This window comes from Dasypus novemcinctus, chromosome 6 (assembly GCF_030445035.2).
Source record: "Dasypus novemcinctus isolate mDasNov1 chromosome 6, mDasNov1.1.hap2, whole genome shotgun sequence".
In the NCBI taxonomy this organism is placed as follows: Eukaryota; Metazoa; Chordata; class Mammalia; order Cingulata; family Dasypodidae; genus Dasypus; species Dasypus novemcinctus.
In genome coordinates, this window is record NC_080678.1 from 77,889,719 (window position 1) to 78,021,240 (window position 131,522).

At 42.7% G+C, this 131,522-nt stretch overlaps 2 protein-coding genes and 2 pseudogenes across 2 annotated transcripts; all 4 read left to right on the forward strand.

Moving 5' to 3' along the window:
- Positions 1 to 6,033: 6,033 nt before the first annotated feature.
- On the forward strand, positions 6,034 to 27,072 carry DDX21 (DExD-box helicase 21). The gene is made up of 15 exons (XM_058298943.1): positions 6,034 to 6,237; positions 7,819 to 8,265; positions 9,589 to 9,664; positions 10,374 to 10,552; positions 11,672 to 11,789; positions 13,572 to 13,757; positions 15,046 to 15,191; positions 15,932 to 16,081; positions 17,428 to 17,589; positions 18,622 to 18,741; positions 20,592 to 20,665; positions 22,459 to 22,618; positions 23,047 to 23,181; positions 24,527 to 24,571; positions 25,277 to 27,072. Exons 1-15 carry the CDS (start codon positions 6,151 to 6,153, stop codon positions 25,574 to 25,576), a joined length of 2,385 nt encoding a protein of 794 aa, XP_058154926.1. The 5' UTR covers positions 6,034 to 6,150; the 3' UTR covers positions 25,577 to 27,072.
- Positions 27,073 to 36,881: 9,809 nt separating this feature from the next.
- LOC101428250 (large ribosomal subunit protein eL14 pseudogene) lies at positions 36,882 to 40,082 on the forward strand (annotated as a pseudogene).
- A 774-nt stretch (positions 40,083 to 40,856) lies between these two features.
- Positions 40,857 to 79,470, forward strand: KIFBP (kinesin family binding protein). Its single transcript, XM_004470538.4, has 7 exons — positions 40,857 to 41,411; positions 60,614 to 60,712; positions 64,560 to 64,639; positions 64,950 to 65,133; positions 66,506 to 66,590; positions 68,052 to 68,167; positions 78,006 to 79,470. The coding sequence occupies exons 1-7, from the start codon at positions 40,986 to 40,988 to the stop codon at positions 78,879 to 78,881; spliced, it is 1,866 nt and encodes a 621-aa protein (XP_004470595.2). The 5' UTR covers positions 40,857 to 40,985; the 3' UTR covers positions 78,882 to 79,470.
- A 28,642-nt stretch (positions 79,471 to 108,112) lies between these two features.
- On the forward strand, positions 108,113 to 109,678 carry LOC101428691 (TBC1 domain family member 1 pseudogene; annotated as a pseudogene).
- Positions 109,679 to 131,522: the final 21,844 nt, after the last annotated feature.

Here is a 131,522-nt window from a genome sequence, read left to right on the forward strand (position 1 = left end):
ATAGGTAGAATAGCATATTCAGAAACCCAATAGCAAAGAATAGCATGGTGCATCTAAGGACTTAGAATTAGTTGAGTATGGTTTGCATGTGATAGGCAGAGGACAGGCATGCAAGAGATAAGGATTTGGTATTAAACAGGGACCAGAGTTTTAAGTGTCTGTGTGACATGTTAAAGAGTTTAAACCTTCTCCTGAGGGTAGTGGGAGTCACTGAAGAGTTTAAGAAGTAATATGATTAGCTTTGTATTTTAGAAAGATTACCAGCTACACTGAGGAGACTGGATTGGAGCAGGGTCAGACTGGAGGCCAGGAGACCTCTTAAGAGGCTGTAGAAGTAATGCAAGGTAAAGATGATGAAGGTATGAGCTAATGATGCATAATGTATCTTGAGTGTTGAGAACTAAGGTACTTGAGAAGTTACTTGTCCAAAATCACACAGCTGGAAAATATGTAGTGGAGTAAGGATTTGAATCCAATTAATTCTAGCTCTGAAGTGACACTTAACCACTGTGCTAAATAGTGGCAGTGGATGTTGAGGAACATTTTTTAGGAGATAGAATTCTCAGGACTTGCTGTCACTGAGGGTACAAGGAGGAGGGAAGAGCATGAGAAGCTCTGTGGGAAGGGGGTGGAAGTAAGATTAGTTCTGGATTAGACATATTGAGTAGCCTGTGGGATATGTAAGAAGAGGAGTTTGAGAGCAGGCATTTGGATTTATAGGTCTGAAGCTCAGGAGAGAGCTGTTCTAGGGATGTTGGTTTGGGAATAATAAAAAAATGGTAATTGGAGTTAAGGAGGAAGTAGGTGAGATTATTCAGGGAAAGTATAATGAGAGAAGGAGGTGGAGAAAGGAACCCAGAGAGAGGTACACCGATTCATTTATTGGATGGCAAAGGAAAAGAGATTCTGTTGGGATGATGATAAGGGGGCAGAAAGCCCAGGACCATGAGGCTTTCAAAGGAACCAGGAGATAAGCCTGAAATGATTTGGGGAATGATTTGGATTTGGAGAAAAGGAAATATTATATATAGGGAGCAACCATTTTAATAAAAAGTATTGCGAGTAGAAGCCATTTAGCAGTAGACTCAGCTGGGAGATAAATTAGAGACACCAAACATGGACAACTTCCAGAAATTTGTCTGAACAGGCAAGAAAGAGCCAAAGCTCTAGTGATAGGAAAAAAGGACATGAAATTGTGAGGATTTTTTTTGGGGGGGGAGGGTGGGGAAGATAGAGATATATTTGATTTTGGGGAGGAACTGGTAGGTAGAGGGAAATAGGAAGATTTAGAAGGAGAAATGTATGTTGGACCAAGATCTCTGAAGATCCAGCGAGACAGGATCAAGCACACAAGTGGAGATTTTAACCTTAGATGGGAAAGGCATATCGCTAACATTTTGTCAAGAGGAAAGGTGATTATCATGCAGGTGAGTTTGCAAGCATTAAGGTAAAAAATTGAGGGAGTGCCTGCCCAATGTCTTCTGTTTTTTTATTCTATGATATTCTACGAGTTCATCTACTGAGGATGAAGAGGGAGATAGTAGGCTACAATATTTGAGAAAAGAGGAGAAATGCTGAACTATCAACTCTAGAACAAAAGGGAGAACTCAGTAGGCAAATAGGGTCACAGACAGCATTGAGGAGCCAGCTGAGCTTAGTTTGGACTGGTGGCACCAATCCGTGATTTTCTGTAGCAGCAGTCAGCCTACTACTGGCTGAAGGAATGCAGACAGGAGACAATTGATCCAGTATTGGGGTTTTTCTCTGACTGAGATAAAAGGCTAACAAGGTGAAGATGTTGAGCACTTTGGTAAAGAGTGAGTGGAGTGATAGTCCTTGGAATCTATACTGCCTAGGCGTTGGAGTGGAGATGGGGTTGATAACAGGGAGAACGTAGAGGGGGCAAGGGACTGAAGCTATCTGAATTTGAGATTTCAAGAGTGGGTCAGTTGGGTAGAAGACAAGTGCCAGGAGAATTAGTTAGCCTCATGGGGTAAAGGTTATTTCCATTGAGGTGGTCAAGGAACTGAGAAGCCAGATGTTATATGTGTGCTTTTCATGAACAATGACGTCTCCTAGGATGAAGACAAGCCAGGTGCCAAAATATTGATGAATGATGCAGAGGTTGGTAAATTGCCTAAATGAGGAAGAGTATAGGATATTACCACATATCTTCAAAGAAACAAGGGCTTTTACATGAACGTGAAGGAGTAATGATCTACAAGTGGCTTTAAGGGAAAGAGGACACTAATGTGAAGGTACATGGAATGTAAGGGGAGGAGCAACATCTGTATGAGCGGCAGGGGAGAGTATTTTTCAGGAAGAGCCAGATTTCAGTTAGGCCAAGGAGAACTGAAGGACTTTGAGTAATGAATAGAGGAAAGGGAAGTTTTGATTATGGGGAATTCCAGATGGTCATGACGGGGGGTGGGGGGGGGTGGGGGGGGTGGGATCTCAGTTGGCTCTGCATTTGAATAGTAGTGTAAGGTCTGGATTTATACCCAAAATAAGTTAGGGCTCAATTCCTATGAAGATGCACTAGTACCACCAGTACGTTCAATCAGGATATCTTAACGCATTTACAGTATTCCAGACACTATACTTTGGGCACAAAGATGAATAAAGAAAGCCCAGTCTCTGTCCTCAGGAGCTCAGAATCTTGTGAAATAGATACATAACCTACATACACAATAGTAAACTAAACAAACTCTACACAGGGGCCCCTAGCCCAGCCCAGGAATGGAGGTAGGAATTCTGAGAAAGCTTTTTGGATTTAACAAGTGAAAATGAATTAGGTAAAAGAAACTGAAGTGGGAATGAAATTCCAGGCAAAGGCACAGAACAGCTAATAAAGCAACATGGTCTAAGTATGGGGAACCAAGAGTAACTCGTTTCTGAGATCTTCACTAGGAGGAAAGCAATGGTGAGAGCAAGGCAGAGTCATATCTTGGAGCATTATGTACGCCTTGTTTTGGAGCGCCACTGATGGATTTTAGGGAAGAGAGTAAAAAAGCATTTAGGTAAATGACAGCAGGGTGGAGGATGGATTTAAGGGGTCAGCCTGCAAAAGGCTGGCTTTTCTATTATCCAACTCTCAGGCAGGCAAGGAAGGTGGGGTGGGTCCTAATAAGATTAAATAATAGCTTTCATACCTTCTAAAAGAAGGAGGTGATAGGGCAAGTCCTCACCAAATTCTTATCCATTCAGCTACTTATTACTTTGGCACCTTCATGGCTCTTCCTTTTGGCTATCAGAGCCTCCAGTTTGGGACTTTGTTCTAGTGTGGTTACTTAGCTATTTGAACTTGAGTTAGTTACCCTGAGCTTTGGTTTTTGAATTTGTAAATGAAATGTTTTATCCCCTTTAGCATTAGAAGTTTGAAGAATGAATTCACATGTAGGTGTGAATGTCAGAGAGACATTCTCACCCTTGTTGTTTTGCGTATTTGGAAGGGGAGGGGAGGCTGCTTAATAGTAGTGGTTTTTTTTAACCCACATTTTTTTCATTAGTAATACATGTCTATTATTGAACACTTGAAAAATAGAGAAGCAAATAGAATAAAAACCACCCATAATCAACATCACCAAAAGATAACTACTGCTAACATTTTGTTGTGTAGATTTTTTATTTCCTCCTGTGTGTGCGTTTACGTATGTATACATACTTTTTAAAATAAAAATTCCCTAATTTTATGAAAACATTACATCATCTAGAGCAGAGGAAACTGGTCCACAGAATTGATGTTTAAGCAGGACTTTCACAATTCCTATCAAATGTATACAAGGCCCATTTTTTCCCACTTGTTACTGAGTTTTATACTGATGACTTGATTCAGTAAAATAATTTGGCTACCTTTGAGCCAAAAAGGACTTCTGCATGTTTCTTCTTGGAATGCTGGGCTTGTGCCTGTGTGCCAGTATGTTACAAAGGAACTTATATACTTAATAAGCTTTGACAACAATTTACCATTTAGTAGTGTTCTGGGGCATAGTCTCCTGTTGCTACTCTGCTGGTAATAAACATGTCTTTTTACTGTTCTTTTGTTTTTTTTTTTTAAAGATTTATTTATTTATTTAATTCCCCCCCCTCCCCTGGTTGTCTGTTCTTGGTGTCTATTTGCTGCGTCTTGTTTCTTTGTCCGCTTCTGTTGTCGTCGGCGGCACGGGAAGTGTGGGCGGCGCCATTCCTCAGCAGGCTGCTCTTTCTTTTCACACTGGGCGGCTTTTCCTCACGGGCGCACTCCTTGCGCGTGGGGCTACGCGGGGGACACCCTTGCGTGGCATGGCACTCCTTGTGCGCATCAGCACTGCGCATGGCCAGCTCCACACGGGTCAAGGAGGCCCGGGGTTTGAACCGCGGACCTCCCATATGGTAGACGGACGCCCTAACCACCGAGGACCTCCCATATGGTAGACGGACGCCCTAACCACTGGGCCAAAGTCCGTTTCCCTCTTTTTACTGTTTACAGCAGTATCATGTATAGCAGTCACATGATTTTGTAGTTTCTCAGCACAAGGAATTTCTGCAGATTCCTTGAAGTAGGAACTGGGTCTTCTGTAACTCAGTCCACAGCACAATGCTGAAGTTCCAGACGATAAGCATTTTATTAGCTGACTGGTTGAATCCATTAACGCTTGGCCTCCCTTCTCTCGCACCCAATACCAGAATGGCTGAAGTGCTTTCCTGCCAGGGCATGTAGCTAAAATTTATTTTGAGGGTTTTTGTTTTTCCTGATTGCCATTTTAATAATCAACAAACAATGTAGTGACAGCTTCCTATGTATGTGCCAGGCACTGTCTGAAATATTGAGGATACAAAGATGGATAAAAAAATGGAGACTCCTGGCTCAAGGATATCACAGAGTATAAATTAAAGCATTGTTGCACATTTACATCATTTTATTTTTTAAAAATTGAGATTGTGAAGCACCAGTTTATGTTCAACATTTTAAAATGTTAGATTAAATGTACAGTAAAAACTAATCTCAAATATATAGAAATAAAACTTTCAGCATTTTCCTTTGCATCAAAATGTAACATTTTGTTTTTCCAAACACTTGTGACACACGGGGAGTTGTAAAATCTCTCATTTATTGTGCCCAGTGGATCAGGTACTGCCAAACCCTTTACGTTCATTATTTTAATACATATTCTCAACAGATGAGGTAGGTTTTGTTATCCCTATTTCATGAGAAACTCAGGTTCACATTAAGTAACGTCCAAAATCACTGAGCAAATATTGGCAAAGGCAGGTTTCAAAGCCTGTCTTGTAGAAGTCTAACATATTCATCACTATGATAACTGTTTCCCAGTCCTTTGATCACTAACTCTTCAGGTAAAGTTTTGAACCACTGTCATGGATGGGCCACTTTTTATCAATTGCTTAATTACTATACTGTCCAAATCATACAAGACTAGAAGTCCCTATTACTTTCTAATGGAGGCCTACGTGGTTTGGATGTCCCTTCTGCTGGTCCCAAGGCCGATTTAGGTGCTTGCAGAACAAATGACCCACGTCATCTCCCCTACCAGTCTATAAAGCTCCAAGGCAAGGCTTGTGTATTATCCGCTACAGAACTCTAGCGCTGTTACTCCGATCAGACGCGAAACTGAATCTCTCTGCTTAATGAATGGGCGCACGCATGAATGAACCAGACCTGACTGAATTCTGGTGCTTACAGAAGCGTCAGTTTGGGTGCCATCTTTCAGAGTCGAAATATTCACGAGATTTTAATCCATGTGTCGCACATTTGTACGCGAAAGGCCTCTGCACACTCGGGCAATCTAATACAAACACTGAAGAGACGCCAAGCAAAACTTACGTCATTTATCTGGTTGGAGCTTGCGAGAATCTGGTCAGTGTTTGAAAGAGTATACAAAACTAAACCTTTGTGGTCTCTTCCGTTTTTACCCTTCTACGAGTGCCTTCTAGTCCCGCACCGTAAACGGTCCAATCAATAATACCAACCAGTGTCGGCAGCCGGAACTCTGAAAGTACCACACGTGCCTCAGCCTTCCGTGTACACCCTGCTTCCGCCGGAAATGCCTTGATACCGGAAGTGACGAACTGGGGATGCTAAAGGGGCAGTTCTATCTTTTCCTCTCCACGCGGTTGTCCAGGCTGGTCGGGCTACGCAAGTTCTGTTGAGTGATGCCGGGAAAACTCCTTAGTGACGTCGGCTTGGAATCAGACAAAGCCATGAAAAAATTGGAGACACAGCGAAAGCAAAATGAGAAGGTGCCACAGAGGGCTGAGGGACCTGGCAAGGCAGGGAGAGGGGCCGGGGTGCTGAGAGAAGCGGGATCCTGGAGTACGGGAGAAGAGGGGGCCGGGCTGGAGCGCGTGGCGCGCGGCGAGGATCGGCACGTTCGGGGACCCGGCGGGTGCTTCGCCAAGGGGGTTCTTGGGGGTGGTGCTCTCCGAGGGCAGTTCGTCGAGCTCTGAACTCTCCTTAGCTTTCTCGCTTCCGCAAGGCGCCGGGAGCGCTGACGAGGAGGCCTGGGCGGATCCGAGCTAGAGAGCCGATCGGTGTCACACGTGGTCCCCGGAATCTAGGCCCCGTGCATCTTGTGCGCAGAGTTCGTATTCGCGTTCACGTTCAGGGCCCTTGCTGGCACAGATTTAACTCCGTGCTAGATAGTGCGTGGAGGCACATCTAAGCCCAGTCAAGGCAATAGGGACTGAGTCTTAGGATGGACTAAAGAGATCTTAAACCTACTTACACACGTGGAGAAGGATCTTTTGGAGGGCCAGCTAACGCTGGTGGCATCAGCAGTGACATTCTTTTTGTCCTATCAAGGAAAGTAGTTTGTCTTCTGATGAGTATCACTTTGAAGACCTGATAATTCAATTCCGCCTAGTATTTGCCAATCGAGTTTCTTGGAAATGTGAAGAGAGGAACTTTGGTGGTAACTTATATGCTATATTTTTTGTATGGACCAGCAGTATGTGAATTTCCTTGACAGCCACCTGCTTCTTTGGCGTCGATGCCTATACAGTGATTTAACTTGTCACTTGAGTATTTTGGGATAAGGTCAGTGGGAACACAAATTGTCCCTGTTCTTGCTTTGTTCATGACTTAGAATTTCCTTCCTAGCTGTTTCTGGGCCTTTCAGATGGGGAGCATTTTGGCAGCCTAGAGTGCAGGAACTTGGCCCCACAGGTGGAGAGGCGGTGGTTCTGGTTGACTTACTTGCATCAGTCTATGCAGTTATGGGATGCTCAGATTAGGAGGAACATGACTAAATTCCAGTACATTCCAAAAGAAACCCTTCTATTTGGTGAAACCAGAAAATGAAAGAACTGGAGCAAAGTCTTGGGGAGAGACCAAGCCTTTTTCCCCAGTTATCAGAAGGATGGTCATGTGGAGATAGAGTATCCTTTATCTGTGATTTTAAAGCTGGTACCAGGCCTAGAACCCAGTGAAGTTTCAGGGAGGCATTTGTCTCCTTGCCTCCAGGGATTAGCTTGGGGCCGTGCCCAGGTTATAACAGGCTACAGCCTATGTTAACTTGGTGCATCTTTGTGAGTTTTTTTGGTTTGTTTAATTTAGGTGTGTGGTTTTTACACATAGGTTGTGGGGCTTTATAAGTTTTGGTTCATAAACTTTTATGTAAATTCATTTGAAGTAAAGTTAGTATCATTAATCCCTGTTATACCTGTAAAGGAATTCTATTAGTAGAAAGAAAAAATATCCGTGTAACATCATCTATATATGGACATACAGCCCTATCGGTATTAAATTTGAACTGAACTTGATCACTTTTATAGCATTTAGTTTATTTCTTGTTTGTACTTTTTTTAAAAATTATTTTTTAGAAAAATAAAAAAGAGAAGCCAAAATCTAATAAGACTGAAGGGTCAGCAGAAGAAAAGGAAGAAACTGTTTGCCCTAAAGCAAAAAAAATTAAAAAGGCAGGACCTTCTGAAGTTGAAGTGAATTCTCCTAAATCCAAAAAGGTAAAAAAGAAGAAGGAGGAGCGATCTCAAAATGACATTATTTCTCCTAAAACTAAAAATGTGAAAAAGAAAAAGGAAGCTTCTGAAAACAAAACTGTTTCTCCTGAAATCAAAAAAGTAGTAAGTGAGGACTGTTCTGAAGAAGAAACATATGTTCCTAAACCCAAGAAAATAAAGAAGGAAAAGGAAATGAACGGCAAAATTGGAGAGAAAAGCTCCAAGCTGAAGAATGGATTCCTCCATTCTGGGTCGGATTCTAACTCAAATGAAGCTGCAAGTGAAGAAAGTAACCATGAATTAGAACAGGTAAAGTTGTGCTTATAATGGGTAGAATGTATATTTGATTGTTTCAAAATGAGAAGTAATTGCTATGTATAGTACTTAATATGTGGGAGGAAATTTGATATGTTAGTACTTTATGGAGGCAGTGATGCGGGATAAGACTTCATTGTAGTTTTAAAAATTGTATAGTGCCTCCTTTGAAAATAAAATTGTGTAGTGCCTCCTGTTTTAAGATTAGGGCAGGTCTTCTCACCATCCTTGGTCTGCTGCTTATTTGCAAATAAGTAAATCAGTAGGAGAGGTATAGTTATGCAGAAGGGACACTAGTTTTCCTCTGAGGGGTTTCCCCAAGTCATGCCTAAGTGGCCCTACAGAAAAGGTATTTGCAGGATTGTATAAAAATCTTATTCAGGCCATTAATGAACTTGAGATGACTAGAAGGAGCAAATTTCTGTCTACTTGGAATTACTTCTGTTAACTTTCATAAACTCCATCATCAAAAAAAGAAATCTTAATATAAGTAATGTTCTGTTTGCGGTAAATCAGAAGATCTAATATCTTAAATTTTACTCCCTGATTATAAAATATGTGATTTAGAGAATTTGTAGGAATTTACCAAACAAAACATAAAAAAAGCTCCCTGGAATTTCAGCATTCATTCAGTAAATGTTAATCATTTTCAAAGTTCAGAGGTAACCTATTGTTTATGTATACAACTTATTTTTTTAAATCCTATTAGGATCATAATATATGCAATTTTGTGTTTTGCTTTTTCCACTTTTAACTAAGTACTGTGTTTTTCCTGTTGTCAAATATTAGGTCTTTCTAATGATGACATAGTTCATTGTATAGATGTTTGGAAGTTTGTTTAATTATTCCCTTGTTGGGCATTCAGCTTTTTTGCAATCAAATAATGCCAAAATGACCATCTTTGTTCATAAATGTTTGTTCCTTTTTTCCTTTGGATGTCTGTGAGGGATATTTCTGTGAAAAAAAGGCTAATGACCCATTCAACAGCATGTTGACGTTCCTGTTGGTTTGGCAATGGCTCTGGAACCATTCTTAGTAGAGACTGAATCTGACTGTACTGGCCATACATGCTCTAGATATAATTGCTGTTGGTTGGTTTTTCTTTTGTTAGAGTTTTATAGATTATCAAAATATATTTCCTTTAGAAATCTTGATTTACCTGTTGAGACTTTTGTCTTTTTGATTGATTTTAAACTGATATGTCACCTAACTAAAAAAATAAAATTAACTGATGTTTCTAGAATGGATGTTTTAGAACAGGTTCTTTGATCTCTTACAAGTCTTCTCTATATTAATTTGTAACCCTTTACTTGATAGGAAATTCCTGAGGAACAAAAAGAAGGCGCTTTCTCTAATTTTCCCATATCAGAAGTGACTATTAAGCTTCTCAAAGGTAATATTCTTAGAAATATTGTATCCATAATGTTGGAATATATTTTGAAGCACTCTGCTATTGATGAGATGAGCCAGGACATATTTTAGGACAACATATGCAATCATGTAATGAGGTAGAGCTGTATATACATTCACTATAGTGAATAGTACTGTAGTAGGGATGGCCTTTACTGCCTCTTAAACAAGTGATTAAAATTTATCCAACACAATATGTACATTCAGAATTTAATAATTGGTAGTGCTGGCGAAATCAGTCCCTTGATCAATGCCATTTAGTGTTTTCTTTTTGATTCTCTTCTACTTCTTGAGGCATCTCTACATTAATGATGCAGTCTGATTCAACTGTTTTTTAGCACTCTGCCCCCTGAAACTCCAGCTAGTCACAGATGTTGACTGTGGGTAATTTCTGAACTGACTGAAAAAAAAATGCATCTGATTTTCAGGCCTGTGCTGATATACAGATAAGAGTTACTGACAAGTGACTTAAGTACTATAATTCAGTGCCTTAGAATTTGTTGATGTTTTTCAGTTGAGTGATTCTTCCGTACCCAGATATATTTGAACCTGAGTTTGTAGAACTAGGTGTTGACTGGGAGGCGGAATTCTTAACTCTGCGGGACCAGAAGCAGGAGGACCTTTATTGTCTCAGTATGGCTGCTGTTTTTTAAGAATTGCATTGTCAGATAATACAGTCAATTTGTTCACAGCCCGTGGGGTGAGCTTCCTGTTTCCTATACAAGCAAAGACGTTTTACCATGTCTATGGTGGGAAGGATTTAATTGCACAGGCACGGACAGGAACTGGGAAGACATTCTCCTTTGCCATCCCCTTGATTGAAAAACTTCAGGGAGAACTGCAAGATAGGAAGAGAGGCCGTTCGCCTCAGGTAATTGCCTTAAACACAGACCTCAAGGGCTCCAAATTAGAACAAGACAAACAATCTCTTATGTTCCCTATTGTTTTTGTTGTTGTTGTTGTTGAGTTCTCCTTAAAGCTATTCATTCCATTTCCTAAAGCTCTTATCTGAAGGTATAACTGAGATACTTCTTTAAAACTATTGACCTAACGCTGTATGTTTAAATATTTAATATGTCCCATGATTATGCTTGCCTATATTACTAATCCTTTGGGGCCCACAGGTTTACTCAAGAGACTAACAGTTTTGGAGAAAGCATTCTCAGAGAAGGATTGATAGAAGGAGGGACATTTACAGAGGCGAAGAGACCAAACCGCCCTTATCACAATGGTGCTTCTTCAGTTTATTTTGGAGAACCTGGGATTTGATAAACCTTAACCTCACTGAAATAAATATGTTGGATGAATGCATTATGCTGTTGTTCTTAAAGCATACTTGTTATATGCTTTTACTCTATTTGACACTATGTAGCGGTTTCACGTTGTGGGTTCTGTTGGATCAAACTCAAACTGCTTGAAGGATTCAGAGCTCACAATGTTGGGCCTGCCATACTCGCCTGACTGTTCTACTTCACATTCAGTATAGCATAGATGTTAAGGCCACAGACTTTGGAGCCTACCACTTGAATTGAATCCAGGGTTCTGCCTCCTTAGTTTTGTCCTCTAATAGTTTATCCTCAAAAAGTTGTTCTGAGGATTAAATCAAAAAAGTGCAGATAAACAGTTTAGCAGGGCCAATGACATGGTGAGAGCTCAGCTATTAATGTTAGCATCAATAATTGTTGCTTTCCTAGAATACTTTTTAAGGACTAGCAATCCATGAGACTATCCGCTTCCTCCATGAAACTCCTGGAGCACTATACATTTTAGGCATCTGACTACCCTTCTGATTGCTAAAATCACAAGCTTTTATTCTGAATAGAGTTGTAAGGAAGGATAGTATATTCATGATTCTTCACATATAGTACATTGCAAAGCATGTTATAAATGTTTTGAAAATACTTGTTAAATTCTGTTGACCCTTCTGCTGAATTCCAGATTTGTTAAAAAACAAACACTTTAGATTCAGTTGTTCGGTTTTCCTTTTTAGGTACTAGTTCTTGCACCTACAAGGGAGTTGGCAAATCAAGTGAGCAAAGACTTCAGTGACATCACAAAGAAGCTGGCAGTGGCCTGTTTTTATGGTGGAACTCCCTATGGAGGTCAAAGTAAGTAAACACGAAAATGAGGGGGGGAAATGCCATCCATTGGTGAATACCCTGATTGGATTTCTTCTGTCCCTGACATCTAGCTTCCTTACCTGTTCTAGTCACTTACAGCAGTTTTCTTCTGCCTTTATTATTTCAAGGTGGTTAAGAACATGGTCCTGTGTGGTGGTATGTCAAATTCTAGACACAGTCCCTAGGACTTTTGTGTTATCTATATATATTTATCTGGAGCCTGCAAGAGTAGCTTATTGAACTTGAGAGGACAGAGTCCTCTTGGGCCCCAGGATCTGGACAGTTAGAATTTAGGGTTACTCTATCTGTCCGTGACCTTGGGTTCTCTCTCTTTCTGCATCCTTGCTGCTGCTTTACCGCAAGGCAGGCTTTCTTTTTCTCTAGGCCTAAAGGCCAAATCAGCAGTCTCTACTCAAGTATTACATTACTTCTCAGTTCAAGATCTTTATTATGTAGAGCAGATCCATAATTCAGGAAGGAGTATAAGGTATTGGAAAAAAAATCTTAGTGTTGGCACATAAAGCTTATGATTATTTCTTTGCCACTTCGGTAGAATGAACAGAGACTCAACATCAGAAAGACCTGGGTTTGAATTTAGACTGCTTACAAAATAGCTGTGTGACTTTAGTTTCCTCATCTGTAACTAGAGATATAAACCCACCCTGCAGCAGCATTGTGATGACTGGATTGGATAATATATATAAAGTAGCTAATAGGATCCCTAGGCTGCAGTAGGGAGCTAGCTGCATTATTACCACTCATTCCAATTTTTTTTTTCAAGTTGCGTGGAAATATTTATTGATACATGATATTGGTGCATAAAAATGCCAAGTACTAAATAATTTGAAATCCTAGGATAGCATCATATATATATATGATACAGTAAGGGGTTGTTTTGTTTTTTTTTTAATTTTCAAAAATTAATTTATCGAAGTATATCACTCAAACGTACCCAAATAACAATTGTATAATAATAGTTGTAAACTTACAAAACAAACATATATCATACAGGACTCTCATAACTCACCCTGCCACCAATAACTTGCATTGTTATTAAACTTTTTAAACTAATGATTAAAGAGCATTGTCAAAATATTACTACTAACCAAAGGATTCTCCTTCAACCAACCCTATTATTATTTTTATTTCATTTATATATGAACATAAACGATTAAGTGTATAGAAAAAGATGTGAACTATCAAAGCAAACATGCATAACATCATACAGGGGTCTCATACATGAACCCTCCACCAACACCTTGCATTGTCTGGAGGAGTTTATTACAAATTATGAAAGAATATTGTCAAAATCTTACTACCAATCATAGACCTTTTATTACATTTGGTGTTCCTTCCAATTATTTTGAACTCCATTTTCCTGAACACACCACGCTCTTTACACCTCTATACATTCTTGGAATAATCTTACCCTCTCTATATCTGCTCACCTCATGAAAATTGCAGTTTTTTGTTTTTGTTTTTTTAATTTTACATTTGACTTTGTCTGTGAAACTCTATTAGCTCAGGAAGTCATTTTCTGATACTAGCCTTGCTGGTGCATTTTTCTGTTCCGACAGTTAATACACTGAAATGTTGTTTCTTACATGCTTCCCTGCTGCCTTATCAGGAGCTCCTTATTAAGCATATTACCTTGACTTCTGGTTGTTTAATAAATATTTGTGGGATAAAAGCACCCTTAATTGGTACCCCAGACTGAAAAAAGGACTTACTTAAAAACCCAGCTGATCTTACCATTGGTGTTCTTCATAGTTGAACGCATGCGGAATGGGATTGACATCCTGGTTGGGACGCCAGGTCGTATCAAAGACCACCTGCAGAATGGCAAGCTCGATCTCACCAAGCTTAAGCATGTTGTCCTGGATGAAGTGGACCAGATGTTGGATATGGGTTTTGCTGATCAAGTGGAAGAGATTTTAAGTGTGGCATACAAGAAAGGTAAACCTCAAATTCAAGGAACTGATAAAAAGGGGCTAGAGGAAGGGTGGTGATAGTTAAATGACACTGTAGGGAATGGAAAGGGGACTTAGTTTATTCAGGAAAATTCGATTTTTTCCTATCACAATTATCCTATAACTACAATGGGGGAAATTGGGGAAAGTAAAAGAAGAAAAATTCCATATTCTACCAGCTTGACATACTTTGCTTTCATTGCATTGCTTGCCAACTGCATCTGTGTGTGTACAGTTATCATAATCTTACTGAATATAAAGATTGAGCATAATACTCCATGAAGTGGTTTGATTTCCAATTTTTAGTCAATATAAATTCTTCTTTTTTTTTTTTTAAAGATTTATTTATTTATTTAACTTCCCCCCCTCCCCTGGTTGTCTGTTCTTGGTGTCTATTTGCTGCGTCTTGTTTCTTTGTCCGCTTCTGTTGTCGTCAGCGGCACGGGAAGTATGGGCGGCGCCATTCCTGGGCAGGCTGCTCTTTCTTTTCACACTGGGCGGCTTTTCCTCACGGGCGCACTCCTTGCGCGTGGGGCTCCCCCACGCGGGGGACACCCTTGCGTGGCACGGCACTCCTTGCGCGCATCAGCACTGCGCATGGCCAGCTCCACACGGGTCAAGGAGGCCCGGGGTTTGAACCGCGGACCTCCCATATGGTAGACGGACGCCCTAACCACTGGGCCAAAGTCCGTTTCCCAATATAAATTATTCTTGCAGACATCTTCCCTCACATCTCAATATTTGGCATTAATTCTTCAGTATAGATTTCCAGAAGCAAAATTACTGAGTTAAAAGTTAGAAATAGTTCATGCTTCTCAATATACATTGTTCTTCAGAAGGGTCCTACCAGCTTACATGATAGTGTAAGGTCAAGTATATGAAAAATGTAATGACACCACAGCAAACTAAGAAAAGAAAAATTGGATAAGGGAGTTTTCAATAGCTAATCACTGAACTTGGTGAATTGGTGTTTTCCAGGTGGTAAGTCTCGCTATACTGAGCAGATTTTTCTTGTGGTTCATAAAGGCCAATGGTCAGAAAGCAAAATACTTTCACTCTTTCAGGGGCCCTTTACATAAAGGTTATTTCAGCAGTATTTCTTCTGTTTGCCCATTGGGAAACCTCTTTCATTTTTGTGTCCTCAAACCCTGGCATGGGGCTTGGCCTCAAGTGGTTGCTGTTGAATTTTGGTAGACCCTGACAGTACTCAGTAAGGTGGAATACTATGTAGGCTTATTTAGGTTATTCATACTGACTTTTTTTCCCCCAAAAAGATTCAGAAGACAATCCCCAAACATTGCTTTTTTCTGCAACTTGCCCTCATTGGGTGTATAATGTTGCTAAGAAATACATGAAATCTACATATGAACAAGTGGACCTGATTGGTAAAAAGACTCAGAAAACGGCAATAACTGTGGAGGTAAATGATTCATTTAGTTGCCGGGTTGGTAATAAGTTGTTTTTATTCTCTCCTGTCTAATAGTATAAAGGATAGCACATATTATATATATATATTTTTTCCAGATAAATAACTAAATTCATGTGAAAGGCCAGGTAAAGATGTATTTTCTTTGGTAGTTATATTTAATAACTTTTCTAGATTTCATCATCTGATAGCCTCATTTCTTTTCAGTAACTTTAGAGACCTAAATCTCTCAGAATCGTGTATACAGAAGAAAATTACACTTAAATTTAAATACTAGAGGGCAGCAGATAAATCCAGGACTTCTTGATAAAACTGCTTTTTTCATCTTAGGGTCTGGTACCTAGATGAATTCATTTCACCTGAGGATTAGAGTACTGTAGTAACTGACTACTAATTGCATTTTTAGGTGGATGAAAGGGCAAAAACATAAACACTTCACTCTTGTCACTAATCTCATTTCCTGTAGGAATCTACAGAATAATATTTATTTTTCTACATTTTCCTGGTTAGGTCAGAAAATAGATGAAGAGGGGAGTACAGAAGGACAGACCATGTTGCTCTCTGCTTTAATGGTTTAGATTTTTATTCTCTAAGCAGTAGTGGCAGGAGTGTACTACAGTCAGGCTTGAAAATTTTCTCCCATTACCAAAGACATTAGACTGTTAATTTTGATCAGGTAATTTCATGTTCCAGCAAGACCTTAATAAATAGATCTTTTTTCCTTCTCTGGAAAGCATCTGGCTATCAAGTGCCACTGGACTCACAGGGCAGCAGTCATTGGGGACGTGATCCGCGTGTATAGTGGTTATCACGGGCGCACTATCATCTTCTGTGAAACCAAGAAAGAAGCCCAGGAGCTGTCACAGAATGTGTCCATAAAGCAGGTTGGTCCTTTCCTCGTGCTGGGAAAGCGGGAGGCATCATAACATCTTCATTTTGGGCATATCTGTTCCTAGTTTGTTTTTCATTCATCCAGAGACTTATAGTTTATTTTAGGTTGGAAATGAGAGGAAACCTCTGTCAACTGAGTATACATGGTAGAGCTCACCTAATCTGTCATTCTCATCTTACAGATGAGGAAAACTTGGCTCAAACCCAAGTAGGCTTGATCACTGTATTATCTGGTGCTTTACCTTGATATATATAGTTGGATACACTTGGTGCTTAATGACTAATAATTTGGGATAAAGTTTGAGGCTTGACCATTTTAGGCACATATTTTCCCTTTTGTATATTTTCAGCAGGAATGTCACCCAAACTGTCAGTTCTTTTACAGGCCTAATTGGTGGTTTAAAAAAAAAAAATTGCCTCTGTTGTTCTATCTGGTATTCTTTTTTTTTAAAGATTTATTTATTTTTATTTTATTTCTCTCCCCTTCCCTACCCCCCCACCCTTTTGTCTGCTTTCTGTGTCCATTTGCTCTATGTTCTGTGTCTGCTTATATTCTTGTCAGTGGCACCGGAAATCTGTGTCTCTTTTTGTTGTGTTATCTTGCTGCATCAGCTCTCCGTGTGTGCTGCACTTTTTTCGTGTTGGGTGGCTCTCCTTATGGGATGCACTCCTTGTGCGTGGGACTCCCCTATGTAGGGGACACCCCTGCGTGGCACAGCACTCCTTGTGTGCATCAGCACTGCATGTGGGTCAGCTCACCAGAGGTCAGTAGGCCCTGGGTTTGAACCCTGGACCTCCCATGTGGTAGGTGGACGCTCTATCCGTTGAGCCAAATCCGCTTCCCCCATCTGGTATTTCTTTATTTTTAAAGATTGATTGATTGATTGATTGATTGGTCGATTTATTTATTTATCTCCCTTCCCCCCCACCCCGGTTGTCTGTTCTCTGTGTCTGTTTGCTGCGTCTTCTTTGTCCGCTTCTGTTGTTGTCAGCTTGTCAGCGGCACGGGAATATGTGTTTCTTTTTGTTGCGTCATCTTGTTGCATCAGCTCTCTATGTGTGCGGCACCATTCCTGTGCAGGCTGCACTTTCTTTCGTGCTGGACGGCTCTCCTTACGGGGTGAACTCCTTGCGTGTGGGGCTTCCCTACGCGGGGACAGCCCTGCGTAGCAGGGCACTCCTTGTGCGCATCAGCACTGCGCGTGGGCCAGCTGCATACTGGTCAAGGAGGCACGGGGTTTGAACCGCGGACCTCCCATGTGGTAGATGGACGCCCTAACCACTGGGCCAAGTCGGCCACCCCATATGGTATTGTTAAGCTAGTTTATTTCTTTGGCAGGATGCCCAGTCATTGCATGGAGACATTCCACAGAAGCAAAGGGAAATCACTCTGAAAGGCTTTAGAAATGGTGCTTTTGGAGTTTTGGTGGCAACCAATGTCGCTGCACGTGGGTTAGACATCCCTGAAGTTGATCTGGTTGTACAAAGCTCTCCACCAAAGGTATATGTTTTGTTTCATTTCTTTTGTGTATTAAAATAAGGTGGAGATCTTATTATTGGTTTACTTTTCATGTGCTTAGTAATAGCTATCTCTTGAGTGCTTGGGCGATTTTAAGAGCAAACCTGTTGTGAGACCCTGCCTTAAAAACTGACATTTGAGTGGAGGTGCAGTCAGTGGTAAGAGGTTGGAAAGGTAGCTTCGAATTAGAGGGGAGTCCTGGAAGGCTTTGTGGAGGTAGTGTAATTTTGGGCTGGGCCTTGAAGATAGGTAGAATTTAGGTGGGTTGGAGGTTGTATAGATAAATGCCTGAGCTGGAGGACAGAGAAGTTTTTACACTGGATGTAGATAACAGCATTCAGTGTAAAAGCTGCTTAGGATTATGGGTGATGGGAACTTCTCAGGGAGGACCTGGAAGCATAGTTAGTTACATGGTGTGGACACTGCTCCACCTAAATACAAGTGGATATAAAGGAGCCCATCCCAAATCGCTTCAAATGTGAAGACCGCATGACATCCTTCAAATTAGCAAATTCTTCAATATTAAAGGTTGTTGAATTGAGGGATAAAATACCTGATTACTATGAATTTACCAGTTCTTAAAAATGAACTTGTATTTTTTAAAAATTAATAATGGTAAAGTAGGTCCCATGAGTGTGTGAAAAAAAGTAAAATAGTTCATTGACAACAATTTATACTGATGACATTGAAACAGTAATACTTTGGGATATATTGAGTTACATAAAATATATTACTAAAATAAAATTCTTCTTAGTGGCTGCTAGAAAATTGAACACTTAAATTATAGCACTGCTATAGATGATGCTTGTTATAAATATCCACAGGATAGGGACCACTGTTGTAGAGGTTTTGCAAAATTATTTATCATAGTTCTTTTATTTAAATTGATGTCCTGTAGGCCCTCCTGCACCCCCACCCTCAGGTATATCACCAGCACATTTGCCTCTGCATAGATTGCATAGGTCTTTGTCTCTTTTTGTTGTTCAGTGTCACATATGTATTTTACTTGAATAGGATGTGGAGTCCTATATTCATCGTTCTGGGAGAACAGGTAGAGCTGGAAGGACAGGAATTTGCATCTGCTTTTATCAGCACAAGGAAGAATATCAGTTAGCACAAGTGGAACAAAAAGCGGTAAAATTATTTTGCTAACATTTATTCAAGAAATGTTGAGTTCTAAAGCCAAACTTGGTTCTTTATTTAATTGGTTCTTTAAACTTTGAATGACTTTTACACTTAGCATATGGCAGTGACTGTGAGTTTGTTGTTAGATACATATTTTATGTGTCCTGCAGTGGAGTGAAACCCATTATGAAAATCTGCATTTGAAGGCATTGGTTTCTCTTTCATATTTATAATTACAAGGGGCATTTTATTATGCATGAAAGTCTAGTTTATTCTTTATATGACACAAGAATTTTCAAATGTTTGAAATAAAAAAATTTCAAATTTTATTCTAATATTCTTTGCAAAAGAGATGACTTGAATGAATGAATTTTAGGCAAATTGGGACATGATTTTGTCTGAAAGAGAGGTGACAATACTTCCAATGTTTACAGCCTTGTGACACACCTAAGATCTCTTATCACAAATTATTATCATTATTTTAACAATTTGAATCTTTAAAATTCATAATAAGAATATTCTAAAGAAGTTATCTCAGCATTTTGAGGCTCCTTGGCAGGTGACCACAAGGGGCATTTTGATGTTTGAAAGGCAATATTCAGACAATGACAAGAACACACCCAAAATATTTAAATAAAAATTGGAGGCTAAATGAATTGCTGAAAAAACAAAAGGATGGTGATATGTGAAAGGGACATGGAGTCGACCAGAATCAGCACCCTGTGGCCAAAACTAAAACAATTTGAGCAACAAAATGAGTAACATTGCCTTAGATTGTAACCCATTATAGAAGAATTGCTGTCTACCCCCAAAAACATAGTAACTTGCTTATAAAGAATAGAGTTTGGGGGATGTGGATGTGGCTCAAGTGATTGAGCTCCTTCCTACCACATGGGAGGTCCTGGGTTCGATTTTGGCTGCCTCCTGGAGAAGACAACCAAGACAGTGCGCTGGCACAATGGGCTGGTGCAGCAAGCTGAAGCAACAAGATGATGCAAACGAGGAGACACAGAGAGAAAGACGACAAAGCAGGGAGCAGAGGTGGCTCAAGTGATTGAGCACTTCTTTTCCACATGAAGGGTCCCAGGTTCGGTTCCTGGTGCCTCCTAAAGAGAAGACGAGCAAACACAGAGAGTACACAGTGAATGGATGCAGAAAGCAGACAGTGAGTGCAAACAAGGGGGGAAGGGATAAATAAATCTAAAAAGAAAAGAATAGAGTATGAAAGAGGGGGTGGGGAGACTTAACAGTGGAGAAATCTGGCAAATACTACCTGGACCACGTGATTGGCATTATCATCAGTGATAAGCATGTACCCCTGATACAACGTAATGGGCACTTCATCTCTGTTCTTTTCCAAAACATATAATCCCAGTCTAACCATGAGAAAAGCATCCCACAACCTCAAATTGAAGTAAGCTCTACAAAATGACCAGGGCTTTTTAAAACTGTCAAGATCACAACAAACAAGGAAAGAAACTGTCACAGCCCTGAGATGCCTAAGAAGACATGATGACTAAATGTAATATGACATCCTGAAACAGAAAAAGACATTAGTGGAAAAACTAGTGAAATTCTAATAAAGTCTGGGGTTTAGTAAATAGTAATGTAGCAGTGTTGGTTTCTTAGTTGTGACAAATGTACCATAATAATATATTAACAATGAGAGAAACTTTAGGAAAGAGACATACAGAAACTCTGTTTAAACTCTTTGCAACTATTGCATTCTAAAATTAAATGTTTCTTTGCCTTTGTAATAAATACATTTGCTAAGTAGAAAATCAGGGACTACTAATCTTAATAGAAATGGTTGTTTGCCACATTGTACATTAAACTGCTTCATTGGTTTCTTTTGATAGGGAATTAAATTTAAACGAGTAGGTGTCCCTTCTGCAACAGAAATAATAAAAGCTTCCAGTCAAGATGCCATCAGGTATGTTGCTGTGGTTGGTTTTTTTAACTTTTTATTTTGAAATACTTTCAAACTTACCTAGTTACAAAAATAATTCAAACCTCTTACAGAGAACCCCTATCTCTCCAGGTACCCAGATCCCTTTTTCTCTTTTATTCTTTTTTTTTTTTGAACTTTATTTGGTACATTAAACAAATATATAAATAGTTAAAAACTAAAAAGAAAACACAGTTGAATAAAAATTTATTTCTCAATTAAATGTACTGGATAACTATACATTTTTTTTTTAATCATACAATATGTTACATAATATATTTGGTTTATAGTAGTGCAGTTATACAGTATTTGTCCTTTTTTGTCTGGCTTGCTTCGCTCAACATAATGTCCAGATTCTTTTAACATTTTGCCATAGTTCCCTATTATTCCATCTATTTATCAGTGTTTTCCAAACACTTCAGTGTAGGTTGTATACAAATGCTAGTTCTTGCTGGTTTTTTTCAGAGCTTCTGGGGGCAGGGGATGTGTGTACAGAGCCACTACCACAACTTTTTCATTTATCCAAACAGGAATTGTACCTTTATGCATTAACTTCCCATTCTGTGAGCTGTGACTTGTTCTGTTTACTGCATGCCTTTGCAGCAATGAGATTCGAACTGTTAAAAATTTATTTTCTTTAGTCTAAAAAACATTCAAACTGTATTGATACATAATTTACAAAATAAAAATCTTCATTTCTACTCATCCCTGCCCTATCCTGTTCACCTGAGGAAACCACATAAATTAATAGTTTGGTGTGTCTTGGACATTTTATGGTAGTTTCTTTGATCTGTTGTAGGTGTTTGCCAACTGGAGATGGATTAGATTGGATAGCATATTCCAAGTCTTCATGAACCTTTTCCCCCACCTGATAGGAATGCGAGTTGATTATTTCCTTAAATTCTAGTAAATATCTAGATGATGTGGATGGAATTAACCAACTTTTTCAGTGGTGGTACTACTGTCATTTGGGGCAAGAGAATTATTTATTGCAGGGAATTGTCCTAGGAATTGGAGATTGTTTAGCATCCCTGGCTGTTGACCCTGTGCATCCCAACGCCCTTGTGGGGGTGGAGTGCATTATGACAACAAAAAGGTCCTGACCTATTTATAAATGCCCCCTAAAGGAAAGCTGATTGAGAACCACTGGGTTTGATCATCAATTTTAGAGTGCTTTCCACAATTACTGTTACAGATATGTGATATGCTCATTTTTAAGAGTTGGCAGAGGAGTCGATAGTCAAAAGAAATGCTGAATATTAGCATATCAGTAGCTTGGAAGAGTTCTGCAATTGGAAAAATGAACTTTTTTAACTCACATTTTTCTATTTTATTTTAACGTGGCATGCTTTAACATCAAACAGTTTCCCTACGATGCTAGTTAAGGAAACCTGGGGTTAGATGGCTCAGAAGGAGAAAAGAGGTAAAGATGGTCATTGCGTATTAAGAGCTTTTAGAGGTACAGCCCTGCCACAAGAGACCGTCTCATGTAGCCTTATTTCCTTAGGATGACATTTATTTCTTTGGTGGTAAGTTTGAATTAGATTCAGTGAATTTGGATTTATTTTCAGAAAAATGTGATTATTGTACCCATGGCATCTAAATGATGTTACATATATGAAGATTTGGTTTGAAAGGGTTATTTGATTTATCTTGCAGTACTGGTGACTTAGAAATGAAATGTGTCTATATGTCATCTTTTCTCCTCTGACTAATATGCTCATTTATTTATTTATTCATTTATACGTTTTTCTAATATACTCTTAATCAAACCATAGGTATTTGGATTCTGTGCCTCCAACTGCCATTAGTCATTTCAAGCAGTCGGCTGAGAAATTGATAGAGGAGAAGGGAGCTGTGGAAGCTCTGGCAGCAGCACTGGCCCATATTTCAGGGGCCACATCGGTAGAACAGCGCTCCTTGATCAATTCCAATGCAGTAAGATTCTGTGTCAGATTTTTGACAATGTATAATTTGGGTTTTGAGCAGGAATATTAAGGTAGGAAGATATTAACTGTACAGTTCCCTGTTTTAAAAACAGGCAAATTCATAGAGGCAGAATAGTGCTTGGTAGGGGCTCGGGATTGGGAATGGGGGGTGACTGCTAATAGGTATGGGGTTTCTTTTTTTGGATACGTGAAAGTGTTCAGAAGCAGATAGTAGTGATGGTTGCACAACTTGCGGATAGACATACAGGAACCACAAAATTGTACACTTGGAAATGGTGAATTTTATGGTGTGTGGATTTTCTCTCAACTTTTAAAAATCCATAGACACACACACACACATATATATATACATGAGGGCAGGGGTTTATCAATTAGGCTTGTTTGACACTTGACTTTTGTTCTCCTTTCTTCCCTAAGGGCTTTGTAACCATGATCTTGCAGTGCTCAATTGAAATGCCAAACATTAGCTATGCTTGGAAAGAGCTTAAAGAGCAACTGGGCGAGGAAATTGATTCCAAAGTGAAGGGAATGGTCTTTCTCAAAGGAAAGCTGGTAAGACTGGGCCTCCTGTCATGACTTTGCAGTTCTTAGCAAATACTGAGGACCCCGAAAAGCTTTTGTTTATGTGGATATTTGTTAATATTAGAAATAATAGGAAATTGAATTTGAATTCTTTAAAACTCACAAGTCCACATTCCATTAGTCATCAGAGCAGTGATGTCATTGCAGTTATGTATTGTCTTGGAAACTCCACTGAACCCTTGTGCGAAATTGAGAGTCAAAAAGGGTAGTTCTGACTTGCAGAGCCCCCAGAAGGCCTCAGATTCCCAGGGTTTCCTGAAACAGCGTTGGAGAACTACTGGCCTAGTGAACCAAATCAAATGTATCTTTAACTCATTGCACTTCGATCAGTAATCAGGATTGGCCAGATCTACGAGGCATCCTTATCTGTACTTAAGAGTTCTTAGGACAGACCTTTATTCAGGTAGATTTTCTCTTTCTGTGCTTGCTTATTGACTCATAGCCTCAAGAAGACTATAACCTGCTCATGGGTAAAAACGTGTCTAGTTCCCGGTGAGTGTCTGACATAATATTTAGTAACCAAATGAGTGACTGAAGATGCCTAAGAATACCTGCAGGTAAATTGTTGGAACAAGATATGGGGTTTCATTTATATATTTTTGTAGATTTTTAATTAATAAATTTTATCTTTTCTGAATTACAAAAAAAAAAAAGATACGGAGTTTCTTATTCCTCACAAAAGATTGCAATTAAAGACGACCAAGGGGGAGGAGTGCCCGCGTCAGTTATAAGCGGTTATTGGACTATTTTTAGAGATCATGCAACAGAGACTTTCTTGATTTGAGATGATGGCATTTATTATCAAAAAACAGTGCTCCATACTTGACAGGAGGGTGAATAATGAAAATTAATCATAGAAAAGTCTTTATTTCTCTGGTATTAGTTGTCATCCTGAATAACTTGATACTTTCTGATGGAAGGAAGTGAGTATATTGTCATGATCTTAGAGCATAGGTTTTTGAGCCAACAGACCATTATATACCTGTTCTGCTTACTAGCTGTGCGGCCTCTGAGGCAAGTGATTTAACCTGTTTCTTCAGCTATGAAGAAGAGCTCACAGCTCCTTGAGGGTTAGCACATAGCCAAGAATGATCTCTAGTCAGCCAGGAGGTTTTGAGTCTTTATGTTCCTCAGCTTTCTGCTCTTGTGCTTTTAGGAATTATAATGTAGTGTGGTCTTAGTCTGAAGTTTATCACAAATTATTACCTGGTGTTTTTGTACATAATTACATAATACCTGGTCTTTAATTATCACTTACTATGCATTTTATAATTCTAATCAAATTGTATTAACTTCCGTTTGCTTTGATTTCTAGGGTGTTTGCTTTGATGTCCCCACTGCAGTAGTAACAGATATACAGGTATTATTTTCTCTTGGATTTTGAAGTTAATATATATAAATTGTAAAATGTTTGTTATTGAAAATGCAACATAATAGAACGTAAAACAATGGCTCTAGTCTTATGGCTTGAAGACAGTTGAGAATTGAATTGGGGTGTTTTCTTCTAGTCTTTTTACTCTAGTATTTTTGTTGTTTAGCCTGCCTGTTTTCCTTTTTTTCCCCTTTCTACCAAGTTGTGAACAATATCCTGTTTTTCCTCCCTCTTATTACATGTGATATTGGGTTTTCATAGACTTTTTTTGGGGGGGGGCAAGTACTGGGGCCAGGGATTGAACCCAGGACCTCATTGTGGGAAGCCCGTGCTCAACCACTGAGCTACAGCGGCTCCCCTTTCATAGACATTTTTAATTGCTGCATCTTATTTAGCCATGCTGACAGAAATGTGTTTAGACATGATATATTTGTTTTAGTACCTCCATGGTGATTGAATTGAGTAATTTATAGATGAGGAATACTTCTCATAGTAAAATGTGTTTTCGCATGTCAGTGACTCTGGCTTTGGGTATGAAAGTCAGTGCTGCTTTTGACCAGTGATCTTTAAGCATTTAGATTATGACCCTGGTTTTTCTTTGGAGTAAGGGCAAAAATGTTGTCTTTCTCATGCCTTTTGGAACCAAATTGAATGAAAATCAAAGTAGGTTAAAACAAAATTTCGTCTCAACAGGAAAAATGGAAGGATTCCCGGCGCTGGCAGCTCTCTGTGGCCACAGAGCAACCAGAGCTGGAAGGACCCCGGGAAGGCCAGCGAGGATTCAGGGGACAGCGGGAAGGCAATCGAGGCTCCAGGGGACAGCGGGAAGGCAATCGAGGCTCCAGGGGACAGCGGGAAGGCAATCGGAGTTTCAGGGGACAGCGGGAAGGAAACAGAAGCTTCAGAGGACAGCGATCAGGAAGTGGCAACAGAAATAATAGATTTCAAAACAGAGGCCAGAAGCGGAGTTTTAGTAAAGCATTCGATCACTAATTTGAAGTAGAGGATTTATATGGCAAAACACATTTGTATTTGGCGACATGGAACTGAACAGTATTTTTCATACAAAGTTAAAAGCACACTGTGCTTTCTTTTCACCACTTGCCCAGTCCCCGTCTCTTTCAGGCAAACAAGCTCTATGTAAATTACTTCTTCTGGTCATTTTCATTTGTAACATTGCTACTTCTGTGTCAGGTTTTTCAGGTGATACACATAAAAGGTGTATGAATTCTTTACATTTTATTCTAATACATTGTAGATTGTAAGATAAAAATCAATCATATATCTGCCTGTATTTTCTAAGTTGACCTGTCTTTATTATACTCAAGCGTCTCTTGATACAGTGTCCTTGCCTAAAGTAAATACCTAAATGAATGCAAAAATTTCCAAAGAATCATTTTGAGCAGTCAAAGCTTTATTCTAAAATTGGCATTTCTAGGTCACCTGCTAAACAGTTACTCATGTGGTCCTATACCATGTCTTCTGAGAATTAATACTGAGCATTGTTTTAAAGTAAGATTTCTGATGTAGCAGGATTATAGTACATTTTATGCCAGTGTATGCTCTAGATTTGGGTGATCATTCAGTAAGAGACAATACATTGATTAGCCTTAGTTTTTATGTGCATTTTGGTAATATTTAACTTTTCATTATAAGGCGACTTAAGTGAGTTATTACTTCACTTCTATTATTATAAAGAAGTCAATGTTAAAGGAATTTCAAATGTCTAACATGGCTCCATGACTTTTTTTGTATGAAGGAGGCTGGATGGATGGTGCTAGAATGGTAATGTAAATCCACTTCTTCCTATTGGAAGATTAACGTTGTTACTAAGGACAGAGGGCACACAGGTTTATATTTCTTACGTTATAGAGGCTTCCTTTTGAGACACACTGGTTATTTCTCTCTGGTTCTAAGATATTCTTTTCCTGGGTATCTGTGTTCCGTGGCTTAGGAGCACCATTGTCTTCTCCCCTAATTCTCAGAATTCTGTAGTGGCAGAATCTCAGGGAACATGTTATAGTCGGAGAATTAAAAATGTATGGTTGGTCTTGTTTTCATTTATTTTGAGCAAATAAAAAAACAACTAAAATATTCTAGGCCCTTGTTTCTCTCACTTAACTAGATCTTTGTATCTTAACTGCCTCCTCCTGATCCCTTTGCAATAAAGGGCTCTGGTAGCCAACTTGATCCCAGGACTCAAAACCATATTTTTAAATGTATAATTCCGTTACTTTTTTGCTTAAATGGGCTTGTTGAGCTAGCCTTCAAAATGTTTTTACTATTTTCTACCGAGCAAATATTTTCTAGTTTACTTACCAAACAACTCAATGGAATTAAAATAGAACCCATTTTTAAGTTGGAGGCTATCTGTCTGTACAGCAGTTTCTCTATAGTAATACATGAAATGTTTTTACTATAAAACTAAGTTAATGTTATAAAATACTGCTTTGCGCCATAATAAAAATATTAGTACTAACTTAAATTTACTTTTCTGTGTGTGACTTTTTTTTTCTAAGATGATAGCTTGAAATTTTTATGGTTAAAGTAATAAATCCAAACATAGGAGTTAAAAAAACAAGTCTCCCAATATCTCAATGCCAACATTTGGTGACCTGTTCCAAGTATTCATTTCAAAAATTGGAATCATTCATTCATTTTGGGAATTGCTTTTTTCTCTCTATGGGTTTTGGTTCAAGTTGCTCTTCAGTACAGTACCAGTTTACATTTCCCACCCAACAGTGTATGAGAACTTCTTTCCCCACAGCACTGCAGCACTGGATTTGCCTGGTCAGTTTGCAAGATGCAAGATAATACTGCATCATTTTTCTTTGCATCTTAAATTGAGTAAAGATTAACATCTTGCATGTATATTGCTTTTTGTGTGTGTGTGTGTCTTCTTGCTGCGTCGGCTCTCCATGTGTGTGGCGCCGCTCCTGGGTGGGCTGCGCTTTTTTTTTCACGTGGGTAGCTCTCCTTGTGGGCACACTCCTTGTGCATGGGGCATTCCTATGCAGGGGAGCAGCACTGCGCATGGGCCAGCTTACCATGGAGATCAAACCATGGACTCTCCACATAGTAGACAGATGCTCAATTGAGCCACGTCCACTTCCCTGCTTTTGTTAATTACCTATACATTCTTAGGACATTAGCAGTGGACATATATAATGTTTCCAATTTGTCCTTTGCCTTTTAACCATGTTCATGGGATGTTTTGACATGAAAATTTCATACTTTTATGTGATTATAACTATCAGTCTCTTCCTTTGTCCTTTCCAGCTTTCTTATTTGTGCTTAGAAAAGTATTCCCTACCTCAAAGCTTATGAAAATATTCACCAATATTTTCTTTTAGAATTCTTATGATTATATTTCACTTACCTGGAATTTAGTATGAAAATAAAGTTAGGGCTGTAGCTTTATTTTCCCCCTCGTGACTATTAATCTCACACCATTTATCAAATAATAGATATTTTTCTCACTTTTTTTAAACTCTTTTTTTTCTCCCCTCCTCCCCTCACCCACCCTGCTGTTTTTGGTGTGTGTCCATTTGCTGTGTGATCTTCTGTATCTATTTCTCTATTTGTCTTTACTTCTCATCCTTCTCCTAGGATTCATGGGGATTCAATCCTGGGGACCTCTGATGTGGAGAGAGGTTCCCTTTCAATTGTGCCACCTTGAACTAGTTCCTGGTCTTTGCTGTGCTTCACCTTAACTCTTTTGTTGCATCATCAACTTGCCAAGTGACTCACTGGCTCACCACACGGGAGAATCGTGTGCACTTGGCTCACTGCACAGGCACTTGGTGGGCACTCAGCTCACCACGTGGGTGCTCAGTTCACTGCACAGGTACCCGCATGGGCACTCGGCTCACCGTGTGGGCACTTGTCTCGCCGTGTAGGCACACTTTCTCTTCTTTTTCGTCAGAAGGCCCCAGAGATCGAACCCATGTCCTCCTATATGGTAGCAGAGGCCTTATCACTTGAGCCACATCAGCTTTTGAAATACCATCTTTACTGTATGTAATGTTTCTTTCCTTTGGAATGTGATATAATTGACACATTTAAAAATCTGTCTTGGTGTCTTCTCCAAGAACACATTGTTGCTTGTAATTTTAAAAAAATATTAATTTTATTTTGAAATAACTTTTAACAAGGAATGTTGCAAAAATAGTACAAGTTCTTGTATATCCTTTACCCAGCTTCCTCTAGTGTTAATAACATTTTAAATAACCATAGTATAGTTATTAAAATCAGGTCATTGGGAAGCGGATATGGCTCAAGTGATAGAGCGTCCCCCTACCATATGGGAGGACCTGAGCTTGATCCCTGGGGCCTCTGGGTGAAAAAGAAAAGAGAAAGTGTGCCTGCGCAGCAAGCCATTGCCTGCACAAGTGCCCATGTGGTAAGCCAGTCCCTGCGTGAGTGCCTACATGAGTGCCTACGTGGTGAGCCAGTGTCCTGCGCAAGTGAGTCATACAGCAAGATGAGGACACACCAAAAGAGTGACCAGGGAAGAGTCAAGGTGAAGCGCAGCAGAAACCAGGAACCGGGGTGGCAAAGTTGACAGGGAACTTCTCTCCACATCAGGAGTCTCCAGGATTGAATCCTGGTGAATCCTAGAGGAGAGAAAATGAGAAGAACAGAAAACACAGCAAAAACAGCAGGGCAGGAGGAGGGAAGGGGGGAAATATATAAATAAATCTTAAAAAAAAAATCAGGTCATTAACATTGCTACAATACTATTAATTAAAGTACAGAACTAACTCAAATTTCACTAGTCTTGCCACAAACATCCTTTTCAGTGTCAGAATATAGTTCAGCATCTGACATTGTATTTAGTTATCAGGTCTCTTCAGTCTCCTCCCAGTTTTTGAGAGTGCTCAGTCTTGCCTTATTTGTCATGACTGGTGCTGAAAAGGTCGGTAACTTGCAGACAGATGCTAAATCAATTGGTGAAAATTTGAGAAGAAGCTATTTGCATAGTCTAAAAATATCTCCTTAAAGGTAATTTTTCCTCTTCCCCGCCCTGCTGTTTTTGCTGTCTGTCCATATGCTGTGTGATCTTCTGTACCTATTTCTCTTTTTGTCTTCTCGTCTTTCTCCTCTAGGATTCACTGGGATTCCATCCTGGGGACCTCTGATGCGGAGAGCGGTTCCCTGACATCACACCACCTCAGTTCCTGGTCTCCGCTGCGCTTCACCTTGACTCCCCCCTTCTCTCTCTTTTGTTGCTGCATGACTCACTTGCAAGGGCACTGGCTCACCGTGCAGACCTTGGCTTACTGCGTAGGCATTCGGCTCCCCACGTGGGCACTGGCTTGCCATGCGGGCTCCTTAAAGGTAATTAATTACAAAGGAAGACATCTGGCATATACCACCTTAACCAATTGACCAAGATTACTATCACCCAGAGTAAGCTATACAGGTATCATGTACTGCCTGATGGGAGGGCACAACAACATCTCTTACGGTATTTTTCCGCAAAATGCATAACCCCAGTTTAATGAAGAAACCTCAGACAAACCCAGATTGGAGGACATTTTGACAAAATACTTGTCCAGTATGCTTCAGAAGGATCAAAGTTGATTTAATTATAGTGAGGGTTGAGGGTGGGGTTAACTGTTCAATTGGTTCTAAGAGTCAAAGGTATACTTGGGTTTCCTTTTCTGAAGGTAGAATCATGCTTTGCTTTTTTCACTTTTAAATATATCCTGGAAATCACTCCAAATCAATCCATAAAAATCTTCATTCTATTTAGAATTGCATAGTATTCCATTGTGTAGTTGTACCATAGTTTATTCAACTACTTTCCTATATATGGGCACATAGGTTGTTTCCAATGTTTTGCTATGACTACTGCTGTGTATATATATTTTCATATTATTGGAAATGTATCTTCAGGGTAGATTCTTTTTTTTTTTTTAAAGATTTATTTATTTCTCTCCTCTTCCCCCCACCCCAATTGTCTGTTCTCTGTGTCTATTTGCTGCATCTTCTTCTTTGTCCGTTTCTGTTGTTGTCAGCTGCACAGGAATCTGTTTCTTTTTGTTGCGTCATCTTGTTGTGTCAGCTCCCCGTGTGTGCGGTGCCATTCCTGGGCAGGCTGCACTTTCTTTTGCCCTGGGTGGCTCTCCTTATGGGGCGCACTCCTTGTGCATGGGGCTCCCCTACGTGGGGGACACCCCTGCGTGGCATGGCACTCCTTGTGTGCGTCAGCACTGCGCATGGCCAGCTCCACATGGGTCAAGGAGGCCCAGGGTTTGAACCTTGGACCTCCCATGTGGTAGACGGACGCCCTAACCACTGGGCCAAGTCCGCTTTCCAGGGTAGATTCTTAAAAGTGGAACTGCTGGGTAAATAATGAAATTGCATTGTAGTTTTTTATTGTGAATTGATAAATCCTCCAGAAGAGTGGTACCGTTTGCATTCCCACTATCAATGTCAAGAATGTCTGTTTCCCCATAGGCTCCCCAATAAATGTGATGTCATATTTCTTAAAAATTTTGCCTGTCTGATAGGAAGAAATGGTATCAACATTGTTTTGTTTTTTTTTTAAAGATTTCTTTCTTTCTTTATCTCCCTTCTCTCCCCCACCCACCCCATGTCTGTTCTCTGTGTCTATTTGCTGTGTCGTCTTCTTTTGTCCGCTTTTGTTGTCAGTAAAACGGGAATCTGTGTTTCTTTTTGTTGCGTCATCTTGTTGCATCAGCTCTCTGTGTGTGCGGCGCCAATCTTGGGCAGGCTGCACTTTCTTTCACGCTGGGTGGCTCTCCTTACAGGGCGCACTCCTTTCGCATGGGGTTTCCCTATGCGGGGGACACCCCTGCATGGCAGGGCACTCCTTGCGCGCATCAGCACTGCACATGGACCAGCTCCACACGGGTCAAGGAGGCCCGGGGTTTGAACCGCAGACCTCCCATGTGGTAGACAGATGCCTTAACCACTGGGCCAAGTCTGCCACCTGTTTTTTTTTCTTTTTAAAGATTTATTTTTTATTTATTTCTCCCCCTTCCCCCCCATTGTCTGCTCTCTGTGTCTATTCACTGTGTGTTCTTCTGTGTCTGCTTGCATTCTTGTCAGCGGCACTGGGAATCAGTGTCTCTTTTTGTTGTGTCATCTTGCTGCATCAGCACTCCGTGTGTGCAGCGCCACTCCTGTGCAGAAAAAGCGCAGAGCGACTCTCCTTGCGGGGGTGCACTCCTTGCACATGGGGTTCCCCTACACGGGGGACACCCCTGTGTGGCACGGCTCTCCTTGTGCACATCAGCACTGCGTGTGGGCCAGCTCACAAGATGGGTCAGGAGGCCCCGGGTTTGAACCCTGGCCTCCCATCTGGTAGGCAAATGCTCAATCATTTGAGCCAAATACACTTCCCTCAACATTTAATATCTCTTTTTGTGAGTTGTCTGTTCATGTCTTTGCCCCATTCTTTCTAACAGGGTTTTAGTTCTTTGAACCTCAGTTTTTGTTTTTGCTTTTGAGGTGCCAGGAACCGAGGAGGGAACCCAGGACCTTGTAGGTGGGAAGCCCGCACTCAACCATTAAGCCACATCGGCTTCTCTGAGTTGGATTTTTCATTTGTTTTGCTTGTTTTGTTTTTGCTTTTTCAGGAGGCACAGGGAACCAAACCTGGGACCTCCCATATGGGAGGCAGGTGCTCAACTGCTTGAGCCACATCCACTCCCTGAACCTCAACTTTTAAGAGTTCTTTGTGCTTTAGGGATATTAACCTTTTGTGGTATATGTTGTATTTTCTCCCAGTAAACAGACTTTGCTTATGGTGTTTTTTGTCATATGAAAATTACAGATGTTATTGGAGATATGACTTCTGCTAATTATACTTATCACAAATATTTTCTTATTCTGTTACTTTTTAAAAGTTTTGTTTTATTGTTTTTAATTGTAATAGAATTTAAAAGTCAATACAGTAATATGTAATAAAGTATTGACAAATGGATGGAAAAAGATGCTTTTTTCACATATTTGTCTATACTTTAATGCATATTGATATTTAATACCTTAATTTGGGGTTGCAAAATGGTGATATTCTGTTTTATCATTTCTTTTTTCATTTGTTAATTAGAATATTTTTATAAAGAGACATTTTCCTTGGGGTTCTTTTAAAAAACATTTCTGCAATACATTTATTGTCTCTAAAAAGTTAAGCAAATCCTTAATTTCATTAAATACCTAGTCTTAAAATTTCCCCCATTTTTTAATAAGTATTTTTTATTGGTTCAGTTGTTTTTTTCAAATCAGGATCCAAATAGGGTCTACACATTCCATTTGGGTTAAGTCCCTTAAGTTTTGGTGTCTCTCTTTCTTGTTTTTCTTTCTTGGAATTTATTGTTTGAAAAACTAGGCCATTTGATCTGTAGATTTTGCCACATTCTAAATTTTGCTGATTGCCTCCCTATCATTTAACAAGCTTCCCACCCCACCCCCACATTTTATTGTAAATTATTAATTAGATCTAGAAGCTGATCTGATATAAGTTCAATTTTTTGGTTTTATTTTCTTTTAGAGGGGCAAACATACCTCAAAGGTAGTGGTGTGTGTTTCTATCAGGTGATACATAATGTCCAGTTGTCCCTCTCCTTTCTTGATGGTTGTTGCCTAAATCCATAATTTCATTAGGGCTCTAACAAAAAGTTATTCTATAATTTCTTCATTCATTAGCTGGAATACCTCTGAAAAGAGAAACTGGTCCTAATCAATTCTTTCTTGACCCTGAATACCATTGTTACAGAAAAGGCAGAACAAATGATTGATTCCCTTTATGTATCAGTTTTCAAATTTATGACTGTTTCCCTAGCTTCCTCCCAAAGTGGCCAATGAGTTTATTGTTGTTGATTTGATATTAATTCATTGACATTAACATATTTGATGTACTTTAATCTACTACAGTTCCTATTTCATTTATGCTCAAAGTTTCCATCTTTGCCCAATGGGAGCTTCTTTAAATGTGGCTCCTTCTCCATCCTTTCAACCTGTCTCCCCTGGTCTTTAATAGTTTCCTTGGGGAAGTGGATGTGGCTTAAGTGATTGAGCTCCCGCCTACTACATGGGAGGTCCTGGGTTCTCTTCTTGGTGCCTCCTAAAGAAGACGAGCAAGACAGCAGGCTGACGCAATGGACAGGCGTGGCAAGCTGGCACAACAAGATGATGCAACGAGAGACACAAAGAGGAAAACAAGGAGATGCAACAAAGCAGGGAACGGAGGTGGCTCAAGCAATTAGGTGCCTCTTCCCACATTGGAGGTCCTGGGTTTGGTCCCCAATGCCTCCTAGAAAAAAACAAGGAAGATAAACAGACACCGCAAGTACAAACACCAAGGGGGTGAGGAGAAATAAAATAAATCTTGGAAGAAAAGAAAAGTTTCCTTGCTCTCTAGTGTGACAAGATGTCCCGGCTCATCCTGCCCCAGAACCAGAATCATTCTTTTCTCCAAGGAATCCTGTTTCTTTATAGAAGGAAATGCCTTTTAGGGCCTACAATCTGGGAATTGAGATTTATATATGTTTATTTGTGACAGGCCTACTTAACTGAAACTTTTTACTTTTCCTTATTATGTTTCCAGCTGACTTTCTTTGCTTTTATTTTTTAGGAAGACAATCATACCATCTGCAAATAACGATAAATTTCCCATCTCCTTCCCAATCACTTACCTCTTATTTTGTTTTTTTTGTCTAATCGCATTGCCTGGCATTTTCAGACCAATAGTAAATAGTAAAGATGATTCAGTCACCCTAGTCTTGTTTCTGAATTTACCATTAAGTTGGCTCCTTGCTGTAAAAGATTAAAAAAAAAAATTAGTGCTCTAATTTTGTGTTTTTCCTGGAATGAGCCTAATTGGAAGATACTAGCTGGCCTCTGACATGTTTACTCCCTCTGACTGTAACACGCCTTACACTTTCCTATCTCTTCTAATTATCTTCCATGAGCTAGATCTCAGGTCAATTATGATGATCGGTGCTCTATGCCACTCGGACAAATTCCCCACGGACGGCTTTGTAACCTCTCGCGGGAATCTAAGCTCAGCCTTCAACATACTGACGTAGAGGACAGCCAGGACAGGGACTGTGCTCCCCAGTGGGCAGGGCCTGAACGCCTCCATCTCAGGCTTCCCACTTCCAGGTCTTTGCGTTTCTTAGGTGTGTCTGTGTAAGAATTTTAAAAACACTTTTCTATTTTTATTTTCATAGGTGTTCTTCCAGCGAGATACTTCAAGGGCAGCACATGTGTCAAGATGTCCTATTTATTGATATCCTACTCTGAGACAGTACAGTGTAACGATGAAGTGAGGGCCCTGGAGCAAAACTGCCTACTTAGTGCGTGTGACCTCGGGTAAACTACTAATCTCTCTGGACCTCAATTCCCAATCTGCAATATGAGAATAATACTATCTCAGAGTTGTTTTGGACATTAGGTGATTTAATACATAGAACATTGTATGGCTCATAGTAAGTAATTAACTACCATTGTTAAGCATGTGCCAATCACTTCATATTATCAGTAGATATCTATAGAACACCTGCTGTGTTCCAGCACTATGCTAGGTGCTGGAGATGGAATATAGTGAGTGAGATGGGACATACCCCCTCTTACAGAGCTTGTGGTCTATTGGGGGATATAGAAAAGTAAAGAAAAACCTACATTATAACATGATAGGAGCAGTATGGCTGCAGCAGAGTTTAAGGGAGGAATATCAAGAATTAAAAGATAGGGAAGTAAACAGAAGCTTCTTATGAACCACCTTGGCCTTGGACTTTATCTTCAGGATAGTAGGGAGCCATTGAAGGATTTGCAGCAGGAGATTAATATGTCCAATCCATCAGCAAATCCTGTCTATACTTCATTTAAAATATATCCAAAATAAGACCACTCCTACCACCCTTGAGCCAATCCGACTTCATCTCAATCTTGGATTATTAAAGTAGCCTCCTTACTGGTCTCTGCTGCTTCCCTTGTACCCTCCTTCAGTTTGTTTTCTGAATAATTCTGTAAGCCAGATCTTGTCACTCCTCAGAATCATCCAATGGCTCCCATCTCAACATCCAGGGTCCCTAAAGTGGGTTTGCAATAATATGGTCCCCATTTCTTCTCTGGCTTCATCTCCTACTGTTCTCCCCATTCTCCACCCCAGCCAAGAGGTCCCTTTGTTGTTCCTTGAACATGCCGGGCACACTCTGGTGTCCAAGCTTTGGAGTTGCTCTTCCCTGTCTGGGATATACATCCTCTAATGCTCTACTGTCTGCCCAGCTCACTCCCACACTTCTGGATGTCTACTCAACGTTGAGTCAGGCTTTTCTTGACTGTTCTATTTAAAAACAGCAACCTTGCTCCACCTGCCAACTCTCTTGTCTCCTCCTTTGCTTTATTTCCATAACACTCATCACAACATTGCTATATGGTTTATCTATTTTATATATTTAATGTCTACTTCCATGACAGTTTGAAGCTTTTGTGAATCCCAGAAAAGATTACATTCTTGGAGCTAATCCATTCCTGTGGGTGTGGGACCCTTTGATTGGATGGAATTCAGCTGTGGGTCTTTGGAGTAGTTCAGTGAGGCATGGCCCAGGGTGGGTCTCAACCCTCTTGCTGGAACATTTATAAATGGGAGAAGCACACAGAGGGAAAAAAAACCACAGAGAAAGAGAGCTGCCGTTTTATCCTGCCATGTGAGAGAGGACTCCAGAATTGCCTACAGCTGCAGAAACATAGAGAAACCCCAAGAGAGAGGGGCTGGAGGCTGGTATCAGTGGAGCAGTCTCCCAGACATAGCTCTGGGAGAGAAGAGTCATATGCCTGACCGCCCACAGCTGAAGTTGGGGAGAAAGAGAGCCTGGAGGAGAAAGCTGAGTTTGGCCACCATTTGCCTTGCCATGTGGCAGGAGTCCAAGATCTGCCAGCTGCTGGCATATGGTGAGAAAGCATCTCTGATGATGCCTTGATCTGGATATTTTCACAGCCTCAGAACTGTTTTTATCCTAATAAATTTTCATTATAAAAGCTAACACATTACCGGTAATTTTGCATTGGCAGCCGTTAGCAACACTACAACAACTTCCCTATACTAAGATTAGTACTTTTGTCTGGTTTTAACTGCTGAATTTCCAGACCCTAGAACGATGCCTGGCAAATAACAGACTAAATATTTACAGAATGAATGAATCATTCTAACTGTTGTGGAAAATGCACCAGTAGGAGGCCAGATTAGCAATAGGAGTAACTATTAGAAATAATCCTGTAGCCTAAACAATTGGAGATATAAAGAAATGCCTTCTTTCTTCTCATGGATGCCACTAGCGTGGTGATCAGGAGCTTCGTGGAGGTTGGCCAGGTGGCCTAAGTCTCCTTTGGGCCTCATGCTGGGAAGCTGGTCATGATTGTAGATGTAATTCATCAAAACAGGACTTTGGTTGACCGACCTTGCAATCAAGTAAGGAGACTGGCCATGCCTTTCAAACGCATGCAGCTTGCTGACTTCATCCTCAAGTTCTCACACAGTGCCTGCCAGAAGTACATCTGACAAGCCTGGGCAAAGGCAGATATCAATACAAAATGGGTAACCACAAGATGGGCCAAGAAGATTGAAGCCAGAGAAAGGAAAACCAAGATGACAGATTTTGATCATTTTAAAGTTATGAAGGCAAAGAAAATAAGGAACAGAATAATTAAGCCTGAAGTTAAGCTTCAAAATGCAGTTCTCCTGAAAGCTTCTCCTAAAAAACTATCTGCTGCTAAGGGAACTGCCATGAGAGCTGCTGCTAAGGTTCCAGCAAAAAAGATGACCACTGTGAGCAAGAAGGCTTCACCCCAGAAAGCTGCAGGCCAGAAGGCAGGAGCTCCAAAAGCTCAGAAGGGTCAGGAAGCTCCAGCTCAGAAAGCACCTGCTCTGACATCTGGCAAGAAAGCAAAAGAGACTGTTATAAAACTAATAAAGTCTCTTTTTGACATTAAAAAAAGAAAAAAAGAGAGGGACGTGGACTTGGCCCAGTGGTTAGGGCATCCATCTACCACATGGGAGGTCCGTGGTTCAAACCCCGGGCCTCCTTGACCTGTGTGGAGCTGGCCCATGTGCAGTGCTGATGTGTGCAAGGAGTGCCGTGCCACGCAGGGGTGTCCCCACATAGGGGAGACCCATGCGCAAGGTGTGCGCCCCGTAAGGAGAGCCACCCAGCGCGAAAGAAAGTGCAGCCTACCTAAGAATGGCACCATCCACACGGAGAGGTGACACAACAAAAAGAAACACAGATTCCTGTGCTGCTGACAACAACAGAAGCGGACAAAGAAGAAGAGGCAGCTAATAGACACAGAGAACAGACAACCGGGTGGGGGGGAAGGGGAGAGAAATAAATAAATAAATAAATAAATCTTTAAAAAAAACAACAAATAGATGTAAAAGCTACTTAGAAGAAAGAATCAACAGTACTTGGTTTCACATTTAAGGGTAAGAGAGGAAACAGAGAGTGAGTGTAGGAATTCACCAGCTAGGTGGATGGTAGTGCCATTCACTGAGTTGCAGAGCTTAAGAGCAAATGTGGACAAAGATCACATCTGAGTCCAGCTCCATCACACAGAAACAGAAACTCCAAAGTAGGGCCAACTGACATGGCACTGAACTCCATCTGCCATGACCAAAGAACCTGTGGGTCTCTGTAGCCCTCAGTAGAACCAATACTTGGGGTTATATCTACTTTATCTGTCTCTGGGACTCTGCTCAGGTGTGCATAAGGGCAACCCCTCTGATAACCTCCTGGCTCTTTTTGGAGACTCATAGCCATATAAACTCATTTGTCCTTTCCATTTCCCCCTTTTATTCAGATCAAAAAGCATTTTTAACTCCTGGTATTATATGTAGACTGAGATATTCTGCTGGTCCGAGTTGACCCTTTTATTCAAGGTCATTTTCTAGTTACATCATCAGCTGGTACTCGGTAGTAATCCCTCGGCACCAGGGAGGCTCATCCCGGGGAGTCATGTCCCACGCTGGGGGGAAGGCAACACATTTACACGCTGAGTTTGGCTTCGAGACTGGTCACATTTGAGCAACATGGAGGCTCTCAGCAGGTAACTTTTAGGCACCCTGCAGCTCCACAAGCCTCTCCTGTCACTTTTACCAGAACTGTAGTTGGTGCTGGGGTTTAATGTATACCCAGGGGACCTAAATCTCTGGACTGACCATGTGATAGGCAGGCCCTGAGCCTCAACAGACTTGCAACTCCTATACTCTAGTTTATTGGACTTACCCCACTCAGCTAACATGGAGGTGAAGAAGGTCAACCACCACACCAGGGAGCCAAGAGTGCATACAACTGAAAGCAGGAGAATTGCATCCAGCATCCATGTGGAATCTAAGCCCCCTCTTTTTTTTTTTAAAGATTTATTTATTTATTTAATTCTCCCCCTCCCCCGGTTGTCTGTTCTCTGTGTCTATTTGCTGCGTCTTGTTTCTTTGTCTGCTTCTGTTGTCGTCAGCGGCACGGGAAGTGTGGGCGGCGCCATTCCTGGGCAGGCTGCACCTTTCTTCGTGCTGGGCGGCTCTCCTTATGGGTGCACTCCTTGCGCGTGGGGCTCCCCTACGCGGGGGACACCCTGCGTGGCACAGCACTCCTTGCGCGCATCAGCACTGCGCATGGGCCAGCTCCACACGGGTCAAGGAGGCCCCGGGTTTGAACCGCGGACCTCCCATGTGGTAGATGGACGCCCTAACCACAGGGCCAAGTCCGTTTCCCAACCCCCTCTTGATATAGATGTGGAGTGGACACAGCCATTCTAAGGTCCACAGGATGGAGGAATAGAGTATGGATTAGAGTGGACTTACTGATATTCTATTCATGAACTATTGTGATTAGAAGTAACTGAAGAAAATGTGGCATTGGTGTGGAGAAAGTGGCCATGGTGGCTGCTGGGGGTAGGGAGTGGGAGGAAGAGATGTGATGTGGGGGTATTTTCAGGGGTTGGAGTTGTCCTAGGTGGTGCTGCAGGGACAGTTACCGGACATTGTTTGTCCACCCCATGGTCCACGGGATGGACTGTGGGAGAGTGTGGGCTATGGTGTGGACCATTGACCACGAGGTGCAGCGGCGCTCAGAGACGTATTCACCAAATGCAATGAATGCCTCATGATGATGGAGGAGGTTGTTGTTATGGAGGGAGGAGTGGGGTGAGGGGGGTGGGAGGTATATGGGGACCTCATTTTTTTTAATGTAATATTAAAAAAAAAGAAAAAAAAAGAGCAAATGTGGTGTGGAAGGCAGGGTGTGTGTGAAGAGGAAGATCATAAGTTCTGATTTGAACACACTTACATACAGAACCTGATGGAACATTCAGCTATGGTTGTTCCAGTAGGGAATACGATATTCTAGTCTGGAGCTCCAGAGAACCATCTGGACAAAAAATTTTGGAAGTGTGCAAAATATTTAACAGAAGACCTGGAAGATCTCCTGAGGAGGGAGTTGAGGAAGAAACCCTGAGGAACACTAACATTTAAAGGACAGACATTTAATTTCACGTACCTCTCAATAACTCTGTGGAAATAAGCACTGGTGTCATTCATGCTTTACTGTGGGAAGCTTGGACAAGTTAATTTGTCAATAGGAAGCAGATCTGAGGTTCAAACCTTGTCTACGAGCTTACAAATTCAGTGCTCCTTTGTGTAACGCAAAGCACTTTACACAGCTGGTAAAACCTCTCTCGCCATTTAACTTGATAACTTACGAAGGTATAGAATGGCATTCACACATGAGGCAGCTGTCACAGCTGTGGGATTTAACTCTGTGTTACCTTGGAAAGTCACACCATCCCTCCAACCTTATTTTAGAGTTGAAATGAAAATATTTTTCACTGAGTGCTTTTTACATTCCTATCTTTCACTCAAGAGGCTATATATTTTAATAGTAGTAAACGGAAAACGGATCCCTGTTACAGTTCAAAGCCCTTTTTCGAAAAGAAATTTGTAATCATTGTTGAGCTGGGCTCTACACTAAAATCAAAAGGTTTCTGTCTTTCGGCTTATATTAATTAACACGAGTAGTGTTTGCTAGCTATGTTTGTAAACAATATCCCGAAATGTTCCGTTAAAGGAAGTCGCCATTAAACATATTTTTATATAAATATATTATCTCTCAAGACAGGAACTCACCACTGCCGATCGCGGGTCTGGAAGTGGAGACCCGCTCATTGACAGCTTCATTGCCATGAGCACGGTTGCTATGGCGACCACACTCCTGCTCATTGGTCGCTGCCGAGCACATTGCAGTTCCTCTGGCGGCCTTCATTGGTCACGGGTCTGCAGTGGAGCGGCCGGCTGAGGGCCGTAAGTGAAGTGTCGCAAAGCAGGCCGGCGGGAGTCCGACTGCAAAACACCTAAGAAACTCTGGCAGTAGAGGCCGCTATGGCGAACACTCCGTGGGCTGAGATCCGTGAGAAATTCCAGGCGGCGCTGGCCCTATCGCGGGTGGAATTGCATAAAAACCCGGAGAAGGAGCCATACAAGTCCAAATACGGCGCCCGATCGCTGCTGGAAGAGGTCAAGGCCCTGCTCGGCCCCGCGCCGGAGGAGGAGGACGAGCGGCCTCAGGCTGACGACGCCTTGGGCGCGGGGGACCACTCTCTGGGGCTGCCGGCCGAAGTGCTGGAGGCCGAGGGGCCCGTGGTCCAGAGGGCGGTGAGACTGGCGGTTATCGAATTCCACCTCGGGGTGAACCATATCGACACGGAAGAGCTGTCTGCGGGGGAGGAGCATCTGGTGAAATGCTTGAGGCTGCTGCGCAAGTACCGGCTTTCTCCGGACTGCGTCTCCCTCTACATCCAAGCGCAGGTGAGAGCCAGGCCCGGCCCGCTGCCGCAGCTGGGCAGCGATCCAAGGCCGGTCCTTGTCCGCCGCAGGCGAAGGAACGTAGAGGGGCCCCACTCCTTGCCGCGGCCAAACGCAAATGTTAGTAGGTACAATTGTCCCACGTTTTCAAAGCTTTGGGAAAAGTGCCAGGGAGTCTCTGATGGCCTTCAAAAAGGCAAACCTTACGGATTTACTGCCTTGCCGCTGGCATTCAGATTCTCCCACTGTTGACTTCCGAACTCCCTTTCCATCCTCTTCTCCCACCCCCGCAATCTCGGTTCACTGATTCGTGGTCAACGCGTTAGTTTCCCGAGACCCCCCTACATTTAAAAACTTTAGCAGAATATACCCTTTCCGACTCTTCTCCACCAGTCCAAATCCTGTTCATTTTATTAAAAAATCCAAAGCTATTTAAATCTTAAGGTCTCACGGAAATTACAAAGAATGACAGGAATTCGTTTTTAATTAGTAACAAAATACTTAAAATCCTCTCATTACAGTTTTGCCACATTCAGTGGTTTGCTCCCCAGGAAATTCCTATCCATTCTTCAAAACCCATCTCATTTTTTTTTCCCCCATTGGTTTATGCAACTTTATTGAAGAAAAATAAATCAATTACAAGCAGAGCTATTAGTGGGTCACTCATCCATTGACAACTTGCTTCATTTATTCAGTGCTATATTAAACAGTGTATTGGAAGATAGATTAACTAATAGCTCCAAGCTTCCTAACAATTTAAATGAAAATTACAAAATGTTTGAGACCCTATTTTGAAATACAAAGGGTGTTTGACTCCCAATTTCCATTTTCTGTAGAACAAGAACAGGTCATTCCTTTATTGACATGCATAAAATACATCACATTTTCTGTTCTGTTGATGCTATAAATTCAATACCAATTCTCCAGCCACAGCAGTTATGAGCATAAAGTATATCATGTAACCTCAAATCTCTAACAGTGGAAGGCTTAAAGAATGGATGCCGCTATAGAGTAATGCTGCTTCGGTTGATGTGACAACTGAACATCCATCTCCCTCCCCCTCAGATGACTTCTTCAGCATGTTAGAACAGTGAGGAAGGGTTTTAGTCTCATAACCAACTTAGAGTGAAGACACTGGCCACATAATGCACATGCTCCATTTTTAAAAAAAATTCTGAATCTTGGGCGACTGTTCTTTTGTAACTACTTTACAGTTTCTAAAAGCAGTTATTGTCCAAAGCTGGAAGAATTTAAGTCTTCTCAGATGAGCATGTGAATGAATGGAGGGAGGTAAACAAAAAAATAAAATTAAGAAAGATGAGGTCTGATAGGGGAGCAGCTGGGTAAGTAAATCAAAAAAGGAACAGTAATTTAAAGTTTATTCCAGTTATAATGCAGGTTATTCTGACTTTAAGGTAGCATCACATGTCATACTTCTGAGTCCATTCCCAGGATATTCTGTTGTACTTATCTCTGTCTGTTTTATAAATCCCTACAATCTCTGGTACTAAGGGGTCATCTGGGTTCGGATCACATAGCAGTGAACAAATGGATAAAAGAACTTTAGAAATAGTTAAAGCAGGAGACCACTGTGATCTTAGAATATTGAGACAAATGCTGCCATGACTGTTAATATTTGGATGTAAAATTCTTGTTGTAAATGCAACCTTAGGTGGTTTGAAGGGCTAGTCTGTAGGAAAATGAATTGTCAAAAAGAATACACCGCCTTGATATGGTCTGTCATTAGGTCCCGTAATTGTGGTTTGCCAATGAAACATATCATCCCCAACTGGACCTGTAGAACATTGTGCTGGGGGGTCACGGGCCAAATCACTAAGTTCCTTATTAATCTGTTTCAGCGCCATGGTCTGTGCTTTTTGTCTGGCTCGGCAATATCTTGGTGTGCACTCAAAGGTCCAGCCAAAACTCTTGATTATCAGGGCGGGGAGGGGACGTGGAGAAGGATTCTATCTTGGTCTCACACCGGTTCTGCCAGACACAGGCACAGAGGGGCCGGGGCCTCCCTCAAGCTGCGGCCTCGGCCTCCTCCCCGGGTGACAGCTGGTGCCTTCCTGGCCCTACTGGGCTCATGCACACGACACAGCCACAAGATGTCCGCTTTCCCATCTCATTATTTTAATCGCCTTCTTTGGACCATTTTGGCCCAAACTGATCTCTCCCTCCTACCTTTGAATTCTTTTAATACTTAAATGATTTCTCATTTTTATAGTACCTGGTTTATTAAGAAATAAATCTGACATTCTGAATCAGTTTCTCTGGTGTTTTAAAAAAACGTTTTATTTTGAAATACTTTCAAACTTAAAGGATAGTTACAAAAATAATACCAATCTCATACAGAGAACTATACCATGCCCCTTGCTCCAGATACTCAGATCCACCAATTTTAACATTTTGCCACTTTTGACATATCATTTTGACTATCTGTCCATCATTCTCTCAATCTATTTATCTAGCTACCTATCTGTCCATTTTCTGAACACTTAAGTATAGGTTGTATACATCATATTCCTCAAACCATTAATACGGCCATGTACATTTCCCAAAAATGTATCCGCTTTAAGTGCAGTTATCAAGCTCAAGAAATTTAACATTGATATAAAGCTTATATTCTATATTCCATTTTTTTCATATGTCCCAATAATGTCCCTTTTAACCTTCTCTCCTCCCTTGTTAGATCACATCCAGGACATGTATTACCTTTGATTGTCATTGTCTCTTTAGTTGCCTTTTTTTACATTTTAATTTTGGGAGCATATATACAACAAACTTTGCTATCTCAACCACTCCCAAAAATACCGTTCAGTGGGATTAATCACATTCATTATGTTGTAGTACTCTCACCGTCCATTACCAAAACTTTCCCATCTCCCCAGACAAAAATCCTAAACCCATTTTACATTAACTTCCTTTCTCCCTGCCTCCACCCCTAGCAATTTATACTCTGATTTCTGTTTCTATGAGCTTGCATATTCCCCAGTATTGCCTTTGTAGTTGTCATGGAGCTTAAGTTTGACATCTTAAATCTGTAACAGTCTTGTTTGCTTTGATTCCAACTTAACGCCAATAGTATACACAAACTATGTTCCTACACTCTTTTGCTTCCCCACCTTTATGTAGTTCTTGTTACAAATTACATGTCTATACACTGAGTCCAAAACCACAGATTTATCCTCCTCTTTTTTTTTTTTTTAAGGAGGTACCAGGGATTGAACTCAGGACCTTGTACATGGGAAGCAGGCACTCAACCACTTGTGCTATATCTGTTCCCTGCATTGTTTTATGTATTTTCTTTTTAGATTCTATAGAAAGTAAAAAGTAGAATTACAAACTAAAAATAAATAGTACTGGTATATATATTTACTTGTGTCATTACCCTTACTGGAGATCTTTATTTGTTCATGCAGTCTTAATCTATTGTCATTGGTACTTGCCATTCAACCTGCAAAACTCTCATTAGCATCTCTTATAAGACTGGTCTAGTGGTGATAAATTCCCTTAGCTTTTCTTTATCTAGGAATGTCTTCATCTCTCCCTCATATTCGAAAGACAGTTTTGCCAGATATAGAATTCTTGGGTGGCAGTTTTTGCCTTCAGTACTTTAAATATGTCATCCCGTTGCCTTCTTATCTCCAGGATTTCTGATGATAAATTGGCATTTAAACTTATGTAAGCTCCCTTGTATGTGACATGTTTTTCTCGTTTCTTTCAGAATTCTTCATCTGTGGCATTCAACATTTTGATATAATATACAGTGGTGTGGGTCTATCCTGTTTGGAGTTCATTGAGCATCTTGACTGTGTATATTAATGTCTTTTGTTAAATTTGAGAAGTTTTCAGCTGGTATTTCTGGAATATTCTCTTTGCTTCTTTCTCTCTTTCATCTGTCTGGGACTCCCACAGTGCATATATTGGTATACTTGATGGTGTCCCACAGGTTCCTTAGGCTCTGCTCACTATTCTTTATTCTTTCTACTGGTCCTCAGACTGGATGATTTCAATTGTCTTATTTTTTTTTAATTGTCTTTTTTTTTTTTAAAGATCCATAGATCACACAAAATGTCACATTAAAAAATATAAGCGGTTCCCATATACCCCACTCCCCAACCCTACCCCCACTCCTCCCACATCAACATCCTCTTTCATCAGTGTGGCACATTCATTGCAATTTGATGAATACATTTTGGAGTACTGCTACACTGCATGGATTATAGTTTACCTTTGTAGTTTATACTCTCCCCAGTCCATTCAGTGACTTATGGCAGGGTGTAGAATGTCCTGCATCTGTCCCTGCAATATCATTCAGGACAACTCTAAAGTCCTGAAAATGCCCCTGTATCACACCTTTTATTCCTTCTCCCTGCCCTCAGCAACTCCTTTGGCCACTGTTTCCACATCAATGATACAATTTCTTCCATTGTTAGAGTCACAATAGTTCTATAGTAGAATACCAGTAAGTCCACTATAATCCATATTATATTCCTCCATCCTGAGGGCCCTGGGATGGCAACGTCCACTCCACCTCTAAATTGAGAGAGGGCTTAGATCCCACATGGCTGATGGATGTGATTCTCTTGGCTGCAGTTGTAGACTCACTCGGTTCCCTGGTGTGGTGGTTGACCATCCTCACCTCCTTGTTAGCTGACCTGGGTAAGTCCAATGAACTGGAGAGTAGGTGTTGCAACTCTGCTGAGGCACAGGGTCCAGTTGGCACATGGATAGTCCAGAGATTCAAGTCTCCTGGGCATACACCAACCCCAGCGCCAACCACAGGTTCAGTAAAAGTGACGGAAGAGGCATGTGTAGAGAGATCACATCTAGTCCAACTCCATCACACTCAGGAGCACAAATTCCAAAGTAGGGTCCACTGGCAAGGCACTGAACTCCAGAGCCATCTGCCATGACCATAGAACCTGTGTGTCTCCGTAGCCCTCAGGAGCTCTACTACCTGGGATTGAATCTACTTTGGCTGTCTCTGGCATCCTGCTGAGACGTGCATAAGCACAACCCCTCTGATGACCTCCTGACTCATTTTGAAGTCTCTTAGCCATATAAACTCATTTTTCTTTACTATTTCCCCCTTTTATTCAAGGTCTTTTTCTAGTTGCATCACCAGCTGGTGATTGGTAGTAATCCCTCAGTGCCAGTGAGGCTCATCCCTGGGAGTCATGTCCCATGCTGGGGGGAAGGTAATGCATTTACATGCTGAGTTTGGCTTAGAGAGTGGCTACATTTGAGCAACATGGAGGCTCTCAGGAGGTAACTCTTAGGTACCCTGCAGCTCTAGGCCTAGTTGAAATTTAAAGCACACAGGCTCATAAACATAGTCATCAGTATCAAGGACCCATCATTGGACCATCCTTCTTCACTGATCTTTGTCCTTGGAAAGGGGCACTTGGGGGATTGTTGCTGTTCCATTGGGGAATGCAACAGAGCTCCCCCAGATGGGAATCAGCACTCCCTCAGTTGTTGTGTGTAATTCTACCTACTATGACAATACCCAATGAATATCTGAACATATTTATATACCCTATATGCATGCCCTGGAGAACTCCCTCCCATACATGCATTCTCCATTAATGACACCCCACACCAGTGCTCCTCCCCTGCCATAGTTGAACCCCTCTGTGATCCAAAACTTCTTCAAAAATGAAGCCTAATATATTGCCAAATTCAATTAATAGGAAAATGAAATAGTAATGATAGGTTTAAAGATTAGAAATGGAATACATAATAATTTAGGAAAAATAAAATAAGAAATATATTGGGGTATTAAAAAATGAAAAATATCATAAAACTTTTTTTCTCTTGACATTTTGCCTTTCATCACTGTATTAGGTGTTGCCCTGCATGGACACTGGCAAGGCAATCTCTTCCATTCCTTTTTTTTTTTTAATCTTCAGAAAGTTTTAGATCAGAATAAAGTCACAAATACAATACAATATAGGGAACTCCCATATACCCAACATCAAACCCTTTTCCCCCTTCCCCAGCAATGATCTTTTCACATGTGGATGTTATATTTGCTGCACTTGATGTACAGATATTGAAACATAGCTACTAACCATGGTTCCATTATGGCTTCCATTATGGTTTATATTTTAGATCAATTGTCTTATATTCAAGTTTACTGATTCATTCTTCTGCCAGCTCCAATCTGCTCTTGAACCTTCTAGGGTATTTTAAATTTCTGTTACAGTGGTCTTCAGCTCTGTTTGGTTCCTTTTCATGTTTTCCATCCCTTTGTTGATATTCTCTTTGTTTTTCAGATTCCCTTTGGTTCTTTGTCCATGTTTTGCTCTTTGAACATATAAAGGACTATTTTTAAAAAGTGTTCGGTATGTCTTCCTCATTGGTGATTTCTAATGCTTTACTCATCATCTTTGCCTGTGCCCCCACTTCCTGTTTCTTTGCATATTCTATAACATTTTGTTGAAACTTGCATATTTTGATATTTTAATGTATTATCACTGGAACTTATACTTTGAGGCATCTGTTCCTTAATTTTGTATCCAGCTAGTGTTACGACTAAAGAGCTTCAGGAGGTAGTTAAAAAAAAGAAGAAGATGGAAAAAAAGAAAATACCTTTCCTAGTCTTTGCAGATTGAGCTGTGCAAGCAGGTTCTCTCCTTCAGGGCTTATCCGTACAATGAGTTTAGAGAATAGCTCCTTGCCAAAAGGAACATATAACACTTTCTAAGTTAAATACAAATATATGTGAACTTCTTGAATTCTACATGTATTTTTATTTATTTATTTATTTATTTAATTTCTCTCTTTTCTGGCATTTTTTCTTATTTACTTATTTATTTAATTTGTTGTTATTTTGTTCTTTTTTCTTTTAGTATTTCTATTTTTAAAATTTTCTTTTTTTTGTTTTATCTATTTTTCTTTCTCTTTTTTCTTTTTTATTCTTTTGATATATTTGTATTTAATTTATACATATATGCCAGGTATTTCGTTTAGGCTCACAAACCTTTTCCAGTTCCTTTTTTTTTTTTTAAAGATCTATTTGTTTATTTAATTCCCCCCCTCCCCTGGTTGTCTGTTCTTGGTGTCTATATGCTGCGTCTTGTTTCTTTGTCCGCTTCTGTTGTCGTCAGAGGCACGGGAAGTGTGGGCAGCGCCATTCCTGGGCAGGCTGCTCTTTCTTTTCACGCTGGGCGGCTTTCCTCACGGGCGCACTCCTTGCGCGTGGGGCTCCCCTACGCGGGGGACACCCTTGCGTGGCACGGCACTCCTTGCGCGCATCAGCACTGCGCATGGCCAGCTCCACACGGGTCAAGGAGGCCCGGGGTTTGAACCGCGGACCTCCCATATGGTAGACGGACGCCCTAACCACTGGGCCAAAGTCCGTTTCCCTCCAGTTCCTAATATCTGTGGTCTGGGGAACATTTACCAAATTGACTGATGATAAGGAGATCACAAAGAAAACATTCAAAATTTAAAAAGAAGATATTGTATATGTCATATTCTGTTATCATGGCACAATAAAAATAAAAGTGCAAGTCACATAATAACAGGGACTTTATCTCTTTTTTCTTTATATATATAATCCCTGTACTTGGTGCATAGTAATAAGCCCATTCATTCTAAATATTTGTTGAGTGGGTGAATGATCTAATGTATTTATAGGATACTGAATTCAAATGGAACCTCAATTATTTGAAATTTTCTTTAACCATATGGCTGCTTAGGATCTTAATAAACATTTAAGAAATTACTTCAATATCTGAAAAATAGAATTAGGAACCTTCTTTAATTTAATATGCTATTTTCAGTATTTACTGCATTTTATTCATTTTGGAATGTACATTCTTTTACATCTCTGAATTTAGTATCTTTGAAATTGGGAAGTACCTTATACTTGATTTTTTGTCATAATTTACTTCACAGTGATTTCTTGTTGATATATAAATGTATAAATAATTTAAAAAAATAAATAAAGTAAATGTGTCTTAAAATTGTGACATCTTACATTCAGTGAAATACAGTATTTCAGAAGGATGAATTATTAGAGGGTATTCTTACTAATATCAGGAATAAAACAATACTTGCCATCTCCAGTATTATTCAACCTTAATTAGAAGTTCTGGCCAATGAAATAATATAGGAAACAAGAGTTTTACATTATGGAAAATAAAGTCATTTGTAAATATAAGAATCATCATTTATATGTCATTCTTGTATATCTAAAAAGCCCTGTCATCAGCTGAAAGACTATTAGAATTATCAATATTATTGATAAGATAATATTGTTATTATCTTGATTACATAATGATTGGTTATTATATTAATAATGATATTGATAATTATTAATTATAAATAGTTGTGTAATTGTACAACTGAGTAAAATATTAGTTTTAGAAACTGCATTCACAACAGCAACATTGGGAATAATAGAACTAATTGGTGACCTTAAAATAAGAGCTATACCATGTTCATTGATGGGAAGATTAAATATAAAAACAGGGAAACGGACTTTGGCCCAGTGGTTAGGGCGTCCGTCTACCATATGGGAGGTCCGCGGTTCAAACCCCGGGCCTCCTTGACCCGTGTGGAGCTGGCCATGCGCAGTGCTGATGCGCGCAAGGAGTGCCGTGCCACGCAAGGGTGTCCCCCGCGTGGGGGAGCCCCACGCGCAAGGAGTGCGCCCGTGAGGAAAGCCGCCCAGCGTGAAAAGAAAGTGCAGCCTGCCCAGCAATGGCGCCGCCCACACTTCCCGTGCCTCTGACGACAACAGAAGCGGACAAAGAAACAAGACGCAGCAGATAGACACCAAGAACAGACAACCAGGGGAGGGGGGGGAAATTAAATAAATAAATAAATCTTTAAAAAAAAATAAATAAATATAAAAACATCATTATCTTGATATTCATTTATAGGTCTAATGTAATTACTGCTGAAATCACTTGACAAAATGAGTATATTTATCTGAAAGAATAAAGAGAAGTGAATATAAAAACATGAAAAGTAATGCATTAAAGCTACCCTACCAAGTACTAAAACAGTATGGTAACAGTAATTTAACTAGGTTCTGTTTGTACTAGTCTGTGTCAAAGTCAAGTGTCATTGATCTCTTTATTCCAGTGGCAGTGCCACAATACAGCATCTTAATTACATTTAATATTTACTATATCTGAAGAGCAATTTGACCTCACTAATAAAAGAAAGCAAACTAAAAGAATAAAATAGAAAAATTATATTAGTCTGGCAGAGATCATTAAAGATACTGATTTCTCTCAGTGTTGGAGAAACTTTGAGGAAATGGATGTTATCATTTATTGCTATTGGAAATATGAATATATAGAATCTTTCTGGAGATCATTATGTACCAAAACTCTTGAGTCAACACTTTGACTTAAAAATTCCACATAATATATTCAAAAATCTATTTGGTCAGATATGTAAAGATATGTGTTTGAGATTTTGCTCAAAGCAATACCAGGAAATGGTTCGGTTTAAGCAATGGGAATTTATTTGCTTACAGTTAGAGTCTGGAAGAATGTCCAAATCAAGGCATCGTCAAGGCAGTGCTTTCTTCCCGAAGACTGGCTGCTGGCAATCCTTAGCTCCTCTGCCACAAAAGAAGGCACATGGCGCATCTACTAGTCTCTCTCTTCTTTTTTGGGTTTTGTTGATCTCTGCTTTTGCTTGCAATGACTCTCTCTCTCTCTCTCTCTCTTCATTCTTTTTTTTTTTATTTTAATTTTTTTCATTCCTTTGTGGTCAAGTCCACCACCCTTTTTCTTTTCTTTTTCTTTTTTTTCTTCTTTTTTTTTTCTTTCTTTATTTCTCTCCCCTTCCCCCCCCACCCCAGTTGTCCCTTCTCTGTGTCCACCTGCTGCGTCTTCTCAGTCCGCTTCTCTTGTTGTCAGCAGCACGGGAATCTGTGTTTCTTTTTTTTTTTCATTGTGTCATCTTGTTGTATCAGCTCTCCGCGCGTGCGGCACCATTCCTGGGCAGGTTGCACCCTCCTTCGCGCTGGGCAGCTCTCCCTACGGGGCGCACTACCCACGCGTGGGGATCCCCTACGTGGGGACACCTCTGTGTGGCAGGGCACTCCCTGTGCGCATCAGCACTGCTCATGGGCCCGCTCCACATGGGTCAAGGAGGCCCGGGGTTTGAACTGTGGACCTCCCATGTGGCAGACGGATGCCCTAACCACTGGGTCAAGTCCGCCGCCCTCTCCTTCATTCTGTTTAAAAAGGTCTCCAGTAAGAGGATTAAGACCCATCCTGAATGAGGTGGGCCACACCATAACTGAAGTAGCCTAGTCAAAAGGTCTTACTTACAATGGGACCACACCCACAGGAATGGATAAACTTTAAGAACATGTCTTTCTGGGGTACATATAGCTTCAAATCATCACAGTATGTGAACATGGATGTTGATTTAATAAAAGGAAGATAATACAAATATCAGTTATAGTTAAATATCAGGTATGGCTAGTACATCCATACAGAACAGTATACAACCATTAAAAATAATGATTTATATTTGTGAACTGAAAATTGTTAATAATAATAGGGAGGACTATAACGCATATTTGGAATTTTGTAGAATAATTACATATCTGTATAAGACTACGTGCAGTATATGCACACTCATGTGGTCATGTGGATGTATGTATAGGAAACAGTTTGAGAGCCTGAGTTCATGGGGATTCAGGATATTCTGACTGCTTTGTCTCAGTCTGGGTTCTTCGTCCTGTGGAACTATAGAACTACAGAATCTGGACTCATATTTAGATTATCAAAAGAGACTGTCCCCTTCTATCTTCACTTGGTTCTGTGGGCCTTAGGAATGATTTTGCTCTGGTTTTCCTTCTGTTTCCTGTTGTCATCTGTATATATTGGTATTGCCATTGTGGTTTGAAGTTGTATGTACCTCAGAAAAACATGTTCTTACATCTAATCCATTTCTATAAGTATGAACCCATTGTTTTGTAAGTAGGATCCTTTGATGAGGTTGTGTCAATCAAAGTGTAGTACAGCCCAGTCAGGAAGGGTCTTAATCCTGTTACTGGATTCCTTTATAAGCAGAATGACATGCAGAGATAGAGAGAGAAAGCCACAGAGGGAGCAGCCAGAAGCTGAACATCACTGGAATCTGGAAGAGAAGGGAGATACCCGGAGACACCACATGTGCCTTGCCATGTGACAAACTAAGAACCAAGAATAGCCAGCAGCCAGCCCCAGACGCCAGTCTTCCTGTCTTTGGGAAGAAAGCATCACCTTGATGATGGCTTGATTTGGATTTTCTTTAAGAACCGAAAGCAAATAAATTCCCATTGTTTAACCTGACCCATTTCATGATATTTGCTTAAGCAGCCTAGGAAACTAAAACAGCCTTCCTAAGTGAAATTGTAATTTCTTCACTTTAGTACAATTCTCTCAGAAGTTAGTAGATTATTCTCCTCTCTCCCACATTATACATGTATCTTCTGCTGCTGTTGTTGTTATTGTTATTTATAGCTCTATTGAGGTACAACTGACAGATAGTAAACTGCATCTATTGGAAGTATACAGTTTGATGAGTTTTTCTTTTTCCATTTCCAATTCTTTATTTTGATCCTTTTCTTCATTCTCTTTTTATCATTAGGAGGTTCTTTCATTTCCAAGAAAGTGTTATATAACAGCGACAATAATAACAATAATAATAGCAGCAGCAAAATATTTGAATATTAGTTCAATCCTTGTGTGCTGAAAACTTTGCCTGGTACTTTATATGATCTCATTTTTTTTTTTTTTTTTAAAGATTTATTTTTATTTTTATTTAATTCCCCTCCCCTCCCCCGGTTGTCTGTTTTTTGTGTCTTTTTGCTGCGTCTTGTTTCTTTGTCTATTTCTTTGTCCGCTTCTGTTGTCGTCAGCGGCACGGGAAGTGTGGGCAGCGCCATTCCTCAGCAGGCTGCTCCCTCCTTCGCGCTGGGCGGCTCTCCTTATGGGTGCACTCCTTGCGCGTGGGGCTCCCCCACGCGGGGGACACCCCTGTGTGGCACGGCACTCCTTGCGCGCATCAGCAGTGCGCATGGGCCAGCTCCACACGGGTCAAGGAGGCCCGGGGCTTGAACCGCGGGCCTCCCATGTGGTAGACGGACGCCCTAACCACTGGGCCAAAGTCCGTTTCCCTATATGATCTCATTTAATCTTCACAATAATCCTATGCTTAAAACTATTATTATTCCTATTTTGTAATTTCTTATCCTTATACAAACTAATTTCGCCTTCATCTGTCTCCTGCAACTAAAATTGTGTACTCCATTCCCCACCCCAGTATTACGTTCTATCCTCAAGAATGTAAAAGGTCTCTATGAGTTGTTTCTTTTTTTTTTTTTTTTTTTTTTTTGAGATACCAGGGCTGGGGATTGAACCTGGGACCTTGTATATGGGAAACTGGTGCTCAACTGCTGAGTCACATCAGCTCCTCTCAGTTGGTTTTTTGGTTCGTTTTGCTTATTGTTTGTTTTTTTGTTTTTAAGAGGCACAGGGGACCGAACCTGGGACCTCCCGTATGAGAAGGAGGTGCTCAACCTCTTGGCCACATCCGTTCCCTCTCTCAATGAGGTTTTTTTAAAAAAATTTATTTCCCACCCCTTGCTCTCTGCTCTCTGTGTCCATTTGCTGTATGCTTGTTTTCTCTTTAAAAGGCATCAGGAACTGAATCTGGGACCTCCTATGTGGGAGAGAGGCACTCAATTACTTGAGCCACCTCAGCTCCCTTCTTTGTTGTGCCTCTCATTGTCTTTCCTTTTTGTGTCTTCTTGTTGCATCATCTTGTTGTGTCAGCTTGCCACATCTGCCCATCACACCAACTCTTTGTCTTGCTCATATTCTCCAGGAGGCATCGGAACCGAACCTGGGACCTCCCATGTCATTGGCAGGAGCTCAATCTCTTGAACCACATCTGCTTCCCTCTCAATGAGTTTTGACATATATTTATGCCTGTGAAGCAATCCCTGCAATCAAGATAATGAATAGGGAAGCAGATGTGGCTCAAGTGATTGAGCTCCTGCCTACCACGTGGGAGGTCCCAGATTTAGTTCTTGGTACCTCCTAAAGAAGGCGAGCAAGACAACAAGCTGATGTGATGGGCAGGCATGGTGAGCTGATGCAACAAGATGACACAAGATACACGAGGAAAACATGAGAGCTACAACAAAGCAGGAAGCAGAGGTGGCTCATGCGATTGGGTGTCTCTCTCCCATATTGGAGGTTCCAGGTTTAATTCCCAGTGCTCCTAAAAAGAAGACCAGCACACAGCAATGCAGACACAGCGAAGGCAAACAATAAGAAGGTAGGGAGAAATAAATAAAATAAATCTTAAAAAAAAAAAGAATGTATCCATCACCATCAAGTTTCCTTGTGTTCCTTTGAAATCCCCTCCCTTCTTTATTCTTTCCTCCCCTTTTCTTTCCTTCCTCTTTCTCACTTTCTAGAATTTTATATAAATGGAATCTTACTGTGTATACTCTCATTTTGGTCTGACTTCTTTCACTCTGTCATTACTTCATTGCTGCATTTACTGAGATGATCATGTTTTTAATTTTTTTAGTCTTTTGATATAATTGTGAATTTTACTGATATTTCCAATGTTAAACCAAACTTGCAATCCTGGGATAAACTGTACTTGGTCGTATGTGTTATCCTTTTTATATATTATTAGATTCAGTTCACTAAAATTTTGTTTACAATTTTTGCATCAGGAATGAAAGTGTTTCAAGCACTGCTTCCCACATGGGAGGTCCAGGGTTCAGTCTCCAGTGCTTCCTAAAAACAAAAACAAACAACAAGCAAAGGATTGAAGGGGCCGACTCATGGGAACTGATGTAGCTCAGTAGTTAAGTGCTGGCTTCCCATATACGAGGTCCAGGGTTTAATCCTCAGCCCCAGTGCCTCAAAAAAAGTTTTTTTTTTGCATCTATGTTCATGAAGGATATCAGTCTATAGTTTTCTTTTTTCTTTTGTCTTTGGTTTAATATCAAGGTAATGCTGGCCTCATAGAATTACATGGTAAGTGTTCTGTCCTCTTCACTTTCCTGGAAGACTTTGTGTAAAGCTGATATTATTTCTTCCTTAGATGTTTGGCAGAATTCGCCATAGTACTTTTTTGGTGTTTTTATTTTTATTTTTTACATTTTCTCTACATGGTTTGGTTATCCTGAGGGCAAGGACTGGTGATGCTGTGTGAAAGATGCATTACATAAATTATCAATAGCAATTACCTCTGTGATATAGGCTTATCAGTGGTTTTCACTTTCTATGTTTTCTTACTGTCTTATGATTAGATAAAAAAACCATTTAATAAAACACTAAAGCTATTTTAATTTTGAAAATGGAAATCAGTTCTAGGTCCCTTGCATGGTCCTTACCTTCAGGACCTCATGGGTCATGATCCAAAAGAGGAATCTTAGTCATTTCTGGACGTTCAACCTGATTTAAGATTTATCACACATCCAAGATTTTGCATTCTATGCTCTAGTCTACCCTGGATTTATGTGGCCATAAGCATTCCCCTATCAAAATAGAGTCTGGCAAACCCAACTGTTCCTAGTACTAGGTGAGTCTCAAGACTGTTGAGGCTAGGTGCAGTGTGCTGGGATGGGGCTTGCTGGTGACATGGCCAAATGAAGCTTCTCAAGCACTGTAATCAGAGGACAAATAGGTTGTGCTCGGGAGTGAGAAAAGGTGACTTGCAGATCCATTTCTAAGGTTAGGAAATGATGGTTAAGGGAGATGATATTATCTGAAGCTGAAAAGGCAGAACAATTAGTTCACAGTGGCACCTTCAAGCCTCATCAGTATCCTACAAAGGATTTCACAGATAATACAGAGGGGGAAGGCTGTCCAATCTCATACAGTGTTAAGTATGACCCGCTGTTCTAGAGGACTAGATAAGCACTTTTCTAATATTATAGGATGGATATATTAAGTAGAGCCAGAACACTGGAGAGCTCTTGTTTTTGTTTCTTTGGTGTTGAAACTAATACCACGTAATGGATTGACTTAAATAATGGGAATTTATTGGTTCATGGTTTTGAGGTTTAGGAGAAGTCAAAATCAAGGCATCATCAAGGCAGTGCTTTCTCCCAGAAGGTTGTGGTGTCTGGGACTGGCTGCTGTGAACCTTGGTCCTTGTTTTTTTGTCATGAGGCACTGCACATGGCGGCCTTATCTTTTGGGTTCCCTTGACTTTCACTTCTGGCTACTTCCTCTGGCTTCTCTCTCTCTATGGCCTTCCCTGTAAGGCCTTCAGTAATGGGATCAAGACCCATTCTGATTGAGTTGGGGAACACCTTAACTGAAGTAACCTCACTGGAAGGTCCTGTTTACAATGGGTTCACACCCACAGTAACAAATTCAGTTTAAGAACATGCTTTTGGGGGGTGGGGGATATATGGGGATCTCATATTTTTTTAATGTAATATTAAAAAAATAAATAAAGACAAAAAAAAAGAACATGCTTTTCTGGGGTATATCCCTCCAAACCACCACAGCTATGTTTCAGTGGAATGATCAAGTTACCTCTCAACTGTGGAGTTTCTAAACCATTTTTGTGCCATATCCACCTTTGGCAGCCTGGGAAGCCTGTATTTCATAAAATAGAATAATAATTTTAAATGCATAAAATAAAATATATAAGGTTACAAAAAGAAACAAAAAATATGAAAATACAGTTATCAAAATAATTTTTAAAACAAATGTGTAATATAGCAATCTCTGTGTTTTAAAACATATTAACTAGCAATATCTATTGGTTGTTATCTAATAACTTCTATAATTTTGAAGAGGTAATGAATTTAAATGATATTTTGAGATATCTATAAGCTATAATGTGATATGAAGATATTTTTATTTCTATTGCTCACAGTCACAGGTACTATAATACCATTGCAGTGTGCTTATTGCTGTGATGGATTGAATTGTGTACTTCAGTTTGGATATGTACCTGGCCTTGGTCCACATTCTTGTGAGTATGGAACCATTTTAAATACGAACTCTTCAAGATGTTGTTACTTCAGTTAAGGCATGGCCAACTGAATCAGGTTGGGCTGTAATCCAGATTACTGGAGTTCTTTATAAGCAGGGTGAAAGGAAAAGCCAGAAGCTAGAAGTCAACGGAAATTAGAACCCAGAGGAGAAAGGAGAAGACATCTCCATGTGCATTGCCATGTAACGGAAAAGCCAAGGAACCCCAAAGATTGCCGGCCAGCCAAAAGATATATAGACTTGGAGAGGAAAAAGCCTTCTAGCCTCTGAAACCGAGAGCCAATAAAGCCTTGCTAAGCCAAACCATTGTATAGTATTTGTTCTTATAGCTAGGAAACGGAAACACTTATAGTCATCATCGAAAGAAGTGCTAAATTTAAGGAGGAGATTAATGAAATTAAATTGTAATTTTTTTTGCATCCAAGTTCATAGACTCTGAATTCTCTTCATGGGCTCCTTGGGGGTCTATGGATCCAAGATTAAGAATCTCTGGGAGCGGAGGTGGCTCAGGCGATCAGTACCTTGCTCCTATATGGGTCCTGGGTTCAATTCCCAGTGCCTCCTAGAAAGAGAAGACCAGCACACAACAAATGGACACAGCAAATGCAAACAATGAGGACTTGGGGAGAAATAAATAAAATAAATCTTGAAACGAAAAAAAGAATCTGCATTGGGAATGGATGTAGCTCAGGCGATTGAGATCCCACCTACCACATGGGAGGTTCCTGGTGACTCCTCAAGAAAATGAGCAAGACAGTGAGCTGGCATGATAGGCAGGTGCAGCAAGCTGACATAACAAGACACAAAGAGGAAAGAATGAGAAACAACTAAGAAGGAAGCTGAGATGGCTCAAGTGATTGAGTGTGTCTCTCCCACATGGAGGTCCTGGGTTCAGTTCCTGGTGCCTTCTAAAGAGAAGACAAGCAGACACAGCACACAGCAAATGGACAGAGAGGAGACAGCAAGCACAAAACAATGGGGGGATAAATAAAGTAAATCTTAGGGGGAAAAAATCTCTACATTGGGAGTGGATGTGTCTCAGGTAGAAGAGTGCCCGCCTTCCACATGGGAGGTCCTGGGTTTGGTTCCTGATGCCAAACAAGCAAAAAAGCAAAAAAAACAACTCAGGGAAGCCAATATGACTCAGTGGTTGAATGCTGGCCCCCAGTACCTCAAAAAAATTCCTTGTCCTGTTCCCTTCCATAAGGAAGTGAGCCAAAGATAGTGGAAGTCAGAAAAAAAAAGAAAACAACAGCAAAAAAAAGTAGATGATAGAAGCCAAGCCTCAGAAATATCTTTGTGCCTGAAGGGCTATCCCAAAGGATAAGAAGCAGTCTAACCTCATAGTCTAAAGGGGAGCTAGGCCTCCAGTCTTGAGTTCTGACCATTGTCACAGGCCCTGTGAGAACCTGATAAAAGAGTCATGCCGTAGGGGACAAACTGACCTGATTTTAAACAATCCATAGGGTGACTCGCAACATGGCAGTTGACTTCTCTCAGAGAGACAGTGAGAGGAAGCACCCAAAATGGAAGCCACAGTGTTATACTTGTTTTTGTTTTAATTTTTATTGTGGTAACATATATACAACACAAAATTTTCCATTTTAACCACTTATATGTATACAATTCAGCTCTATCAAATACAGTCACAGTATTGTGCCACTATCACCAATATCCATTACCAAAAATTTTTTTTTTAAGATTTATTATTTATTTCTCTTCCCCTTCCCCCTGTTGTCTGCTCTCTTGTGTCCATTCGCTGTGTGTTCTTTTGTATCTACTTGCACTTGGCGGCACCAGGAATCTGTCTCTTTTTGTTACATCCTCTTGCTGTGTCAGCTCTCCGTGTGACACACACAGGGCGGCTCTCCTTACGGGGTGCATTCCTTGCACATGGGGCTCCCCTATGTGGGGGACACCCCTGCTTGGCATGGCACTCTTTGCACGCATCAGCACTGTGCGTGGGCCAGCTCACCACATGGGCCAGGAAGCCCTGGGTTTGAACCCTGGACCCCCCCATATGGCAGGCGGACACTCTATATCAGTTGAGCCACATCCGCTTCCCTTATCAAAACTTTTTAATCATCTCAAACAGAAACTCTGTATCCATTAAGCAATAACTCCCCATTCTTCTGTCTTCCCCTACCCCTCAGCCCCTGGTGACCTCTGATGTACTTTCTCAATGAATTTGCTTATTCTAGGTATTTTATTTGAGTGCAGTTATACAATATTTGTCCTTTTGTGTCTGACTTATTTCATTTCAACATGATATTTTAAAGGTTCATCCATGTTGTAGCATATATAAGACCTTGATTCCTTTTTAAGAATGAATAATATTCCATTGTGTGTATATGCTACATTTTGCTTATCCATTTACCTGTTGATGGACACTGGGATGTAGCTGAGCGAGAGGGTTTCGTCCTCGCTCAGGCCCAAGAGTTGGGGGGGCTTGCTCCTGCCAGGCAGCCGGCGGGGGGTGCTCCAAGATGGAGCACCGGCTCTCCAGGCGTGGGGGACGCACGGTTGAGGAAAAACCACGGAGACCGCTTGAGCGCAAGAACAGGTCTGCTTTATTACGGAAGTACACTTAGCTATATAGGGTTGGGTAGAGGGAGGGGCGTGATGAAGGGAGGGTTGGCTAAGGGGCGGCTGTGGACAGGCTGAAGCTGATGGATAGACCTGAGGTAAGCAGTTACTGGGGAAGAGGGCAGATTGTAGGTTGGCAATATGGGCGGGACTGGCGGGAAGGGCGGCGGGGGCTGAAAGGGGAGGAGGGGCGGAGAAAGGCGGCAACACTGGGATGCTTCCACTTTTTAGTCCCTGATTTCGATTCTTTTGGGTATATACCTAGAAGTGGAATTGCTGGACTGAAGTCACAGTGTTTTGTAACCTAATCTTGAAAGAAACAACCCATTACATATGCTATTTTTATTTGTTAGAGGCATATCACTAAAGCCAGCCAATACACAAGAGGAAGAGATACTCAAGGGCATGCTTACCAGGAGGTGGGGGTCACGGGGGGCCATCTTAGTTGACCACCTTTTCCATTAGTAAGAACAGTATTATGAAAAATTAATTCATTGTTAATAATCAAATTCTATACTTTTTGATCAATAAATATTGATTTTGAAACCATGAAAGTTACTTTAATTGGAAGTCTTATATTATCATAATTTGTTTTTCTTTATTTTCCAGAATAATCTAGGTATCTTGTGGTCTGAAAGAGAAGAAATTGAAACTGCACAAACTTATCTTGAATCATCAGAAGCGCTATATAATCAATATATGAAAGAGGTATGTTGCATGTCAAATTTTTAGTTTTGATTGAAACTAATCAAGAATTGATAGTTAAGAATTCCTCAGTTATAATATCAATATGACTCTTTGATATACCCAGGAATCTATCTATAGAGCTGTTTAGGAAGTCATCTGATAGCCACAATTATTATATATTAAATTTAGACTTTGGATTAAAAAAAAAAATCCTTGGATAGGTTCTAATGATAACCTTAGTCAAAATACAAGAAAAAGGAAATATTATTCTAATATTATCTTTTTTTTTTTAAGATTTATTTATTTCTCCCCTTTCCCTCCATTGTCTGCTCTCTGTGTCCATTCACTCTATATTCTTTTGTGTCTGTTGTATTCTCATTAGGCAGCTCCAGGAACCAATCCTGGGACTTTCCAGAATGGGAAAGAGGTGATCATTTTCTTGCGCCACCTCAGCTCTCTGATCTGCCACGTCTCTATTTATCTCTCCTCTGTGTCTCTTTTTGTTGCATCATCTTGCCGTGCCAGCTCTCCACATGGGCCTGCACTCCTGCGCGGGGCAGCACTCCTGCGCAGGGCAGCACTCTGTGTGGGCCAGCTCACCACACGGGCCAGCATGCCTTCACCAGGAGGTCCGGGTAGTCCAATTGGTTGAGTCACATCTACTTCCCTCTAATGTTATCTTCAAAAACTTGATATTTGCATGTTTACATTTATAACCTAAAAATTCTATTTTGGTTTCCACGGGGAAAGCAGTTCTTAAAGGAAAACAAGCAAGAACTACTTGAGTAAAATTTGAAATCTCTGATGCAGTGGTTTTCAATCTTTAGCATACATCAGAATTACCTGGAGGGCTTGCTGAAACACAGAATGCTATGCATCACCCCCAAACATTTGATTCTGTAGTTCTGGGAGGGGCCCGAGAATTTGCATTTTTGACAAGATCCCTAGAGATGTTAATGCTGGTCTAGATGGGGAAGAGATGTGGCTCAAGCAGTTGAGCACCTGCTTCCCACATGGAAGGTCCCAGGTTTGGTCCCTGGTGCCTCCTAAAAACAAGAGTAAAAACAAGCAACAAGCAAACAAATGAAAAAATCAACTCAAGAGCCGATGTGGCTCAATGGTTGAGTGCCACCTTCCCACATACAAGGTCAAGGTCAAGGTCAAGGTTCAATCCCTGGCCACCTTACCTTAAAAAAAAAAAAAGCTGGTCTAGATACTGCATTTTGAGAACCACTGTTTCAGAGCAATGCTTTTTCAATGATTTCTTACCTGTGTAACCCTTCTGAAATTCAGTACATGAAAAGTTAGTGAAAAATAAAAAAAGAAAAGAAAAAAAAAACTTAGTGAGCTACTTTAGGTAGGCAGGTCAGAAGGACACTGAGCCCATCCACTAAACAATTATGAAAAGATATTCATTATTAGGTTTTGGGGGATTACAAGACAAAATCTTACAAGTCAGAGAGATGTTTCATTTATGTAATAAATACTTACAGTACTTACTATGTTCCAGGCTCTGTTAAAAGTGATTTACAAATAATAACTCATTTAATCTTCATAACAACCTTCTGCAGTAGGTACTATAATTAACCTTATTTTATAGACAAGGAAACAGAAGCACAAGAGATTAAGTGTCTTGCCCAAGAATATAAACTAGTAGGCAGTGGATCTGGGATTCCAACCCCTGCAATCTGGCTCCTGAACGCCTTTTGCTACCTGCTAGACTCTACTGCCTCAGTGAGGAGGTGAACTTAGCCTAAAACACTAGTGTGAAGTGCTCCTCTAAGGGCAGGCAGTATAGAGAGGACTCTCTTATCTATAATAGGTTAAGTAAAATATGGTCCCTGCCGACAGCAAGCTCCTTCCTGTTGAGGGCAAAGATTGGAGCAAGTCAACATGATCCCATAAGGAATTTTAAAATGTGTGTTTAGAACATGTGTTTTATAGGCCCTAAACACTTTTCTTCCAAAGGAATATATTCCCAAATTAGAGGATTTAAAAATTCAGTGTTAAAAAAATAAATGTCAAGTTCACTAGTGTTCTATGTGAAGTCGGTGGTGAATTCTTAGTCTTCATTTGACTTGTCAGTAGCATTTGGCACAGTTGATCAGTCTCTCTTCCCTGAAACACTTTTTTTACTTGGCTTGCATAATACCACAATTGTCTTGTTTTCCTTCTTCTCAATCTTTAATGCATCTTCCTTATTTCCCCAGCTTCTGAACACCGGTGTACCCAGATTTCAGTCTTTGGACCTCTCGTCTTTCCATATACACTCATTCCTTTGTTCTGTAAACTTTTTATTTTGAAGTAATCTCTGAAAAATTCATGGTTCTTCTACCTTGGCGTTTTATTTTTTTTATTTCTCTCCCCTCCCCCCACCCCTACCCCAGTTGTCTGTTCTCTGTGTCTATTTGCTGTGTCTTCTCTGTCCACTTCTGTTGTTGTCAGTGGCACGGGAATCTGTGTTTCTTTTTGTTGTGTCATCTTGTTGTGTCAGCTCTCTGTGTGGGCGGCACCATTCCTGGGCAGGCTGCACTTTCTTTCACGCTGGGTGGCTCTCCTTATGGGGCGCGCTCCTTGCGCGTGGGTCTCCCCTACGCATGGCACTCCTTGCATGCATCAGCACTGTGCATGGGCCAGCTCCACACGGGTCAAGGAGGCCCGGGGTTTGAACCGCATACCTCCCATGTGGTAGACGGACGCCCTAACCACTGGGCCAAGTCTGCCGCCTATCTTGGCGTTTTAACTTCCCCTACCCCCACTCCCCAAATGCCTAAGGAGCAGAGCACCACAAAGCCAAAGTGAGATGATAGTCTCCTTCCATGTTTTCAGGCCCATGCTCTTGTACATGAAATTGTTCATTTAAAATGTGAGGATACCAAGCACCTATAGTATTTCACTTAAAATTAGTATTAGTGTGGAAACAACACCTATTTACAAGACTCTTTGTACTTAGCTGTAACTCAGTTTTATTTAAGAGGCTGATTTATATTACAAATGAAGTGTGACAGTCATAACAGTGAAGTATGTACATAAAATAATACCTTGATTAATTCCTCTCATGCAGACAGGCACGAGTGCGTCAATAGTCTTTGGCCTTGAGGAGGTCTCTGAGGAATTACTTATCCCTTGTGTAATGTCTTAGTGTTTTTTGCTTTTTGTGACTTCTAGGAGCCCAAGCTGTGATGCTTTCAGTTTTTGCACCCAGATCTATAAAAAATAAGATCACATTTTTTTAATAGAAAGCATTGTGGCAAATTCACTTCAAAACAAGGGTGGGCTTACAGATGGGACTGTCCTCATGGAAGTAGAATAAGGCAGAAGTTAAGCAGTTCTGCTCTTTTGGAAGACTTAGATGAGATCGTAAACAATGGACTCTCTGGTTTTCATGTACCAGCATTCAAAGGGGGTAATCTATGTACTTTCCTTGTTTACTTTAGCAAAAAAATTAGGATAAACATTCAAAATTTTGGTTTGATTTTCATTGGTGGGCTGTTTAGTACAATGTTACTCTAAGGATGTATACATTTTTCCTATTTGTTGTGCTTATGTAGGTTTTAAAAGCCCTTTTCACTAGACAAAATTAAAACAAAATACTTGAAGGTTTATATATCTCTAAATCAAATTGGTAGTTTTTTGTGTGCATTTTCAATTTAACTGCAACAGTAGTTAAAATTTTGTTAAGTATGAGTTTGTAGGTAATCTTTTATTTGTTTGACTTACTCAGATTTTATGGTAGAGAAAATTACTTGAGTAACATTAAAGTGAACTAGTAAAACATGAAGTGTATTAAGCACTGTTTCTGCCAGAAGAGGGCGCTCGATATTTACAATATAAAATTTTAAAGAGCTTTTGTTTTCTTTAATTGTAGATTGGGGGTTCTCCTCTTGATCCTACTGAACATTTTCTTCCTGAAGAAGAAAAACTTACTGAACAAGAGCGATCAAAAAGGTGGGGAGTTACAGAAATCAGCCTTCACAGATACTTCAACATAGTATAAATAAGATGATTGTCCACAGAAGCCTAATGTTTTCTACTTTGAGGCCCTTAAAAAGGATGTAGACTTTGGATTCTAACATGACTTCAGACCTCTATTTGCCACTAACTGGCTATGTGACCTTGGTCAACGCTGAGGCTCAGTTTACTTATGTCTCCATACCCTGCTTAAGGGGTTGGTGGGACGATTGAATGAGAAATATGTGTGAGCGTTCTTTATCAAATGTAAACTATTATGCAAATATTAACTATTTTTTCTTCACAGATTTGAGAAGGTTTATACTCATAACTTATATTACCTGGCTCAAGTCTACCAGCATATGGAAATGTTTGAGAAGGCTGCTCATTATTGCCACAGTACCTTAAAACGCCAGCTTGAGCACAATGCCTACCATCCTATAGAGTGGGCTATTAATGCTGCTACCTTGTCACAATTTTACATCAATAAGGTAAATTCCTCAAAGCAATTATCTTAACAAAGTACCAAAAAATATTAAAATAGAAGCAATAGAATGTAGAAAATGTCATCCTTTAAAAACAGGTAGCTTGTATTTAATGATATAAAATTGGACAGAAAAATACCTCAAAATTTATCAGTATATTAAACTTTTTTTTTGCTTTTTTGGACTTAATCATTTGAGGCATAAAATCATGAGTTGTATCATTCTTTCTTACGTGTTGATAGCCCCTAAAATTACATGCTATTACTTAAGACCAATTCTTTTTTGATCTAGGCACACTATTTCGATTCATTTTAGGAGATGTTGCCTTAAATTGCAGTTTTTATCTTGTTGCAGATATAACTTTATCTTTTTGCTCTGGTAATCTGGTGGCTATGAGAATTTGTCTAAGGAAATTGACTGTTAAATGTGGGCTTTGATAAAAGCATGTGATGTATTTCAGTTACTTTTTGGAATTAACTTCTTTGGTAATTTTTCTAAATTGGAAATACTTCTTCTCACTCTAATTTAGGGTCTTTATGGCATATTTCTTCTGAACTGTTACACAGCAACAAAGTTTGAGCTCTTAGTCATTTATCAGAATGACTTAGAATCGTGCTGGTGATACTCTTAAATGACCCATTTATTCCTTTGGTCCCTAAGAATTTCTAATGCTAAAAACCCTTTTAAGATCTTTCCCCACCAGATGTTCATTAATCCTTATGAACATATCCTGACAATAGAAATTACTTTTATTTGTATTTCTAATTCAAAGCCTTTCTGAAATGTTGGTCATTCTTTGCTTGTCAAAGTTCCTTCATTCATCTCTCTGGTTACCTGCCATCATATCCTCATGGGACCTCTATCCTTTCTAAGCATTTTGTGAATGCTGGTTCTATAAATTCGCCCTATGTTTAAAGTATTATCCCTTAGAATTTCTTTCAGAAAAGCTATTAATAATAAAAATTAAGTCCTCAAATCCTCTGATAGAATGTAAATGGTCTAAGAATTTATCATGCATGAAACTTTGTTATTCAGACTGAACCTAAAGGACTATCTGAGGTAGCTGGAGTTTAGAATGATAACGGTCCTATATATTTACTGATTACAAGAGGAGAGCTACCTTTCCATCAGCAGTTGTCTGTCAGCCATTTTGGGCTATTATTAAGAGAATGAGGCATTATTATTTTAATCTTGGATATAATTTTTTAGCCAAACAATACTATCATATGTCTTTTGTACCTTCTTAATGTTTAACTACTATACAGGGTCTCCTCAGGAGTGGTTTTTCCTTGATTTTATACTTTTTGTCATATAAGACTGTTTATGCAGTATTAATTGCAGATCAGGCTGCATTCACTCTTGTTTATTTCCCCAACAGCTATGCTTTATGGAGGCCAGGCACTGTTTATCAGCTGCTAATGTCATTTTTGGTCAAACTGGAAAGATCCCAGCCACAGAAGACAGTAAGTTTATATGTGTATGTTTCATTATCTAGCTTTTAAAAAACTTTTCATTTTGAAATAGTTTTAAACTTTGGAAAACTTACAAGAATAGAATGAAGAAGTACCATATGCCTGCCTCCTAAATTCATCTATTTTTTGTAGTTGCCTCATTTGCAATCATATTTCATTTTTCTTTCTGAACCATTTGAGAGACAATTGCACACATCAGACCCTTTTACCCTTTAGTACTTCAGTGTATGTTTCCTAAGAACAAGATTTTTTTTGATAATCAGAACAGTTATCAAATTCAGGAAATGTAACATTGATATATTCTTTTATCTATAGTATGTACTTTCATTTCATCAGTTGTCCCCACAGTATCCTTTGTAGCAATGCTTTCCTGGTACAGGATTAAACAGTTTAAGATTACAAGTAGCATTTAGTTGTCACATCTCTTTAGTTTTCTTTAATCTGGAACAATTCCTCAGTCTTTATTTAGTATTAAAAAATCAGTTAACATATGTATTTGAGTCATTTAACAGGTTTTGTAGTAAGTTCATAATTTTCTTTATCTTCTGTTTGGTTCTCTAACTCACTGTTGCAGTCTTCAACCTAAGAGATTTTAGACTTGAAAATATCACATTTTCTATACAGATGTTCCTTCTAACTGGATCAGGAGAGTGCAGAGGCTAGGAAGAGTTAGGGGAATGTATATTATTAAAAATTAAATGATTTTTTCTCAGTGTTTTTTATACATTGAATTAATTGTAGATTGAGGTCTAAAAGGCACTTGTTCAAAAAATTTAATAACAATTAAAACATGAATGAGATAACATTTTGTTTTACTCTTCAAAACAAAAGACTGAAAAAATGATACTGTCCAGTGTTTTCCAAATGCTTTCACTGAACACCCTTGTACACTGTTTGTTGGAGTTTTGTTAAGAATAATTTGGCAATATGTTTTGAGAACATTTAAAATTATGTAAGCTCTTTTGACCCAGTAAATTCCACTTCTAGGAATCTGTCCTACAGAAATAATCCAAAATTCAGATAGATTTATGCACAGAGATCTTCATTTTTAGAGTTGTTTGTAACAATGAAGAATTGGAAGCATTGAATGCCCATTATTAGAAGGATGGATACATAAAGTATGGAACTCTAAATGCATATAATGTTGTACTTAAAATGATTTTAATCATATGGTAAAGTAATAGATTCAAAATTGAATATACTTTGTGACTGAATTTTTACCTACAGAAAATAAACACATGAGAAAAAACTGGAAAGCAATATGTAAAAATAATAGCAGCAAGTGCCTCTGGATAGTAGGATTTTGGGTGGGTTTTTTTTCCCCCTCTGCTTTCGTGACAATTTGTTACTTTTATAATCAGGAAAAAGTGATATAAAAAAGAATGCACTACACAATGAAAATTGCAATTATGAACATAATAAACTTAAGACAAATCACATGTGTAATTTTAGCCACTGAAACTGAAGGAGATGTGCCAGAGCTTTATCATCAAAGAAAAGGGGAGATAGCAAGATGCTGGATCAAATACTGTTTGACTCTTATGCAGAATGCCCAACTTTCCATGCAGGTAATACAGTCACAGTTGCCTTTTTCTTTCTTAAATTTGCAGGATATAAATAAAGGTTTAAAATGGGACTCATGCTCATTTGACTCACTGCGTGGTTATTAGTTGTAGTATGCAGAATATGCTCATAAATATTTATTTCTTGCCTTCCCCATCTCTCCCTTTTAAAATCTTACTCATCATTCAAGGCCTTTCTCAAATACCCTCACTTTCTTGAAGACTTTCTCTTGACTAGAATATAAGCTCCTTGAGAGGTGGGGTCCGTATCGTATTCTCATATCCTTATAGCCTATCTCCACACATAATAGGTTCTCAGTAAATAACTGTTGAATGAACAATTCTTTATCTCCCTCAGATATTATCTTCCTCCTTTAGACTCATAGGACTTTTTCAGCCCCTTCCTAAAATCACTTAAATTCTTTCTGTTATCCATATTCATATTCTTATTTTATTCCTTTACCTCTTTTTAGACTGTATGCAATGAGGGCAGGAAATGTTACTTATCTTCATATACTTTGTAGATTATCTTACACATGGCATGGACTTGATGAATCTAAAAGCTCAGGCTTTTAAGAAATAGCTCAAGTGTAGAAGCAGTACTGATAATAGTTAAGAGCATAGACTCTGGGAGCAGCATGTTTAAGTATGAATCCTAGCCCATCCACTTTATAGCTGCATGTTTGTGGCAATTTCCGTAATCTTTCTGTGCCTAGTTTCCTCACAGGTAAGATGGAGATAATAATTGCACCTACTCAATAGTGTTGTGATGAGGGTTAAATTAATACATGTAAAGGGTCTGAAAAGTGCCTGGCATATGATAACTCCTAAATAAAGGTTAACCATCAGTATCGTTATTAGTACCAATCCATACTGAATCTTAGCTCCTAACGCTGAAGGAGGACAATAAAATAAATCATTTGGATGCATTATGCTAAGTAGAGATACATAGACTTTCCTGGAGGAGTAAATTGTGCTTTTCTTTCTTATTTGTATGCATTAAGGTATATTAATTTTTAGTAATATATAATATAAAACCTTGTGAAACTGCTAAACAAAATAAAACTAAATAAACCTCCAAACCCCAGAAGCATAGGTCTTGAAAAGATGAGAGTGTTTTAGAGATAGAGGGTAAAGATGAGGCAAATAAATGATACAGAAATTGGAACCAGGAAGAGCTGTCAGCTCTAGTCTGGTCAGGCAAAGATGACTATGAAAAAGGACAGTTACAGGGACTGTTGGAGCAAAACAGTGGGCCAGTGAAAGAGAACAGCCTAGAAAGTGTAAATGAGTAAGCCCAGAAAGCAAGTAAGTAAACAAGATTTAGAGACCTTTGGTGTGCATTTGAAGTAATTGTGTCAAAACAAAATGCACTTATGGTTTAACTCTTACTTTTCATTTGGTTCATATTTTCTAACCTGAGCACTATAACTTATCACCTGAGTAGTTAAAACTCAGATAGTTGCCATGCTATTCAAGTACTCAGACTTTCCTTAATCTGACTTTCTTTGGTATCTTAATTTCATCATTTTGTCATCTATTTATTTGAAAGATGATATTCAATTCCAGCTTAAATATAAATGAAAATTTATTCAATTAAGTATTTATTTGAATGCCCGCTCTGTGCTAGTCAGTCGTTGTACAGGGTGCAAGGGATACTTTGATGCACAAAAATAGATCTGGTCTCCTAAGAATATGGTGATATACGGGAAAATCATAACTAATGTAAGTTATGGACAATTGTTAACAATATTGAAATATTTTGCAGCAATGGCAAGAAGATATTATTTCAATTCTAAGGGACAACAATAGGAGGGTATAAAGGGATATGGGATTTTTCCTTTTGGAGTAATGAAAGTGTTCTGAAATTGACTGAGGTGATGACAGCATACCTCTGTGATGAAAATGAGAGCCACTGAATGTATACTTTGAATGGACTGTACAAAGCATGGGACAGTGTAACACAGGGACTCCAGTGGTACAAGATGGACTGTGGTTAACAGGACAAATATGAGAATGTTCTCATGAATGATAGCAATATACAGTACTAATATAGAGTATTAATAATGGGGTAGGTTAGGGAAAAATGCACCAAATGTAATATATGAGCTATAGTTGATAGTAATATTTTGATGATGCTTTTTCATAGTTCATAACCAATGTTTCACAACAATGCAAGGTGTTAGTGGTGGGGAGATGTATGGGAGCTTTGTATGATGAGATGCATGTTTGTCTTATAAATCCCCAGCTCTTACTATACACTTATTATGTACGTCCATGTATGAATGATACACTTCAATAAAATTTTATTAAAAAAAAAAATATATATATATAGGGGGAGCAGGTGTAGCAGTGGTTTGAGATCTGCTTTCCATTACAAGGTCCCAGATTCAAACCCTAGTACTTTCTAAAAATAGATAGATCAATCGATCTAGTCTTTGACCTTATGTAAAAGTGCTACCTAGATAAGCAGAGAGACATGACGGAGAGACATGTGATATGAGAAGGCAAAATGTGAGGAAGTAACATTTGAAGTAAGATAATGAGGATAAGAGTTACCTAGGGTAGAAAAGAGAAGGAGCACCACTCCAACAAGCTGAAGCAACATTCACAGAAGTTCTGTGGTATGAGGGAGTATGATATTACAAGGGATGGAACAAAAACCAACAAAGCTGGAGCAGAGTGAGAGGAAGTGTGACATAAAATAAAGTTAGAGTTAGAAAGGGACTAGACCAAGCAGGGACTTGAAGGATTGCTGTCTTTATCCCAGGAGCAATTGGAAGCCTTGAAGGGTTTTGGAAAGATCACTTAGTAGCAGATCGAATTGAGAAAAAGCAAGAGTAGATGGAGGAAATTAGTTAGGAGATTGTTCAGACAGCCCAGATAAGATGTGAATGTAGCTTGCTCTAGGATGTGGTAGCAGAGGAGAATGAAAAAAAAGGGAAAGATTCAAGAAGAATTAATATTTAGGAAGCAAAATTAAAGGGCTCAGTGATAAGTTGGAGGTGTGGGGTAGAGGACAGGGACATGTTGAGGATGACTCCTTAGGTTGCTGGCTGTCCAGATGGGGCTGTCCTTACTAAAATAATACTAGAGTAAGAGCTAGTTTCCTGAAGAAGATTAGGGATTCCTTTTTTTTTAAGGTACCAGGGCCGGGAATTGAACCTGGGACTTTGTATGCGGGAAACCAGAGCTCAACCACTGAGTCACATCAGCTCCCCTGAGTTGTTTTTTTCATGTTGTGTGCTTGTTTTTTGTTTTGTTTTGTTTTTAGGAGGCACTGGGGGCTGAACTGGGGACCTCCTGTTTGGGAGGCAGGTGCTCAACTGCTTGAGCCACATCTGTTCCCAGGGATTCTATTTTGGACACGCTGAGGATGAGGTGCCTTTGAGTCTTCTGAAAGGAGACATCATTTAGGGAGTTACAGTCATGGATCTGGAGCTTGAGGAGAGCTGTGGACTACAGCTATAGATCTGTGAATCGTCCTCCCACAGCTGGCAGTGGCAACCATGGGTGTAGATGGAATCACCTGTCTAGAGCAGTGCTGATCAGTGGAGATGGAATGCCAGCCACATATGCATTGTTATGTTATTTACTTATTCTCCCTGCCCCCCACCTTGCCACTTGCGCTTGCTGTGCTCTGTGTCCATTCTCTGTGCGTTCTTATGTGTCTGCTTGTCTTCTCGTCTTCTCTTTAGGAGGCACCGGGAACCGATCCTGGGACCTTCCAACGTGGGAGAGAGGCACTCAATCGCTTGAGCCACCTCAGCTCCCTGGTTGTGTCTCTCATTGTCTTTTCCTCTGTGTCTCTTTTTCATTGTGTCATCTTGTTGAGTCAGCTCTCTGCCTGGGCCAGCTCTTCACATGGGCCAGCTCACCTTCACCATGAGGTCCTGGCAACTGAACCCAGGACCCTTCATATGGTAGACAGGAGCTCAGTTGCTTGAGCTACATCTGCTTCCCTGCATAAGCATTTAAGATTTTTAGTGGCCGCATTAGAAAAGGTAAAAAGAAACAGGTGATTATAATTTTAATTATATATTTTATTTAACCCATTACAGGCATACCTTATTTAATTGTGCTTTGCTTTTTTGTGCTTTGCAGGTACTGTATTTTTTAAAGATTGAAGGTTTGTGGCAACCTTGCATTGAGCAAGTCTGTTGGTGCCATTTTTTCCAACTGCATGTGCTTACTTTGTGTCTCTTTGTCACATTTTGGTATTTATTGCAGTATTTCAAACTTGTTCATTAGTGTATATCTGTTACGGTGACCTGTGATCAATGATCTTTGATGTTATTATTGTAATTGTTTTGGGGCACCATGAACTGTGCCCATAAAAGACAACAAACTTAATCGATAAATGTTTTGTGTGTTCTGACTGCCCCACCTACAGGTCATTCCACTTCCCCCACCTTTTCCTTAGGCCTCGCTATTCCCTGAGACACAAGAGTACTGAAATTAGGCTAATTGATAACCCTGACAGTGGCCTGTAAGTGTTAAGTGAAAGAAGAGTCACATGTCTCTCACTTTAAATCAAAAGCTAGAAATGATTAAACTTAGTGAGGAAGGCATGTCAAAAGCTAACAGGGGGAAGCGGATTTGGCCCAAGGGATAGGTCATCCATTTACCACATGGGAGATCCAAGGTTCAAACCCAGTGTGACGAGCTGGCCCATGCGCAGGGCTGATGCGGGCAAGGAGTGCCGTGCCAAGCAGGGGTGTCCCCCGCGTAGGGGAGCCCCACGCGCAAGGAGTGCGCCCCATAAGGAGAGCCACCCAGTGCGAAAAAAGTGCAGCCTGCCCAGGAGTGGCGCCGCACACATGGAGAGCTGATGCAGCAAGATGACTCTACAAAGAGACACAGATTCCTGGTGCCACTGACAAGAATACAAGCAGACACAGAAGAACACACAGCAAATGGACACAGAGAGCAGATGGGGAAGGGGAGAGAAATAAATGAAAAAGAAAAAAAAGAAAAAGCTAACATAGGCCAAAAGCTAGGCCTCTTGCACCAAGCAGTCAGCCAGGTTGTGAATGCAAACAAAAAGTTCTTGAAGGAAATTAAAAGCACTACTCCAAGGAACACACAGATGATAAGTGAAGATAGCCTTATTGCTGATAAGGAGAAGGCTTTAGTAGTCTGGACAGATCAAACCAGCCACAGCATTCTCTTAAACCATAGCCTAATCCAGAGCAAGGCCCTAACTCTTTTCAATTCTGTGAAGGCTGAGAGAGGTGAGGAAACTGTAGAAGAAAAATTTGAAGCTCACTGAGGTTGGCTCGTGAGGTTTAAGGAAAGAAGACTTCTTCATAACTTCCAAGTACAAAGTGAAGCAGCAAGTGCTGATGTAGAAGCTGCAGCAAGTTACTCAAAAGATCTAGCCAAGATAACCGATGAAGGATGATGTACTAAACCTATTTTCAACATAGACTAAACAGGCTTCTGTTGGAAGATGACATCTAGGACTTCCATGGCTAGAGAGAAGTCAATACCTGGTTCAAGGGACAGGCCAACTCTCTTAGTAGTGGTTAATGCAGCGGGTGCCTTTAAGTTGAAGCCATGTTCATTTATCATTCTGAAAATCACAGGGCCCTTAAGAATTATGCCAGATCTACTCTGCCTGTGCTCTGGAAATGGAAAAACAAAGCCTGGATGATAGCACATCCGTTTACAACATAGTTTATTGAATATTTTAAGCTTACTGTTGAGATCTGCTGCTCAGAAAAAGATTCCTTTCAAAATATTACTGTTCACTGGCGTTGCACCTAGTCACCCAAGAACTCTGATGGAGATGTACAAGATGTATGCTGCTTTCATGCCTGCTGACACAACATCTATTTTGCAGTCCATGGATCAAGAAGTCATTTTGACTTTCTAGTCTTAATATTTAAGAAATACATTTCATAAGGCTATATAGTTGCCATAGGAGTCTTTTGATAGATTTGGGCAAACTAAATTGAAAAACTTTCGGAAAGAATGCATCATTCCAAATGCCATTAAAAACATTAATAATTCCCAGGAGAGGACAAAATATCAACATGAATAGGATTTGGACGAAGTTTGATTCTAACCCTCATGGATGGCTTTGAGTGATTCAAGACTTCAGTGAAAGGAAGCGGACTTGGCCCAGTGGTTAGGGCGTCCGTCTACCACACGGGAAGCCCACGGTTCAAACCCCAGGCCTCCTTGACCCATGTGGAGCTGGCCCATGCGCATTGCTGATATGTGAAAGGAGTGCTGTGCCTCACAGGGGTGTCCCGGCATAGATAGGGGAGCTCCACATGCAAGGAATGCACCCCGTAAGGAGAGCCGCCCAGCACGAAAGAAAGTGCAGCCTGCCCAAGAATGGTGCCGCACGCACGGAGAGCTGACAAGATGATGCAACAAAAAGAAACACAGATTCCAGTGCTGCTGACTACAAGCAGACAAAGAAGATGACGCAGCAAATAGACACAGAGAACAGACAGCTGGTGGGGGGGGAGGGGAGAGAAATAAATCTTTTAGAAAAAAAGACTTCAGTGAAGGAAGTCACTGCAGATGTGGTGGAAACGGCAAGAGAACTAGAATTAGAAGTGGAGCATGAAGATGTGACTGAATTATTGCAATCTCATGATAATACTTGAATGGATGAGGACTTGCTTCTTATGGATGCTCAAAGAAAGTGTTTTCTTGAGATGGAATCTATTCCTGTTTGAAGATGCTGTGAACATCGTTGAAATGACAACAAAGGATTTAGAATATTCCATAAACCTAGTTGATAAAGCAGTGGCAGGGCTTGAGGGATTGGCTGCAGTTTTGGAAGAGGTTCTACTGTGGATAAAACCATTTCAAACAGCATTACAGAGAGTGGATGTGACTCAAGCATTTGTACACCTGCCTCCTAAAGAAGACAAACCAATAATGAGCAGATATCAGCAAAAACAGTGAGCAGACAACAAGCAAAAACAGCAGAGTGGATGTGGCTCAAGCAGTTGAGCACCCACCTCCCACACGGGAGGCTGCAGATTTGGTTCCCAGTGCCTTCTAAAGAAGACAGACAAACAATAAGTCAACAATGAGCAGATAATGTGTAAGACTCTGAGCAAACAGCAAACAGACAATGAACAAACAACAAAATGAGCAGGGAGCAGATGTGGCTCAAGCAGTTGAGGACCCACCTGCCACATGGGAGATCCCAGGTTCAGTTCCCAGTGCCTCCTGAAGAAAAAAAGAAAACCAAACAGACAACAAGCGGACCATGAGCAAAAAAACAAGTAACAACAACGAGCTAATAGATGAGGGAGCCATCTTGGAGGGAGTGGGAACAACGAGCAGGAAACAAGCAAAAACAACAAGCAAACAATAAGCAAAAACAAGCAGGGAGTAGATGTGGCTCAAGCAGTTGAGTGCCCACCTCCCACATCTTGGGAGGTCCTGGGTTCGGTTCCCAATGCCTCCTAAAGAAAAAACACAATGAACAGACAATGAGCAAAAACAATGAGCAAAAACAACAAACAAAAACCTAGCAAAAACAACGACCAACAGACAAGGGAGCCATCTCAGGAGGGAAATAGAGAAATCTTTTGTGATAAGAAGAGTTGGTTGATGTGGCAAATTTCACTGTTGTCTTATTTAAAGAAACTGCCATAGCTACCCCAGTCTTCAGCAATCACCACCCAGATCAGTCAGGATCCATCAACATCAGGCAAAAGGATTACGACTCACTGAAGGCTCAGGTGATCGTTAGCATTTTTTAGCAATAAAGTATTTTAAATTAAGGTAAGTATGTTTTTTTCAGACATAATGCTACTATACATGTAATAGTCTGCAGCATAGTATAAACATAACTTTTACATGCACTGGGAAAACAAAAAATTCACATGGCTCGCTTTATTGCAGTCATCTAGAACCTGCACTCTCTCCAAGGTTTACCTGTATTAACAAATTAATGAGATATTTTACATTCTTTTTTGAGCAAATCTTTGAAGTTAGGTGTGCATTTTACACATACAGTTTGGACTTGTCAAATTTCAAGTACTCAGTAGCCACACATGGCTGGTAGCTGCTGTTTTGAACATCACAGGTCTAGAGAGACAGTGTCAAATGAAAAGAAGAGAAGACTTTGGTGATGAGCATTGAGGGATTTGATATTTAACTTTATTGGTTGGAAAGAGGAAGATGAGCCTAATCTGTTTTGTAACCATTTCAGCTCTTTTTTTTTTTAACCCCCTCCCCTCTGCCAAAGTAAGGGCAGATAACTTTATGAAGGTGGATTTAGATCTGCCTTCACCATAGTGTCTTTTTTTTTTTTTAAGATTTATTTATCTACCTCCTTATTGTTCGAGCTCACTGTCTGCTGTGTCCATTTGCTGTGTGCTTATCTTCTCTTTAGGAGGCACTTGGGAACCAAACCCAGGGCCTCCATGTGGGAGAGAGGCACCCAATTGCTTGAGCCCCCTTGGCTCCTTGCTTTGTTGTGTCTCTCATAAGTCTTTCCTCTTTGTGTCTACCTGTTAAATCATCTTGTTGCATCAGCTTGCTGTGCCTGTTCATTGCTCCAGCTCCCTGTCTGTCTTCATCTTCTACAGGAGGCACCAGGAACTGAACCCAGGACTTCTCATGTGATAGGCAGGAGCTCAATCACTTGAGCCACAGCCATTTCCCTCCATAGTATCTTTATGAAACCTAGAGAATTTCTCTGTAATATATTTCACTAAACAACTTATCATAGTATAAACATTATATCAATCTTAATGATAACACTGTGCAAATCTTTTTAGGGTATAGATTACAGTCTTATTATAATGTTAAAGAATATTACTGATAATAAATATTACTGATAATATACTACATGTATTTAATGTTTCACAGTTCTCAAAATACTTTCATATGCATTTATCCTTTTGAAGGATTAACTATAAATGAGTTTGTTATCCCCATAGAGAATATGTAATATGCAAACAGCTTATCTTATATTTTATTTATTTAAATCCTCCCCCTCTTTATATATATATATGTATTTTTAAAGATTTATTTATTTCTTTCTCCCCACCCCCTCATTGTTTGCATTTGCTGTGTCTGTCTGTCGTGTGCTGGTCTTCTTTTCAGGAGGCACCGGGAACTGAACCTGGGACCTCCAATGTGGGAGGGAGGCGCCTAATCCTTTGAGCCACCTGTGCTCCATGCAGAGTCTCTCATTATGTTTTCCTCGTGTGTCTTGTTGCATCAGCTTGCCGTGCCTGCCTGTTGCATCAGCTCGCTGTCTTGCTCATCTTCTTTAGGAGACACTGGGAACCAAATCTAGGGCCTCCCATGTGGTAGGCGGGAGCTCACTTGCTTGAGCCACATCCGCTTCCCTATATACAGTTTTTTAATTAGAGAAGTTGTGAACTTACAAGACAATCATGCAAATGTGCAGAATTTTCATACAAAACCCCTCCACCAATACATTGCCTTGTTGTGGAACATTTGTTAACAGATTATGAGAATATCAGACTTTTACCACTATGGTTTATAGCTTACATTTGGTATGTTTTCCCATACCCCCCTCTATTAACACAGCACTTCTTTGACATTGATGCAAGAATATTACAATATTGCTGTTAACTATAATCCATAGGTTACATTAATTGTATTTTTCCCATGCATCTCCATAAACCTCTCTCCTTTTCTTGAGTTTTTAGTCTGAGTGGAATATAATTGTAAGAAAGAAATTTTAAAAGGTGTTTTAAGATTATAACACCTCTCTAACCCAGGGTTGGGAAGTAAAAGGCTTTTTTCTTATTTACTTTTAAGTTTGCTTTAATGTTATTTGACTGCAGGGAATATGTCCTATTTAACCGTAATATATTTTTTTCCCTTTAAGGACAACATCGGAGAACTTGATCTTGATAAACAATCTGAACTTAGAGCTCTAAAGAAAAAAGAACTAGAAGAAGAAGAAAATGTTAGGAAGAAAGCTGTGCAGTTTGGAACAGGCGAACTGTGTGATGCCATTTCTGCAGTAGAAGAGAAAGTGAGCTATCTGAGACCTTTAGATTTTGAAGAAGCCAGAGAACTTTTCTTATTGGGTCAGCAGTATGTCTTTGAGGCAAAAGAGTTCTTTCAGATTGACGGTTACGTCACTGACCATATTGAAGTTGTCCAGGACCACAGCGCCCTGTTTAAGGTGCTTGCATTCTTTGAAACTGACATGGAGAGACGGTGCAAGATGCATAAACGTAGAATAGCCATGCTAGAGCCCCTAATTGTAGATCTGAATCCACAGTATTATCTGTTGGTCAACAGACAGATTCAGTTTGAAATTGCACATGCTTACTATGATATGATGGATTTGAAGGTTGCCATTGCTGACAAGCTAAGGGATCCTGATTCACACATCGTAAAAAAAATAAACAGCCTTAATAAGTCAGCATTGAAATACTACCAGCTCTTCTTAGACTCCCTGAGAGACCCGAATAAAGTATTTCCTGAGCATATAGGAGAAGATGTTCTTCGCCCTGCTATGCTAGCTAAGTTTCGAGTTGCCCGTCTCTATGGCAAGATCATCACTGCTGATCCCAAGAAAGAGCTAGAAAATTTGGCCACATCATTGGAACATTACAAATTTATCGTTGATTACTGTGAAAAGCATCCTGAGGCTGCCCAAGAAATAGAAGTTGAACTAGAACTTAGTAAAGAGATGGTGAGTCTTCTTCCAACAAAAATGGAGAGATTCAGAACAAAGATGGCCCTGACTTAATCCTTGTTTTTAAAGAAAGGAAATGTGCAATATTGAAGTGATTTTTTTTTTCCTGTAGTCAAGCAGGCCTAATTCCATTGTGATCATTACCTTTTTAGGAATAGAGTGCAGTTTGAACTTGAGGTATAGTCAAAGCAATGGAGTCTTTGCTAGGACCTGAATCAACTTAAAGTTAATTAATAATTTACACCTAATTATGTAAATTGCCTTGTTAAAACGATGTGATTGGTATTTTAGATTATTTGTTTCCTATTTAAATATAAACCTTCCCTACCTTAGTTTCCAGATGTAGGTACTTTTTTGGTAGTACTTAATGGACTCGTTAGGAGGGAACATGCTAGGTAATATACCTGGTAGACAAACCTGTTACTAAATTAAAATTGAAAAGTAACTTCCTGTAGTTTTTCTTTCCAAAATATCTTTTCCTAAATTCCCAAAGAAATCTTCTCCTTTTGAAAATATTGAAAACTAAGTTATGTTTATTTTGTGGATTGTTAAGTGGTTTGTCTCAGTTGCAATGTAAAAAAGACCTTGTTGGAAATAAATTAAATTGACTTGTTTCACTAATAAAAACTTTTGTTTCCATTTTTCTGTTCTTGTAAGAACTGGTTTTATTTTCAACACTTCAAAGGTATTAGCTTATTTAAAGCCATAGATGAATCTTTCTTCAATAACATGGGCCAGTTAGAAAAAATTAAAATCTTATTCATATAATAAATATTTATGGAGCTACTTCTGTGTGCCAGAACATCATATGGACTGCACGTTCTCATCAGAGGATCCTAGTATATTTATAAACCTCTAAACACTATTGAAGAAGGATATATACTTCATAATTAAATATTCATAATATGGTAGTCGTTTTAAGAAATGCAGATGTGAAGTGGCGTCCCTATCCCATGTACAAATCAAGATTTGCTGTAAAATTTGGTAACAGAGAATAATAGCTCTGTGTGTTGGCTTGCGTGTTAATTTGCTTCTTAAAATTTTAGGATTAGGCCAACGCTAAGTTTCTGTAACATTTATATATATGATAATCCCCTTGCTTTTCTTGTGAGCTCAATTTTCCAGGAAAAAAATCTTTGAGTATAACTGTAGGTGATGTGTAATTCATTCAATACTTAACTAATATATATTTTAACTGTCTGCTGTGGGTCAGGCACTGTTCTCACTTTTCTATGCTTAGAGGATACAGTGATGAACAAGATAAACAAGGCCCCTGCTCTCATGGAACAAATTAACAAATGAACAAGATAATTTCAGGTCTAAGTGCTATTAAGAAAGGAAAACAGTGATATGGTAAGCATTTAATGGTGGTCTGGAAAGGCCTCAGAATAGGTGTGAGGTAACACGGAGCTGAGAACTAAATGGAAAAATAAAAGGCAGCCAAGTAAAAATTCTTGGCAGCATATTCTAGAGAATGTTTGACCCTTGGGTTAGAAAGAATTTAGGAAGGAGTCTGAGATTTTAGAAGTTAGAAAATGTATGCGTGGCTGGGGGCGGGTGGAATGGGGAGAAGTGGGGCAGAGATAGAGCTCCAGGTGGAGTGGGCTTTGTAGACCAGGATAAGGAATTTGAATTTTATTCTAGGTGCAGTGGGAAATTCTTTATAGAATTTTTTTTTTTTTTTAAGATTTTATTTTACTTCTTTCTCTCCCCTTCCCTGTGGTTGTCTGCTCTGGGAAACTGCATCTCATTTTTGTTGTGTCATCTTGCTGCATCAGCTCTCCATGTGTGTGGTGCCACTCCTGGGCGGGCTGCGCTTTTGCAGAGTGCACTCCTTGCATGTGGGTTACCCCCGTGTAGGGGCATGGCATTCCTTGTGCACGGCTGCACTGCGCATGGGCCAGCTCACCACATGGGTCAGTAGGCCCTTGGGATCGAACCCTGGACCCTCCGCATGGTAGACGGACACTCTATCAGTTGAGCCACGTCTGCTTCCCCCTTTGTAGAATTTTAAAAAGGAGAATGGCATGATCTAATTGGTATTTTTGAGAAATCCCTCTGGTTCCTGAGGGTAGAATAGATTGTAAGAGGGGATAATGATATGGCACTGCATCTCAGCTACTCTCATTTCTTCAACTCACCTTCCTTTTGAGAACTAAATCTAGAACAAATACCCCCTTCATAAGTCTTTGGAGTTGTAGCCATTTTGCTACCAACCTCAATGGACTTCACAACATACATTCATTAATTTATTTAATAATTACTAAGGAAGCAGATGTGGCTCAAGCAATTGGGCTCCCATCTACCATATGGGAGGTCCAGGGTTCGATTCCTGTGGCCTCCTGGTGAAGGCAAGCTGGCCCACGTGGAGAGCTGGCCTGCACGGAGTGCTGGCCCATGCAGGAGTGCTGGCCCTCATGGCAAGCTGGCCTGAGCAGAGAGCTGGTGCAGCAAGATGATGCAACAAAAAGAGACACAGAAGAGAGACAGTAAGAGATGCAGCAGACCAGGGAGCTGAGGTGGTGCAAGAGATTGAGCACCTCTCTTCTACTCTGGAAGGTCTCAGGATCGGTTCCCAGAGCCACCTAAAGAGAAGACAAGCAGACAGAAGAACACATAGCATATGGACACAGAGAGCAGACAATGAGGGGGAGGCGGAAGATGTAAATTTAAAAAAAATTACTAAATTGTGTCATAAGGCACTGTGCTGAGCTCTGAGAAAATGATCTAGAAGACACAGCCTCTCAAATCTTTTTTTTTTTTCCCTCTCAAATCTTGATAACTTCTTCCTCTTCCTGACTGTATTACTTAACCTGAGTTCAAGAGATAAAATGCAAATATTATAAACTTTGGTCTTAAAACCAGTCTTTATCCTAATAGTCATCGACATACTCTATTTGTCATTTGCTGCCTGTAATGACTTTTCATATTTTAAGACTTTGCCTTTAGTTATCAGTAGACAATCTTATTAATTGCTTTGCAGTTGTACATCTGTTCACATAGCCGAGTCCACAAATGCTACTTTTGCTGAGTGTGACTTCCCGGAGACAGCAGCCTTCTGAGACTTCTTTGTTTCTCTATATCAGTAGTTTTCAAACTTTTTGATCTCAGGAGCCCTTTGCACTCTTAAAACTATGGAGAACCTCAAAGAGCTCTTGCTTATGTTGAGTTTTATCTTTACTATTTACCCTACTTGAAATTAAAATTGACCAAGTTTAGCAATATTTTTTTATGGTGAAATGACAGTGATACACTCATTGCACTTAAACATAACATTTATGAAAAATAATTTTTCTAAAACAAAATTGGAGTGGAATTATTTTACATTTTTGCAAGTATTTTTACTATCTGTCTTAATAGGAGATAGTTGATCTCATATCTGTTGTCACATGAACATGTAGCTTTTGGAAAACTCCACTGTACATTTGTGAGAGAATGACAGTGGAAGGGCACCAAATGTCTTAGTATTTCTATAAAAATAGTTTCATGGGCCACCCCTCTTGCCCAAGGTTCCCTGGCCCACACTTTGAGAACTGCTGCCCTGGACTATTCTGTGTTTGATGTGTTACAGAGCAGATGATGTTGAGGGATGGTCTAGGAAGCTTTGGTGACTGCAGTGGCTGGTTCAAATCTCACATCCACAGAAGAAACTGAATCCCTCTATTACTTTGTAATTTTTATTTTAATTGAGTCCGGAATCATGGCAATGGTATGTCTTAATTGTTGTTTTGCCACAAAATATATTGGAGTTCTTGGCAATACTGGCTACTGTAACTAATACTGTATCAACTGATAGAACTCGACCAAAGTCAAGTGTTTTTTCGTTAATGTTTTTAACACTATCACTATAGGTGTTGCTGAAAGGTAGTAAAGGCTCTCTATTTCCTAGATGGGTGCCCCATTATTCTGGGCTACGTTTGCAAAATTCTGCATGAAAAACATGCCTGGAGTCCTTAGAAGTGTTGGTAACATAATGGAATGTGGGCCAGAGTTAATGGCCTCGCTAAGCCACAGCTTTTTTTTTCTTCCCAAATAACCTTTTGTTCCTCTTTTCCTTACCCCTAAGAGCAATTATTGGGACAAATAGTACATAATAAGCTAATAAAAATGTTTTTCTTTTGTTTTGGACTAAAGTCCTTTGCAATGATCTTCTCAGTCTTAATGGATTTAGAGAACTAAAAGACTAAAGGTGTCACTCACTCATTCACTTCACTTTCACTTTTTCAACATTATGTATATGGAATGCCTGCTGTTAGAAAACTGCATTATTACCTGTCAATCCCAAGCAGCTGACTAATACTGCCAGCTGAAAAATGCTGAAATTTGTATATGAATTGTAAAGTCTTCTAGATGGCATAGTCTATCTTTTGGAGAAATCCTAATTATAAGGAACAAATAGTTTAAATGCCATTCTCATTCCTTTGCTGTTATTCTCTGGGGACCACACCGGGTAAAGGGGACTCTTTCCTCTTTCCTTACAATTTCTTGGGGAAAGTTGTTGCAATTGCCTGTGACTCAGTGGGTTTTCTGGGTTATCTCCTTCTTGCTAGCTCGTCTCTAGCTTCATTCTGAGCCCGTGCTGTCAGTTTCACCCTGAATCATATGAGGGGAAGGGCTTGCTAGAGATAAGGATTTGCCTTTCCTCATTTTTTTTTGTTGTTGATTTTTCCTAGAAAATATAAACATGACTATTTTAAATGCTATTTTGTTTTGGTCAGTTAAATTTCTTCTTTTATCAAGGATTCTCAAACTTTTTCTTCAAAGGGCTAGATTCTAAATATTTTACACTTTCAGAACATACAGTCTCTGTTGCAGCTACTCACAACTGCTGTTGAAAGAAGCCATAGACAATATGGAAACAAAGGAATGATGGCTGTTCAACTAAAAGTTGTTTTTTTTTTAAGATTTATTTTATTTCTCTCCATATTATCTTGTTTAATTGTCCTGACCTGAGTGACAGCTATTGCTTGAACCAAGATCAGTCGGAATAACTTTCACAAAGTTAACATTAATGAGCCTCCCACATGGGAGGTCCGGTTCGGGTTCGGTGCCCCCTAAATAAGACGAGCAGATGCCGTCCCAGCCGCAGTGAGCGAGACACCACCCCACCACAATGAACAGATGCCACCATCAGCGGACGCCCCGGCCCCAGGGAGCGGCTGTGGCTCACGCCGATCGGCCCTTGCCCCGCATGTGGGACGTCCCGGGTTTGGTTCCCGGTATCTCCTGGAGACGGTGAGCAAATGATGAGCAGACAGATGAGAGAATCATCTTGGGGAGAGGAAGGATAAACAAAGAAAAAATTAAGTAAATTAATCTTAAAAAAAAAAAACATGGTCTAAACCATAATTATAGCTATATCTATATAGATTTTTAAATTTTCATTTTGTCTCTAAGAAGCTGTAGCAGTGTTTACAAACTTGCCATAGCCACCTTCAGTACATGTGGGCTTTGATTGTTAAAATTAGTTATATTTTTTGAAAGCAATTCATTTGTTTAAAAAATTAATTTATTTACTTCCACCTCCTCTCATTGTTTGCACTTGCTGTCTGCTCTCTGTTCTTTTTTTAGGAGGCACCAGGAACCCAACCTGGGACCTCTGGTGTGGAAGGGAGGCACCCAGTCATTCAGGCCACCCCCACTCCCTGCTTGTTTTTTTTTTAAAGATTTATTTTATTTATTTCTCCCCCCCCCCCCCAAGTTGTCTGTTCTCTGTGTCCATTTGCTGCATGTTCTTATTTTTGTCCGCTTCTGCTGTTGTCAGTGGCAGGGGAATTTGTGTGTCTTTTTGTTGCGTCATCTTGTTGTGTCAGCTCTCTGTGCGTGCAGCACCATTCCTGGGCAGGCTGCACTTTCTTTCGCGCTGGGCGGCTCTCCTTACAGGGTGCACTCCTTGCGCGTGGGGCTCCCCTACGCGGGGGACACCCCTGCGTGGCACGGCACTCCTTGCGCACATCAGCACTGCATGGGCCAGCTCCACACGGGTCAAGGAGGCCCGGGGTTTGAACCGCGGACCTCCCATGTGGTAGACAGACGCCCTAACCACTGGGCCACGTCTGCTTCCCTCCCTGCTTGTTATGTCTCTCATTGTGTTTCCTCACTGTGTCTTTGTTGCATCATCTCGCTGCGTCACCTCACTGTGTCATCTTGTTGCATCAGCTTGCTGCACCAGCCCATCTTGTCAGCTTGCTCTCTTGCTTGTCTTCTTTAGGAGGCACCAGGAATATGGGAACTTCCATGTGGCAGGCAGGGGCCCAACTGCTTGAGCCACAGCCACTTCCCACGATTAGTTATTAATCATGAGATATGAAGAGAGCAAACTCAAATATGTTTGAGCAACAATATTTTTAAATGGCTCAGTATATACAGATGCATTCATTTTGTAAGCGACAGTACACAAATGGGCCTTTTAGCAATTTTGCTCTCCAAAGAAATGTGATCTTTTTTGAAAAATCAACTTAGGGCCACTATATCCATTCCTGTTGTGTATTATTATTTTTTCTTTTTGTTATTATTGGACTTTAAGAACACCTAGAATGGAAAAAAAATTCAGGGAAGCAACCAGGAACTACTGTCAAGGAGAAATCCCAGAGAAAGTATACAGTTTTTGCTAATATATCCTAATATAGTCTCATAAATTCTCACCCATATAAACTAAGCAGACTCTTTAAACCAGTAACCAATTTCTCAGAAAAGCCATGACCCAGTAGTAATTTTTCATCTACAGAAAGTGACAAGAAAGCCTTATATGTGCTCTATATGAAAATAAGGATCAAAAATATAGTTAAGAAGAACAGATCAGAGAACCTGCTGGATGATGAGTTGCAGTATCTGACATGACCTGGAGCGACCACATACCAATTCTATCAGCTCCCAGCTCTTTCCCCTCACTTCCTCCTTCCCCACTGGTTATCTCTATCACTTTGCCTTTCCTGTTACATCCTAAGTCAGGTTTTGTTATCAGAAGACCTCATCACCCTCCAGAGTCATCTGTACTTTTATTTGGATGATTTTTATGCTTTTAATTTTCACTTAAAAGTTTTTGCTTGGACACCAAGAAAATGAGACAGCCGTATAAGAAAACTTTTAAATGAAAACAGATTAATTTCCTTTTGGGGGTCAAGTTATTCCAGTCCACTCTATTGATCATGGAATGCCTTTATGTTAAGAACTTAATGCCACTAGGGGAGGAAGTGGAGTATATAGGAATCCCCTATATTTTCTATGTGACTTTTTTTTTTTTAAGATTTATTATTTATTTATTTCTCCCCAACCCACCCCCATCGTAGTTTTCGCTCCTTGTCTACTCTCTGTGTCCATTTGTTGTGTGCTCGCCTTTGTTTTAGGAGGCACTAGAAATTGAACCCAGGATCTCCCGTTGGGAGGGAGCTGCCGACTGGGTTGAGCCACCTCTGCTTCCTGCTTGTTGTGTCTCTCATTGTTTTTCCTCATTGTGTCTCTTTGTTGAGTCATCTTGTTACACCAGCTTGTTGCATCAGCTTGCTGTCTTGCTTGTCTTTAGGAGGCACTGGGCACTGAACCTGGGACCTTCCAGGTGGTAGGTGAGTGCCAATTGCTTGAGCCACATCTAGTTCCCTTGTTTTGATTTTGAAGTACTGGGGCCAGAGATTGAACTTGGGAACTTACATGTGGGAAACTGCTCAACCACGGAACCACATCAGCTCCTGAGTTGGTTTTTTCATTTGTTTTCTTGTTTTGTTTTAAGGAGGCACCAGGAAATGAACCCAGGACTTCCCACTTGGGAATCAGGCACTCAACCATTTGCGCAACATCTGTTCCCTTCTATGTGACTTTTCTGTTACCTAAAGCTTCTTGGAAAATAAAGTAAAAAAAAAAAAAAAAGACATTGGGGGAACATATAGTAAAAATGATCACTGTACATAAAAGATATATCTTACTGGATTGAAAGAAACAATGCAAAAATATTTTTTAAAATTTTTATATATAAAATATTTTAAAGATTTTTGTTTATTTCTCCCCGCCCCGCCTTGCCCCATTCCCCCTGTTGTCTGCTTTTTGTGTCCATTCACTGTGTGTTCTTCTGTGTCTGCTTGTATTCTCATTAGGCAGCTCTGGGAACCAATCCTGGGACCTTCTGGAGTAGGAGAGAGGTGATTACTCTCTTGTGCCACCTCATCTCCCTGTTCTATATCTTCTTATTTTCTCCCCTCTGTGTCTCTTGTTGTGTCATCTTGCTGCACTGGCTCTCCTTATCAGCCGGCACTCCTGCGCAGGGCGGCTTTCCCATACTGGGCGGCATTCCCACGTGGGCCAGCACATCTGCATGGGGCGGCATTCCCACATGGGCCAGCACTCCGTGTGGGCCAGCTTGCGCTCACCAGGAGGCCCTGGGCATTGAACCCTGGACCTCCTATATGGTAGACGGGAGCCCAATTGGTTAAGCCACTTCCGTTTCCCAATATGTTTTTTATTTTTGTAATTTTTTATTATTTTTATTTTTTGCTTTGTTTTCGGGAAGGTTTCGGATTGCAGAGGAGTTGTAACTGTGGCAGGGGAGGATCTCTGTGCAGGGTGTTGGTGGTGGGGGCATGTGTGAGGAGGGGTGCCCCTGGGGCATGCCTCTATGGAATATGAATGTGTTCAAGTGATCACGGGGTGTTGTCTTGGTGGGCGGAGACCCATACAAAAACCAAAAGGATATTGAACTTCCACCCTGGGGAGCTCTGCTACATTCTCTAATAGAGCGGCAAGCATCCCTAGAGTACGTGGGCAGTGCCTAGTGAACGAGGACAGACCAGTGTGCCAGGCCCTTGATTGTTTTCTTTTCTTTTAAGATTTATTTTACTTTATTTATTGCCTCCCCCTTGTTTGTGCTTACTATCTGCTCTCAGCTCTCCGTGGCGGTGCGGGCCCGTTTACCTTCACCAGGAGGCCCCGGGAATTGAACTCAGAGCCTCCCATATGGTAGGCAGGAGCCCATTCGCTTAAGCTGCATCAGCTTCCCAGGCCCTTGATACTGATGCTTGTACTTATGAACCTTGTTCTTGTGAAGTTGAAACTTAGCCTGGTATTATATATTGCCTAAGAGTCACCTTCTGAAGGCCTCCTTGTTGCTCAAACGTGGTCTCTCTCAGCCAAGCTCAGCATATAAATGCATTACTTTCCTCCCGGTGTGGGACATGACTCCCAGGGAGTCTCCAAGGGATTAGTGCTAACCGCCAACTAGCAATGCATTTGGAGAAAGACCTTGACCAAAGGGGAAATAGTAAATACAAATGAGCTTTACGGCTAAGAGATTTCAAAGGCAGGAGGTCATTTAAGAGGTTACCCTTCTGCAAGTCTTAGGAGGTTCTCACTGACCACAGTAAAGAGTGCCTCAAGCAGGAGCTCCTGGCACTCTAGGGACATCTGAACACTACAGGCAGGAATTTGGCACCTGATCGCTGGGCCTTACCTTAATATATGATAACTTATCCCCCCAGTGTATCAGAGTTAGACTCATTTATAATTTTCCCATATGTGGTTCTTCTGCCCCCTTTATTTGAACCTATAATTAGCACTACACCTGTTAAATATATGTCCCAGAGACTTAAATCTTCCAGCTGTTCAGATGCTGGTTGACCCCTGCATCTCAGCAGAGTTGCAGCCAACACTACCCTCCAATTCACTGGATTCACCCAGGACAACTAACAAAAGGATGATGATGGACAAAGCTCATTCCCAAAAACGAGAGTATCTATAACTGCAAGCAAGACAGATACCCCCATCTGCCCCATGGCATCTAAGGCCCTCTCCATCCCGAAGCGGAGTGGGCATCACCATCCCCAAATCCTCAAGACTGAGGAATGAACAAGGATAAAGGGGGAATGCCACCGTGGGCTAGTAGACTTATTATTCTAGTAGTGGAAGAACTTGTAACGCTGATATAAAGGCAATGGTGGGAAGCAGACTTGGCCCAATGGATAGTGCGTCCGTTTACCACATGGAGGGCTATGGTTCAAACCTGGGCCTCCTTGACCCGTGTGCAGCTGGCCCATGCGCAGCGCTGATGCGCGCAAGGAGTGCCCTGCCACGTGGGGGTGTCTCCGCGCAGGGGAGCCCCACGCGCAAGGAGTGCACCCCGTAAGGAGAGCCGCCCAGCGCGAAAGAAAGTGCAGCCTGCCCAGGAATGGCGCCGCGCATGTGGAGAAATGATACAACAAGATGATGCAACGAAAAGAAACACAGATCCCCGTGCCGCTGACAACAGAAGCGAACAAAGAACACGCAGCAAATGGACACAAAGAACAGACAACTGGGGCGGGTGGAAAAGGGAGAGAAATAAATTTTAAAAATCTTAAAAAAATAATAATAATAAAGGCAATGGTTACCAGGGGTTCTGAGAGGAGGAAGAGGGAAGAATATGTGAATATGTGTAACATGGGGCATTTTGGGGGACATTGGAATTGTTTTGCATGACATTGCAATGATAGATATAGACCATTATACATTTTGTCAAAACCTATAAAATTGTGTGGGGCAAAGTGTAAATCATAATGTAAACTAGAGACCATGGTTAGTAGCGATTCTTCAATATGTGTTCATCAATTGTAACAACTGAACCATACTAATTAAAGGTGTTTTCAATGGGGAAAAGTGGGGGAGGGAGAGCAGGCAAAGTACATGGGAATCCCCTATATTTTTGATGTAACATTTATCTAATCTAAAGCTTCTTTAAAAATAATAATAAAAAATAAAATAAAATAAAGAATTTACTGCCCTTTCATACTCAAGAGTTTTGAACTTTGCTTCTGAGTCTCTCTAGTCCTTCATTTGCTTTGTGTGTGTGTGTATACCTGGAACACATAAAATCTAATTGCGTTCCATTTATAAATAAGGAGAAATGATTCTCAGACTCATCTGGAATAGCAGCCTAAGTTTTATTCATCGAAAAGGTGCTATAGTGTCCCAAATTGTAGAGTAGAAGTTAAATAATTACATAGGCTGCTTTTACCTTCTTAATGAAAAAATTATATGTATGCATATATATATATATACACACACGTAAACACATGAATTCAATGGGGCATGACACCAAATGTAGAGGGTATGTTTGAAATGATCTGACGTGAAATACGGCTATGCATTGCAAATGAAAGTCACTTTGAGATACCTTGGGGTACTTTGAGAACGAGGCAGGCACCCTCCAGAGCAGCTGATGATAAGATGTGAGAGGTCTTGCTGTCAAGATAGTACTAAGCAAACATAGACAGAACAAATAGTTTTTGAAAATGAGCTCCAAGTTCAAATACTGACTGCTAATTAAGCTACTTCTCACATAGGCAATTCCATGTTGCTCCAAGGTCAGCAGCAGGGATTTGTTTATATCATTATTTAATACTCATTGGTGACTATTGAATAACTGGGATAACTGTACTTAGGAGCATATTTTTAATATTCAGAGAGATTAGCAAAAGCTGTAAGGCATTGTTTCTTAAAGTCAAGTCTCAGGACTGCTGGCATCAGATTCACTTATGGAGCTTATTAAAATGCAGATTCCCAGGCCCTGCCCAGCTCTAATCAGAAATTCTGGGGATGGGGTTCAGGTATTTGTATTTTAGTAGAGTCGCATGTGATTCTTATGTACGTTAAGGTGGAACAGCCACTGCTCTTGGGGTGAAAGAAGGAAACTAGAGTACAAGTGTATTAGAAGAGCTTTTATAGGGAAAAGCATTATGAACCAGAAAATTTTTTTGTGCCTTTGGTTTCCAAGAGGAGAAGGAGGGACAGAATGAAGCTTCCCAGAGCTGTGGGTAACCTAGGAGCTGCAGTCTTCCTGGGGCTCCCTGTACTGGGAGGGGAATTCTGCTGGGTACACACCAGCTGGGGACTGAGACTGGTAACCACAGCACTGGGTCTCTCGGGGCCAAAGGGATGCCTTTGTGATGGAGGGAGCCACTGCCTACTGTCCCTTGAAGAACATTCTAGAATGCCTCCAGGGTGGTGAGGAAAGGGAAGGCGAGGTTGTTCGACAAGGAATATAGATTGGGCAAACAGCAATTCTCGTGGGATTTGAATGGAAATACCCAAATGGTTGTTCCAGTGGTGTGGTGGAAACTCCTTTGCAGTGCAGAGTCAGAGCCATCTCTGGATATGCACGAGAGCACGTCTTCCCGAGGGAAATTTCCAAATTGCAGAATGGAGACCTGTGTTTGTTTGTTTGTTTGTTTGTTTTGACCTGCAATTAGTGCTGTCTTCCTTTGGAGGGGATGAGAGTCACATGCCAAAGTAGATGAGAGCTTGGAACTCTCTGAATGAGAAGAACGCAGGCTCCCCCCATACCTCTGCAGCCAGGCAGTCCAGTACACCAACACACACGCCCACGGCACACGGAGGACTTAGCCACTGACTGGCCAAGAGTTCCTGCCGGGAGGACCAGGGGCTCCCTTGCTGCTAAGCCCAATGGAAACTTTTCGGTCCTCTTCATTCTTGACCTGTTGATACTACGGAGTTTGACTGTACCCTCCTTGACACTTTCCTCCTTTTCCTTCCACAACACTACATGCCCTCCTTCTACTTTGCCAGATGCATCTTCTGTTTCCTTTAAAGGCTTTCTGGATTTCGTCCTAGGTCCTCAGCCCCTCCAGTCTCCCTGGGGCGATGTCATCCACTCTCCTATATCTAAGTCCTCTTCGCTTTAGGTCACTTATTCCTTTGAGGATTTGTTGAGTGCTACTTACAACTCTCTCTCTCTCTCTCTCACACACACACACATTTGCATTCGTTTTCTTTAAAAAATGTTTAGTTTATATTTCTTTAAATATTTTAATCAATATAAGAGATACCCTTTTTTTTTTAAAGGTTTATTTATTTATTCATTTCTCTTCCTCCCCTGCCCTGGTTGTGTGTTCTCTGTGTCCACTCGCTGCGTCCGCCTCTGTTGTTGTCAGCAGTACAGGAATCTGTGTTTCTTTTTGTTGCGTCATCTTGTTGTGTCAGCTCTCCGTGTGTGGCGCCATTCCTGGGCAGGCTGCACTTTCTTTCGTGCTGGGCAGCTCTCCTTATGGGGTGCACTCCTTGCATGTGGAGCTCCCCTACACAGGGACACCCCTGCGTGGCAGGGCACTCCTTGCGCGCATCAGCACTGTGCATGGGCCAGCTCCACACGGGTCAGGGAGGCCCGGGGTTTGAACCGCGGACCTCCCATGTGGTAGACGGACGCCCTAACCACTGGGCAAGTCGGCTGCCCTAACCTTTCCTTCTGATCATTAAAGTTTCCAAACTCTATCCCCTTTATGTATGTATATTAATAAGAACTTTATCTCACCTTATGTATAATAATGAGACTATTAGAGGATCTAATCCCAAAATCCGGGTTAGATCCTGTTTTTCTTTCCCTTCAGAACTAGCATAAAAGGATTCTGTCACTAAGACATGCGTAGTTAAGAGAAACTTGACCTTAAAGTTACCTTTGCGTCATTATAATAGTAAAAATCATGCCCACTACTATTGCACATCCATTTTCTTCCATGTGACATATGACCAAGCATGTTTTTTTAAAAGATTTATTTATTTACTTTATTTTTCTTTACTTACACCCCCTCCCCCAGATAGTTATCTCATCTGTCTGCTCATTGTTCGCGCGCCTTCTCCAGGAGGCATTGGGAACTGAACCTGGGACCTCCCTCATGAGAGGCAAGTCCCCAACATCGTGAGCCGTATCCACTCCCCGCAGTCTCCTGGTGTGGCATCTGCTTATAGTGGCAGAGGTGGTGTCTAGCTTGTTGCAGTGGGCACAGCATTTGCTTATCTTCTTTTTTTTTAGGAGGCACCAGGACCCAAACCTGGGGCCTCCCATAGGGTAGGCGGGTGCCCAACTGGTTGAGCCACATCTGCTTCCCCCAAGCATATTTTGAAACAGTACGTGCTCAGCTAAGACTCACCTTCTACTTCATGTAATCTCACTCCATCTGCCTCCTTATACTAAACCAGCCCCCACAAAATCACATAAAAATCAGCATAGCTTTTACCCTGGGGAGACTGATTTGAATTAATTTGCCCTCTGGTTTCTGCTGGGCTGGTCCTGACTAATAAACTCTTTCTTTTCTAGAAATCCTGGTGTTACTGTATTGACATTGTACACTTCAGGCAAAAAGACTCGCTTGAGCGCTTTCAAAAGGGGAAATTTTGGTTGTATATATGATACCGAGCAAGTGCAGCTTGTTTTTTTCAATACACTTCAGTACATGTACTGCCAGAATGAGCACATCTCCTGATACACTTTAAAGACTGGTTCCCAAGACACCGTGGTTTCCAAGAGAGAACAAAGGAGCACAATGGCCTACAGGCCCAAAAACTGCCTCCCCAGTTTTGAGGAGCTTAGGGTTTTTAGGGATTCAAACAGGGAGGGTGGAGAGATTACCATCCTAATAGCAGGTATACACAAGGTGAGGCTAGTCCAGAGGAACTGTAAACAGGGGTGAGACCACTCTAGCTGGTTTCAGCAATTTCAGGTATTCCTTTTTGACTATTCTATCATATACTGGAAAAATAAGGAAAAAGCATCCATATAATGATTTGTTAATTCTTAACCCTCAGCTACATGTATGGTACTAGAGTTTAAAATTTAAAAAAAAAATTCATGGAATGGGGAAGCAGCTGTGGCTCAAGCAATTGAGCTTCCATTTACCATATGCAGGACCTGGGTTGTTTTTTGTTTTTTGTTTTAAAAATTTATTTATTTATTTATTTCTCTCCCTTTCCCCACCCCTGCCCCAGTTGTCTGTTCTCTGTGTCTATTTTGCTGCATGCTCTTCTTTGTCCGCTTCTCTTGTTGTCAGCGGCACAGGAATCTGTGTTTCTTTTCGTTGCGTCATCTTGCGTCAGCTCTCTGTGTGGGTGGCACCATTCTTAGGCAGGCTGCACTTCCTTTGGCGCTGGGTGGCTCTCCTTATGGGGCACACTCCTTTCGCGTGGGGCTCCCCCGCACAGGGGACACCCTATGCGGGGGACACCCCTATGCGGGGAACACCCCTGCGTGGCAGGGCACTCCTTGTGCACATCAGCACTGCGCATGGGCCAGCTGCACACGGGTCAAGGAGGCCCGGGGTTTGAACCGTGGACCTCCCATGTGGTAGATGGACGCCCTAACCACTGGGCCAAGTCCGCCTGTAGGACCCAGGTTTGATCCCCAAGACCTCCTGGTAAAAAAAAAGAAAAGAATTGTCCCAGACCTGCAGGTTGTGGAGAAGTGCAGGCCTCCGCTTGGTGAAACAACATATAGAAAAGTAATGACGCAACCAGATAGGAAAAAAAAAATTCATGGAACTACCCAACACAAACAGTGGACCCTAAATTAAACCGTGGAAAACAGTTAACTATACAAGTATCAAAATGAGCTTTCATCAGTTTTAACAAATGTACCACCTCAAGGCAAAGAGTTAATAAGGATGTGGTATATGGGAATCCTGTATTTTATGCATGTTGTTCTGAAAACCCACAACTTCTGTAAAAAGTTAAAAAACAAAACAAAACAAATATATTAAGATAGTACCACATTACTCTGCCCAACAACAACAAAAAACCAGCCAGTAATAGTTCCGAGGAGTTAAACATGAAAAGTAGCAGTCCCTAATGCCACCCTTCTCTCCCCACCCCTCAGCCACTCCAGGAGGGAAGCTGTTTCATGGTTTCTCGGTGGTTACCTGGATATGTCGTGAAAACCTGCTTATATCACCTTTTTTAATTTATCCATTGAAAACATCATCTATTGACTTCTTCCAATGGTAGTAAAAGACCTGGCTCACAACACCCCAATTTCTCTCCTCACCTCCCTCAAAATATCTGCCAATATAGTTTAGAATGGGAGGGGAGTTGAAGGGGAGAGAAATAAATAAAATAAATAAATCTTTAAAACAAACAAACAAACAAACAAACAAAGCTGCACATTGCTGGACCACGTGCACATTGCCCCACCTCCTGCTCGCCCCCTAAGATAAGGCCATGAGGGCCCCTCCCCTCCCCCTTAACTTTCCTTTTCTCCATCGACCTCACAGATCACCTGTACTTCCATTTATACCTTGTCAGCATTGAAAAAGGCATCCTTTTATGTAACGATAATTACGTTCTTGTATCTCTGTCTGTAGGGAGATTCTAAAAGCCCATAATCAATAAACAATTTCTAATGATTACATAAATTTTGCTCACTGCAGTATCAAGTAAAACATACTGTTTTTATTTCTCTGTTGTACAGATCTGAGTTCTTCCTGGAGTTTCTAATTCCTTTTTTTTGCCCTTGGCATTTGCCCTTTCCACATTCCCAATGACCACACTCACCATCATAACCACCTACTCAGGGCACTTGCTTTTCCCCCCAGAGACCTCCCTCCTGAGCCCTCTTTCTTCCTGCCCCAGTCTGGACTGAGTTTTCCTTACCACCCTGGGGCTTCCCTCAGTGATCTCCAGGTCTGCCTTTCCTTGGTTTATGAAATTTTGAAAAAATTAGCACCTGCTTGTTATAATGGGTCAAGTGTAGAGACATATGAAAAGGCCCCTTTGTCCTCCTCCAGCCTCGCAGCCGTGAGGTGGTCAATGGTCACAGCACGATGTGTTGTCCTTCCTTCAACCTGCTCAAATGCACATATTCAAACACAGGAACACTTACACGGGATACTTTTTTTTTTTTTTCTTTCACAAAAACAAAATCTTATTATACATCTTGCTCTGCAACTTGCTGTTTCCTTCACTTAATAGTTCATCATAGATACATAGTCAGTACATATTTATGTAACTTTTTAAATTAGATGCTCGTGATTCCATAGCATGGATGTACCTTATTCATTCAACTATTTCTATGATGCACGTTCTGATTATTTTCCATTTTTATATTGCTACAAACCAATAGGCATACCTGTGAATATATCGATGCTCTTATTTTTGTAGCATAGATTTCCAAAACTGGGACGACTGAATCAAAGGACATTCATGCCCAAAAGCGCACACATCCTAAATGTACAATCCAATGAATTTTCACAAATAGAACACACGAGTGCGTCCAGCACTGATGCCAGGGAAAAGGACATTGCCAGCCCCGAAGCCCACCTCGTGCTCCCAGCGGCTCAGCACTACCCTCCCGAGGGTCACCTCAATCCCCACCTACCAGCACGCATCTTCTCATTGTGCGATATCATCCCATTTCTCTGCCCAAGAGTTGGAGCAATTCATAGTCCCACAAGTAATGTAAGAAGGCTTCAGTTTACCCACATCCTCTCTAACACTAGATATTGTTACTTTTGTAATTTTTTTGCTAATCTGAAGGATGAGGATGGTATCTCAGTGTTATTTTAATTCGTCTTTTCCTGATTAACCCGTGAGGTTGGACATCATGATACAAACCTTTTATTTTATAGATGAGGAAGCCCAGTGCCCAGAGAGCAGCAATGAACTTGCCCAAGGACACTTTTTAAAAAAAATTAAGCAGTTTTATTGAGATATATTCACATACCGTACAATCCATCCAAAGTGTACCATCAATGACTGTTAAGTATAATCACAGAGCTGGGCATTCATCACCACAATCAATCTTAGAACATTTTCATTACTCCGAAAAGAGCAACCCCATGCCCTTTAGCAGCCACCGCTCACTTCCTCTCTCCTTCCCCAGACCTATGTAACCACTAATTGAATTGTCTCCATAGATTTATTTATATTTACATTTTATACAAATGGCATCATACCATTTGTAGTACCCAAGGACACTTTGACATTGACTTTATTTCTGGGGTTGGCACGCTGCTGTAGGGCTCAGTAAGGAATTATAGATCACTCTCCAATTTGTGAAGTTCTCCAAGCATACCTCATTTCAGCTCTAAAAGGGAGCAGGTGAAGAAGGAAATAGACATACCTCGTTCTGCTCTGTTGGACCTGGGCGACAAACTCTTGTTCTGCCCGTGCAAACCTGTGATTTCATGGGCCATGTTCAAGGACTTTGGCTTGGGAGCCATTCTGCCTTTAGGCAGGGATGACTGGGCTGTGGAGGTCAGAACAGTCCAGCTTGATTAAGGCAAACTAATTAGGCCATCCTGCATTCTACAGCTCTCTAGCGAGGGCCTGGAGACTGCAGAGGGTAGGGGTGATATCACTCACCCTCTGTCTCAGAGCCTCAGGTTCTCCTCTCTAAGACAGGTTGGGGTGCTACGTGTATGGGGGGTTCCGCCTGGGAAGCGTGCAGGCTGCCTAGGCTCTGCCAGGACACACGCTTACACTTACACACCTGAAGCAGGGGACGATATCAGACAGGCGTGGTCTCCAGCCAAATGGTGGGGCTCAGGGATGGAGATCACCTGGCCAGGTGGGGCTACAATAGGCAGAAAGAAGAGCCTGGGATTTTTTTTATTGTTGTTGGGCCGATTTTAGCTCCAAATATCCAGAGAGGAAAATGAGAAGAGCAACGATGGCTGAAGATACTACAAGAAGCACCTAGAAAGAGAGAGGAGGCCAGACAGGGTGCTCGTGAGCGATCTGAATTCTGGGTGAGGTGCGTGGGTGAGCCTGCCAGCAGGTGGAGTCACCGGCCTGCTTTAACGGGAGCGTTAAGAGTAACTGGTTTTAGTTTTCCATTTGCTGCTGAAACAAGTTGCCACAAACTTGGTAACCTAAAACAACACAAATTGATTCTCTTGTAGTTCTGTCAGTTAGAGATCCAACACGGGTATCACCGGCGAAAATCAAGGTGTTGGCAGAGCCGCACTGGACGCTCTAAGGGAAAATCCATACCCTGGCCTTTTCCAGCTTCTGGAGGCAACCCACTTTCCTTGGCTCCTGGCCGCTTTCCTTCATCTTCAAAAGCCAGCAATGGCCATTCCAGTCCTTCTCATGCTTCATCACTCTGCCCTTTTCTTCTGCCTCCCACCTGGATAATCCAGGATAATTCCCCTATTTTAAGGTCAGCTGATTGCAACCTTAGTTCCACTGGCAACTTCAGTTGCCCTTTGCCACAAAAGTAACTTCTTCACAGGATCTGGGGGTTAGAATGTGAACATCCTTGGAGGCTGTCATTCTGCTTCCCACTGCTGTGCTAGTTGGGACTTTTCGTAAGCAGAAAAAGAGATGACAGTGACTTAAAAAACCAAGACCTCGGGATCTTTCTCTCTTCCTCTGTTGTGTCTACTTTTCCTCTCTGTTGGTTTTCAGATGCGGAGTGTCCTCTCCCAGTAGTTGTGGCATGATCCCTGGATGGTGATTGACCCAGTTTCTGCCAAGGGCTGTCCCTGGACCGAATCCTGTGACCTGGAAGACGAATCGCATTGGCCAGGCATGAGCTTCATATGCACCAGGAGCTGAACTAGAGGAAGCCCCGCTAAACCACGTGGGCTGCTTGTTGGGTACAAGTGGTTTCTTAGAGGACACCCAGCAGAATGCTACCCCAAAAGTGACAGGGACCGTTGGGTAGAACATAGAGAAATCCACAAGCAACAATTGCTGGTCAAGAGTGGAGCAAGGGCCTGGAGGCCAGAAAACATTGAAAGGTTCTTAAACAAATTCGGGTGTGAGATATTGAGGCCATGGAGAGGAAGGATTGTAAAAGAAGCTTTAAATCAGCAGTTCTCAAATTTTGGGTCTTGGGATGACTTTATACTTTGAAAAACTACCAAAGACCCCAAAGAGCTTTGTTTATGTGGGCTGTATGTATTGATGTTTACCATATTAGAATTTTTAAAATTACTCATTTTTAAAAGATTTACTCTATTTATTGATTTCCACCCTCCCCCCTCCCAGTTGTTTTGTGCTTGCTTTCTGTGTCTGTTTGTTGTGTGCTTGTCTTCTTTCTTGTAGGCACCAGAAACCAAATCTGGGACCTCCCATGTGGGAGGGTAGCACCTCGGCTCCCTTCTTGTTTTGTCTCTCATTGCATTTCTCATGTGTCTCATTGTGTCTCGGCATTGTGTCATCTTGTTGTGTCTTGTTGTGTCATCTTGTTGCGTCAGCTCACCATGCCAGCTTGCTGTCTTGCTAGTCTTCTTTAGGAGGCACCGGGAACTGAACCGGGGGTTAAGCCCAAGTGATTAAGCCACATCTGCTTCCCCATAGTAGAAATGAAAACTGAGAAAACATTTTAACAATAAAAAGCCCAAAGCATGTTAACATAAATAATGTATTTTATGATTACTATGTATATTAGTCAGCCAAAGGGGTGCTGATGCAAAATACCAGAAATTGGTTGGTTTTTATAAAGGGTATTTATTTGGGGTAGGAGCCTACAGATACCAGGCCATAAAGCATGAGTTACTTCCCTCACCAAAGTCTATTTTTACTTGTTGGAGCAAGATGGCTGTGAGGGTTCAGGCTTCTTGGATTCCGCCCTTCCAGGGTCTTGCTCCTCTCTGGGTTCAAGGTTCCTTTCTTCCTGGGGCTGGCTTCTCTTTCCTCTGTGAGCTTATTTCTCAGGGCTCCAGCTTAAGTCTTCAGCATCAAACTCCAACATCAAAACTCCAACATCAGAAAATCCTTGCATCAAAAGCTCCAACTCTGTCTTCACCATGCCTTTTATCTGTGAGTCCCCACCCACTCAACGCCCTAATGACATAGCCCATCAAAGCCCTAATCATAACTCAATCATGCCCAGTAATAGACCAGATTACAAACATAATCCAATATCTATTTTTGGAATTCATAACTATATCAAACTGCTACACTATGTATTCCAAAACAAAAAAAAATTAGCAGGAAGAATTCATTGTTTTATATTTCTTCACATCTCTGTAACGTTCATCTTGAGAAAACAGCTGATTGGCTTCTTATATCTGCTTCTGCATTCAATCCATTGTAATACCATACGCCACACAGCTTCTGAAAACTCCACTGTACCCTTGTGAGAAAATGAGAATAAAGAGGGTAAATAACATCTTAGTATTGTTGTGAAAATAATTTTTACCCTATAGACTCCTTGAAAGGGTCTTGGGGATTCCTAGTAGTCCTCAGACACATTTAGAAAAAACCTGCCACTCACTGGATATACATCTGGCTTTGAGTTCTGACTATGCTACTGTCTAGCTGGGTGATCTTGGGCAAATTATTTAGCATTTTTGAGCTTCTCATTTCTCACATGTAACGGTGCCCTCTTAGAGGTATGGTGAGGATTAAAGTAGAAAATCTTACGTACCTGGAACATTTTCCACACTCAGTAAAAATGATCAGTTTCTGTAAGTGTAGTTTGGGGCTGGCATGGCTGGGAGAACGGTGGGGCCACTGACAGTAACAGGCACTATAAAGGGCCCGCTGAGAGGTGGGGTGAGAGCAGCTCAGTCTGGGTCACAGTGAGTTTGAGTTGATGAAGGGCCACCCAGGTGGACCGGCCAGGCTGGAGCCCTAGGGTCAGGTCTCCATCAGGATTTATGGGTGGCAGATTCAGGGGTGAAAGTGGAAGATACAAGGCCAAGGATGCCAGCTCTGGGAGGGCAGGAACTGTGCCGTGGAATTCTAGGTCTCGGAACAGTGCCTGATACAAAGTAGCACCCAGTCAGTGTGTGTTGATGTTGTTAAGTGCACCTTGGGGGCAAAATCTACTGTTTTGGAGTGGAACCAGGGAAAGGAAAGAAAAACTAGTCCTGGGCATGGAGAGGGAGCGATGGGTCTGAGGCAACGCTGCCTGGGGACTAACTGGGATGCCAGTGTCCTCTGGAATCATTTGCTTTTAGCCAACAAGGGTGTGTTTCCTGAAACTTTTGCTTGAGACACCACGTTTTAAATTGGGACCATTGAACTGGAACCATTGGTCTGGCTCAAGATCTGGGCAGACGGGCTACAGAGAGGGGTTCTCGTTGTGTGTGGGTCCTTCAGGGGTCGTTTCCCACTCAGTTGCTCAGTCGCAGAGATCGTAAACCTTGGGCTGTTTTATTTCACACTGGCAGGGAGAGGAGGTGGGCTTTCACGTGACTCCTGATGCTGGGATTTATGGAAGATCATCGAGGCTCTCGGCCTTCTTTACTGTGTCACAGAGGAATAGAGAGCAGTTGCAGGACGAGCTCCCACGGCTCCTCCCGTCTGCCTCCCTCTGGCCCGTCGTGGATGTTCAGGGGATGCACAGGGCTGGGAACCTTCCTCTCCACGCTCCCCTTGGCGGACGAACTCCTTCTTCCGGGCTGCGTGCATGGCCACTGCCTTGGAGGCAGCACCTCGTGTGTCCCACAATTCTTCCATCAGGCCTGGATGGACACTTTCAAGGTCAGTATCATTTCAGCGAAGCCATTCTTTCTTCATCTTAAATTTGATTTCAGGTGCTTTAGAGCAGTGTCAAGGACTGAAAACAATTGGATCGTGGAGATCTGGGAACCATCTAGACTTTGGTCACTAATTCTTAGGGATGTAATTCCCCTTTTCATGTGCCTTTACTAGAAGCTCCTTTTCTCCTCGTTGGTTTAACCTTGCACACCATGAACTCTCAGCTGGGGGCCTCCTGGCAATGAGCCAGGCCTTCTTGGATGCCGTCTCTGCTGACCTGATCCTTTAGGAGGCCACAGGCCACAGCGACAGCCCTCCTTGGGATGGAATCTGGCCTCCCCTCAGCTAGTGCTAGCAGCACTGTCCTCAGAGTGGAGCCCCAAATGGTCACCATCGTCAGGCCGTCTAGAGACAGCCGCTGATGCCTGTGACTTCTGTGTTGCCAGAGGGACGGGTCGTGGGGATGTGTCCCTGCCCCATGCTGCTCTCTGAGCCTGGTGGGATCCCGCTACCTGGTTTGCAAAGAGGCTCAGCGGCCACTGGCACACGCACAGGAATCCAGAAGGCCTGGATGCCCTTCACACTCTGCTGCCAGGGGCTCCACGTAGCCCTGCCCTGACTCACCAGGGGCCAGGCACTGGGCACAGCACCCGGGCACGCTCCCTCGCTTAACCCAACAACTTGATGAAGCAGGTACCTTCACAGATGCCCAAGTCGCAAAGCTAGCAGGTGCCTGAGGTGGGGTTGGAGCCCAGCTCAGGCTCCAAAGCCCTGGTGTTTAAGCACTGCCCCGTTCTGCCTGGCAACTGCTTATGGTGTCTGTATTGGACTGCAAGGCTAATCTAGGGCTTGGTCAAACGAAGCGTTGGAGATGAATAATCCAGACTCACCTGGCCTGGCTGGATGCGTGGCACCCCTGCGCTGAAACCCTGAATCTTACTGGTTGCATGTCAGCACCACTTTCCCCGCTAGTGAAATCAGCGTTCCAGCCATCTAAGCACGAAGTGCCTAGTTTTAGCTCAAAGGTGGTTTTTTTTTAGGAAGTATGGTGGAATGAACCCAGGACCTCATACCTGGGAAGCAGGAGCTCAACCGCTTGAGCTACAACCACTCCCCAGACCTGTATTCCCACCCCCCCCAAAGTGTACAGTCATTACACTTAAAGGTAACTAGTTAATTTCCCCGAAGAATGGAAAAAGAAGGTTCCATACAGTAAATGCCTGAGTTATCCATACCTGTAACCAACTTCAGAGTCTTGACATTTTCCCGAGCAAAGATCCCAGTCCAGCTCTACCTGCAGGCATAACTACTTAATGCCTTCGCTGCGGCTTTCCCACAAAGAAAATGGTTGGCACCTCGTGATTTCCACAGGACAGAAATTTTAATGTTGACTATCAGCCTCACTCAGAGAAGTCTTTTTTTTTTTAGTAGAGAAGTTGTAGGTTTACAGAAAAATCATGCAGAAAGTACAGAGTTCCCACCTACCCCCCCCACACGCACTTTGCAATACTGTGATACTTTTGTTACAGTTGATGAAACAATATTTTCATAATTAAAAACATTAATGGTTACAGTCATCACTTCAATCATTAGTAGAGCATTTTCATTATTTCAGAAATAATAGTAATAAATAAAAAACAGACAAACAAGAAAATTCTTCACCTCTCAATCTCTATTTCCCCTGCTATTAAGCAGTTTTATTGAGATATGTTCACATACTACACGATGTATATCTCTTTTTAATTGGACATTTCTGTATGAAAATGTAGTCAGGTTACTAGTTTTTCCCTTTTTTTTGTGTACCGGGTGCTGGAAATTGAGCCTGGGACGTCGCACATGGGAATTCGGTGCTCAACCACTGAGCTGTATCTGCTCCCTTTTGCCCTTTTTATTGAAATCTAAAAATATTTTCAGCACTTAGGTGAGTGATGTTGTAATGGGAAATGCAGGTGCCTCTATGGGAACCTGTGGAGTCTGAATGTGTCTCTGTGTTCATGCATATGTGTGTGACCAGAACACTTCTGTGTGGGTTTGTGCATTGCTGCCTTTGCCTGTCCTGTGTCAGCAATGATTTTGATGCATCTGTGAGCCCATTTGTTCCTTCATTAATTCATCACATCTTTATTGAGGGCCTACTTTGTGCGAGACACGCACTGGGCTCTTTTCTGGGGACACCACGGGGAATGGGACATAGCCCCTGCCCTCAGGAAGCATGCAGTCTAGGTGTTGCCCGGAGGCCTGGGTTTGAGGGGAAGTGAGGAGCCGGAGGGTTGGGGCTCACGGGCTCTTTTCCCACCTAAGCTCTTTATCTTTATGACCCAGGCATTTTGAACTTAGTCGTGTCTCCTTTTGAATCAAAGCCATTGGCCTTTTTTAGAGTAGACTGGCCAAGCCTCTCACCTGAACTCCCCAGGTTCTCAGTGTGAACCTCATGTGCCACCTTCACCTCTATGGCCCCGACATATGGCTTTGCAGTGGAGGGTCTATGAATCCGAGCGCTGACATCACCCAGACCTGGGTTTGGGTCCCGGCTGTGCCGTTTACCAGCCGTGTGACCTTGGGCTCACGACTTAACCTCTCTCAGCTTCCCTTTCTTCATCTGTAAAACTAATCTGGGAAAAATAATAGTTCTGGACTTATCTTGGAGGGTTGTTGGGGGTTTGCTGAGATGATGCATATCAAGTGGTTAGCTCAGTGCCTTGCACAAGTGCTAAATAAATGTTAACTTCCTTGCTATTATTTTTATTATTGTTGCTCTCTTGTTTATCTATTTTTTAAAATTGTGGCAACATATATATACAACATAAAATGTGCCCTTTTAATCATTCTTAAGTGTACAATTCAGTGTCACAATGTTGTGCCACCATCACCACCTTCCATTACTAAAACTTTTTCATTATCCAAAACAATCTTATCATTTTTTTATTTTTTATTTTTTTAATGTTACATTAAAAAAATATGAGGTCCCCATTTACCCCCCACCCCCCTCACCCCACTCCTCCCCCCATAACAACAACCTCCTCCATCATCATGAGACATTCATTGCACTTGGTGAATACATCTCTGAGCACCGCTGCACCTCATGGTCAGTGGTCCACACCATAGCCCCCATTCTCCCACAGTCCACCCAGTGGGCCATGGGAGGACATACAATGTCCAGTAACTGTCCCTGCAGCACCACCCAGGACAACTCCAATCTTATCTATTCTTGATTCCTTGAGGTTGGGAGATTTTTCCCTTTTTCCTCTTACCATCCTCTAAAGCAGATTCTAGGATATTTTCAGCAGATTAATGAGAGAAAAATAGAGGAAAATTAGGATATGAACATAAAATGGAGCCAAATGAGAGACTAATACAGAGCTAGACACCTTTGCTTTGGTGGGTCACAGGGTTGGCTCTGAGCTTCCTAGTAACCAATGAGAAAAGGGAAACTGGATCAATTATGCAACTCACCAATGTATCTGTAAGAGAACACAAGGTCAGAGCTTAGGGAAAACACACCCCGAGCAGGACTTTTTCCTTTTCACTATGCTTCCTCTTTGATCTATGATTGAGTTTGCTGAAGGGAAGTGACACTTTGTGGGAAAGTGTTTCTGAATGCAACAGAGGCCCTCGCCCTCGGCAAAGGCCCAAAGCTCACTGTCTCCCACCGACCCAATCAAGAAGACCTAGTTCTTGGGCCAGAGAACTAACCTTGCAATAGAAAGGGGTTTCTGAAACCAAAAGCATCACATACCGATAACAAACAAGATGTGTGCGAACTGTGGTTAGGCTGTTTTGTAGCAACCCTTATTTCCTCTCTTTTGCAACTTCAGGTTCACTGGGGTAGGACCTAAACATGAATCACTCAGGCCCAGTGCTCACGCTGACAGAAATTTTATCTAAACCTGCCCCCCAACCCCCTACAATCCCCACCAATGCCGAGTGTTCAGGCTGATTTAAATTATGTCTAGGCCACTCCTCAAATCTATCAATCAGGAAAGCTTTAATGATCCCTTATTTTATGCAAGGCCCTGCTTGGGATCCTATGCACCCAGCTGCCAGAAATGGGGACCGAGGAGAAGGTGCAAACGATCCAGGCTTTAGGGACCCAGGGGAGGGAGCGACGAACTTGAGGACCTGGAGAGGCCTGACGTCATGGACGAGGTGGGACTTGAAGGATGAGGAGAGGCAAAGAGGAGAAGCCGCGTCTGACGGGAGGACGCAGGGGCGCCCCGCAGAAGCGAAGGGCTGGATGTGCCAGCAGCGCTCGCGCACCAGGGGAGCCTGGCTGGCGCGGAGCAGAGGTCCCCCGAGGGGAGAAGGGGCGGGGAGGAAGGACGTCGACGTCCTGGGAGGCGCAGCCTGCTGGAGCTGCTCCTGCGCCCTCAGCCCACCTGCCCCGGCCCGGGGGAGAGGCGGGCCACGCTCTCTCCTCCTGGCAACGCCCTCCAGGGAGCCCCCACCGCAATCCAGTGTGGGACTTTCTAAAGCGACTTGTTCACTGCGAGCTTATGGACTTTTAAAAAATACACCCTTTCTCACGACATTCTGAACGTAATTAACACCACTGAATTGTAGGTTTAAAAGTGATTAAAATGGGAAATTGTATGTTGTCTATATGTCACCAGGATAAAAAAATTTAAAAAAATTTATAACTGTTCAACACAAAGAGTGAACCGTGTAAACCATGGACTACAGTGAATAGAATAATTACAAAAATATTGCTTTATCAACTGTAACAAAAGTATCACACTAATGCAAAGTGTGTGTGAGGGTGGTAGGTGGGAACTCTGTACTTTCTGCATGATTTTTCCGTAAACCTACAACTTCTCTATTAAAAAAAAAACTTCTCTGAGTGAGGCTGATAGTCAATATTAAAATTTCTGTCCTGTGGAAATCACGAGGTGCCAACCATTTTCTTTGTGGGAAAGCCGCAGCGAAGGCATTAAATAGTTATGCCTGCAGGTAGAGCTGGACTGGGATCTTTGCTCGGGAAAATGTCAAGACTCTGAACTTGGTTACAGGTATTGGATAACTCAGGCATTTACTGTATGGAACCTTCTTTTTCCATTCTTCGGGGAAATTTAACTAGTTACCTTTATTTTGGCTCTTGGGTAGAACCCAAGGATATGTCTTGATCCTAAAGGTGCTGGTATCTGAAACATTTGACTGCTCTTAGAACGACTGGATCATATTCCTTAAAGGAAATGCTCGTGGGACCCAGTGAGGAGCCGAGTGGGGTGGGGAGTGTGGGCCCAGCAGGACAGAGGGCAGGGCTCCCAGAGGTATGAAAGCTTCACTCCGCAGCTAGGCACTGGAAGCTCGGAGAGGTTCAGAAGAAAAGATGTATCTTGCCCAAAGTCACGGAGCTGGAAAGGCAGGAGTTTGGCTTCTAAATTCAGGTGACTGCAGAGCTCAGCTCTCATCTGCGGCGGAGGTGGGGGAGCCAACAAAACCCAAGCAGAATCACCAGGAGAACGAATAGAAATGTTGGGTTCCTGGGCCCTGTGCCCGAGATTCAGGCCCAGCGGGCCTGGGCCCAGGCAGCTGCACCCGTCACAATCCGCAGGTGATGACCAGCCCGACCTGGGGACCCTCATGGTAAAGAACCCTCCGAGTAGGTCCACCGTGGGGCTGCGGGGCGAAGGGTTTCTGCCAGGAGCTCCCAGGGGCAGGGTGGAGGCTCCCAACGGAGAGGCTCTGGACTGGAAGGATGGAGGAAGAGCAGAAAAGAGGAAACCGTCCTCTCTGTGGAAATGTCTGAGAACTGAGCTGAGCACGGAAGAACGCGTCATTCTCGTAGGCGCAAGAGGCTGTGGAAATCGCGTCTTGCTGACTTGGGCTCCTGCCCCCGCCGCCTCCGCCTGCTCACGTCACACCGAGAATCTCAACTTCCCTTCAGGCCTGGGAGCAGGGGGGGAGCTCTGGCGTCCCAAGCAAGGCTTAAAGCCCACCTGGCCCCAAACTGCCGGGGCAGGGCACCCCCTCTCACGCCCACGGACTCCTCTCCAGCCAAGCGAGGCAGGGAGCCTCAGTCTTCAGCCTGCAAGTCTGCATCCACCACAGGGGTTCTTCGCCTTCCAGGGGCCTGGGGCTCAGACCCCTTGGAAAGTCTGATGAAACTCTCCGCCTTCTCTGTAGGAAAAAGCACGTGCACCTGAATTTTGGCTGACAGTTGCAGGGACACGAGGGGACCTCCTGGAGCCCATTTGTGAAGCCCTAGGGGCCCGTGGGCCCCTCGGTTAAGCATCGCTAGTCCATCTGGAAGCCTCTACATGTGCTGTCCGGTGTGGTCACCCCAATCCCACGTGGCTACTGAGCCCCTGAAATGTGGTTGGTTTGAACTATGTGCTGCAAATGAGACATGCATGTGGGATTTTGAAGACTCAGTAGGAAAAGCGAATATAAAGTATCTCACTAATTTTTTCTTATTGATCACGTATTAAAAGATAAGTTTGACAAAGAAAAAAACCATGAAACAAAAATAATAATAATAAAATATAAGTTGGGGGAGTGGATGTAGCTCAGGGGTTGAGCGCCTGCTTCCCACGTGTAAGGTCCTGGGTGCAGTCCCCCAAACTTTCTAAAAAAATGTGGCCGTTTGAACAATGATGTAATGTTAGGCTGTGGTGAGCAGGGAAGGAGAGAAAGGAACAGGATCAGGGAGGCCACCCTGAGGTGACATTTGAGAAGAGAACAGAGTGAGTCACTGAAGGATCTGAGGATACAGATTCCAGGCACAGACGAGAGCAAGGGCAGAGCCTCTGAGGCAGGAGTGTGCCTGGGACACAGTGTGAGCACTGGGGACGCGGCCGCTTACTTGTCATCCCAGGGCCAGGATGGAGGAGTAAGAAGCCCTGAGCTGGGAGCTGGCGGTGGACAGGAGACCTTCAGGATTCCTGACCTGCGAGACCTTCAGGATTCCTGACCTGCTCCTTTTGCTTCCTCCCTTCCCCAATCCCCCCATTGTTACCCCTGGTTTCTGAGCAGTCTAAGAGTCATTGTTGGGAAGCGGATGTGGCTCAAGTGATAAGACCTCTGCCTATCTGGGAAGACCCGGGTTCAGTCCCTGGAGCCACCTGGTGAAAAGGAAGAAGAGAAAGCGTGCCTGTGAACCAGTGCCTATGTGGCGAGCCAGTTGCCGCGTGGTGAGCCAGTGCCCACGTGGTGAGCCAGTACTCGCGCAAGTGAGTCATGCAGCAAGATGATGATGCAACAAAAGAGAGGTGAAGAGGAGAGTCAAGATGGAGTGCAGCAGAAACCAGGAACTGAGGTGGCGCAACTGACAGGGAATCTCTCGCCGCATCAGAGGTCCCCGGGATCGAATCCTGGTGTCAGTCCCAACACCAAAAAAATAGCATTGGAGAAAAATTTTAAGGAGATATCCTTTTGCTCTCAGGGCATTAGACATGTGGATCACTTTGGGTTTATCTGCCATCTTAGGGAGATGGAGGCTTTCATTTCATCTGTTACGTGTTTCAGTGCACAAATAAAGCTGGTTGATGAAATTATGATGACCCTGAAACAGCCTTCACAGCGGTGGCCGTGCAGCAGACGTCTAAGATGCCGACTCAACTGTGTGAGGGGCGTCCTGTGCAATGCCTGCACAAGCTCTGTGAAAAGGGAGAGGGAATGAATCCTTGCAAAACCAAACTTGAATTGCAGAAACACCTGACAACGTTAACCACTCAGGAACAAGCAACTATTTTTGAGGAGGTTCAGAAATTGAGACCAAGAAATGAGCAGCGAGAGAATGATTGATTATTTCTTTCCTGAGATGTATATATGAAGAGAAACAAAAAGATCACGTCGCTATTGGGGCGATAAAGCAGGTATCACAGCTTGCAACAGAGAATCTTGGAAGTGAATCACCACCTAGTGCCACTCGATTTAGGCTAGATATGCTGAAAAACAAAGCAAAAAGATCTTTACCAGAGTCCTTAGAAAGTATTTTGTCCCGGGGCAGTAAAGCCAGAGGCCCACAGGAACATTCTACAAGTGTGCATCTGGACAGCTCCGGGTCTAGTACATTAAGTAACGCCAGCAAAGGGCCTTCTGGGTGTGAAAAGGAGGCCTTGCCCATCTCCGAGAGCCCCTTCAAGCCCCTCGGCTCTTCGGATGACCTGTCCACTGACTCAGAGAGCCATCTCACAGAAGAGCCTGCCCAGCTCTGGCCCCAGCAGGACTTCAGAAGGCGAGCCAACACCCCGAGTCATTTCCCCGTGGAATGCCAGGAGCCTCCAGAACCTGCTGAGGGGTCTCCAGTGGCCTCGCAAAGGAAACTTGTGAGGTATCCCTCAGTGAGCACAGAGATGCCTCACGAGCGAGAGGACTTTGAGTCCAAAGCAGACCGTCCAGGGGATGCCGGCGGAAACCCCGTGAAGACGCGGAGGCATTCATGGGGACAGCAGATCTTTCTCCCAGCGGCCACTCCACAGAAAGCGTGCGACTCTCCAAACAGATATGAAGATTATTCAGAGCTGGGAGAGCTTCCCCCACGATCTCCTTTAGAACCAGTTTGTGAAGATGGACCCTTTGGCCCTGTACCAGAGGAAAAGAAAAGGACATCTCGTGAACTTCAAGAGTTATGGCAAAAGGCAATTCTATAACAGATACTACTTCTCAGAATGGAGAAGGAAATCAGAAGCTACAAGGTTCGTTTGCCATTGTTGATACTGAATGACTCCTGATGACCTTAATTTATCTTGGCTCTGAAATGAATCACATTAGACATAAGCATTTTTTGTCATAAAAAAAAAATAAAAGGGAATATAGTCAAGAAAAAAAAAAAAAAAAAACTAGAAGAGAAGACCAAAAACAGAGAGATGCAGAAGATCACACAGTGAATGGACACAGACAACAAGAACAGCAGAGCAGGGGTGGGGGGTGGGGAAAAAAGTAGTCATTATCCTGTTGTCTTTTCCCAGATCGGAATTGGGTCTTTTCTTTTGAAGTTCAGGGTCCTAAAACCTCTACTCCATTCCTTTCTGGTCTCCCCCCAGGGATATCCCTGAAACTTTTCACTCTGCCTCTTAGGGTTTGAGGGCAGCTCTACTTTCCACTAGGAGGGGACAAGCAGCCCCCAGGCTCCTGGGCAGGTGGGCTGTCTACCTGGTTCACTCCTTCACCTCCTTCAAGTCTTCACTCAGATGTGACCTTGTCAGGGAACTTTCCTGACCACCTTGTTTTAAAGGAGCACATCCCACCTTCAGCTGCCCTTCCCCTTTGCTTTGTTCATTTTCCCCGTAGCACTTAGCACCTTCTAACTCACTGTATAATTTCCTTAAGTATTAACTTGCTGCTTACTGTCTCCCCCACGCCCCCCCCCCCCACATACATATTCTACTAACATATAAACCCCATGAGGCAAAGATTTGTACCTTTTGCTCATTGATTATAGTCCAAGCACCTAGAACAGTGCCTGGCACATAGTAGGGTCTTGAAAAATATCTGTGGAACGGAAATGGGTTGTGAAAAATAATCTTAAATGACTGAAATGGAGGAGTCCAAAGAGATCACTCCTCTGCTCCTTTCTCTAGGAGGGAGCAGAGACTCTGAAAACAAGGGAATTCTTCAGAATACCTTCTAGAGTGTGCCAGGCTCGTGGCAGGAGTGGAGGTGCGGCAGATGCAGAGCCTGCCTTCACGGAGCTTGCGTTCTAATTGGGCCCCCCCCAATCAGTGGGCAGCGAGGGCTACCTCCTTGCACAACTCCAGGGGGCACCATTTTCACAGGTCGCCATCTAAGTGGTGACCTGGAGTCGTGCAATGCAGTTGCCCGGGGGTGAGGGAGGTGGGGGGAGACTGGGAATGGACTAGGGGGCTGCTCGGGGCTCAGAATAAAGAAAGAGCACAACTGTGCAGGAAGGGGCAGCTGCGAGGGCACGCCCAAGAGTGAGCACCGCCAGCCCAAGCCAGGAGGAGCCCAGGCCCAAGAGGCCCTAGAGGTGCTCCTGATGGGGGCAGAGTGCAGGCTGCCTCTGGCACCAGGCCCTCTGGACCACTGGGCCTCTCTCACCCGTGCTCCCTGGATTCTGGATTCTCTTCCTCCCGATGGGGCTCTTCGCTCTGACTGCACGATAGAATCCCCTGGAGCATTAAAAAAATACAACACTGGCTGCAGGGTCACATCCGCAGAGATTCTGATCCTTGGCCCTTAGCCTTTGTGTTGCCTGGCAATGCACAGGGCTACGTCGTCTCCTTTCTCTTCTGGGTTCCGTTGACTGCTGGTTTCTTGTTCGTCCCAGGTCTTCTCTTCTGCGTCCAATTCCTTTGCTTAGAAGGCCTTCAGCTATATTGGGTTAAGACACCGTGGGGGGAAGCGGAGAGAAATAAATAAAAAATAGACGCATTCTCATGCCTTTTGGGCACATTGTAACTAAGAACATCTTCCAAGGTCCTGTTTACAATGGGTTCAAACCCACAGGACCAGGGGTTGGGACACAAACATGTCTTTTGTAGGGGACACGATTTATAATAATCTCCAACACTGACTTCAAAATTAAGGTAGTTATCCTTAAAAAAAAAAAAAGACAATTAAAAAAAAATTAAGGTAGTTGTTAGATTTGCCCCTAGATTTTGCTATTTAATGCATTAATGAAGATATCCATATATTACCAAATCACAATTTAAAAAATATTTTGATTACCTGCATTTGATAGAATTGTTCCCATTGAAGTCCTCTGTGCTTTATTATATGCAATTAAAAATGTATTTTATTTTATTTTTTTTGTTTTTTTAAAGATTTATTCATTTATTTAATTCCCCACCCTCCCCCGGTTGTCTGTTCTCTGTGTCTACTTGCTGCGTCTTGTTTCTTTGTCCGCTTCTGTTGTCATCAGCAGCACGGGAAGTGTGGGCAGCGCCATTCCTGGGCAGGCTGCACTTTCTTTCGCACTGGGTGGCTCTCCTTACAGGGCGCGCTCCTTGCGTGTGGGGATCCCCTACGCGGGGGACACCCCTGCGTGGCAGGGCACTCCTTGCGCCCATCAGCACTGCGCATGGGCCAGCTCCACACGGGTCAAGGAGGCCCGGGGTTTGAACCGCGGACCTCCCATGTGGTAGATGGATGCCCTAACCACTGGGCCAAGTCCGTTTCCCTGTATTTTATTTTTTAAGATTTATTTTATTTATTTCTCCCACTCCCCCGCCTCTTTCCCCTGTTGTCTGCTCTCTGTGTCCATTCGCTGTGTGTTCTGTGCTTGTATTCTCATTAGGTGGCTCTGGGAACTGATCCTGGGACCTTTCGGAGTGGGTCCCTGTTCGCTATGTCTTCTTATTTTCTCTCCTCTGTGTCTCTTGTTGCGTCATCTTGCTACGCCAGCTCTCAGCCGAGGCTGGCACTCCTGCGCGGAGCGGCTTTCCCACACTAGACGGCATTCCCACGTAGTGGTCACTCCTGCCAGGGCAGCATTCCAGCGTGGGCTGGCACTCCGCCTACATGACGAGCTGGCCCTCACCAGGAGGCCCTGGGCATTGAACCCTGGACCTTCTATATGGTAGACTGCTGAAATCAGCTCAGTGATAGGTCGGCTCTAAGGGAAGGCAACACAGAACTTCATGAAATAAATGGATAGAGAGAGACACACAAGAGAGAAGATAAAGATGGGACTCACAGCTTCTGGAACTGAGACCCCCAACCCTACTTTCACTTCGTATTTTTTGGAAACTACCAAGCAGCTGTTTGCTATTAGAACTGCAACATCATCTATAATAGGGAACATCTGCAACATCTAACAACTGCAACATCTGCAATAGAACAGGTGTAACATTTACAATAAGGAACAGGTAAGCCAGTTTCCCACAACAGTAGACGGGAGCCCAATGGGTTGAGCCACATCTGTTTCCCTACTATATGCAGTTTTAAAATAGTATTTGAGGAAAGGTCCTTCAACTTCCTCTAATAATCAGAGGGATTCCCGGCATATAAAAGGCTCAGACCTTCTGATGAAAGCAAAGATCTAAGATGGGTCTTCAAAGGAGGCTTTTCACTGCCCCCAGAGAAGACCCAGTGGCATGCAGTAGGAACAGTAACTTCCCCTTGTCCCGTGTGGCCTGCTGGCAAAGGTCACACCATTCATGGTTGGGCCTGTCTGACCTCCCTTTGGGGTGGGTGCCCCCAGCTTTCTCTCTCCATTTCCCATCTCTTGGTAGAAGCACCCCTTCTCCCCCCGTGGCTGCCCTGGAGTATGTTTCTGGATTGTCTCAGTGGGAACCAGGCTGGTGCAAGGATATTTAGTGGAAAGAGAAGTAGAGGGGCAGGGAAGGGCTGGGGAGAGGAGTCTGACCCCATGGCCTGAGCTGCTCAGATCATACTAAGAAGAGACCTGCAGCAGTTTGATATGGTTATGAATTCCAAAAATAGATATCAGATTATGTTTGTAATCTGGTCTGTACCCGGGCATGATTGAGTTATGATTAGGGCTTTGATTGGGCCACGTCATTAGAGCATTGAGTCTCGCCCCTAGGTGGGTGGGGACTTACAGATATAAGGCATGGCAAAGGACAGAGTTGAGGGCTTTTGCTGTTGGGTTTTGATGTTGGAGTTTGATGCTAAAGTCTTAAGCTAGAGCCCCAGGAAGTCAGCATACAGAGGAAAGGGAAGCAAGCCCCAGGAAGAGAAGACCTGAGCCAGAAAGAGAACATAGAAGAATAGAGATGGCTCCTTAGACACAGCAGAAACCCCAGGGAGGGAGACAGAGCCGTTCACCTGATAGTCTACAGCTGATATTGTGGAGAGAGGCAAAGTCTAGAGAGCCTCATAGTCTACAGCTGACCTTGTGGAGAAAACAGAGGTGCTGAGCCCAGAGGAACCCAGGAAGCCTGAACCCTCACAGACGTCGGCAGCCATCTTGCTTCAACACTGAAAATAGAGTTTGGTGAGGGAAGTAACTTATGCTTTATGGCCTGGTATTTTCATCAGCACCCCTTTGGCTGACTAATACAAGACCATTTCCAGGCAATCTGAGCAGGAAAACTTTGATGTACTTCCTTTCAGATTTCAGCAGGATGGGCACTCTGGGGCCACTGAATTTGGTTCTTGTTAAAACCCTGAATCCGTTCTCTGTTTGAGGAGGTAGGTCTTGGATACAAAAGAGGCGCCTCAGCCACCCAGCTCACAAGTGTCCTTTGGGCCACCTCCAAGGACATGCACACTCGTGAGGGCCATGCCTCTGGCGACCAGTATGTGAGAGGTAGCAGAGGGTCTCCATGGTGGAACCTGACCACTTGGCGCAGCAGCCAAAAGGAAACAAAAACAGAAAAAACAACATCTCCCCTTTGGAGAAAATGTCTGTTCAAGTCTTTTGCTATTTTTGAATTTGGTTGCTTGTCTTTCTGCAATCGAGTTATGTGATCTCTTCATGTAATATGGAACTAAAACTCTTGTTGGAAAAAAACCAACAATCTGCCTTTGTTTAGCCTAAGAACAATAGTCATGGGGGGCAGGCGTCATGGAGGTGGACCCAAGTGCTCTGAGCAGATGTGAGAGCCGCGAGTAGGGAGGTCACTGAGGTAAGAGCCTGTGTAAACCCTGTCACATGACAGGCCCCGGAGGTGGCTGTCATGCTGCCCAGTCAGAGAACAGGGTCCTCAGAGGTGACCTTTTCTTTTCAACTTTTGGGGTCAGAGAACTCTTTCAGCCTCTGGTGAAAGCCACAGACCCTTCTCCTTGGGAGAATTCACACATTTCACATGTCACACACCATTCGCACACCATTTCAGAGGATCACATTCAAGGGGCAAGGGCCCCCAAGTTTGGAGGAAGAAGAAATAAAGCTAGAGAGGTAAAATTAATTCCTCATGATTACAGGGCGAGTAGCAGAGCCAAGACCCCTTTCCTCTCCCTTCACCACTTCCCATCAAGGGGAGGAAGTGGGATGGGGTGGGGAGTAGGTCACACTTCCGGTTCTACACCATGCTGGGGAAACTAATAGGTAGAAATAAACACTTCCCCACCCCCGTCCCCAGAGGAAAGGCTCAGAAGTATCTAGGACATCTGGACACGGTGCAAGAGGCAGCAGAGGCACCGGGGCCTCTCAGAATTCTCACCCTCCCTCCAACTTCTTGATTTCAGAGCAAATGGCCAGCAGGTTTTCTTCCTGTAGCCATAACCTTGACTTCCTCCTCCTGGAGAAGGTGAAAAAGGTCCTCTAGCCTCTTCTGTATCCAAGACCTTCCTCCTCAGACTGAGAGAGGGTTCAGGGTTTTAACAAGAACCGAACCCAGTGACCTCAGGGTGCCCGCCTCGCTGAGACCTGACAGGAAGTGAGAAGAGGCCTTTCCTGCCTGGGCTGCCTGGAAATGGTCTTCTCAGCATGACGGAGTCGCCCGGGACATGGGGCCAGCTTCCTCTTCTGACTCCTCTCTGCCTTCGTGGAGGGGCTGCTGGTGACAAAAGCAGCCCCCTGGAAATAAGTAGAAAGATCACCCGTAATCTTCCTACGAATGAGGAGGAAAGTGTGTGGGGGGCGGGTGGGACTGCATCTGGTGAGCCGAGCCCCCTCCCAGAGGCAGGGCTGTCCTGAACCCCCACATTGCTCAGGAGTAACTCAGGCTGTGGGCACCTGAGGTTGGGGAGGCGGAGAGCCGTGCGCTAGCTGAGGTTGCCAAGGATCTGGAGCAAAGTCCCTCAGGGCTCATTGGTGTCCCTTGGGGCGAGTGGTTCCACAAGTTCTGTCCCCAGCCCTTGTGCTCTGGGGCTTGACTGGCTTCTGTTTAATATCAGCTCTGGATGGACCAACTCGTTCCTCTCCTCTGTTTTCTCTCTTCCTTCTCTCCTCTCCCGCTCTGCTGGACCGTTGTGGCCATCACTGAAAGAAAAGTCAACACCCTCTTCCTGTCTCCAAATATATTTTGATATCCTGGTCAAATTTTGCCAATTTGAAGTAAAATACAGATTGATTAGTGAAGAGAATCTTAGAGAATCTTTGAAAAAGGGGATCTAGTTAAGAATGCTTTATAATTAGCCTGCCCCTTGACTAAACTGAGGTCTTCGAAAGTTTATTCTCAATTTTTCTTAAGCCATTGAGAAATCCTCCCTTTGATCTTGTTCATACAATTCATTTGCCCCATCTCATGGGCAGTTTACCACGTGAAGGTAAATTTCAGCTCAGTCGCTGCCACAGTGAGTGAGATTTCTCTGAGCCTAGAATTACACCTGGTGGGGCGGTGCTTCTATGCAAAATCTGACTGATTTCTAAGTGCCTCTGCAATGCAAAATAGAGAGGAAGCAGAGGCTGTCGGGCCTTCTTTTGAACACTAAGAAAGCTCACCCACTAGACGCCATGCAGAACTCCCTTCCCATACAGGTGCTGCCTTGGAATTGCCACAGAGAAATATAAAAGCCAGGGGGGCAGACATGGCTCAAGTAGTTAGGCATCTGCTTCCCACATGGGAGGTCCCAGGTTCAGTCCTGGTGCCTCCTAAAAACAAAAACAACAACAAGCAAACAAATAAAACCAACTCAGGGAAGCTGATGTGGCTCAGTGGTTGAGTGCTGGCTTCCTACATTCAAGATCCTGGGTTCAATCTCTGGCCCTGGTACCTCTAAAAAAAAGAGAAAAAAAATTCAATTAAAATTCACATATATATATATATACACATATATATACATGGCTATTATTTTTAGATATTTGCTCATTACAATAGAAAAATTCTGTGACCCTTGTAATACAAATAAGCAACTCATCCTTAATGAAGCTCACTTGAAGAAATGACACCTTTCAATAAAAGGCAAACTTTCATCATTCCTCCCACACAGTTCTGAAGATTAAATGTGGAATGCACTACAAATATGTGGTCATCAATGAGAGGAAGGATTTTTTTTTTTTATAACCGCTGTCATAACTCTCAAATAATGTACTAGAGGCAATTTTAACTTCTCAGGAAGTTAAAACTTCTTAAGAAGAGAGGGCAACTTAGGAGTTACCGTATTTCTGGACTTAATGGGCTGCAAGAGGGATGATGAGGCATGGCAGTTTGGGAATTTCACAATCTTTGCTCATGTGCATTTCCTAATAAGTCACTGGAAACAGTTAAGTGAATACTTTTGGTTCCTGTTTGTATTTATAAAAACAGCGGAAGAAGTGTTGATGGTGTTAGGCGTGAAAAAAAGCCCAAACAGCAAACTCTGTTGCATTCAATCCAGTGCCCCCGATAATGATCAGAGGACATCTCCCGAGAGCTCATCTTCCTTTCAACCTTGTGCACTTCCTGCCCTTCCCAGGCGCTGCCAGGCAGGCTGCCCGGGTGGGCTCCTCAGCCTCAGCAGCACTGTCACGACAAGAGTGGTGACAGCCACCAGCCAGCGAGAGCCTACCGGGCTCCAGCAAGGAGCTGGTGTAGGCACTGCCAACCCCCGGGCAGCCGGAGAGGCAGCTGCTCCTGCCCTCCTTTCATAAGTGAGGACAGGAGGATCAAGAGCCTCGGTAACCTGCCCCAGGCCATGCGACTGCTGAAGGCACAGCTGGGGTACAGTCCCAGGACCTCCGGCTGTAGAGCCTCGGCTCTTTTGGTTCTACCACCTTACTACTTTACCTCCCCTTGACTTTTTTGCCAAAATTTTATTGTGGTGTAAGAGTGAGAAGGCCTGGATTCAGGGAGCTTGCAATCTAGTTGAGGAGCAAAGTGGATTTTCTAAAAAAGCATTTACTTCTCTGTATAACCAGAGACTGGCATTCGGGGATTCTAACTGGAGCACCAACCCAGATGAATTCAGTTGCAGAAGGTTGGAACAGAGCGCTCTGGGAATTCTGGTTAATGTCAGAGTTGTGCAGGTGGGGGGGAGAGGGGAGCAGTGAAAGTTGGATGAAGCTTGGGCTCTTCAGGGAAGAGCTTGGGCCTTGGATGATGGGTAAGGCGTAGACAATATAAAAGCAAGCTCAAAAGCTAGTATTTATTTGGGGCTTACCAGCACCAGGTGCTTTATAGGTTTTAACACATTGAATCTACCTTCAACCCTTGAAATAGGTAGTAGTACTGTCCCCACTTTCCACATGAGGAAACAGAGACATCGGGAGGTTAGGGAACTTGTCCAGTACCCATGGAGGTAAGTGGAAACCTGGGATTTAGATCTGGGCAGGCTAGCCCAAGTCCAAGGTCTTAACCGCTACACCTAGGGCAGAATAAGTTAACTTATACCCTCTCTTGAACTTTGTCATTGCACTTGTCAAACTTGTAATTACCTGCCTAATGTGTAACTCCCCCACTCGGCTGCAGTCTCTGAAGTATGTCTGTCTGGCTCTCAAAGGCACTCCTGACACCTGATGACTGGCACATGGAAGGCAGCCAAAGGTTCCACCAAATGGATGAAATGCACTGGAGGGAAGTAGAGGGTTCCTTTTCGTGAGCAAAACTCCCGAGGGACTGCCGTTCTATACCTGAAGAATGTGAGCAAACCATCTTATTCTCCTCCCTCAGGCTTCCAATCCACAAAATGAGGATAAGAACGGAAGTGAAGCTTTGGAAAACCATCTGGCAGTTCTTCCAAAAGTTAAACATAGAGTAACCATACGGCACAGCAATTCCACTCACAGGTATGTACCCAAGAGAAATGAAAGCCTATGTCCACACAAAGACTTGTACATGAATATTCACAGCAGCGTAGCTCATAATAGCCCAAAAGTGGAAACAACACACGTGTCCACCAACTGATGAATGGATGGACAAAATGTGGTATACCCATACAGTGGAATTATTATTTGACCATAAAAAGAAATGAACTACTTATACACGCTACAACATGGATAAACCTCAAAAACATGTTAAGTAAAAGAAGCCAGTTACAAAAGACCATATACTGTATGATTGCATATATCTGAACTGTCCAGAATAGACAAATCTGTAGAGGCAGAAAGTGGGTTAGTGGTTGCCAGGTGCTAAAGACAGGGCCATGGTTAATGGCTATTAACAGGTATGGAGTTTCTTTTATTTTTTATTTATTCCCCCCCCCTCCCCGCCCCATTGTCTGCTCTCTGTGTCATTAGCTGTGTGTTCTTCTGCATCCGCTTGTATTATCTGGCTGCAGTGGGAAACTGCATCTCTTTTTTTGTTGTTGTTGCCTCATCTTTTTTTTTTTTTTTTTAAGATTTATTTATTTCTCTCTCCTTCCCCTCCAACCCTGGTTGTCTGTTCTCTGTGTATGCTGCATCTTCTTTATCCGTTTCTGTTGTCGTCAGCGGCACGGGAATCTGTGTTTCTTTTCATTGCGTCATTTTGTGTCAGCTCTCCGTGTGTGCGGTGCCATTCCTGGGCAGGCTGCACTTTCTTTCGTGCAGGGCGGCTATCCTTACAGGGTACACTCCTTGCACGTGGGGCTCCCCTACGCGGGGGACACCCCTGCGTGGCATGGCACTCCTTCGCGCAACAGCACTGCGCGTGGGCCAGCTCCACACGGTCAAGGAGGCCCGGGGTTTGAACCATGGACCTCCCATGTGGTAGACGGGCGCCCTACCCACTGGGCCAAGTCCGCCGCCCTGTTGCCTCATCTTGCTGGGTCAGCTCTCCTGTGTGTGGTGCCACTCCTGGGCGGGCTGCACTTTTTTCATGCAGGGTGGCTTTCCTTGCAGGGTGCACTCCTTGTATGCGGGGCATCCCTACGCAGGGACGCCCCTGCATGGCACGGCACTCCTTGCACGCAGCAGCACTGTGTGTGGACCAGCTCCACATGGGTCAGGAAGCCCTGGGGATTGAACCCTGGTCCCTCCATATGGTAGATGGATGCTCTATCAGTTGAGCTACACCCGCTTCCTTGGAGTTTCTTTCTTCTAATTTTTATTGTGGTAACATATATATAGGATTAACATTTCCCATGCTAACCACTTTCAAGTGTACATTTCAGTGGTATCAATTACATTCAGAAACAAAGTTTTGGTAGTGGATGGTGGTGATGGTGACACTGGGTTTCTTTTTTGGGTGATGAAATGTTTGGGAATTAGATAGTGGTGATAGTTGCACATTGCTGTGAATATACAAAAAGCCACTGAATTGTACACTTTAAAAGGGTGAATACTTGGATGTGTGAATTATATCTCAAGATAAAAATAATGGTGAAAACAATATACTAATTTTTGCATTAATTTAGTTTGACTACTTCTTTACATTTTGCAAAGAATTTGGGATATGGACAAAATCTCAAAAAATGATTAATTTTTTCCCTCTGATTTAGTTCAGATGTTGATGCCAAATGGAAGGGCAAGGAGAGAGCAGAAGGGCAGGTCTGAGTCTGCAGGGCAGTATTTATGGCTCTGAAGGCACTCTGTGAAGGGGAGTTCATAGAACACTTGGGCTGGAGCCTACACTGGGCCTGGCTCTGCTGGTGTTCCAGGCTTCTCTCTGCCCTCCAGCCACCGTCACTTACAAGCCACCATCATCTGAACTACTGCAATTGCCCCTCTCCTTTTTTTTTTCTTTTGAGGTATCAGGCCAGGGATTGAACCCAGGACCTTGTATGGGGAAGTTGACACTCAGCCACTGAGCCACAATGGCTCCCCTGAGTTGTTTTTTTTTAATCCATTTGCTTGTTTCTTGTTGTTGTTTTCAGGAGGCACCAGGAACCAAACCAGGACCTCCCATATGGGAAGCAGGCACTCAATTGCTTGAGCCACAGCAACTGCCCGTAATTGCATTTTTTTTTTTTAAGATTTATTTATTTTGTATTTCTTTCTCTCCCCCCCCCCCCCGCCCAGTTATCTGCTCTCTGTGTCCATTTGCTGTGTGTTCTTCTGTGACCGCTTCTATCCTTATCAGCAGCACCGGGAATCTATGTTTCTTTTTGTTGCGTCATCTTGCTGTGTCAGCTCTCCGTGTGTGCAGCACCATTCCTGGGCAGGCTGCACTTTCTTTCATGCTGGGCGGCTCTCCTTACAGGGCACACTCCTTGTGCGTGGGGCTCCCCTACGCGGGGGACACCCCTGCGTGACAGGGTACTCCTTGCGCGCATCAGCACTGCACATGGGACAGCTCCACATGGGCCAGCTCCACACGGGTCAAGGAGGCCCAGGGTTTGAACTGCGGACCTCCCATGTGGTAGGCGGTCGCCCTATCCATTGGGCCAAATCTGTTTCCCTGCAGCTGCCTCTTAACTAGTTTTCCTGCTGAATCCATTCTGCAAATATTTACTGAACACCTACTAGGGTTGGGTATTGTTCCAGGTACTGGGGATCAGCTGTGAACAAAACACAAAATTCCCTGCCCTCATAGGGCTGCCTTTCCAGGAGAAAGGGAGGGAAGGAGGGAGAGAGGGAGGGAGGAAGAGAGGGAGAGAGTTAAGTGCTCAGGAGATAGATACAGCAGAGAAGGGGATAGGAGTGCCGCAGGGAGGGGTCACATTTAAAACTTGGCGGTGGGAAAGACTTCTTTGAGAAGGTGTCTTTTGAGCTAAGACTGAAGGAGGGATGGGAGTGAGCTTTATGGCTATCTGGGGGGAAAGCATTGTGGGGACAGCCAGTGTGAAGGCTCAAGGCAAGAGTGGCCTGGAGTGCTCTGTGTGGAGAACAGCGAGGAGGCCAGTGTGGCTGAAAGGACAGGGTAACGAGGTCAAAGAGGAAAGGCGAGGGGACAGATCCACTAGGGCCTGCAGGTGTCCGATTCTCCCTCTGCGGCTCGCAGCTCCAGCCTGCCTCAAGGCCCCACGGGGAGCTGCCCCGCGCCCGCCTCAGTGCCTCCCACTCTCTCCTCCCTTCTTTGCCAAGCTCCTTGCCACCCTAGGAACCTTTTCCCTAGCTGTTCCCTCTGTCTGGAAACCCTGCTCCAATCTCCTCAAGGTGGGCTTGTGCTAGTCATTCAGGTCTTATCTTCAGACCCTCACACACTTGACTATCGCCTTACACGGTTTATTGTCTTGCTTGGTGACTACCAGAAAAGAAGCTCGTGAGGCCAGTGGCCTTACCTGGCTCTTCACCTCAGTATCTGCCTTCCTCAATTATTATTTATTGACTAGATGAGAGAGTCTATGATCTCATCCTCCTGGGAATTCATCTGAGGGGAGGGGTGGCTTCACCATGGCCCCCAAGCTTTGGAGAAGGGCTCCTTCCTGTCCTACCCAGCAGCCTTTGCCCTTGGAGCAGACTGGTTGTGTCCTGGCTGACAATGCTTTGTGTGCAGGGACTAGCGTGGTGGAGCTTGTGGTGGTGCTTGAGGGTGGCTTCCAGGCCATAAACAACGCTCTCCTCTTTCTAATCTCATTTCACTGGCCACTTCAGTGCATCAAGAATCACCAATCTTTGAGCCTTGGGAGGGCCTCAGGGACTACCTGATCAAGGGAAGCAAATCCCAGTAAAAATCATCAGAATGAGAGGTCAAGCACTAATTGGAGTGAGTAATTTTATGGTTAACAGTCATTTTTCTCAGAAGAGGGTTGGTTAATTATTTAAGGGGTAAGAGCACTTTGAGGGCGTCCTGGACTCCTTTGGCAACACTATGACTGAAATCCTGGGAGAGTGAGTCATGCCACCCTTGATCCCATGGGACCTGGCAGTGCCAGCTCATAGCAGATGCTCAAAACACTGTTGGATGAATGAATGAGCAAAAGAATGGATAGATAAATGGATTGATAAATGAAACCATCTCTTCCATTTCATTCCTGTGCTGTTGGTTTTTTTTTTTTTTTTTACCAAGGCACAAATAAAAGAAGTTAAACTAAGCCCCCAAATGCCTGGGGTCCTGGGATCGACAGCCCCGGTGCCCAGCCCTTGAAGATGACCTCTTCTCCCAGGCTGACATCACTCCTGTGCTTTCTGGCTTGGGCCGAAGGTGTGACGCAATCTCTGAGCCCCTCTGCTGGACCAGACTGTCAGCTGACCTGAAGGTGGTCCTATTGTATGTAAAAGTCTCTTGAGCTTTCCCTGTCTGCTTTTGCCAGGTGTTAACCAACTCAGCCTCTTCCTCTGGAAGGGCAGGATCCCGAGCCCCATCTCAGCTCCAGTCCTGGGCAGCAACGGCAGGGACAGGGGCAGGGACAGGGACAGGAGCCAGAGGGAGGGGAATTCTTTTCCTGACCTTCCAGGCATGGACTAGGGATTCTCCTGGGGGACTGTTTAGTTTAGGGCACAATCAGTCCATTCCTTTTTTGGTTTTTATAAAGGGTATTTAGTTGGGGTAGGAGCTTACAGATACCAGGCCATAAAGCATAAGTTACTCTCACCAAAGTCTATTTTCACGTGTTGGAGCAAGATGGCTGCCGACGTCTGTGAGGATTCGGGCTTCCTGGATTCCTCTCTTCCCAGGGCTTGCTTTTTACTTGGCTCAGGGTTCCTCTCTTCCCAGGCTTGCTTCTCTTTCCTCTGTGAGCTTACTTCACAGGGCTCCAGCTTGAGGTTTCAGCATCAAACTCCGACATCAAAACTCCAACATCAAAAACCTCAGCCCCATTTCTTTAAGAAAGATCATCAGTCTAGTGTTTGTGTTTTAGGACTGTCACTTTGGCCCAAAAATACCCAGACCAAGGACCTGGGAAACAAGTACTAAAGAAAGAGCCAGGGGGAAGCGGACTTGGCCCAGTGGTTAGAGCATCTGCCTACCACATGGGAGGGCCCTGGTTCAAACCTCAGTCCTTCTTGACCCGTGTGGAGCTGGCCCACGCACAGTGCTGATGTGTGCAAGGAGTGCCCTGCCATGTAGGGGTGTCCCCCGCATAGTGGAGCCCCATGCACAAGGAGTGCGCCCCGTAAGGAGAGCCGCCCAGAGCAAAGGAAAGTTCAGCCTGCCCAGGAATGGTGCCACACACGGAGAGCTGACACAGCAAGATGATTCAACAAAAAGAGACACGGATTCCCGTGCCACTGACAACAACAGAAGTGGACAAAGAAGAACACATAGCAAATAGACACAGAGAACAGACAATGGAGGGAGGGGGGGAGAAATAAACAAAATAAATAAATCTTAAAAAAAAAAAAAAGAACCAGGGAAGCAGACTTGGCCATTGGGACCATGGGAGGTCCGTGGTTCAAACCCCGGGCCTTCTTGACCCGTGTGGAGCTGGCCCACATGCAGTGCTGATGTGCGCAAGGTGTGCCGTGCCATGCAGGGGTGTCCCCCGCATAGGGGAGCCTCACGCGCAAGGAATGTGCCCGTAAGGAGAGCCGCCCAGCGCGAAAGAAAGTGCAGCCTGCCCAGGAATGGTGCCGCACACACGGAGAGCTGACACAGCAAGATGAAACAACAAAAAGAAACAGATTCCCGGTGCCGCTGATAAGGATAGAAGCAGTCACATAAGAACACATAGCGAGTGGACATGGAGAACAGACAACTGTGGGGGTGGGGAGTGGACGGGGAGAGAAATAAAAAACAAATCTTTAAAAGAAAAAAAAGAAGTCATCAAGAGTAGAAAGGTATGGAATTCCAAGGTGTGAAATCAATAAAAAAAAAAAAAAAAAAAGAAGAAGAAAGAGCCAGACCCAAGGCTGGAAAGGCCAAGAGATCGGGTGCGCGTCGGGGCTAAGGTTGCGACTTGGTTTCACTTGCATGGGCTCTTGGTGTCAGTTTCTGTGCTGCTGAGTGGCCTGCTCTCTTTCTCTGTTGCCACCCCAGCTCTGAGGGGAGCATGGCTGCGGCTTGTGGACAGCTCTGAGCTTTTTGCGTTATCTGACGGTGGTGCGGGGAAAAGGCAACAGCCTTGGACTCTCGAGGCCTGTGCCTGTGTTCTAGCTTGGCCACTCGCTAGCTGCAAGGGCCAGTGCTTGGAGACGCAGTTGACCTCAAACCCTGACCCTCTGCTTGCCTGGGTAGGACCTGGGGCCAGTGGCTTCCTTTTCTGAGCCTCAGTTGCCCTGTCTGTTGGAGGCGGACACTGGGAAGAGAGAACATCCTTGCTCATCAGATTGCTCCCAGGACAGTGGGATGCCCTTGGTTTGCTTCTGGGTCAAGAAGGACTTTTCCTTTGTTTCCTGCTGAGGTCCCTGCATGTGCTTGTGTTGTGGAAGCAGAGGGAGTCAATGATCGCGTATGGAAGGCCAGGACTCAGGAATATTCTTAGGAAGGAAATTTTATTAATGACCAGCCGGGCACGGCAGATTCTTGTCCAAAAAGCTGAGCCCCGAATAGGATTTTTGGGTCCCTTTTGTACAGAGGATATAGGAGGGGGGAGTCAAATGGTGCTTTGTTTGAGAACCAGATAAGCTTGAGTTAACACATATCCCCCACGTTCCAGGTAAGCTTGAATTAACATATTTAGTCTGCATCCTCCCTGAATATCCAAAGCCTATAGAACCTATATCTCTTAATTGGCTTTCCGGGAACTAGGCCGACTGGAGTGGTTGGCATGGATACGAAAGATGGGGTGGGGATGGGCTGCAGTTCTTATTGTTTGCATGCACTCATGGTTTGTGTGGGAATCTTAAGTTTTAGCAAGTTTACACACACAGCCCAGGTTATTCATGAAGAAACACACAGCCCCCACACCTAGCCCATAGCGTTGGGGTATGGGAAACTGCTCACTTTGAGGAACCTCCCTGTGTGGTAGTTTCCTCACACGTCTGATGAGTCTGGGTTGAGCCTTTGTCATTCTCCTGCCCCTTTTTCTCCCCCCCTTTCCCTGGTGCCCTCCCACAGTGCTGTTCGCTGAGTCTTTTTGGACAAGGAAGGTGAGGAACTCTGTGCTAGCCACTCTTTGCATTACTTCTCCAGGCTTCCTGGTGCCCTCAGGGAACTGAGGTGAGCACTGGGGGCAAGTGGGTGGCAGAACAGGAAGTCCTACTTCTCATGCTTCGTCCTACAAAGGCAGCTGAGACACAGAGTGAACTGAACAAAATGTGCAATTATCACACAGCCACAGAACTACCTTTGTTACTGAAGGGGTCAGAGTTCCCCCCAGAGGCTGGGGGTGGGGAAAATGCAGTAGAAGTAAGATGATGGTGGGTGGGTGCATGCCGTAGAGGAAGGATGATACCAGAGGACGTTTCTTGTACCCGTACTTATTTTAGAGAAAACTTCCTGGGTTTTTTAAAGCTCTCCAAATGATTCCAATGTGTAGTCAAGTTTGAGACCTAGCAGGCTAGAGGAGGGAGCTTTTAAGCCTGGGCTCCCATAAGACCATCCATTAGACATTAATAATGGGTAATAAAAGTGGGTGTAGGGGAGCTGCTGTGGCTCAGAGGTTGACACTGGCTTCCCACGTACGAGGTCCCAGGTTCGGTCCCCAGCCCCAGTACCTCAATAAAAGGGGGGCAGGCTGTGGAGTGGGAAGGACTGTGGAGCAAAGAGTCAGGAGACCTGGTCCTGATGTGGCTCCTCTTGATCCTGCTGTTTTGGGCAAGGCTCAGCCCTCCAAGGGTCTCAGTCTCCTGAATTGCCCTAGGAGGGGGCTGAACCCAAACCTTGGTTAACATCAGAATCACCAGGGGAACTTATAAAAAAGTACAAAGTCCTAGCACCTAATTCAGGAAGTCTGAGGCTGGTCCTGGAATCTTATCTTTTCTCCCAAAGTTCCTGAGATGTTCCCTCCAATGGAGTTGGGGGTATGTAAGGGAGTGATTTTAATGCTGGACCATGGGCTCAATCTAGCTATAATGGAAGTGAATATATGGGTCGATAAGTGAGGGAATGAGTTGATGGAGAGTAGAAAGTAGTCATTTCACCTGTAGTCTCAATGTTATTAAATTTGTTTCATTAAGGGTGCTAGAATGTGCAGCCAAGTTTGGGAAGCACTGGTGAGCTTCAGATTGGAAGATGTTAGAGTTCCATAGGGAGGCTAGTTCTGTAGGTTTGGGGTAGGGCCTGAGAACTTGCATTTCTAACAAGCTCCCTGGTAATGGTGATGCTGATGATGCAGGTCAGGTGACCACACCTCGCCCAGAGTGGAGGAACAGGGGCACAACTGTGGACAGATGGTAGAGTCCCCTGGAGAGCTTTCACCACTCTCAATGCCCAGGCTGCACCAGTGAAATCATAATCTCTGGACTGGGACCAGGCATCACGATCTATTTCCCTCACACTATATTATGAAAATGTTCAAATATATAGCAAAATTGAAAGAACTTTATAGTGAACAGCCATCTACCCACCACCTAGATTCTATAGACATGGGCATTTGTATACGCTTGCTTTATTACCCATTTATCCATCCACCCATTCCCCTAACATCAGGAATTCTTAAAGCTTCCACTTGTCCAGTATTCAGCGAAGTTTGAGAATCAGGAGCCAAAGTTTCTGAGAGCTCTTCAGTAGTTCTCCTTCTGGCTATGATAATTTGGGGTACTTCGCAGCTTCCGCTCCTGGGGTTTGCTGAGACAGAGGACACAAATTTATTCAGCACCCACTGAGCACCAGGAGGGATTCCCTTAAGTACTAACTTCCCATCCCTTACTCCTGTAGCTGGTACCCTATAATCTACTTCCTGTCTATGAATTTACATATCCTATGCATAGATTCTATTTCATAGAAGTGGGGTCAAACAGTATTTGTCCTTTTCTGTCTGGTTTATTTTACTCAACATGACCTGAGATGTTTTAAAGCCAGAGAAATTCAGACTTAGGAGCCTGATACACTTAGTATGTGGCCCTCCCTCTGCTGGTGGGGAGGGTCCCTCTTTCCTCCCTTCACCTGGATGTGACTTATCCTGGGTCCCTTAGCTCCTAAAAACCAGGAGGGGATGAAGCTTCCAGAAAAGGCTCCTGATTTATTGATTCCTGGGTTCTGTGCCTTGCCCTCGAAGAATTCAAGGCTTTGTAGGGGCAAATGTCCTTGCTCAGCTAAATCCCTCAAGGTTTACAAAGCACTGGAGATAACCTTTGGAGCCAGCCCTGGAGGGGAAAATGATTATGGGCACAGCGCTGTGTGGAAGCTGGTAGAAGTCTAACCCATAACCACAATTCCCTCCCCACCCCCCTTCACCACTGGATGCACAGACGGTTCTGAGAGGCCTCAGAGTCCAAAGGAAGAGGGGGAACCCACAAACACACAGCCTGCCGCGTGCTGCTTGAGGCCTGGAGCTTCTGGCTGCGCTGTGTACCTTCAGTTTTTCTTCCTGCATCAGCTGAAAAGCAGAGACTTGGCTCTTACGGGGGAGATGGTCTTGGTGTAGAGTTAGTGAATGTGTGATTCTGCTTTTATTTCTAAGGCAACAGTGCGAAGGGCTTTTAACGAGGCCCAGTTCTCTTTCTAGGGCTTCTTTCTGGCTTTGTGTGGGATTAGAAGTGAAGAAGAGGAGAAAAAGGTTCAGAGAAGGGCCAGCTCCTTGCATCCTGGACACAGCCCTGAATTTGTTACCCCAGTGGTAGGACGGGAGCCTAGATTTCCTGGCTGGTTGATAGGGTTAGTTCCTTCTGAAATAAAGATGGGCTTTCCCTCAGTCGCCGATGAGATCAGAAGAGTGGCCGTTTCGAAACAAAAACTTTGTCTGGAGGTAGTTTCAGCCTTGCGGGTGACTGCATCTTAGGAGCTGGGACTTTCTCAAAGACTTTATATCAGTCATCTTGAGAATATGTACCTGTTTTGTACTCCTCAGTCTTGATTTGATTCCCTCTTGCTTGGGCTTTTAATGTGATTCACTTTGGCATGTGTCCCAAGGTGTTTTCACACTGACTGAAATGGTTTGCTGGGCTCCTTGGCACTTTAGGGCCGACAGGAACTTAAGCTCTGAGGGCAAGGACCTGTTCTCAGCAGACTAGGATAGAAAACTGCAGTATTTTCCATAACTCAAAAAAAAAAAAAAGTGAAAGTCCAACAACAGGGAAATGTTGTGTAGCCTTTTAAGAAAGCTAATTATGAAGACTAGGTGGGAATATATAAAAATATAATTGATGGGAAAATGCCCAGTATGTTTGTTGTGGTTGCTGCTGCTATAAAACATAATGCATATGTTGCGGTTAAAAACTGGAATGCAAAGGCAGGATGGAAATAATTGTGTGAGGCTGTGAGATTATGGCAGGGCAAGGGATGACATTTTAGGTGTTTCTTTCATTCCAACCGTCACCAAACCTGGCAGGGCTCTGTGATGGACACAGCTGGGAATTGAATGGCAGAAATGTGTTGTGTGTCCTGGCTGAATGGATGGAGCTCCTTGAGGTGCCAGAGTCTGTTTTGTTCGTGAATCTTCCCCATTGGCCTCACCTTACATAGCAGGTGCTCAATAAAAACTCACTGAATTAGTGGCTCAGGAGGCACTTTTCCAAAGGTTTAGGTTCTTTTTTTAAAAAATTGGATAACATGTATATAACATAAAACTTGCCCTTTAACCATTTTTTTTAAAAGATTTATTTCTCTCCCCCATTATCTGCTCTCTTGTGTCCATTCGCTGTGTATTCTGTGTCCACTTGCATTTTCGGCTGCGCTGGGAATCTGTGTCTCTTTTGTTGTGTCATCTTGCTGCGTCAGCTCTCTGTGTGTGCGATGCCACTCCTGGGCAGGCTGCACTTTTTTCGCATGGAGATAGCCCTCCTTGCAGAGCGTACTCCTTGCGCGTGGGGCTCCCCTATGCAGGGGACACCCCTGCGTGGCACGGCACTCCTTGTGTGCGGCAGCACTGTGCATGGGCCAGCTCACCACCTGGGCCAGGAGGCCCTGGGTTCGAACCCTGGACCTCCTATATGGTAGGCGGATGCTCCTATCAGTTGAGCCACATTGCTTCCCTTAACCATTTTTTAAATGTATAATTCAGTGGCACTGATTACATTTATAGTGTTGTGCTACCAAGGTTTAGATCTTTTTTTGATGCCCAGAGGTATTGGATTGGAGGAGAAAAGACAGAATCGAATCTGACATCGCACTGACCAGTAAACCACCATCCAAAGGATAAGTTTAAGGACCATGACCGTTTATCTTGATTGGACACAAATAAATCAATTCTCTTCACCCGTGGTGGCTTAGTAAATGTATAACTGAATAATGTCGTTTTTATACCTCTAGGCTTTTTGTGTGCATAAAACCACAAAAGAGAAGGGGAAAAACCCTTTGTCAGATATGGGATCCTGTTCTGGGTTCAGAGCCCAGGGAGTGATGGGGTCCTGGCTTTGGGGAAGAGCAGCTGCCAAGCTGAGCTGCCCCTTTGCCCAGGCCTGGGAACCAGTCACCGTGTGTCCTCCTCTTCCGTTCTCCATGCGTGGCCATCGGTGGAGCTGGACAGAGGGTCCTTTGCTTCCACCCGTTCCCTTCCTGGGGTTCTGGCGTTTACAGCTATAACAGCACCAGCCTCCGCAGGGGCTTCATGTTGGGATGTGGGAGGATTCGGCTTGGGGGTGGAGAAAAGCATAAGGAGGATGTTTTCGGTATGTTCTGGCCCTTGCAAACTGGTAAAAGTCCTGCCTCCAAGTGTCCCTCACCACCCCACCCCGGCCCTGTGTCTGAAACGCCTCTGAGGTAGGGTTTTGGCGGCGGCTGCTCGGCCCAGATCCGACCATTTGGAAAGGGAGCCTCTATGCGTCATTTCTCCAAGGGAGCAAGAGCTACGCGGGGGCTCTGCTCCGGGGAAACTTAATTCACTGAGTCAAGTCAGAGCAAATGGCACAGTCAGTCAATTGCTGACTCATGAGCAAGACCCTGAGAGAATGGAATACAACCCAGGATGGCTGACTTCTTACCTGTTGTTTTCCAGCCGTGTATTAAGCTCTCGATATGGGATATTCTCTTTTCGACAGCCCTGGGAGGGAAACAATATCCCTATTTTACTGGAACAAAAACCAGGACTCAGAGATAAGTGACTTGCCCAGGATCATGCAGCTAAATATAGTAAAGCTAAGTAATAGCTCATGACCACTGAGCACTCACTCTGGGCCTGGCCCTAGAGGGCTTCCTGTTTTAACAGCCTCCCTGTGAAGGAGGTAGTATGACCCCCATTTTAACAGATGCAGAACTGGAGTAGAGCAAGGTCAAGCAGGCTGCCCAAGGCATTCAGCTAGCAGATGTCACAGTGAGGAGGGCCACCCAGGGGGCTTGGGACCACCATGCTAATAGTGTTGCATCCAGCCATGTTACAAAAATGTCCTGAGAGCCTGCTGTGAGCCTGGCACATGCAGTGACAACGGTGACCAGGCGCAGCTTCTGTCCTTTCAGAGCTTCCACGCTGGTGTCATTGCCCCAAGATAGTGTGGAGATGGCCAGAGTGGGGAGAAGGTCGGGAGAGCCAGGAGTGGGACATCCAAATGACACAGGGCCCAGGCAGGGAGCCGCCCTGCCTCTCGTCTCCCCCTGCTTGTGGAGGGCAATCAGGGTGACCCTGACCTCTTCCTCTGTGGCTACCTTGAGGGACTGGTTATCCTCTTTGGGGGGGCTGAAGTGAGCAGTCAGGTTTCTCAAGGGTCAGCTTATCTCCCAGACTTGGACTTCTGGGGGGTCTTGCCTCACACGCACTTGTGGGGCTCCCCTATCTCTGCTACACATACATGCCACTGATGAAGTGATGGATCCTATCAGAGAAGCCCTTCCCAAGAAGATTTTTTAAAAAAATTTATTTCTCCCCCTCCCCCAGTTGTCTGCTGTCTGTGTCCATTCTCTGTGTGTTCTTCTGTGTCTGCTTGGATTCTTGTCAGCGGCACCAGGAATCTGTATTTCTTTTCGTTGCGTCATCTTGCTGCATCAGCTCTCCGTGTGTGCGGCACCACTCCTG

Bases quoted from the DNA above. Each gene is read 5' to 3' on its own strand.
- DDX21 (XM_058298943.1), top strand. From the start codon at position 6,151: ATGCCGGGAAAACTCCTTAGTGACGTCGGCTTGGAATCAGACAAAGCC. The intron at 9,665-10,373 runs GTAATATTCTTA...ATTTGTTCACAG, and splicing joins GACTATTAAGCTTCTCAAAG to CCCGTGGGGTGAGCTTCCTG. The intron at 10,553-11,671 runs GTAATTGCCTTA...TTTCCTTTTTAG, and splicing joins AGAGAGGCCGTTCGCCTCAG to GTACTAGTTCTTGCACCTAC.
- KIFBP (XM_004470538.4), top strand. From the start codon at position 40,986: ATGGCGAACACTCCGTGGGCTGAGATCCGTGAGAAATTCCAGGCGGCG. The intron at 60,713-64,559 runs GTATGTTGCATG...CTTTAATTGTAG, and splicing joins ATAATCAATATATGAAAGAG to ATTGGGGGTTCTCCTCTTGA. The intron at 68,168-78,005 runs GTAATACAGTCA...TTTCCCTTTAAG, and splicing joins ATGCCCAACTTTCCATGCAG to GACAACATCGGAGAACTTGA.